The sequence below is a fragment of the Brienomyrus brachyistius genome, chromosome 1 (assembly GCF_023856365.1).
Source record: "Brienomyrus brachyistius isolate T26 chromosome 1, BBRACH_0.4, whole genome shotgun sequence".
Classification (NCBI taxonomy): Eukaryota; Metazoa; Chordata; class Actinopteri; order Osteoglossiformes; family Mormyridae; genus Brienomyrus; species Brienomyrus brachyistius.
The window spans coordinates 9871995-9991307 of NC_064533.1; the positions used below are offsets into that span (position 1 = coordinate 9871995).

General features: G+C 47.3%; 6 protein-coding genes, 1 long non-coding RNA gene and 1 other non-coding gene across 26 annotated transcripts; 6 read left to right on the forward strand and 2 right to left on the reverse strand.

The window, feature by feature from the left end:
* The first annotated feature begins 16673 nt into the window (after positions 1 to 16673).
* LOC125706138 (U1 spliceosomal RNA) lies at positions 16674 to 16837 on the forward strand. Its single transcript, XR_007381908.1, has one exon. It is a non-coding gene; the product is annotated as a U1 spliceosomal RNA (small nuclear RNA).
* Positions 16838 to 33678: 16841 nt separating this feature from the next.
* Positions 33679 to 39168, reverse strand: LOC125751325 (uncharacterized). Its single transcript, XR_007400593.1, has 3 exons — positions 39049 to 39168; positions 34548 to 34760; positions 33679 to 34123 (listed from the first exon to the last, which is right to left on the reverse strand). It is a non-coding gene; the product is annotated as an uncharacterized LOC125751325 (long non-coding RNA).
* A 1126-nt stretch (positions 39169 to 40294) lies between these two features.
* LOC125751312 (uncharacterized) lies at positions 40295 to 50045 on the reverse strand. 2 transcript variants are annotated; one of them, XM_049029984.1, is made up of 18 exons: positions 49830 to 50045; positions 48820 to 48847; positions 46715 to 46858; positions 45990 to 46096; positions 45641 to 45755; positions 44997 to 45041; positions 44637 to 44776; positions 43979 to 44050; positions 43823 to 43877; positions 43485 to 43648; positions 43341 to 43385; positions 43150 to 43207; positions 42821 to 42951; positions 42554 to 42625; positions 42410 to 42467; positions 41218 to 41340; positions 41073 to 41135; positions 40295 to 40995 (listed from the first exon to the last, which is right to left on the reverse strand). In XM_049029984.1, exons 1-18 carry the CDS (start codon positions 49950 to 49952, stop codon positions 40685 to 40687), a joined length of 1854 nt encoding a protein of 617 aa, XP_048885941.1. In that variant the 5' UTR covers positions 49953 to 50045; the 3' UTR covers positions 40295 to 40684. The 2 variants fall into 2 exon arrangements, with proteins under 2 accessions (XP_048885941.1, XP_048885935.1); XM_049029978.1 differs by having other exon boundaries at positions 49806 to 50045.
* Positions 50046 to 56042: 5997 nt separating this feature from the next.
* On the forward strand, positions 56043 to 62036 carry LOC125746992 (peroxisomal succinyl-coenzyme A thioesterase-like). 2 transcript variants are annotated; one of them, XM_049021631.1, is made up of 12 exons: positions 56043 to 56128; positions 57383 to 57434; positions 57516 to 57723; positions 57953 to 58052; positions 58141 to 58331; positions 58431 to 58588; positions 59064 to 59183; positions 59276 to 59358; positions 59593 to 59686; positions 61056 to 61136; positions 61220 to 61355; positions 61784 to 62036. In XM_049021631.1, the coding sequence occupies exons 3-12, from the start codon at positions 57528 to 57530 to the stop codon at positions 61903 to 61905; spliced, it is 1281 nt and encodes a 426-aa protein (XP_048877588.1). In that variant the 5' UTR covers positions 56043 to 56128; positions 57383 to 57434; positions 57516 to 57527; the 3' UTR covers positions 61906 to 62036. The 2 variants fall into 2 exon arrangements, with proteins under 2 accessions (XP_048877588.1, XP_048877577.1); XM_049021620.1 differs by lacking the exons at positions 56043 to 56128; positions 57383 to 57434 and having other exon boundaries at positions 57448 to 57723.
* Positions 56048 to 76804, forward strand: LOC125746996 (peroxisomal succinyl-coenzyme A thioesterase-like). 10 transcript variants are annotated; one of them, XM_049021684.1, is made up of 12 exons: positions 56048 to 56128; positions 57383 to 57434; positions 72985 to 73192; positions 73419 to 73518; positions 73607 to 73797; positions 73897 to 74054; positions 74530 to 74649; positions 74742 to 74824; positions 75061 to 75154; positions 75705 to 75785; positions 75869 to 76004; positions 76441 to 76804. In XM_049021684.1, the coding sequence occupies exons 3-12, from the start codon at positions 72997 to 72999 to the stop codon at positions 76560 to 76562; spliced, it is 1281 nt and encodes a 426-aa protein (XP_048877641.1). In that variant the 5' UTR covers positions 56048 to 56128; positions 57383 to 57434; positions 72985 to 72996; the 3' UTR covers positions 76563 to 76804. The 10 variants fall into 10 exon arrangements, with proteins under 10 accessions (XP_048877641.1, XP_048877650.1, XP_048877612.1 ...); XM_049021671.1 differs by lacking the exons at positions 56048 to 56128; positions 57383 to 57434 and adding exons at positions 65598 to 65659; positions 66099 to 66161; XM_049021693.1 differs by lacking the exon at positions 56048 to 56128 and having other exon boundaries at positions 57303 to 57434.
* Positions 56939 to 70761, forward strand: LOC125746958 (acyl-coenzyme A thioesterase 1-like). 7 transcript variants are annotated; one of them, XM_049021607.1, is made up of 12 exons: positions 56939 to 56950; positions 57383 to 57434; positions 66243 to 66450; positions 66680 to 66779; positions 66868 to 67058; positions 67158 to 67315; positions 68046 to 68165; positions 68258 to 68340; positions 68575 to 68668; positions 69658 to 69738; positions 69822 to 69957; positions 70398 to 70761. In XM_049021607.1, the coding sequence occupies exons 3-12, from the start codon at positions 66255 to 66257 to the stop codon at positions 70517 to 70519; spliced, it is 1281 nt and encodes a 426-aa protein (XP_048877564.1). In that variant the 5' UTR covers positions 56939 to 56950; positions 57383 to 57434; positions 66243 to 66254; the 3' UTR covers positions 70520 to 70761. The 7 variants fall into 7 exon arrangements, with proteins under 7 accessions (XP_048877564.1, XP_048877556.1, XP_048877525.1 ...); XM_049021581.1 differs by lacking the exons at positions 56939 to 56950; positions 57383 to 57434 and adding exons at positions 65598 to 65659; positions 66099 to 66161; XM_049021599.1 differs by lacking the exons at positions 56939 to 56950; positions 57383 to 57434 and adding an exon at positions 65381 to 65453.
* Positions 76805 to 78547: 1743 nt separating the features above from the next.
* Positions 78548 to 96111, forward strand: lamb4 (laminin, beta 4). The gene is made up of 35 exons (XM_049011764.1): positions 78548 to 78589; positions 81021 to 81068; positions 81755 to 81912; positions 83085 to 83220; positions 83312 to 83385; positions 83467 to 83655; positions 83752 to 83815; positions 85161 to 85375; positions 85604 to 85715; positions 85912 to 86100; positions 86200 to 86355; positions 86439 to 86551; positions 86631 to 86710; positions 86892 to 87045; positions 87372 to 87485; positions 87589 to 87774; positions 87847 to 87959; positions 88064 to 88184; positions 88617 to 88794; positions 89850 to 89993; positions 90115 to 90346; positions 90439 to 90596; positions 90680 to 90904; positions 91013 to 91230; positions 91314 to 91410; positions 91500 to 91863; positions 92021 to 92181; positions 92333 to 92532; positions 92795 to 92998; positions 93068 to 93212; positions 93417 to 93624; positions 93931 to 94066; positions 94162 to 94332; positions 94558 to 94711; positions 95636 to 96111. The coding sequence occupies exons 1-35, from the start codon at positions 78562 to 78564 to the stop codon at positions 95770 to 95772; spliced, it is 5382 nt and encodes a 1793-aa protein (XP_048867721.1). The 5' UTR covers positions 78548 to 78561; the 3' UTR covers positions 95773 to 96111.
* Positions 96112 to 96244: 133 nt separating this feature from the next.
* LOC125740496 (laminin subunit beta-1-like) lies at positions 96245 to 114799 on the forward strand. 2 transcript variants are annotated; one of them, XM_049011743.1, is made up of 33 exons: positions 96245 to 96464; positions 97261 to 97433; positions 98153 to 98291; positions 99179 to 99252; positions 99581 to 99769; positions 99889 to 99952; positions 100379 to 100581; positions 101098 to 101218; positions 101464 to 101652; positions 101837 to 102013; positions 102151 to 102263; positions 102372 to 102451; positions 103002 to 103137; positions 103233 to 103391; positions 103488 to 103615; positions 103703 to 103823; positions 104006 to 104183; positions 104508 to 104651; positions 105072 to 105303; positions 105507 to 105664; positions 105742 to 105966; positions 106088 to 106305; positions 106556 to 106652; positions 110024 to 110393; positions 110750 to 110934; positions 111069 to 111310; positions 111509 to 111715; positions 111919 to 112063; positions 112303 to 112510; positions 112655 to 112796; positions 113749 to 113925; positions 114073 to 114232; positions 114362 to 114799. In XM_049011743.1, the coding sequence occupies exons 1-33, from the start codon at positions 96431 to 96433 to the stop codon at positions 114499 to 114501; spliced, it is 5328 nt and encodes a 1775-aa protein (XP_048867700.1). In that variant the 5' UTR covers positions 96245 to 96430; the 3' UTR covers positions 114502 to 114799. The 2 variants fall into 2 exon arrangements, with proteins under 2 accessions (XP_048867700.1, XP_048867710.1); XM_049011753.1 differs by having other exon boundaries at positions 112306 to 112510.
* The last annotated feature ends 4514 nt before the right edge of the window (positions 114800 to 119313 follow it).

A 119313-nucleotide genomic window follows, 5' to 3' on the forward strand; every position in this document is an offset into this window, starting at 1 on the left:
ATGGGACGGTCAGAACATCAGAAAGAGGCACTTTCAGTCTATTGGGCAAAGGAGTATGTGCTAACCCCCCCCCCCCCAAGCATGAGCCAGCATGGCAGTACCACATACACCCATCCCACAGCATATATTTTTGGCTGGGCAGTTATGAAGATCTCAGGCTCCATTGTACCACATCAGGGTCGCTGTGGAGGTGGCTGGTGGTTCCAGACACTACAGCAGAATTAGAAACACATGGCGATTTGCCCACTCCATCCTGTTCTAGTGAGACATCAGCAATTTGTACAAACTGTGAAACACCCCAGTAACATGGAGGTAAATTTAACTGAGGCCTGTCGTTGTCACACTACTTCTGCATGCTTTCCTGAGATTTCCGCTTGACAGTGCAGAGATGATGGGTCCTGACGGTCTTGCTGCAGTTAAAGCTCAGTACGTATGACCGTGCCATACCCAGGCAGTGTATGAAACAGAAAATATAAGCTGCTCCATTTACTCGCTGAGTAATGAGATAGAGTCCGAATGTGTGCGGCTGATTGGCTGGTGTTTCCGGTTGTTTCCACTTTACTTGCCCCTCGGAGGGGCCGAAGACCCCTTTGGCACGCCTACCCCAGCAGACAGGCCTGTGATGAGGCTTAATCACCAAGCCACAGAGTCAGCGCTAAGCACCTCCTAACGAAGGCCGGGTAATTAGGCATCGCGTATTCAGCAGTTAGACAAATAGAGCAGCAGATTCTAGAGTAATTAGATAATTTTTGCTCTGCTGTACTCTGCCAGTCTGAGGTAAAACCTTACATTCATTTATCACCCTTAAGTTTCAGCACATAATGTCAGTCATGATGTCAATGTCACACATGGGTTAGTTAGTTTTTTTTTTTACATGTGTTTCTGTCATTCTTATTACTCTTCAGTATTATACAGATGAGTATTACAATATTATTACAACATTCATTTTTTCCCCTTTATTTATAATTTGTGCTCAAAAAAGAGAATTATTAAGGCAAATAAAATCATCATAAACTTTTTGGGGCCAAGTCTGAAATACTGCTGTGTTTCGATCCTGATTGGCTGTAGGATGTAGTAGTTATTAATGATGGTCTTTCTTTGCCGGCACACTGTAGTTGGAGCATTCACACATCTTTGCACAGATGACGTGTTTCCTTTGACAGGAGCCTCTGTGTTCCCTATGCCGTCTTTGCTGATGATACCTCCTGCTGTAGCCCCAGCATGGCAGCACAAACTGCACGTCCCCAGTGCACTTCAGACTCATCCTCTCCATCGTGTTTTCGGTGAGTTGGTGACTCCACACTATTACATATGCTTGTGCGTGTGCGTTCCCTGACATAGGCTAGGACGTATCCTGCCTTACCATCCACGTCACTCACGGGATAACAAACTTTCTAGAGGGACAGGTGGAATTTGATTGCACCAATTAAAAAGAAAAGAAAATTTGGCTCGTGCTTGAAGAAATCGATCTTCTATCTAAGGTCCTCTTGGACTTTAGAGCTGTGTTTCAGCCTCCATTTTACTGGCCTTGAGCTCCCAGCCTGCGCTCACTTTTCTGTTCCAGTCTAAACGGAAGACAAGCTTTTTTGTTCTTGTGAATGGGGCACCTCTCCTGGTGATGCTGGATTTTGCAGTGGACGTGCCTCTCCTCTCCACATCACCACAGGGCGTGTGCGAGGGTCACATCCACACCTCCAGCGAGTGATGATTGTGACCTCACTGTTTCACAACTCTGTGTGTCATTTAAGAAAGTCATTCAGAGGTGAAGTTTGTATGGACACTGACGACACATGGCAGCTGTTCAGTAAATCACTTCCTTTTTAACACCTTAAAAGTCCCTGACTTATATAACATTCTGCATCTACAAAACTCACTCTTCTCTCTTATGCAGGAAGTAGAGCAGAGGTACTGTTTAGTGCATCAAAGAGCCTTTATTTAATTACAGTACAGAACACTCATGGCAGAGAGAGACAGCAGGTTGATATGGCAACGGTGGGGGTGCTAATTACTTTGCCCATTTATGAGTAGGAATCCCCCTTTAAAGGGCAGAACACCTGTGAAGAACCCCCCCCCCCAGCCAGAACCAAATGCCTCACACTATTAACTGTTTCATATCCATAGTCACACTGGTCCAGGTCTACTGAGATCTGCTTCATCTTCAGAGATACAGTCATCGCAGGATGGGATTATAGTTTGGGATTATAGGGATTATAGATTGGGATTATAGGGAATATCCATTAAACACAGTACATTCAAAATGTAAAACTGAAAGATTCTTCATGCAGACCTCAATGAGCTGGTCTGTACAGTGTGTTTACTTTATAGTCATGTGTCATTTTTCCTTGTTTTGGGAACGGGGCATAAATAAGCATTATGCAACATGACAGGTATGTAAACCGTCAGAGCCTGGCCTGCTGAGCACATTAGTACTTATTAGGTAAGGGTTTGGCCTGTAGCAGGTATAAACTCTTTTTTTACGCCATGGCTCTGTGAAGATGGTTGCACTTGTGATCACCGTCATCAGCTTTGGGTCCTATGATCCAGATCACAGCTGTCCTCTTTCTCATTGGCTGGGCTGCCACCATCCATTACAAACACTTTTTCACCTTGCCCGGCATTGAAGACGGAGGAAACACCTTCACAGTCGCTTGTCTGATGGGGGATGCCGATTACCGCTATCACTGTCCTCCAGGGGAGTGAACGCTTCATCAGAGACTTGGTATAATCAGCCAATCCGGTATTTGTGCGTTTTTCTCAGTTGTTCGGCCTACAAGGTGCACCTGTTTAAAGCTGTCTCATTTATGGTCATTACTACTATTACCACGATGATCATCATCTAAATTATATTATCATTGTTATTATTGTTGGTGTTTCATTGCATTTCATTATACTGAACTTAACTAAAAAAAAAATCATTGAGTGCTGAGGTTAAAACTGAGAAACAGGCATTGAAACCTAACCCCGCCCAGCCATTGTATTGGAGGAGTAGAGATTATGATTATTATTAAGGTATAATAACATTCCAGAAGGACATTTCTTTCTGTTCATTAGTGCAGTTCTGGCAGCTGTACAAGGCGGCACATGAAAGACTTATGCAAACCTCCAGATAACCGTGCACACAGTTGGTTAAATAAAAAGGTTACTGTAATTAGTGTTACCTTTGGGTTGTCTTAATTTTCCACACCCCCCTCTCATTTCCAGCTGGGAACCGTATCACATTTTTTTGGCACTTCTTGTCCCTTTTTCCACTTTCCATGGTGGCTTGCAGGTCCATTTACAGTCACGGGAGCAGAGCGGAGCAGGCCTGGATGACAGCAAAGGGAACCACACGCAGAGCAGCGTCACAGCTGCGCTGGAGGCCCAATGCCATGTCGCACTGGTGCATTGTGGGAACTCCTCTGTGCAGTTTCCCCTTACGATCCTTTCTCTAGATCAAAGTCTTTCCCAGGCTTCAGCTCTTCAGATCTCTGTCCTCCACAGGAAATGGAGAGGCTCTGCCATCCCCCCCCCCCCCCCCCCCAAGTCTTGGCTGGGGTCTGCTGGGAGGCGTGCAGGTGCTGCCTTATGTCATGCAGCTGTAACATTAAGTCATCCAGGTATTAGGTTATGTCATGCAGGCGTTCGTTCCGTGTTTTAAAGGCATGCCCGGTCAGGATTCCACCGCCTTCTGTACTGGCTGGAACACAGCTTGTTTACTTTAACATCTTTTTGAATTTATAAAATAGTTTGCTTTTATTTTAGCTTCGGGCTGGGGTGGGACGTGTGAGTAAAGGGCCTTTAAGATGTTAGCGGTCTCTTCCTTTCATTCTCCTAAGTCTTACAGGAAACCACACAGAAATCCAGAAGAAAAAAAAGTGTCCACAGCCACAACAGTATTTACGGTCGATTCTGCAGGATGGGGGACACTCAGCTGTAAATCCGGCCCCTTAACCATAGGACCGCGACCGCATGTGCCTCTCCGGGTGACCGCGTGGCGGTCACGATACAGGGCATGTAGGTAAACAGCGTGTAAACGCCAAAGTATTTGGGGACAGAAAGGCTGAAGACAGATATGTCAGGGTCCAAGAGAATGTTCCTGACGTTCCTGCTTTGGGTATTCATGGTGCCCGACATACACCCGGAAACTTGCAAAGGCAGGGTGGCATGTCTGCTGTCGATGGCACCTGTCATGGAGAGCTGCAGGCCAACGTGACTTCACAGGGCACTTCCACACTCCTTTCTGCCGTGTTGCTTTTGTTGCTATAACAGTTTACATAAAACTTTACTCCCTCACATCTCATCCTATTCATTACATCTTTCAGTTCATAAATGATTTGCTTGTTTGTCGAGGCAAACCACCTTCTTTGCCTCTTGCTAAGAAAGCTGTGGGTCAGATTCCTTAAGTGAGGTTGGTTGATTTCCTGCAGATTTTTTATTGATATTAAATTCCCTTTAGTGCTACTTAATGTTTGTACATTAACCCTGCAAATATAAAAAGAAAAAAAAATCTCTCAGCTTCCAAAGTTCAAGAACAAGATAAGTCATGTACACCTTGTCTTGAGTTACGAGGGATACATTTGCATAATGAGTAGAACGGTATGTACGTTTGTGGCGGGGGGGGGGGGGGGGGGGGTTGGGGGTTACTCTACATCGGACATCCGTGGATGAGCTTTTTATTTCTGCAATTGAGAAATATTGTCGCTATGTAGGGTTCCCGATGTGAGCCGCTGTTTCCTTCCACAAAGCTCCCATTTTAGGTAAATCCGAGGCACTAATTAACTTCACGCTAAGCCATCCATCTCAAATGGCATCCTGTCACTCCCAGGAGACAAGGGAAATAAAGACTTAGGCTGAACTTTGCTCACCTGATATATTTTCTTCCGCATTTCTCTGTTGATGCTCTGACCCCAGCAGATTAAATATCGATTACCTTAATTCACTCAATTAACAGTCTAGTTACAAAAAAATGTAACAGGTTGGGCGGTGCTTGTACTTTTGCATCGGTAGAAATCCTGCTGGAAATATTGCGAAAGCGTAACGTGTGCGTACATATCGGAAAACAACACACAATGATTTGTGTAATCAGTATCATCATCGTCACTTCTCCAGTTGTCTTCCCGCCACTTCTCCAGGTGAGGCTATGGCTGTTTCTCAATACCAAGAATGCAAAGATCATACTTGTGGTTTTGGCAAGAGTGATCTTGCTAACTTGCCTGCCAAGAATGAACTCGGGATGCAATGAATTATGGGATTGGTCTCGTTGGCGAGGGTGCAACCGATGTATCTGTGATATTTGGAGAAGGACAAGAACTACATGTGGGGATTTTTACCGTCCTCTGTACTTCCGGTCTTGAGTATTGGAACTGGTCTTCAGCAATGGAAGATGACGTAAAATATGTTCACGAGAACACAAGTATGGTCAATTCCTCATACACCCTAGGTCTGACCACACCTCTCTCTCTTTCCCTGACCACATACTTCATCCAGAAGGATCTGTCCCTGAACATTCCCCAACCAGCTGGGAGATACGATCTTCCTCTCCTCACACTAAGAGAGCCTCATTTTGTCTGTACAGAGACCCCAGAGGGGCACCTCTGCTCTTAGACCCGCCCCACTAGGCATGTTCGGGGAGGGAATGGGGTCACGTGGAAATATGCTGGCTTTAATGTAGAGACGGCCCCCAACCCCCCACTCACACCTGGATGCTCTCAGAGGCATCCTGCAGTAAAGGTGTCCATGTAATCACCATCACCCTGTTTGTGGCCCATCATAGTGATCGAATCCAAAAGCAAGCTCAACGTATACAGTGGTTGCTGGTGTTCCTCCAGAACAGACCCCAACCTCCTGCCATGTTAAACTGTCTCCTTTTTAAATATTAATGCTCTCAGAACTCGGACTAGTCCCAAATTCGCCTGCGTCAGTCTGGGTACAGGTCTTCAGGAACACCGTGTAAAGTCATAAAAATATATGCAGATAATAAAAATAAAATAAATTCCAGAACTTGATGTTACAGATGAAGGTGTGGGCTAATCACACGCTTCCGATGAAGCCCTCGGTTACATTTTAATGGAACAGTTATGTTTCGTCACGATTGCCTTCCCACGTTTCCACATGTAGACTAATCACTTGTGTGAAGTGTTAAGATGGAAACACCAGTAAGTCTAGTTTAAGTGTGAGGTTGCAATTAGGTACTGGTTGGGTTTTATGTCTGGTTTGAGAGTGAGATCTTCTCAACTTCCATGGATGAGTATGGTTCAGATCAGCATGGTGTATTTAATCCTGGCACTCCAATGCTCCTGTGGCTCCTGAGCTATTCTGGTCTGTATTTTTGTGTGGTTTTCCCTTGGGGGGGGGGGTGCACATGCTATATTAGGCAGAGTTTATAAAGGGCCGCTAGTGGCGTTTATAGCACCGAAGACGAGATCCCACTGCTACGAATGACCTTTAAACAGGGGGCTTTGGCTACAGGACCCTGCAGGGACACCTGCACTGCACACAGCAGATGCAGATTGCTTAGCAATAGTGACATAGCCCTCATAACAATAGAGACATAGCCCTCATAGCAATAGCAATGTAGCTCTCATAGGAACAGCAATGTAGCCCTTGTCCCTGTTCCTACCGAAAGCGATGTAGTCTTTGTCCCTGCTCCTAGCAAAAGTGATGTAGTACTTCTCCCTGCTCCTAGCAATAGCGATGTAGCCCTTGTCCCTGTTCCTAGCAATAGCAATGTAGCCCTTGTCCCTGTTCCTAGCAATAGCAATATATCACTTGGTCCTACTCCTAGCACAAGAGATATAGCCCTTGTCCCCCACTTAGTGACAGCAATGTAGTCCTTGTCCCTGTTCCTAGCAATAGCAATGTAGCCCTTGTCCCTGTTCCTAGCAATAGCAATGTAGCCCTTGTCCCTGTTCCTAGCAATAGCAATGTAGCCTTTGTTCCTGTTCCTAGCGATAGCAATATATCACTTGGTCCTACTCCTAGCACAAGAGATATAGCCCTTGTCCCCCACTTAGTGACAGCAATGTAGTCCTTGTCCCTGTTCCTAGCAATAGCAATGTAGCCCTTGTCCCTGTTCCTAGCAATAGCAATGTAGCCTTTGTTCCTGTTCCTAGCGATAGCAATGTATCACTTGGTCCTACTCCTAGCACAAGAGATATAGCCCTTGTCCCCCACTTAGTGACAGCAATGTAGCCCTTGTCCCTGTTCCTAGCAATAGCAATGTAGGCCTTGTCCCTGTCCTAGCAATAGCAATGTAGCCCTTGTCCTTGTTCCTAGCAATTGCAATGTAGCCCTTGTCCCTCCTCCTAGCGAAAGTGATGTAGCCCTTGTCCTTACTACTAGTGATAGTGATAGACCTGCCCCCTAATGTCTCTCTTGCCTCCCCTTATCTCTTTCTCAGCTTTAGACACCGAAAGCCTGTTCTTGGGGGTGGGGGGCATACAAGACGCGCAGTGATGGCCACAGCTCACCATTCAAAGTGACTTCTGAAGTGGCTCAATCCCAAAATCCCCTGCAATTTGGCACTTTCTGTAAGATTCCGCTTCTTTGTTTTGGCAGCAGCTGAAGATCACAGGAGAGCACAGCGGTGCCACTTGACTGAACATGTCAGCCTGTTGTTTTGATCCATGTGACAGGTGACACAGTGTCACACAGACAGCTGCTACATCATCTTTGACTGCATGTGACCACATGACTTCATATTACCGAAGTAAATAATCATATAAGACGAAAAAAGGGCTGGAACACGGAGACCCATATTAGGCTGGGGTCAGCTGTCAGTTGGTGATGGCTATCATAACAAGTAAGCAGCTAGAAAACCGATCAGCATAAATGACATGATGTGTCTGTGTGTGTAATACTGGACGAAATTAACACAAAACTAACACAGATATAGAGAATGATTTAATGAAACTGGAATCTGTTGTTAGATGAAACATATAAGGTTCTATTTGCTGTTCTGAACCATCGACCATCTGTAAATATTGTTCATTTTTCTCCGTATTTTTGCAGTATCAGCTCAGGACCTTTTCCGATTGGTGAAAATGACTCATCACTTAATAATCAAAGTATTTTACACTTTTTATTTCCCAGTACAATCCGGGCGATTTACATCAAGCTTGTTAAGCTCTGCGTTCGCCAATAGCGACGTCCCCCAGACACATATCACCCAGTCAGCTGGTCATGTCTCACAGCTCCAGGGCGACCACGACTAGCACCCAGAGCCGACAGCTTTGTGCTGTTTCTGAGTGAAGGTTCTGGAATGAAACACCATAACGTCAGTCTTTTGTCTGACGGGACTTTGGCCCAAAAGGAGCCCTGTCTGTCTCGCCAGGCTGCGGCAGCAAGTTTCTTGGCTGGACCTCTTGTCCAAAGAATTGTGCTTTTCCCATAAACCCATTTCAGCATTCTTGTTGGCGTAGCCTGAAGCTCTAAAAAGCAGGCCCTGAGGGTACAGTCAGACATGTCGCTAAGTGATTTGACGTCCTAACTCATACAGTCTCAGTGGGTTATGGAGTCTTAATGGGTGATAGAGTCTCAGTGTTTCAAAGAGTCTCAGTGGGTCATGCAGCCTCAGTGGATCACGGAGTCTCAGTGAGTCATGCAGCCTCAGTGGCATATAGAGTCTTAGTAGGTCATAGAGCTTCAGTGAGTCATAGAGTCTCAGTGGGCGATAGAGACTCAATGTGTCACAGAGTCTCTGACTGTCATACAGCCTCTGTGGGTCATAAAGTTTTAATGAGTCACAGAGTATCATGCAGCCTCAATGGGTCATACAGTATTTTGGGTCATGGAGCCTCTGTAAAGGAACAGCTGTCATGCTGTGAGTTGTGCCAGCTGTATTTTTACCTTGTGGGCGGTGTCGCGGGCCTTGAATGGGCCGAGGAGCCAAGCATATGCCAACAGGGAGGTTGAAATCCCTCATAGCCAATCAGAGGATGCACCAGGAGCCCACCTCTGCGGTGAGGCGTTCCTGCCAAAATGAGCTGTAACCGCTCCCTGACCCATCAGCGGCCTGACCCGGGCCTGTATCACTATCTCTGTGTTCATCATCCAGGAGAGGAGATGTGTTTGTAGGCAGTTAAGATGACAATCCTGGGAAGGGAGGGTGGGGAGTGGTGCAGACCCTTCTAGAGAAGCTGGGTGCAATTTGGATGCTTGGAGTTTACACTGAGAGACGATTCTTTTCTGTGGCTCTGTGGCAGATCGCCGCATCACAGCTGACGAAGGGTTAACTGCATGCACGGTCTCGCTGCCCCTTCCAGAACGCTCCGTCCTCACCGCTTAATGTCACGGCAGGAGAACGATCTGCCAGCTCGCTCTGTTCCTCACCCCAGGTTCTCCTGAAGTCCTCCTCCAGAACTGCCCGGCCTCCCTCTCCTGCTTTGTCCTCTTTCTCAGCTTCTGTTTTGATCGCCTATCTTACAGACTCTCCTCCAGTGATGAGTCACTGCCTCCTGCCTTTTCAGCAGGGCTGGGTCAGTGCTCCCTGTGGGGGCAGGGTGAGTCAGCGCACTGTGACTCACCCCCCCGTCCCCCCCTCCCTGGGCCTCCATCCCCTTCGGGAATCCAGACCCGTGGCCGGCAGTCTGACTCAGCTCCCAGTTTAAGGCTGCCTCATGCGTTACTGAGGCCCCATCATCCATATCATGTATCTGCCAAGGCCTGGGGCACCTTTGGGGTCTCATGTTACCCCCCGGCCCCATACTTCATATGCAGCCGCTCCCCCTCACCTGTGATTCTCAATCCATCGCTCCTTGGCCCTTGTCACCCTGGAAGTGACACTCTCGATCTCCTCCCATGTCCTCTTTGCGCGTGAGCCCGCACAGTGACACCCAACCTCCCTGGCACCCTTCCCCCCCCCCTGAATGACAGCGTAAAAGTAGCAACAAACAGGAGCCCCTGAGCGAGGATGTGTTTACACCAGGGTGTCACTCGGTGCATTTACGCTGAGGGGTCATTGGGTGCCTTCCAAGGTTGGCGTCACTGCGGGGCATCTGCGGGCCATGCCGCCCCCAAATAAGCCATTGTGCCCCCCCAGCACTACCCACTAGGGACACCAACTTTTATTTTATTTTTTAATAATATTTTTCATCCTAAAACAAATAAGCCCATCTTGCCCAGGGATGTGGCTACGGATCATTGGCTTATCCAAAGCTTCACCGCCTTCCCAAGCACCACTTTTGCCCTTGCGTAGCGCTGGGCAGGATATCAAATTTTTACTTCATATATTTTGAAAATGAGATACAGGATGACACAATGTTCTTTATATTGACAAACTTTTTAAAATTAGTGGTCTATTAAAGATTTTTAATGGAAACCAATGTATTCCTTCCATAAACTACACAAGCACTTGTGACGTTGCACAGACTCCCAGAACCCTCAGCTAAAATCAAACCAGTTCAGTTAGTGGCATCTCACTGGCGTCTCACTGGCATCTCACTGGCATCTCACTGGCATCGCAGAGTCTTTGTCACACGGTTCATTTCATTTTAAAACATTGACAAATAGATCACAGGTTAAAATATCTTCTGTGAAATACTTGTGACGTTTCTATAATTTTCTGGAAGAGTAATAACTCCAAATGAGAATCTTTCCCAATAGTAATTGCCCTCTCATAGTTGTCAGTGTTGAAGCTGCTTTATTGGATCCATCCAAACGTGCTTTATTTTTGTCTTTACTTTGAGACTTTAGTTTGCAATAATGAGAATGTCTATACTGTCTAGTTATAGATTTGTATTTAGGAAAGGAGAGGGAAATGCTGTATTTGCATTTCATTTTGACCACACTGTTAATACTGCGGGTTGTCATGTTACGCGTTTACACTGGGGTACCACAGGCGTGTTTACACCGGGGTGTCACTGCATGTGTTTACTCCGGGGTGTCACTGCGCATGCTTACTCCTGGCTGTCAATGAGTGCATTTACTCCTGGGTGTCACTGGCCCGGTTTACTCCATAGTTTCACTGGGCTCATTTACTCTGGGTGTCAATGGGCCTGTTTACTCCAGGGTGTCACTGGCCTGGTTTACTCCATAGTTTCACTGGGCTCATTTACTGTGGGTGTCAATGGGCGTGTTTACGCCAGCATCTCACTGGGCGTGTTTCCACCGGGGTGTCACTGGGTGTGTGCGCCTCTATTTACTATCCCGCGTGATCCGTCTCACATGCCTTTAGCTGTGAAATGAGGCACGGCTGGCAGGGGTTACATGACGGGAAAGATCAGATGCTCTGCTCTCCCCTAAGCCAGGTCCCCCCCGCCCCCCAACCTCAATGCACCTATCGCCCCCTTGAGGCCAGCCAGGCGGCGTGCTGTCAGTCACGTGGGTGATGTCAAGCGGAGCCACCTGTACTGCCCAGCGGAGCTCACCTGATGTGTGGCTCTACTGCCGGCCGATTGTGAGATGCGGAAGTCGGCACACGAGGTTATGTGTGTGGGGGATCAGCACCCAGCTGAGTGTGAATATGGACCCCCCCCCCCCCCACAACATATCCCTCGTATAAAAAGGATGTCACAGTTGGGTTCAAAGAACTTTGCAGTTTTGCACTGGTTATGTCAACAGTGTTTTACAGTATTATTAACTGCAGTTTTGTGTGTGTGTGTGTGTGTGTAGGAAGTTCCCTGTCCCATGCCTGTCCTTGCGTCCATAAGATAACAAAATGTACACCTTATCGTTATCTTTTTTAAGATATGGAACCTGAGTTTGGCATCCCTGACCATGTTACGCAGCAGTGAGGCTGGACTCCTCGTGTGACCTGCCACGCCGTTCCGGCAGCATGAACGCCGTCATACTTGTATATTTACGTGACGCTAACTGTCAGCCTTTCGTGTCATGTGACCTCGATGCTGTCCCATGGCTCATTGCATGGGTCGGTGCTTTTCAGAGGTCACTGGGTGTCCCATCCCACAGTTGCCGGAGGGGCTGCTTGTTGGCGGAGCTGGTGCCTGAGCCCGAGCTTGGCTGGTCATGTGTTCCTAATACGGTCAGTGTGACCGGCTTCACAGCAGCTACACGAAGTGGATTATGCACTGAGCACCCGTGTGACCCAGTGAGCAGGGTGGGAGCCACTATGCCGGAGCAGAATGCCTCTGCCAGGTTTCCATGGATACGCTACTCACGAGACCCACATCGTCAGTCTGACCGGGGGTAATTCATTTCAGTGGCAGTGGCCGCGCACCAAGCGAGCTGTGAGGTTTCGGAACAGGTGCACGTGACCGGATGAGGCCTCCCAGGGGATGCCATGCACCCATCTCTCTGGTGGGGGTGGGACGGCTTGTTCATTCAGGATGACAGAAACGCACTTCCCAGACATTTCGTGACAGCTCTCCCTTCCTGATAGAGACGCAAAAGGAGTTCTCTGGGGGCTGGGGTAGGTGGGTGGGGGGCGATGATGCGGTGACTCATTGCCACTTTTGCTTTGGCCACATGGGTAGGGGGGCTGTGAAGTGAGTCACGGAGATGTTGGTCATGTAAGCTAGTCCAGGGCCAACAGAGCCCGCAAATTCAGGATAACCCCCCTTTCAAAATGCACCATTTCCAGTGATCCAGTGACCCCTGACCTCAGTGCCCCCTGGTGGTATTCCCATATTGTTTTCAGTAGTGGCTGTGAGGAGGGCGGACCTTATTATTTTGGGGAATTTTGTAGCAATTGGGCTTCATACTCATGGTTGTAAATGTGTGTCATATCTGCTGTGACAGTGAGCGATTGCTGCTGTGATTCAGTCAAAACACCTCCTGGGTGTTTTTAATGAACTTATTAAGGGGACACAGTAGTCTGCATTTTTTCACAGAGCTTGTTTGGCAGGTAAAATTCCTTGTGATGGCCAAAGGCCAACCCTTTCCTGCAAAAAGACTCCGAATCAAAATGCTAAATAAAATTCAATGTTTGAACTTTTAACCTGTCTTGTTTGCTTGTGTTTGGCCCTGTGGGTAGGTCACTCTGCCACATGCTTCACCCCTGTCATGTGACCCCGGTCTACCTGGCTTTAGGTACAAATCAGCTTCAGATTCAACAGTCGGCGGCGTTCAGCATGGCCGTTGCGTTGGGCTTCTGTGGGTTTGGAGGCAGCTACACAAACGGAAAACCACTCTGGCGCTTCAGTTATCCACCTCCGCAGCTTCCAGCTTCACGCTCCATTCTCAGGTCCCTCCCAGTTGGGTGGCAGCATTGCCCAAGGGAAGGCCCATTCCACGGCACCCCCATGTGCCAGGGCCCCTGGGGGCAGTGCCACGCACCACCATATGCTTATAACTATTCATGAGGCCCTTTATGCCTCTGTTGGGGGTGGGGGGGGGGGTTGGTAATACCTTGGGGGGGGGGGGGAGTACTGCTCCCCTTGACAGACACATGACATATTTCTGTCTGTGTCATCAGTCGGATAATCCCTACATACAGCACTCGTCCTCTGACACAAAAACTGATAAAGACTCACCAAAAATCATAGATCGTTGAACTCCGGCAGCTGGTGACCCCACTGGCTCAAATGTGCTTTTTGGGTCTCCCTTGGTAACTCTGTTGTTTATTATTCTGCAATCACCTTGCATTTGGCTACGAAACCACAGTCACCTGAGCGCAAATTCAGCCCAATGGGCCTCGTTTTGGGATTTCGCTCACCACCGGAGATGGAGATGACGCTGTTAAAGTGACTTTGTTGTTACGCGATGCCTCGGGGGGCTGCACAGATCCCGGCGCGCATGTGGACGGCACGCGGGCGGCTGGGATGTGCCTGTTCGCAGGACTAATCCCGCTTCCCTGTTATCAGATCAGCTTCCGCTGGGGACGGGTGTCACTCTGTGAGCCATTGTGCGTAACAAAGGGGCCTTTGCCGGCCGGTGGTGGTGGCGCGGGATCCTGGCTCGCGCTGAGCCAGGCGGCGCAGGCGCCATGGGCGTCTGGGCATGTGCCAGAAACAGGCGCTGCTGAAGACGCTCATTCGGGACTAAAATAAGCAGACCGGGGTCAGGCCAGGACGCCCCGTCCTTCCAGAGCCACCGGTGCTGCTGCTGTGTGCTTGTGAGTGCTGGGCCACGCCGGAGCTGGACCCACACAGCTGGACAGAGAGCCCCCCCCCCATTCCTGCCGAATTTGGCAGCCAGACTGACGAGCCGCATCTGTGAGGAAGGACGTCAGGACACCACCCGTGTGACCCACGGTGACCTGGCGAGGATGCGGACGGGGGGTGGAGGGGGGGTGTGGTGGAGTACTCCAACGGATTCGCCCCCATGGGGGTGACTGGAGACAGCAGAGGTTCAAACACATGCACGCATATACACACACACGCACACACACACACACACACACACACACTCACACGTGTGGCATGTGCGTAGGGAATAGCGATTATCCTCTCTAATCAGGAATGTCTGGATGTCTGACTGTCCGCAGCTGGTTTGGAAGCCGCCGGATCTGTTACAGATGGTCTGCGTGTCATGAGGAGAAGCTTGCAGACGACACATTACCACAAGTTTACATTTGACTGTTTTTTTTTAACAGAGGCAGCTATGTACTTATTGCTGCGTGATTATAGCCCAGTAACATTTTAATGACATTCAAGAATTGTTGATCTGACCTCTGCCCCCCCCCCCCCACATTGCACAGAGCCACACGTGGCTTACAGAGGTGCTCTGCTTTGGCTGGACCTCGTCCTCTCGCTCCTACATGTTGCCCTCAGCCTCTGAAGGTTCAACTCCATGATTACAGCTAAGCTCTCTTTCCAGATAAGAACCTAAGGAAAGGCGTACAACCCTGAGACCTCATGATACTCTGAGGTATTTCAGGTGCATTTCAGCAACCCTGAGACCTCATGACACTCTGAGGTATTTCAGGTGCATTTCAGCAACCCTGAGACCTCATGACACTCTGAGGTATTTCAGGTGCATTTCAGCAACCCTGAGACCTCATGAAACTCTGAGGTATTTCAGGTGCATTTCAGCAACCCTGCGACCTCATTACACTCTGAGGTATTTCAGGTGCATTTCAGCAGCCCCGAAACCTCACGACACTTTGAGGTATTTCAAGTGCGTTTCGGCGGCCCTGGAACCTCACGACACTCTGAGGTATTTCAGGTGCGTTTCCGCGACCCTGAGACCTCATGACACTCTGACGTATTTCAGGTGCATTTCAGCAGCCCCGAAACCTCACGACACTTTGAGGTATTTTAAGTGCGTTTCGGCGGCCCTGGAACCTCACAACACTCTGAGGTATTTCAGGTGCGTTTCCGCGGCCCTGAGACCTCATGACACTCTGAGGTATTTCAGGTGCATTTCAGCAGCCCTGAAACCTCATGACACTTTGAGGTATTTTAAGTGCGTTTCCGCGGCCCTGGAACCTCACGACACTCTGACGTATTTCAGGTGCGTTTCCGCGGCCCTGAGACCTCATGACACTCTGAGGTATTTCAGGTGCATTTCAGCAGCCCCGAAACCTCACAACCCTTTGAGGTATTTCAGGTGCGTTTCGGAGTCCCTGAAACCTCACAACACTGAGGTATTTCAGGTGTGTTTCAGCAGCCCTGAAACCTTATAACACTCGTATTTTGGCTTTATAATGTGGTGTCCTCCCTGTGGCAGTTGACAGACTAGCTGATATTACGATTTGGCTTCGGTAACTTCACCGGAGGCAAAATTCATAAGAATCAAATGATTCAATTTCCTTGCAGAGCAGAGAGTTCGAAGGAGAAGGAAGACACAGATCGAGGACCCAGTGTGTGTCCTACATGCCGAGAACGACACAGTGCAAGAATTTAACCAGTCACCATCTAGACTACCAGAAATAAATGCCCCTGCAAATGACAATGCGCAGGCAGCCATGAGGTGGGGATGGGGGAGGGGGTGGGACGTGGCTGTTTGTTTTGGAGTAGTGGCTCTGCCCTGTCTGACCACGTGGAGAATCTGGGGAGTGGGCCGTCTTCCCAACACAACAGGAAGCCTGGGGGAGTGACCCACAGTTGCTCACTGGCTCCATCGTCTGCCGCGGTCTCTGGGTTTATGCACGCTGGTCCAAAACACCGGATGTCTGAGCTGGAAATGGCTGGTGGCATTTGGCAGAGAGAGTACAGATGCAGTTAGGAATTCACCTATTTATAATTCCCATAAACATTAATAAAGCTGCCTGTTTTTGTTATGTCTGCTTATTAAATACACATCAGGCTGGATCGAAGGGTATGCTTTGGTTTATCTGTTACTATCAGTGACTTCGCCCCGTAGAAAAACAGCCCGAGGGGTTGGATCGCCCTGACTGTGGCGACTCTGCCCCGACCTTTTCCACCAGGCTCTCCTTTTATAGATTTCACCCACCAAGGATTTCAGACCCACAGCCCTGCAGGTGTCAGGGAAAACAGTATTGAACTAATGTGTATGCTGACCCAACAGAGTCACTCACCCACATCCACATGGTTTATCTAATGTAGGGTTTACTTGCTAGTTACTGCGACTGTACTGAGGTGAATCGAGGTTAGTTTTATGTCAGAAGATCTTCAATCAGCTGGAAACTGGCAAATGACTGGCTGTCCTTAAACTCCACACAAGCTCTGGCGCTCAGTGTAGGGTGGCCACCTAATCCATGTCAGGGGGGCCCTATGAACTACTTCAGACTTTACAAGCTGCTTTAAAACTGAAATGCTTGGCCAAATAGTTCTTGTGCTTTGACTGGTTTGTTTCCTTGACTGACTCATCCAACTGCTTCACATTAACATTAGATACTTACCTGGCAGGGGAGATACCATGATCACGAATGTGATTCACCCAGGGTGAGGCCCAGCCACTGCACTGCGGCTCTGCTGACACATGCCAGTTCCCCAAATGTGGGAGTCTCCACTGCATAATGTCTGGTAGTGGGGGACTGCGTTCAGGCTCTGCCCTGATTTTGTGGGCAGTGGTGGTCTAATGGTTAGGGAAGTGCACTCGTAATTGAAAGATTGCAGGTTTGTATTCCTGACCAGCAAGGCACCACTGAGGTACCCTGAGTAAGGTACTGCCCCCCCAGCACTGCTCCCCTGGTGCTGAACTAGCTGCCCACTGCTATGTCACATTGTCACATATGGGTTAAATGCTGAGAACACATTTCGTTGTTGTGCACTGTGTGTGTCAACAATGACAACTAATCACTACGTTCACAATTCAATTCATTAGTGGCACATGCATGATTATAGGAGACTGATCAGCACATGGCAAGGAGTTAGTGCTAAAGTGAAATGCAGGTCTTTTTAATCGAACTGGTAGTTCCCGAACACTGTCCTAGCTCATAGTGTCCTTCCTGACATGGATTAGGTGGTAACCCCAGCTTAGCGTCATGCTCAGATAGGCCTGACATGAATGTTATAGCATAGCAGAAACCCTGATGATCGCAGAAACTGACCTTTTTCCATGGACGCACTCTGACTGTGGTCACTCATGATTACTTTTTGATTGTAATTGTTTAATAATGTGCCTGGTGTACATAACTTCGGGGACAGGCTCCGGACCTTGCAACCCTGCATAGCCCAAGCGAGTATGCAAAACAGATGCCGGGATGGATGTTTAATAATCCACTTTATTCAGTGGCCTGGTACATGTGGGAGTGTCACTAACTGTGTAAGTGAGAGCTACATGGGCTTGGTGAAATCCCAACGTGGTCATGTATTTACAGGACGGATGACAAGCTGGCCAGGGCCCGGCTGAGCTGGTCTACGTTCTGGGATTTTCACCTGGCTTCCAGTAGCAGGTCCAAATGCAGCTTAACGAGCTGGTGCATCCTCTCTGTGATTGTCTGCTAGACAAACCCGTTTGCATTTCTGCATTAATTCTGCCCATGTTTAACTTTCTCTGCACTTTACAAAAGTTAGTGATGTTGTTTCTGATCATTGGTGTCTGCTGTCGAGAGCCCCCCTGGCAGCCCCCCCCCCCCCCCCCTCGGCCAGCGCGGAGCTGTTAATGACCCCCCAGTGAGCTGCTACGCATTGAGTGAAATCTCAGCGCCTTTAATACTCACACATTTAAAGGCTTCAGGGTACAGGGAGGGAGGCATTAGTAATGCCTCAGCACCCAGCAGGCGGGGGCGCCGCATGGGGGGGGGGGGGTTAATGCATCTCAGCAGACTGGCACCTCCTCGCCCACGTTTGCTGCTGAAGTGTGTGTGTGCATTTGCATGTGTCTGTGTGTATCTGTGTCTGTCTGTGTCTGTGTGTATCTGTGTCTGTGTGTATCTGTGTCTGTCTGTGTCTGTGTGTATCTGTGTCTGTCTATCTGTGTCTGTGTGTATCTGTGTCTGTGTCTATCTGTGTCTGTCTATCTGTGTCTGTCTGTGTCTATCTGTGTCTGTCTGTGTCTGTCTATATGTGTCTGTCTGTGTGTATCTGTGTCTGTCTGTGTCTATCTGTGTCTGTGTGTATCTGTGTCTGTGTGTATCTGTATCTGTCTGTGTCTGTCTGTGTCTGTCTGTGTCTGTGTGTATCTGTGTCTGTCTGTGTCTGTCTGTGTCTTTCTGTGTCTGTGTGTATCTCTGTCTGTCTGTGTCTGTGTCTATCTGTGTCTGTGTGTATCTGTGTCTGTGTTTGTATCTTTGTGTGTGTATCTGTGTCTGTGTGTATCTGTATCTGTCTGTGTCTGTCTGTGTCTGTCTGTGTCTGTGTGTATCTGTGTCTGTCTGTGTCTGTGTGTATCTCTGTCTGTCTGTGTCTGTGTCTATCTGTGCATGTGTGTGTGGGTGTGTGTCTTTTCTTTAGAGCTCAGCAGACCTGAATTCATTGTGGTTCTTAAGAGATTATGGATCTTTGTAATTTGTCACCGGTTTGCAGCCGTTTTCTCGGTGTCGCCAAGACCTGGACATTATTGACTTTTTCTAAGCACCGCGTATTAATAACGCAGCTGCAGAGCATCGATCGCAGCCGCCTCTCCTCCCCCATGCCACCGCCGCCCTGCTCCTGAGGTTGCACCATCTCCTGTCCTCCACCGGTATTTCTTTAGGTTACTATCCTCTCCTCGGCGGCATTCTCCTCGCTCCCAGGGCAGAGCCACTGTCCGGGGACAGTGACAGAGTGCCATGGCCCAGCCGCGGCACGCACATCCCCCTCCATCGATCCCCATCTAGGCCGGCCCATAAATTCGGCAGTGTCGACAGTAAAGCAAATTGCGACGGAGGCGAGTCTCGCCAATGCCGAGCGGTAATCCTAAATCAACGGGCGCAATATCAAAGTGCTGCCTTTGTTCCACATCTGGGCTGCAGGTGATGGAAGGTGGTTGCATGTGCATTTGTGCGTGTGTGTGTCTGTGGATTAGGGTCATTTTACATTGTGGGGACCAAATGTTCCCCCCAGTGTGATAAAAACCTGTTATATTGATGTTATGGGGAACTTTTTTCAGGTCACCACAAAGACTGCAATCAATAAACTAAAAATGCAAAAAATCTCATACTTTCTTTGGTTATTTATGGTTAAGGTTAGCACTGGGTAGGGGCTAAGGTTGCTATGGTGGGACTAGAGTTTTTCCCATAGAAATGAACGGAGAGTCCCCACAAAGACATAATTACAAACCTGTGTGTGTGTGAGTGCGCATATGTGTGTACATGTGATCAGGCAGCCTGTATGTGTGTGTGGTTATTCTCTCTCTTCTCTGTGTTGTGTGGGTGATTCAGTGGCAGGACCCCCCCACCCCCACCCGTCTATCTCCTGTACCACACCGGGACCCTAATGGCCTTTATCTCACAGCCTGTTTCTCAGGTGGCCCCCTGCCACCTGCAGACACGCTGCTGTCCTCGTTAACCCGCCGCTCAGCCCCCGTCTCCTCGTTTGCCCACCCCACCATCCCCCCCAACCAGGTTGGACTGGGGACCTGGCGTCTGGCTGTCTGTGTTTGTGAGCTTCATCCATCATTTGCAAAGGGATAGGTGCCCAAGCCGCCTCGCACAGACAGCCTAACGGGGCCTCAAGGAAGGAGCCCGGGGGCCAAAGGCTGTTCTTCCTCATTGTTCGGACTCCTGAGAGCTAGATTAATAACAGTGATGAGAGTAATCCATGCATTTCCAATAGCCATTTATCCAGTGCAGGGTCACTGGGAATAATATTAATCATCATGATATTCAGCATCATCTTAATCATCATCATCCTCATCATCCTCATCATTATCACCATCACAATACTTCTCCTGGTGAGGGTCACGGTGGCATCATGCGGAGCAGATTCATATCGACAGGCTCTAGCTCTCTCTAGGGGATCCCCAAACATCCCTGAGAGATTTCCTCCCTGCTGCATGTCCTGGGCTTGCCCCAAGCATCTGCCCAGTGGCTTGTGTCCCTTGGGAACCATCCAGGTAGGATCTTTATAAGAGGCACCTCAGCTGGCTGTTTTCGATCTCTGCGACTCCTTCCCCAACACCCAGTACCCCCAGTTTCAGGCACTTGTCTTTACCGCCCTGTTCTTCCAGTCATTACCCACAGCTCATGACCATAAGTGAGAATGGGGACGTAGATCAGTAAAGTGTGTCTCATTTTACGACTTAACTCACTTCACAGTCATCTGTTAATCTCTAATCGCCTCTTGCCTCTCGCATGAATAGGATCCCGGTATTTAATCTCCTTCATGGGGGACAGACTCCTTCCCCTCAACCTACTGTTTTCTGTGGACGCCATGGCCCTGTTGCCCTCCTTTCCGGATGTCCAACTGTGGATGCACTTTGATAGCACATCCGTGAAAATTACAGCCAGGAGACAAAATGCATCCTTGCACAGCAACCCTCAGCCACTCGACTTTAATCAGGATGCAGGCGTAACTCTTACCCTCTTCACCCAGGTGTCCAAAATTCAAAAAACGACACACAGCACTGCAATAAAGGAGACCACTGAGCACTGGCTAGCTGTGCTCTCGTCACCATGTATGATCCGCTTTGTGCTTGACCAAGTGCTTTTTGTGTTTCTTATGAACAATCCATGACTGGCTCAGAAGTCTCCCAGGTTTCCATCATTATTCATTAAGAAGAATTATGATAACACACAGTACACCCATTCATCCCTCCCTCTATCCCTCCATTCACTCAATCATACTTCCATCCCTCCATCATCCACCTGCACCTGCAGTCTGTTCAATATGATTTTTTCCCTTCTGTCTCCAGCTGCTCTCTTCCAAACCTCTACTCTCCATCCACTAAACCACCGAAAGCCAAGAAGCCAGACAAACAAAACCAACTCTCTTCGTCCTCCCCAGCCCCCTTCTCATCCTCCACCCAGGCTCCTCCTCATCCTCCTCCCCAGGCCCCTCCTCACCCTCCACCCTAGCCTCCTCCTCGTACTCCTCCCCAGCCCCCTTCTCATCCTCCACCCAGGCTCTTCCTCGTCCTCCTCCCCAGCCTCCTTCTCATCCTCCACCCTAGCCTCCTCCTCGTACTCCTCCCCAGCCCCCTTCCTCGTCCTCCTCCCCAGCCCCCTTCCTCGTCCTCCACCCCAGCCCCCTTCTCCACCACTTGCTGAGATGCAGAAAAACAGTGGTCAATGTTCGCTGGGCCAGCTGCATCCCACTGCACCAGGCCGCGACAAACTCGGGCTGGCCAGCACCCACCCCCCAGTCCCCCACGACGATCCTGTGCAGCCGTCTGCTTCGTCTCTCCTCTCCAGCGCAATGATCTCACGCCGGAAATGCGGCTCTCTTCCCCAGGAAGAAGGCCCTTTGTTCCAGAAACACAGAGCCCATTTGCTGCCTGCCCTGAGTTTTCCTAACCCCTGGTCTCGGAGCCTCGGAGCAAAAGAAAGGCAAAGAGGAGAGCAGGGTGCGGGGGGGGGGGGTGACTGAGTGCACAGCTTGGACAAGGTCCCAGAAATGCCTCTGTCACCTTCCTGATGCAGGCACAGCGAGGCCCCTGCGAGGTGTTCCTGTCTCTCGCTTATGGCATTTCATAACGCCGCAAATCCCACTTGCAGAAGCAGACCAAAAAACAGCCTGCTGGAGTCTGGCTTTGCCCACGAAGGAACAAGCGGCGATTCTGACCGGACGGGTCCGGCAGGGCGTGGAGTCAGAGGCCTCATCTGTCATGTCCTGCCCGCCTGGGACCCTCCCAACAAGATGGGGGCTGTTCAGAGCCCCCGCCGTCGACAATGTGAGAGCTGTTCCTTCTGCTGTTTTAAGGGCACTTTCACTAGGCTCTGTCTGAGGTAATAGAAAATATCAGCAGGTTAACAAGCCCCGAGTTATTGGAGCTGTCGGCTGTGTTTGCCTGAGGTTTGTGAGCAAATTCTGGCTATTCCACGGCCCCCCCTGTCAACGTCAGTCCTTCGCCGTACGCAACCCCACACGCCCCGGGACACAGTGGCCACATTCAGCTGTGATACAGAGCGATAAAGCTTGGGGTCAGCATGCCTCTGGGGGTTTTATGGCTGCCGGGTCTTACGGGTCCCACAGAGGGCACAGCCCGCCAGTGTTTCCAGCTGAAATCTGGCACCGAAGGATATTTATGACACTCTGCCAGTGAAACGTCTGGGGGCGTGTTTTTGGACATCATAGTACCCTATCCACAACATGTCTCCCCCTCCACTGCCCACTGTGACCTCTAACCTCTGACATGACCCCATCTGCCTCCCACAGCCTTATGGGGTGTAACCTTTAACCTCCAGTGATACGTTAGTAAGATTTGGTTAAGTAAGATTTCACACTCTTCCATTTTAATTAACATGCCTCCCCTGTTTCAGGTTTTATTTTTAAGACCCACGACCCCGGGACAGCCGCCGTGTGGCATTGTGGAGGTCCAACCAGCCAATGGGAACTCTACTGCTGAAGAAACGACATCCACGTGCGGCTCACTAGTGCAGACATGTTGCTGATCCTCACTGATTTCCCTGCTTCTTCCAAATATAGCCCACAGGGAGACAGGAACGGAGGAAGCGAGAATAACGATGGATGTAAAACGAATCTATTTAATAACCGTGGCAAAGCTTACTTAAAAATCTCAGGATGCTATTGGATCATTAAGTAAACAAACCTTCTTGGTATCTCCTTATTCAGAGAGAGTGCATTCCGGGAAATGTGAAACTTAGGCAGGCCTTATTTAGATGTAAAGGATGGAGTTCATGTCCAGTTACAACATTACGGCCTTCATATCGCTTTCTGGCAGCAGACGCAGGAGCGGCCTTCTGCCGGAGCGCGGAGGGAGCAGAAGCCACACCCCAAAGTGACTGTGTAATTGTACATTTGTGCTGTTTTGTTTTTACAACAGGAGGAGGAAAATCCCCTCCCCCTCCACCCCACCCCCATGTAGATGTCATCGATGAAGGCATCTGCACAAACAGAGTTAACTTCTGCGGAATCAGAGTACTGGAGCGAGCGCCTCGGCCATGCCAGCCCATGTAGCATCTTCTTGGGGGGGGGAGTAGCCTGATCCCGCCTCACCCGCCCGGCCATGGCGCAGCGAGGCACAATGTAACATGACCCCCACATCTCCGCACGGCCCCCGCTCACCTCTGGGAAACCTGAGCCTCGGAGGCCGGCCCTGCCCTGGCGCACCGAACCCGGAACTGGATACGCTCCGGATAGGACGGGAGAAGGGAGGGAGAGAGCCTCTCGTTTAAAGCATCCCTGGGTTGTTGTTATATGTGGTGGTCTGGCTCCGTGAAATGCTGCGTTAGCCCGCCATGCTGTTAACCCCTCCCCCCCCCCACAGTTTTAATGCCTCCCCCAACTCCTCATGAATTGTGATCAGGCTGCTGCTGAATTTGTCCAGAACAACAGTGTGCAGAGTAAACAGAGCAGTTTTCATAATGAAAGTATTGAGTTTGTGAACAGGGAGCCTGTGTGGCTTTAGAAGAACCGCTCTGTTCATCACACAAGGAACTCATTGACCTGAATAAGGAGCCACACCCTCCCCTTCACAGCTCCCCGGGAGCCCTCTGCTGGCCAGGAGTAGAACTGTCCCTCTCAAAGCCCCAATGCCTCTCTGTCTCTCTCACCGGGACAGAAGTAGAGAGGTGGCAGAGGGCCACAGTGGCACAATAAGACTGACGTTCTCTTTCGTCAAAGTAACAAGAGCCATTTCAGAAATGGAGAAGAATTGTAAATACGTGGACATTTTCATCTGCAAGGATCTGGAATGTGTCGCACCCTCAAGCTGTGTCACACACATCTGCCTGCGATGTAGCGTTGTTTGCTCACAGATGCATGTGTAGGAACAAACACACCGAACATGATGCAGGCCCCTTTGGGCCCCCGCCGTTCACCCCCCATTCCCCCTTCTTTCGCACTAGGTCCCTGTAGGCAATGAGAAATACGGGTGGGAATCCCACCATCAAATTCTAGATTTGTAAAGCTAGATACTCATTTTTTAATTTTAGAAACGGAAGCAGGTGTGGGTTTTTCCCTACTGATGCCGGCACAGACACTGACAGACCCCCCATGGCGCACGGTGCACCTGGGCCCCGTTACAGGGTGTTGCTTTACTGGCTACCTGCCTCAGAATCCAAAATGAATGTGCCAGAACACAGGACCAGTCATGGGCTGGTCAGTGACAATCCGGATGGAACACCGTGTCCTCTGTGTGCTGGCCTTCTTTGATACAGTGTGTGTGGTCTGGGTAGTGGGGGGGGGGCGTGTTGTTCTCACACCGGAGGACTCACCAGACGGCCGTACCGGGTTTTTCCAGACATCCGACTTCTAGGACGTGTGAAAGTCCTCGCATTTATCCACTTTCGGGAAAACTGACACAATAGGGTGTTACTGTAAGAGCTTTTGGTCCCTGGAGCTGACGGGATTGGCCCTCAGCAGACACACCCCCCTTACACACAGCCTTTGCTTAAAAACAAGGCAGAGTGGGAACACCAGCCAGCATCACCATGACAACCGCACGATGCTCCCACGGCCCGCTGCCGGAATTCCGAGCAAATCCGGGAAACGGCAGTCTGAAAAAATCCCCCATGAAAAAGCCCATACTGAGATGTCACACACACTTTAATACATACAAAAGGACACGGTGACCAGCCCTAAGGATTACCAGGCGTGTCTTATAATGCACCAGCTTTATGACATGTCTCATGGCTGGACAAGCCTCAAGAAGAATCAGGGATGCTCGTCACAAAGCCCTCTGAGGTCGTCTCTTAGGACTAACCTGCCCATACTAATGTGGCTAATGCTCCATTAAGCAGATTAGCCCTGAACATCTGGATGGCCATGTGTCTTCGCGCTCCGGTTAGCGTCAAAGCTAACGTTCTTCTCACCCTCCTCTGAGCCGGCCCATCACTATGGTGCTCAGCCGGATCAAACCGAATCTCTAGTTTCAGCCAGAGCAGCTTTCCACAGGTCTGTGGCAGGCAAGTAACAAAACCCCTGGTGACAGGGGAGTGGGGGGGGGGGGGGGGGTGACAGGCAACCAGGGGAAATGAGGGCAATCAGAAGGCGTGACGCTAAGCGGGTAATAAAAGCAGAGAATGATGGGGGGAGGGGATGCCTGTCACTGCTGGCAGAATCTCTCACAGAGACGGCCGCTGCATGCCGAAAAGGGGGGAGGTGGGGCTAACAGGCTGACAGACAGCAGGGCTGGCCAATAGACACTGGATGCCAGTAAATTGACAATCAGGGGGGCGTGGCTAACAGTCTGGCACACAGGAGGGTGTTCGTACATGTACGTGTATCTCTGTGTGTAGGCGAGTCCAAGAACAAGCAGGAGGATGGACAGATGCAACAAAAGGCAGGTGGGAGCATTACACAGCCGGCGTCTGGTATACAGACTCCCTGAGGTCCCTGTGTCAGGGTGAAATACAGACTGTACATGGCAGACGATACTATAAAGTGGCCTGTGAGAAAAGCATGATCAAGGTGCAGACACAGACTGTCCCCAACACACTACCTAACAGAATCGTTACCATGACGCCCCAAGATCCCTGGAAATGGCTGGATGAGTCCTGGATGCTTACACAAAAGTGTGTGTGTGTGTGTGTGTGTGCTCTGGGCTGGCCTCATCTGCAGCGTGAGCGTCTCCTGCCTGCTCCCCGGAGGAGCTCTCGCTGCCCGCCCAGATCTGCATACTCACTCAATTGTTTTGAAGTCGTCTGCTTTCTTTGAGGAGCTGGGCACTCTGTGATAAGTCACATGGCAGCCTGCTGGCATTCAGGTTGAGATCTCCCTCTCAAAAGGACCTAAAAGGACCCCCCCACCACCACCACCACCATAACCACTGACCAAATACAGCTCTGGAGCAGTGAGGCCAGCAGTGATGGGATTTATCAGTCTGCCTCTGAAAAATATACATACCAGCATCTGGAACATGACGCTGACTTGCACGGATTCAGCAGCAATAAGCCGACCCACTATGTAATGTGGAAAAAGTCCCTTAGAAGCATGAGAGGGAGGATCTTCTGTCAGTGCGAAGGGGCGAGGGGCAGTTAACAGAGTGGAAGGTATGATAACCCTGGAAGGGGGCAGTTAAATGACTGACTTTGTTGTTGTTGGCTCACTTGACTTTGTTACATCCACATTAGAGGGCATGTAGATAAAAAAAAAAATCCAGCCATTGGCAAAAATCTGGAGATATGTCAGTTGGTCTGGGAGGCACATTGTAGGGATGTAAGAGTAATAGCATGGCGGGGGGGGGGGTTGTAGAAAAGCAACATCACTAGCAGAGTGGACTGATGGACTGTGGTTAAATGTGCCCTCAGTGTAATGTGGGGTGAATTATGTGAATTATGCTTTGTTATACCATGCTTTTTCGTTATCTTAATTTTGGTCTCCGAGTTGTTCCTTCCTCTTGTCTGTCCTTATCTGTTTTGTCTTCAAGATAAGGAAGGTGCTCTGGTGCAGGCAGAGGGCCCTCTGAGAGCCCTAAGCAGCAGTCACTGTACCCATTGTGCTAATTAGGTACATACTCATAAATGACAAATACTTACTGTAATACCCTTCAGATTAATAACCCCCCAGCACCACCCATTACAGGCTTTTGATGGTCACTTGTGAGTGCTCGGGCTGCTTGTAGCTCATTTGCCCACTCTGTGCCATCCCCAATGGCTTGCAAAGGATGATGGGGACATAGCCCTAGCCGTAGCCCTGGACTTCACATCAGACAGCCCGCTCAGCGTCTGCGGGAGACCCAGCAGACACAGCCAATATTTGGGGGTCATCTTGGTAAATAATACAACACTGGTGTATCCCCACATGGATTGTCACCCCCAACCAGCTCATATTCAGATGCACGAGCCCTCACTCACACATCCACATGCATATCAATGGCCAAACATGAAACTCTGTGCTAAATCCCTCCTTCACTTGCTACAGCTTCTAGTTTGGGACCTACTTTCTTCCATGGAACATGTAGGTATCGCTAATCCCCAGGTTCAGACTGATAGGCCTCGCCGGTCTCTAAGGCCGAATGGCACACATTGGTATCTCTAATCCCCAGGTTCAGACTGTTAGGTCTCGCCGGTCTCTAAGGCCGAATGGCACACATTGGTATCTCTAATCCCCAGGTTCAGACTGTTAGGTCTCCCTGGGCTCTAAGGCCGAATGGCACGCATTGGTATCGCTAATCCCAAGGTTCAGACTGTTAGGCCTCGCCGGTCTCTAAGGCCGAATGGCACACATTGGTATCTCTAATCCCCAGGTTCAGACTGTTAGGTCTCCCTGGGCTCTAAGGCCGAATGGCACGCATTGGTATCGCTAATCCCAAGGTTCAGACTGTTAGGCCTCGCCGGTCTCTAAGGCCGAATGGCACACATTGGTATCTCTAATCCCCAGGTTCAGACTGTTAGGTCTCCCTGGGCTCTAAGGCCGAATGGCACGCATTGGTATCTCTAATCCCCAGGTTCAGACTGTTAGGCCTCGCCGGTCTCTAAGGCCGAATGGCACACATTGGTATCTCTAATCCCCAGGTTCAGACTGTTAGGCCTCGCCGGTCTCTAAGGCCGAATGGCACACATTGGTATCTCTAATCCCCAGGTTCAGACTGTTAGGCCTCGCCGGTCTCTAGGCCGAATGGCACACATTGGTATCTCTAATCCCCAGGTTCAGACTGTTAGGTCTCCCTGGGCTCTAAGGTCGAATGGCACACATTGGTATCTCTAATCCCCAGGTTCAGACTGTTAGGCCTCGCCGGTCTCTAAGGCCGAATGGCACACATTGGTATCTCTAATCCCCAGGTTCAGACTGTTAGGTCTCCCTGGGCTCTAAGGCCGAATGGCACGCATTGGTATCGCTAATCCCAAGGTTCAGACTGTTAGGCCTCCCCGGTCTCTAAGGCCGAATGGCACTCATTGGTATCACTAATCCCGAGGTTCAGACTGTTAGGCCTCCCCGGTCTCTAAGGCCAAATGGCACTCATTGGTATCGCTAATCCTCAGGTTCAGACTGTTAGGCCTCCCCGGTCTCTAAGGACAAATGGCACACATTGGTATCGCTAATCCCCAGGTTCAGACTGTTAGGCCTCCCCGGTCTCTAAGGCCGAATGGCACTCATTGGTATCGCTAACCCCCAGGTTCAGACTGTGAACCTCAGTGTCTACTGTATCATGACTGAAACACTTTCACAGCTGGCCGCAGTTAAATACAATGATGGCACTGCCTAGTACAGTGCAGGATTATGTGCCACAAAATAGGTAGAGCCAACAAGTTAATCAGGAACTAACAGAACTAAGTTATGAAGTTTTTTTTAAGAGAAGTGTCTATTTGCTGTCCCAGACCTCGTACTTGGAAATTGGCATTTTTGCCAATTGGAAGCTGATGAAAATCTTAAGAAAATCTACAACTCAATCCCATGGAGTGTTATTGTAAAAGTGGGCAGGATAGCTGAAACGTGGAGAAGCGGAGAAACAGTTCAGGATTTCACTGACCCACCCAGTGGGGGTGCTAAGTGCATGTAAACTGCTGCATTATTCATGGTATTGACTGAGCAGGAACAGCATGTGCACTGCTAGGAGGGGTTGGGGGGGTACCATGAGTGATTGACAGCAGAGCCAATGAACCAGCTATCAGATTTCTACTAAGCATTTGCTTCTGCCATGCAAACACTACAGGTACAAACACAGCACATGTACATATATGTATAGATCTACGTCAGTTGTCTTCTGGGGGGGGGGGGGTTGTTTAAATTACAGTGATGGTGACCATAGATCACCTTCTCTGAGACCACCAAAATCTCACAGCTTTGGTCCAGGCTGGGGGGGGGGGCATTGCACACATTCTGGATTCCGACAGAGTGGGCTTTTTTTTCTAGAAGAACTCAGAAGAATGCAGACACTTTATTGCCAGTATGTACAAACATACCAGAATTGTGTATGGTCTGGTGCCAAACATGAATTAAAGGACAAAATGACAAATTAACTGAAGACGAATTTATCAAACACAAAGTGTAAGATGTCTTAATTCAATTCAAGTTTTTTTTTTATATGGTGCCTGTCACAGCAGAGTTGATCCGAGGCACTTTTTGGGCGTGTTGTGATACATTCCTGCATCCTGCATCTAAAAAAGGGAATTGGGAAAACAATAAACAACACCAGTGAAGCATGTGCAGAAATGGCTGCTAGTGCAAGGAAAACCTGAATGCAAGGAACAATGTGCAAGTCCTACCAATGTAGAACAGAATGACAGTGAAAAATTGCTGAAAGTTGTTCACTGTTGGACTGCAAATTGACCAATAGTGCAATTAAACCATGGAGTTAAAATATCAGGCAAGGAATGATGGGTAATTGTACCTGGGTGAGGGGATTTCTGAGGTACTATTCAAGTTTCGTTAGGAGCCAGATGGCTGCAGCAAAGAAGCTGTGGAGATGGTGTGCGATCCAGGTCGTGATGTACTTATATGCAGTTTGAGTAAGGGTCTGTAAGGGCACGAAAGCAATGTACCTGCATTCCAGTGGTGGTCCTCCCCCCCAATAAAAAACAGCATTTATGGTTTTTAAGAAAGACAACATTTTACCTGACAGTATTGTTACAACCCCCCCCCCCCCCAGGTTCTTCATGCTCCTACTGGTTAAATCCAATTGTCAGTGTTTTGGCCAGGTCTTATTCCTCCTGCTCTTTGCTGATGGGGGTTCTGATCCCAAATGTCCTTCCCCCTACTTCTTCTAACACTGAATGACTGCTTGGAGCCAGTTGACTGTTACTCCATTTGCAAAGTATCTAGTGAAAATTTCTACCTATAGTAGAAAAAACACGAAACAGACTTTACGATCTCAAAATGCAAAAAACTCTGAAACTAGATTCACCTTCGGTGACCCACACTCAAACCAAAAAGAAACACCCATGGAAAAACAGCCAAGTCCAAGTGGTTCTAAGCTGGGACCTGAATCTGCTGCAGCAGATTTTTTTATGATGCAGAGCAAACAAACTCGTGGACCTCTGGATTCTGGCATTGATCCACCAGCCAAAGCAGGCCTCACCTCAGAGGAACCATTCTCCTTGGGTGACCTTGGGCCTCACCAGCCACAGGAGATGGGCATCATAAGCTCCCTGGGGGTGGGGGGGGTACACATCATGTCTGCCCCCCCAGCCTCAGCCTGCAGCCTGTCACATCAATCACTTTCTGTCCCACCGCCATTGATCCGGATATCGATTCCGGCGTTTATATAAACAGCCCATCTTGGCCCAGACGGGCGGGCACAGGCCTCATTTATCTGTCCAAAGTGAAACAGGAAATGGCACGGGGTTACAGATAGCATGCCGCCACAAAATCGCTGAAAATGGGTAAAAGCGGCATATTGGAAGCTAGTTGGGGCAGTGTGCGTGTGTGTGTGTGTGTATGTGTGTGTGTGTGTGTGGGGGGGTGGGGGGGTGTCATTTATTAACCCACAACCCAGTTAGCTGAGTAGCGCAATCAATAACGAGCTCGGCTCATTCAAGCAGGTGAAGTGATCCCGTAGCGAGCTGGTTAGCAGTGGTCGCTAGCTGTGTGGCTTATGGTTACCCCAGTGATCATCTGCAGTGGCCCCTAGGGTTTCCGTGGCAATGATTCCATTCCAGTCACCTTCTAGAAGGCCATCTTTCATGTAGGAATGTTTCACTGCGTCCTGTTCAATCTGTGTATAAGGATGGCATGGCAAACATGCATAATTACATATTTATATGATTCTATTGAAGGTATGGGCACCCCAAGTCACACTGAATGGTTCCAGTGCCCCGAGCCACATCTTGGTACTTGGTACTACAATACTGGAAGTGCGGCAAAAGAGATCGATCACATCCTCATGTCCAGATGTTGGAGGGTCCTACAGAACTGCAGGGTCTACAGAAGTGCCCAGTTTCTGAATTTTGACCACAGACTTGTTGTTGCTGCTCTGAAGATTCAGCTCAGGTCCAGTAGGCTACCACCTACTAGGAGAATGAGGCTGGATCTGGCCAGTCGCCACGATCAGGCTGTTTCTGATGAGTTTGCATGCAATTTGTGTGAGGAAATTGCAGGCTTGGGTGTGACTGCTGATTTTTCCGTGACAAGATCCTGAAGGTTGCTGAGGAGTGTTGTGTTGCTTTTGCTGGTGTTCCCTGAAGGAGGTGTTTCTTCTCGCAGGGCACGCTGGATATTATCGAGACGAGTCGCAGTGCATAACTTTATGGCAACCCTGGTTTGTACCGGGAGCTGAGAAGGACGGCTGCGAGGGCTCAGAGGGCAAATAAGGAGGCATTTGTCAATGAAATCTGAGCAAATGACACACCAATTATATTCTAGTGACACGTATCTTGCTTTCAGAGGAATCAAAGAATTTTTTTTATTCATACCCAAATCTGTTCCTCAGAGAGTCGAGATCAGGGCGGGTGATGTAACAGTCTTAGAACAGCATGACACTACACTTGTGACTTGCTGGGCTGGATACTTTGTATAGCTGTTTAAGGTTGATCCTCCATCTAGGACGTTGGTCATTTTTGGGTCTACAGCTCTTGAGGCTGATCCATTATGTGTGAACCATAACATCTCACTGAGATTGCACAGGTGGTGAGTCAACTGGGGGTAGGGAAGGCCACAGGGATCTGTGGTATCCGGGGTGAATATCTCCAAGCAGGTGGTACGGCTGTCTTACTGGCATTGCAATCAATATTTTCCTCCAACTGGGTGATGGGCATCATCCCAAATGGCTGGAAAATAGGACTTCTTGTACCGATCTGGAAAGGGAAGGGCGATCACCTGGATTGCTGCAACTACAGAGGGATAACACTGCTTTCAGTGCAAGGTAATGTCAAGGCTAGGGTCATCCTCAACTAGATTCGTGATCACTTGCTCATCTACCAGTGACTGGAGCAGTATGGTTTTACACCGAAGAAGTCTACCACTGACTATATTTTGGCACCGAGGGCTGTCATTGAGCGCAAATGAAAATATTGACAGAGATTTTTTTTTCAGCCTTTGTTAATTTTTGTAAAGCGTTCACCTTGATTGAGCTACACTGTGGGACATCCTGAGACTTCTGAGATCCCCCCCGAAGTTGCTGGACATCATGGCTGGTTAGTACACTGGTACTGTGAGTGCTGTGCAGGGTGGAGGCAGAACCTCTGTGTTCTTCCCAGTTCTCAGATTCTAGGGATCATCAGGGATGTGTTCTTGCTCCTACTCTTTTCAATGCTTACATGGACAGGATGTTGGGCAGGATTGAGGGGTCTAGCGGCTGTGGGGCATCTGTTGGTGAGGAAAGTTTCACTGATCTTGACTTTACCAGTGATCTTGTGATCTTCACAGAGTCAATGGAGACTGATCGGGGCTCTTGAGAGACTGAGTGAGAAGTCTGAGTGTCTGGGCTTTTGAGCGCCCTGGATAAAAACCAAGATCCAGGCCTTTAATGACCTGTTGGGCACAGCCATCAGTAGTGTGTCTGTCTGCAGGGAGAATGTTGACCGCGTTGAGAGATTTACTTACCTTGGCAGTGACATTCATGTCTCTGGCGACTCTTCCTATGAAGTCAGTAAAGGGATTGGGAGAGCATGGGGGGTCACGAGGTCGCTGGGAAGGGGTGCGTGGTGCTCCTGATATCCTTGCAAGAGGACAAAAGTCCAGGACTCCCTGTTTTGCTGTATGGCTACGAAATATCCAGTGAGCTGAGATAAAGACTGGATTCCTTTGGTACTGTGTCTCTTCAGAGGACCCTTGGTTACCGCTGGTTTGACTTTATGAGGGAGCGTCAGTTACAGAACTATGGCCATGTGGCGTGATTCCCTGAGTGGGATCTGGCTCATAGAATCCTTATAGCTGTGGCTGGACCAGGCCAAGGGGATGTCCGCATAACACCTGGCTTTGACAGATAGATGACCATTTCTGGAGGGTGGGACTGGGTTACATGTACTGTAGGTCTGGGGGGTCGCCAACTGGGATCCCAAGGTGTTTCATTATGTGGTGGGTGCCACATCGCCCTATACCAATGCATGCTCCCCAACCTGACCTGACCTGACCTGACCTGACGTGATTGGGCAAACCCAGCCACTGGCAGCTACAGAGCTGCCAGGATTATTTGTGTATATTGAGGTTCGACCGAAAACTCTGAACCGCAGTGATGAGTAAAGGAAACGTGAAAAAGATATCTAGGCCGTTTCGGTTGCGACTTTGCTGATCAGGGAAAGAACAGTATCGGTCTGGCACTCCGGCTTGGGAGGGGAGGTGATTAAAATCACCACATTCTCTTTTTATTCACCTAGAGGACCCCAACTACCCCTGCTCCCCACAAATGTTTCAATTAGCAGCTGAGCCCAAATACAAAGGGTGAAAGAATGAATTGGAGAGAGTGATAGAGAACAACTGTATGCTATATGGTGGAGTGGACATCATTACATCTTAGAAGGATGCCTTGCTTGGTTTTTATTGCAAAGGCTTTAATGGGCAAATTACCTCAGTACACATGCAGTTTGCTGACATTCCGCACTAATACATACAGAACCCGTTCATCAGTTAAACTTCTCCTTCAGCCTCCCACCACACTCACAGAACTGAGCAAATCCGGCTTTTGTTCTTATGCAGCACATGAGTGGAACATATTACAAAATATATTAAATTTAGACTCCTTGCCTTCTCTGAATGTGTTTAAAAATCTCAAAACTCTGGGCTTAAAGAACAGTGTCATTGTTTCATATAAATTAACTTCATTCTGTGTATTTTTGGAGAGTATTTGTATGTGTTTTAGTTTGTGTTCATATTAATCATCTCTGTGTATGTACATGAAACTTTAGTCTTTTTTTCTTATTTGCTGCCATCTTGGCCAGGACTTCCTGGAAGAAGAGATATTGTATCTCAGTGGAAGCTTCCTGGTAAAATAAAGGATAAATAAAATTAAATAAATAAACTGGATACAATCACAGGTTCAGTGTTTGGGGGCGGGGGAGGGGGGGGGGGAGTGCTGTGTCACACCAGCACATGAGTCTGTTCGTGGGGTATAATATATAGCAAGGTTAGGGTTTACCTGGGGAGACTGTTTGTCTGCCAATCACAATGTTCCTGTGACTCATTACACAGGATTTCAAAATCTCAGTATCTCTCTCTCTCTCTCTCTCTCTCACACACACACACACCCTCTTTTTTTTACCTGTCCTCTCCATTTCTCCCTCTGTCTGTCCTGTCTGTTGATCTCTCTCTCTATCTCTCACCCCCCTCTTTCTGTTGTTCTTCTCTCCATTCTCTCGCTATCTGTCTCTCTCTCTGTCTGTCTCCCTCTCTCATACACACTCTCACCATGAGAAAGGACGTATTTCCCTTCATCTGGGGCTGTGAGATGTAGCCTAACACGGACAGTGCCAGAAACTTCATCCCCATGCCGTGGTAGCTCATTGAGGGACGTCTGCAGAGGGAGTTGCCTGTGGCAGCTGAAATGCCGTCTTGTCCTTCTCTTGGAGTGACGGGAGGTGTCCTTACGCACTCTACACGGCATCCTGGCTAGATGGCGCACTGTGGGCCAAGACAGGGATACAAAACTGAAGAGGACGAAAGCATAGAGATAGGTAACTCGGGAACGGTCCTCCTAATGAAGTTGGCACTCGGGTTTACAGTAAATAATGATTAATTAGCATGGACAAGTTCGGAAGTATCTGAAGATGTAAATCTGACAAATGACCTCATTATGCTTCCTGGTTTAAAGGCAGGGCGTCTGTGACCCCCAACACGGTGCCCTGCTCGTTGGCGTAAAATGGAGACCATTCAAATCCTCCAGAATGGGCAGGAGCAGTGGGAGGAGTCTGAGAAATCTGTGTCATTAGAATCCTGGGGGTGAACCGGAGGTCTTTCCTACTGCCCCTCAGTCACCGTGTGACAGGTGACAGGTCACCGTTACCGTAGAAATAAGGTGGCAGGGTAGCAGCACCGGGGTGACAGGTGACTTCCTGCACCTGTCTGCTTGGGCGTAATTAAGCCCCTGTGATGGTAGTACGAGACCCCCTCCCCCTCCAGGGATACATGATGGAGTGCCCCCCTTGTGATTCTTACCCCACACAGCAGTAATTGCCCCGGCTCTCTTCCCCCACTCCTCAGCTGTCGGGAGGGGGGGCAGGGGGAATTACTGCCTGCCATCTGTTCTGACCCCAACCCCCAGAGTCCCAGGAGAGTTGTCTTGGTAACAGGGATAGTGAGGACTGGCACATGACCATCCTGCTGTGGAGAGGATTCACCCCCCCCCCCACCCACCCACCCAGGAAAGTCGCATGGGCTCTCTGATGAGATGACGGGGGATGGGATCACCCACATGTTCACAAACGCCGACATAAGCAGAGTTTGATGTTTGCACAGAACCTATTACTTTCTCTACCTATAAGGTACCAATAAACCGCGGATAAAAAGGTGCAAAGTGTCAGTGAAGAACATATGTCTTGCCAATTAACTACCGTTGCAAATTCTGCCCATGAACGCCCCGCAGGGATACGCCCACTGCCTCTGAGGGCGGGGCCAAGTACAGCCATGAGGGTACAGAATAACACGTCCATGTTCACCGAGACGTCGGGCGATGCATTTCTGCAGCACAGGGAGTCGCCGGCCCTCAGATGTCATCACATCACACAATGTCACCTCTGTCGTCATGGTGTCAGTCACAAATCGACACCGCTGCATCAGGGCCACGCACCTCCCTGCGTGAGGGCGTCCCCCAAAGCCCACAGGCCAGCCAGGACATAGGGTTACGTGAGGCGTTTCGCTTTGATGCAGTTGCTTCGACATGCTTGCTTTGACATGCTCATAAATCTGTCGCGGGACAATTTCATAAAAACAGCAAAGACACAAATGGCTTTTCCATAATCAGATTTTATGCAAAGGTCAAACAGTTTACCGTTATTCCCTGTTTTATTGACTTTATCAGCTTGCATGGCTCATGCTCCTCAAACCGAAACCTTCTATAGCCATTTTGTACATGTCCACATGTCCATCAATAAATAACCGCAGGGACTGGTAACATGGTGCTTTAACGGTGGCGTGCATATTCTTCTGCTCCTGACACATCACTGTGACCTGGCGATTGGTCTGCCAGCCATGGCGCAAGGCATGCTGGGTAGCTGGTGCCATTGAGGCCCTGGCACAGGCTTGCGTCTGATACCCTGCCAGGTGACGGGTGGCCGGAACGCTGCCACGTGCCGCAGAGAGTGCCACCTGGGGGAGCGGCGCCTTACCCAGGCCCTGCCGGCCAGCTGCACTCGGCGTGCCAAGAGTCGTGTGCTAACACACGGCGGCTGTGTAAACAAAGCAGCCGCCGGCCCCAATCCTGCCTCGCCCCCCCCATCTGCATTACTCCGCCAATCCTGCCACTGGTCACCCTGACCTGTCCGGCTGACCCTGAGGCCAAATGACCCCCAGACAGATGGTGAAGCTCAGCAGCAGGGCGTGTGGGGGGTGGGCTTGTTTGTTACTGTGCATTCGTGTGGCTAACGTGACAACAAGAACTGCTGGGGGGGGGGGGGCATTGTTGGTGGCTGGGGCCATGTGCGGTCCCAAGGCGGCTGTAAAACCTCCCCCCCAGGGAGTCGGCGTTTGTGGAGGAAATGCCTTTTCTGAGTGACTTCCCCACAGCACGCCGACCACAATCGGTTTCCAGCCGTGAGGGCTGACATTAGACGATGGATATTTTGAAAAATCCAGGAAGAGACTACCCGTCCCCAGGCCACACCTGTGGGTTCTAGTTTGCAGCGGGTCAGTACAGACCCCCTACCCAGTCACGGATGCACCTACACGGCTGCATGGCACAGACAAGTCGCCGGTGTGACAGGAGAGCTTGATCAGCACAAGCCCCTCTCCCACCTTCCCCGTGACGTCAGCGTCCAAGCCTGCCCCCCCACCCCCTGTCACCCCATCTGTTTGCTCAGCACCAGTCGGCCTTTTTCCCAGCCCAGAATAGCACTGCCCTGGAATCTTCCAGTCCGCTATGGCGGCACAGGGAATCCCGCCGGCCCCTCTCCCTCCTAATGTTTTTCCATTGGGGAAGACACGCTGCATAGTGCTAGCACGTGAACTGGCATGTGAATCATGCAGAGAGTGTGTCACCGCAGAGCTGCGGGTAATTAACTGTCTGCCGCTACGGCCCTTTGTGGCTGCGTGTCACTCTCACTGTGCCTGTCGTATTTTTAGCGCCTGGATTGAAATAGAGGCTGGATGGGCCTCACTATTGATCTCATAGATTTTTCCTGAAATATCATGTGCAGGAATGAGATGCTCTTTTGATGAATTGTGTTCCTGTGATCCATTGCTTTAATGCATAAAGCTTCACATCCCCAAGCAGCAAAAATGAGAATTTCGGCAGGTTCTCTGTTCTCGCATATACACGCCTCCCAGAATGACATGGGTGGTCCTTGCCGGGCTTCTCCACCGGCCAACACTGACACCTGCTGGTCATAATGCGTTATGACTGCTAGACTCTATGCTACGTGGGTACAAGGTCACTGGTCCAGAAATATGAAGCGGGATTATGAAAGCAGCAAAAATGCGAGCTGCCTGAGGTTTGAAAATGGTTTATAGCACACTGATACGGTGCGAGCGAGGTTTTTGAGAACATTAACTGGGAGTGGGCCTGTGGATTCACAATTGGAGCGCCAACCAATGCAGCCCAACTCGTGGTTAATTAGCAATTTTACTGAGCAATTTATTGACGCTGCGGCTATAAGTTTTAGAGCTGAGTGTTAAGGCAACGTGATAACTTAGGTTACTGTAGGAATGCTTGCATGGGTAAACTGACAGACGCATGTTTCCAAGTAAACATAATGCAAGTAATAGTATAACTTAGCATAATAGAGTTTTGTTTTCAGACTCATATACAGTCTCAATACCACCTTCCATTTTCCAAAACACTTAACACATGCACCATATCAGTAAACTATGTGAAATAATTCCATACACTTTTGCATTGCTTTGATACATAATGCATTCGATTACCACTTCTCCCAAAATTCATGAATGCCTCTATCACTCAGTGTTCAACACCAGCAAAATCCTGTACAACTACAGCAAATTTTTCATACATTTTCATACTCTGTTTGAACTTTCAGGTAAAAATAAACTAATTTTACATCACTGTAGATGGAAATATGGTACATCTTCACAGAAAAGTACCTATGCATACACTTGAAAAGGTTGTTCGGTTTTTTAGTTTGCAGCTTTGTACAAAAATGTACAAAAATGGCCGCATTTGCATTGAAATGTGCATGTATATAAGGTAAAATATTGATGCTGTTCCTGAAGAGGTATTTTCAGTATTACAGCTGTATGCCTGTGTATGTTTTCTTTTATTATATTAAATATATTTTTATAATATTCAGATGTGCTCACAATGTCCCCCCCCAAACATATATTGATATAAAGGCCTTGGTCCCCCCTCAATGTTGACTCCATGACTACGGCCTTGACTGAAGTACAAATCATGAACAAATATAGTCACTACTTAAGATAAAATATGCATCATGATTCATTAATGATGAATAAAAATGAGATCAGGACTTTACTTGTGTTATTCACAACTTGCACCTTCAGTAGTTCCTTTAATAGTTCATAAAGGATTACAGAATTAACAGATATAGTAACAAATATAGTAACTGCTTGAGATAAAATATCACGATTCATTAATGATGAATTAACACAAGATCAGTATGTAATTAAGACTTCGTTTATGGTTAATTAATACATAAGTAATAGTATAATACTATATTATATGTGGCCTGTCAAGTAAAGTGTTACCAAAAAAATATCAATGTTTAATGGGGCACTTTACCTGGAGGCCCAGCAGGGGGCAACATTTCTCCACAAGTTGCAGGAGCCTTGAGTTGCCAGCAGGTGACACTGTGCCTCTATTAACAGCGAATTCATTGGGCGTGCGCAGCCTGGTGCGGGGTCACGTCACTAATTCCACAAATCTGTAGATAGATGGTTGCCGTACCCTAGCTTGTCTGAGTATTTCCGGAGAAAACTTTAAGGCGCTATGAACAGAACGGTCATAATCAAAACATTCTTTATTCAGGTAACATTTAAGTTTTCATTAATGTCATTCCGGTTAAGCAGACTGCGATCAGAATCAGACCATTTGGGACGACTTCAGACAGAAACTGAATAGCTGTTTTTTTTCGTAAATGGTGAGTCGCCGAACATTATAAACCACATCTGTTAATTACATGCCGATTTTAAGTCTTGCGATCCACCGCTGATTTTTGTGAAGTATGAGTCATGTCAGGAAAAAGTTAATCGTCCCAGAGTCCCGTTTCACAACCCCTGCATTTCTTGTACATTATCCCCGGGCGTCAGGGCGGCATCTTAATGCACGTCAGTGCTCTCGTCGTCACGTTAATGACGTTTTTCCATGAGTGCTTGCACCCCCCTCTTCGAGTGCACCATGACGCGGCACCCCCACCCCAGGATCTACAGCTCCTTCCTATTTTGGCTGACGGTGTTCCACTGGCACTTCAGCTGTTTATGAAGCCGAAAGAGAAATAAGTTTCAATAATCCACCAATCAGCATGCAGGGCTATGGCAGCAAACCTTGACTAGCAGGTGGGGCAAGTGGATGCTAGTTTAATCTGCAGGCCAGATTTAATAAGCTGCGGCATTTTTCCTGAGCTGAGGTGAGGCGCGGTCCCTCTAGGCTATAGCCTGTGGTCACCTACACATTAATCCCTTCTTGGATGGGACAAAGGACAGCCAGACCCAGACGCGCTGCTGGCGTCACGTTGATGTCACTGTCCTTGAGCTGACGCAGCATGACACAACAGAGTCTGGCAGCACATGCAAACACATGCAAAGCAGCCCCATTAGAGGAACAACGTGACAGGCTTCTGTGTGTTTAAGGAAATCAACACCAGCATGCAAAGTGAGAGCCTGCATCGGCTTTCAGGAACTGCACCGTCTTCCTCTCCCCATAGCTCAAAATATCTTACACAGGGGTTAGATTTAAAAAGGCTTTTTATTTATTTATTTTTTATTTTCGGGCCGTGTCACCCCCCCCCCCCCCCCCCCCCCCCCACACACACACACACACACACACACACACACACACACACATGCATGCACAATGCTTCCCACCATCCTGTAAAGTCATTTAGGGCCTCTGTTAATTCGCTCAGAGCAGTGGGTGACGCAGGTGTAACTGATTCTGTGGAACTGCTGTCTCTCGCTGGGTGTTTCTAAGGCTAAAGCGGAATCGGGCCCCAATAGTAAAGTTTAAATACCAAGAACATAAGCAAGCTTAACTAACATGATACCAATACAATGTATAAAATGTTGATGATACAGATAAAATATCACATAGTAACTTGAAATGGCTGTTTTTTCATTATGTGCAATCTTACGTTCCAGTTCTTACTATTAGCGGAATGCTTATGTTTTTCCTGGTGACATGGGAATTGATCTGCCCGTGATTAAAGGTGGAAGGGTGGTGGATCCCCAGCTCTGAGGTCACAGTTTATCAGCACAAGGGTCATGCCATTCTGTTGTGGGTGAGACTGTCCCCCCGTGGCCTTGAGGAGTCTGTCAAGCTCTCTCTCGCACCCTACTGGCAGGTGGAGGATAGCGATGTCTCGTGATTCCTTCACCTGCCCATCTGTATCAGCCATTTTCCTAGACAGACTCAGACTGGCAAGCAGCTTCTCCAAGACCCCGACTGGGTGGGGGATGTTAGGGTCAGCTCCATCTTCACTGTTGGGAAGGGGCTTCACCTTCGAAAAGAGTTCTGAGGGTGGAGAAGGGCGGATGAGTGGCGGGTGGCCAGAGTCAGCACAGAGACGCGGTGGCCACCAGCTGACTTACCCGGCCCTTTCGGGAATGCCGGATCTGAGCCGGACGCCTCCCCCATGCGGCACCTCTGAAACACTGAACCAGATAGAATGAGCAACATCCACAATGCGCCACCCGACACAGTCCCAGTCTGGTCGCATATGAGTGCCGCAGGTACCTGTTAGCATGACGTTAGCTGCGAGGCCAGCCAACACTGCTGCTGAAAAACATAAGAGAGCAAGGACCAGTGTCTGCTCCACCTTCCAATGGTTAGCCCTCATCCGGACTGACCCAGCACCTACTGTGGGAACAAGAGGTGAAAATGGGCATGAAGATACTGCTGTGTGCGGACACAGACCTGAGGCTAAATCATGCCGCCGTGTGCGGACACAGACCTGAGGCTAAATCATGCCGCCGTGTGCGGACACAGACCTGCGGCTAAATCATGCCACCGTGTTAGGACACAGACCTGAGGCTAAATCATGCCGCCGTGTGCGGACACAGACCTGAGGCTAAATCATGCAGCCGTGTGCGGACACAGACCTGAGGCTAAATCATGCCGCCGTGACCGGACACAGACCTGAGGCTAAATCATGCCGCCGTGTACGGACACAGACCTGAGGCTAAATCATGCCGCCGTGTGCGGACACAGACCTGAGGCTAAATCATGCCGCCATGTGCGGACACAGACCTGAGGCTAAATCATGCCGCCGTGTGCGGACACAGACCTGAGGCTAAATCATGCCGCCGTGTGCGGACACAAACCTGAGACTAAATCAGACTCCAGGTGATTAAAAAGCTAAGTCACATACATCATGTATTACTTTAAAATCGCAAAGCATCACCCCCATGCTGCAGTCAGCACTCACACATCTACTACGCCATTTTGGTGACTCTCTGCAGGGCGAGTCTGGGTCGTTTTCTCTGTGTGTTTACCAGCATAATCCCTTCGTTTCACCTGCTATCTGATGTTAAGTAGAACAAATATGTTCCATCTTGCATCTAAACACCCACTTTGTCAGACAGAAATACCATGGTTGTTGCTGACCTTTCGCAACAAATACCTGGCAGATTAACAAAATGTTAATTTTGTCTGCTTGTCTTTGATGATAATAATCTTGGAGTTGTTATACTGGTACACTCTCATGTTTTGCCAGTGCTCCTGGTATTGTAAACACACAGCTTTACGCTTAAATAAGGTTCTGTTGAGTAAATCACGTGTGGAAGGAAAATGGGGATTCCCTCCATTGTTAAATCCTGTTATCGTGATTTTGCCCCGAGCATGATGTAGTTACAGGTAGTTGGACTTGTATGAGCACATCTCTAGTGGCTGGGGGTGGGGATGACAGGAGCAGAGGAGCAGCACTCACCACACTGGATGTGGCACCGTATGACGGGCACTGAGAAATGGGTGTCGACCCTCCTCACCTGCCAAAATAGAAATACATACTCAGCCTCTGTGTTCACGAGCTCCCCGAAATCCCTGCACGGATCTCTGGTGCTTTTGGACTTACCTGGATACAGACGGAGCCATTGCAGATATCTGTGTCCAAAGTGAGGTTGACAACTGCTCGCTCTGGCTCCCCCTTATGGGAAAACAGAAGAGATACAGGCTTCATCTACAATCAGGAATGATCAAATGGTCTTTGGTTGGTGAGCATGGAGGCCTTTTCCCAGAAATCACTGCTTTTCCTCCATCATGACTCTCTGTAATTCATTTTATCGGCCCTTATAGGTTTGATTGGACAAAAGGCTTCATCTAGCTTGACAATGGCAGTTACCACAGCAACAGACGCTAGCATGCTGCACGGGAAGAGGGGGTCCGTCCCACAGAGGCTGAGGGAAAGCTCAGCCCTCATCCGGGAAGTTAGGATGGCCTGGTGCCAACCCGCTGTCACCTCCAGGTTCCAGGCTGAAAGGGACCAGAGTCGTTTATTTAGAGTGAATGTGTCACTTGAACAATGACAGGTGGTCGGTCAGCTGCTGTAACCCTCTGATTCATATGACAGTTTGTGGCTGCAGTGTCAAATTGTGATACTGTGACATTTTGTGATGCATGTTCAGTTCCCCTAATAAAACGGCCATATCTGTAGGTCTGCTTCAATAATACCTGTTATCTTTCCATCAGCAAAGGGGCATTTAATCCAAGATCCTTCTCTGGTGGTGAACTGCAGGACAACATGAGTGCTTATTATTTGGAGTTGGACTGAGTCTCCTTCTCAGAACCAGAAGCTTTTTAATAAAGAGTCCGTCATTTGTAATGGGTCAGACGGCACCCCCTGCAGGTCATTTTTTTTTTACCTTCATGCAGAGCTGTGGATTTGGGTCCACTCGGGTGTAGGCTACCTGGGGAAAAACATAACCAAAAGCATGTTACTGAGAGGTTACTGACAGGATTCAACACGCTCTTGAAAGGCTTGCAGGAGGAAGAGATAAATTCACTACCTTGTTTCTGTTCACGACCTGCGTGGAGTTGATCAGATCCACGCAGGGGTGCCCGTCCAGTGTGTGGCACAAGGTCACCACTGCCTCCACAGCGCACAAGGACTCCCACGACAAAATCTCCCCCTCAGGGTCAAAGGTCACACCAGACCAGAGCTCCTCCGTACCTGTGAGGGAATTTGTGATGGAATTTTGTTACAGAGTGATGTACCACGGCATCTCAAACAAACAGAATGAACCGGGAATCCCAACTGAGCCCAGCTGTTGGACCGCAGGTCAAAAATTCCTTTCTTTGAATCTCAGAGCTATAACTCCACCGTGGAATCAAGAAACGGGCTTACGGTTTCTGAACGGGCAGACTTGGACTCTGGGAGCATCTGTGACACGTGACCATCCCTGTGGAAGCAGACCATGAGAAAAGAGGAGGTTTGCCAGGTCATGAGACTGTTAGGGCTGACGCTGGGCTGACGTGCAGATAGAACGAGAACTGGCCTCACCTCGATACATAGACAGGGTAAAGGTCTGCTGTACCGGAATGTGGCGTTTTTAATAGGGTTCTCCTTTTTCAGCTGCAAAAGTCAAACAGACCAGATGAATCAAAAAAACCCTGACCAGAGTAACACTGTAGTATATATCTATACACCATGGGCATCGCCAGCATTAAATCTGAAGGGGACGTGACCCCTCACATTTCAAAATTGTTCGTTTGGATCCCCCCCCCCTCCACATTTAACATAAAATATTAGTTTTATGCCAGTGTGTCCCCCCACATTCAAAATGCTTCTGATGCACCTGCTACACGTCAGTGTTTCCCAACCTGGTCCTCAGCGACCCACGGCCAATCCACGTTTTTGATAACGCCAAAGAGTTTTTTTTCCCCATTAAGCAGGTGTTTTTCTTTCCATTATTCAAGTGATTGAATAATTTTTGTCGAGTGAAAACTATGTTTCCTGTGCAAACCTGTTTCACTCAAGCATACTAATCCCCTGATAATCTCAGATAACACCTTGCTGAGCACAGTATTGTGACAGTAAAGGTCACTGCACACCTGACACAGACAAATGACAAAGAGCTCTTCTGAAGTTCCACACTGAAGTTTTCTGTGGAAACGCTTCTGTTTACATGGCAACCTCGGGAGAAGGGTGAGCAGCTCACCAGCACGTGGGGGCCGGCTCCTCTGCAGGCGAAACCCTGGTGACACAGCCGGAGGTTGTAGTCTTCATTCTCCAGCATCCCCGTGACCATCACGGACAGCTCCTTCCTGTCCGTGTCCACTGTGTACGCGATTTTTCCAGCTGTGGAGACAAGGAGCATTAAGCCCACAGCAGACAAACTCCCCACATTCTAACAGAAAGCCTCCTGCTGACCGTGAGATGTATAATCACCCCATAAAGCTTTCATTTGCGTCAAGAGTTTAATTCATAGAATGACATGTGCTTCTGCTGCTTGCAGTTCCTCCGTAAGGGAACATCTTCTTATGCGGAACTGAATGAACAGCTTTCACTAAAGACTTACTGATGCATTCTGGGACGTTGTTCCTCAGGTCCACATCATTACAATCTGCAATAAAACACACAGCCGATTTTTGTGACATAACGGATAATGCTGCACACAGAAGAGACATATGAGGACAGGTTACTACAATGCACCACACAGCATTGACAGAGATCAGAGGCAGACACCTGCCAAACATTATTTGCTGTGTTTTACTTCTTCTTGAATGGGATAGATAGATAAGAAAAAATAAGCTTTTTCTTCAAACACTTTTCAATATTCAAAAATGTTCACCAGTCTAGTGGAGATATGGGCTTTGAGTGATTCTCTGGAGTGCGTTCACACACAGACAGCGATCACGGACTGCGTACACACACAGACAGCGATCACGGACTGCGTTCACACACAGATAGCGATCACGGACTGCGTTCACACACAGACAGCGATCACGGACTGCGTTCACACACAGACAGCGATCACGGACTGCGTACACACACAGACAGCGATCACGGACTGCGTACACACACAGACAGCGATCACAGACTGCGTTCACACACAGACAGCGATCACAGACTGCGTTCACACAGTCACTGGGTGCCCCATGAATACCACAGGAGCATCTCCACTGTGTTTCTACCAGGAAACCACAGACCCGTGTTTCTTGCCTTGAACATGGTATCTTCTGGACCAGGTCAGCTCACAGTAGTTGGGCACCGTTTTCAGAGTAACCTCGACCTGCTGGCCCGGCAGCACCCTGTAGCAGCCACTCTGAATCTGCACCTGTGGTGTGAAGGTGAGAGGAAGCTAATTTGAAGAAGATCACAATCTTCCTTGGAATTTTCCAGAAAGGGGTTCTGAAAAGGATAATCTCCGGCTCAAAAATGTGTGCAAATGAATACAGGTATACAAAGGGTTTGATGACTGATGATGCACTGCTGTGAAAAAGGTGTACAGGTGTGCTGGCGAGTGGGTGTATCATGTGTGTGGGGGAGACAACATGGGCGGACCCTGTACCTGCTGTCCGGCCAGCTTCTTCCTGTCTGACCTGGGGAATATCAGCTCCGTGCAGGACTGCAGCATCCCCACGGACGTCACGCAGAACGACATGCCTCGAACACCGTCTGGAAAAACCAGCTAATTTCAAGATGCGCCCTACTGGCAGGAAGGGGAAGCGCTGGTACAGGTGACCGGGAGTGGGAAGTGAGAAATGGCAGGGCTGACAGGCAGACTAACTCATGCGGGCTAAATGCCACCGGGGTTTCCCCACTCTGCCCCCTCCTATCTACAGCCTGGGGGGCCAAGAAACAAGGAAGCAGACTCATTTAGCAGCTAAATAGGCTCTAACAAAGCGTGTCCTGTCCAAAGGCGATGAGATCTGCCATGGAAGCCCCTGTAGCAAGTTGTTTCACAGAGAGACATTGTTCCTCCCCCAATCCCGATTGAACACTTGTCTGATGTTTCTTTTTACAATAAATATTGTCAAATATAAATATAAAAAGGAGTGCTTATGCAAATCTTGAACTAGTAAATTTATTCACGGCGATTTTAAGATCAAGTTCCAGAACAAAATACCATGCTTGAGTAAAATTCTTATAAGGTGCAGAGTATGTAACAGCCATGGACACAGCCTGCGAGAGTTACAGACAGAGCTCCGAACCAAACACCCCTAAACCAAACCCCGAAGGCTAAGCGCCCCCCCCCCCCCCCCCCCACCGAGGAACTGGCACATGCTAGCATACCACTGATCTGCATGGCACTGTGGACTCTGAGGTGCAGGGAACATCGCTGCTTCTGTTCACATTTCATCACTGTCGAGATGTTGGCCTCGCGGAAAATGGAACTTTGAAGAGACGCTGGTGTTTCTCTGCAGGGATCAAAGAATGCTGGAAGGGGATTGGAAACAGTGGAGATCTCATTATAGCTTTCGGATGGAGTGAAGTGTTAATTCCTGCAGCATAATCTAATGACTGTCACTACAGCGTGATGCAGTACTGTGTACGCAATCCCTACATCACAATGTAACACCTGTTACTACAGCGTGATGCAGTACTGTGTACGCAATCCCTACATCACAATGTAACACCTGTCACTACAGCGTGATGGAGTACTGTGTACGCAATCCCTACATCACAATGTAACACCTGTTACTACAGCATGATGCAGTACTTTGTACATAATCCCTACATCATGATGTAACACCTGTCACTACAGCGTGATGCAGTACTGTGTACGCAATCCCTACATCACAATGTAACACCTGTTACTACAGCGTGATGCAGTACTGTGTACGCAATCCCTACATCACAATGTAACACCTGTCACTACAACGTGATGCAGTACTGTGTACGCAATCCCTACAGCACAGTGTAAGACCTGTTACTACAGCGTGATGCAGTACTGTGTACATAAACCCTACAGCATGATGTAACACCTGTTACTACAACGTGATGCAGTACTGTGTACGCAATCCCTACAGCACAATGTAAGACCTGTTACTACAGCGTGATGCAGTACTGTATACATAATCCCTACAGCATGATGTAACACCTGTTACTACAGTGTGATGCAGTACTGTGTACGCAATCCCTACAGCACAATGTAACACCTGTTACTACAGCGTGATGGAGTACTGTACGCAATCCCTACAGCACAATGTAACACCTGTTACTACAGCATGATGCAGTACTGTGTACGCAATCCCTACATCACAATGTAACACCTGTTACTACAGCATGATGCAGTACTTTGTACATAAACCCTACAGCATGATGTAACACCTGTTACTACAACGTGATGCAGTTCTGTGTACGCAATCCCTACAGCACAATGTAAGACCTGTTACTACAGCATGATGCAGTACTGTGTACACAATCCCTACAGCACAATGTAACACCTGTTACTACAGCGTGATGCAGTATTGTGTACGCAATCCCTACATCACAATGTAACACCTGTTACTACAGCATGATGCAGTACTGTATACACAATCCCTACAGCACAATGTAACACCTGTTACTACAGCATGATGCAGTACTGTGTACATAAACCCTACAGCATGATGTAACACCTGTTACTACAACGTGATGCAGTACTGCGAACGCAATCCCTACATCATAATATAACACCTGTTACTACAGCGTGATGCAGTACTGTGTATGCAATCCCTACAGCACAATGTAACACCTGTTACTACAGTGTGATGTAGTACTGCATATGTAATCCCTACAGAATGATGTGACACCCCTTAGTACAGCATAGTATGTAACCTATACATGCATCCTACTGCGTGATTCCTGGGAATGCAGTAATTCTATTGGCACAATGTAGTCTTGTTATCTAAAGCAATAAATTTGCTTGAAATTATTCAAGAGCACATGAATAAAAAGCTCAGCAGTTACACACTGACTGTATGCTGTTTATTCCCAAGCAAGTGCCGCATAGCAGTGCTGCTCTGCTTTCTGTTTACAGTCACTGAAAACTTGATTGCCCCATTTTCTTTGTCATTTTTACTCAAAGCATCAGTGTAAAGTCCAGATACCTTATTCTCCGAAAACTAGAGGAGGAAATAGGAATGTAGCACAAAGCGAAAACATGCAAATGTGTGCTTTGAAAAGTCTACTCTAGAATAAAGATTGCGTAGTAAATATACAGGATAGGAAGACCAAAATGATATTATGTAAAGTCACATAAACTGCTTTTGAGATTGTGCAATTAAAGATAACACTGTGTAGGGGTTCAAGTATCTATGGATTCTTTGGTTGGTCACCATGAGAATGTCCAGAATCTATCAGGTGAAACCCTATTTTACAGTGACCAGAGCACGTTCACTGTGAGTGATACTTACAGTAAGGCTTCTCTCTGCAGGGGAGTCCCTGTGAATGAGGAATCAGAAAGGCCAACTTGTTAGAGCTAATCAGCCAAACTAATAAAGAACTTCGTTAAAAAGCGAATGACCTCTGAACCTACCAGCTAGAGAGAACAGCAACCCCAATCACAGTGTTTTCCTGGCTTTTAGTAAATGTAGACTTGCTTTAAACTGAGTTGATTTTGCCTGTTGCATGTTTACTTGCACCTACTTTCATGCATTTTGGCAGGAGCAATCCGACAGTTAAATGTTTCTGCTGGTCTTTCTTCTCTATCTCCATCCAATTTCTATACCCACCTGTCCTATGCAGGGTCATGGGGGAGCCACAGCCTACACACACCATTCACACGCACACCATTCACCACTAGTGACTCCAATTCACCTTAGTTTGTTTTGTACTGCAGGGTGAAACCAGAGTATCTGCAGGAAACTCTATACAGGGAGCAATGTTCATTTTGGCAAGAATTTTTAATTTAGTTTTAGTCTTAGTTATTTATTGAAAATTGTAGTAGGATTAAAGTCACAAACCGCAGAGGTTGCAGAGAGAGAGCTGGGCTTATGTGACGTGTTATGAAAAGTTCTTCCTCTCCCCCACGGACCACAATGCATCAGTCATTTTTCTGATCTTGCTTTTTATTATGGAGATTAGATCAGAACATTTCTACACCAGAATCTACTGGGCGTCAACCATAAACACACATGCTATATCGCCCAGACACCTCTTTACAGGTGAGGCTCATCGCTACTTGTTTTCTGACAGAAATTTCAGTTTCAGCTAATGGATTTACTAGTGACACTATACTGCTCTGAAATAAACCTGTTCAAAATTAAATATTAATAACAATAATAATGCATCAATAACAAACAGTAATGATTAACTTTTTATCTGAGAAGAGACGTCCGTGATGAGAGAGCATGACAGGAATGATGATGTAGCAGAGGGTTGCGGAGGTGGCGGATGGTACCTGGGCGCAATGCGGTTCACAGACCTGAATCCTCTCCATCAGGTGGGACTCGCTCAGATTCCCACAGAGTCCCAGGATCAAGAAGCTGACCAATTTCATGATGACTGTTCTTGAGGTTCGGAGGAGCCTTTTGGGTTCCTGTTTCATGCAATGCTGTGAAACTCAAGCTGCTCCAGGCACCCGACAACTTTCGATCTGCAGTCTGAGTTAGTGGAAACTGGGACCGGTGTCTGTAACCCTCCGAGTCCAAGTGGAGGCGAGGTTCTCATTTTAAATACGAAGTTCCTGCCCTCTGGTGGCGGGCGGATCCTGAGTCTGGTTTCTGTGAAAGAAACCTGTGTGTCACTCACTGCTGTGTCAGAGAAGGAAGTAAATGAGCAAAACCAGGGAAACCATTTGGGGGACATGGTCCCATGCCCACCTGTGACTGATGAATGTTGGGGGGGGGGTGTTGTGTCTCTCCAATCAGTACCATACTACAGCAAATGTCCAACTGTCAGCTTTATGGAAAGTTCTCCATTTGCCTCACACACTTACATCTCCCTGGGCTTTCTGACCATGGGGGCAACGTGATGCTTTTCAACAACAGAATGACCTTACTGTGCTGCCAATGGTTGAAGAGATGAGTGAAGAATCTTCTTCCACCCCTTTGCTTGGAAACATAATTGCAAATTTACATCTTATCCAAAAATCACAATTTTAGTCCATTTTCAGAGATAAGATTAAAAATGATTTTACAATCTAATGAAATCTGACTGAACACTGATGGCGTGGACAGGTAAGTGACCTCAGGGGGACACGCATGTCTGGCTTGTCTTCCTGTTCCTGTCTAATTTTGTGTTTTGCTTTTACCACAGATCAAAGGGGACGGCGGGTCGTCAGCCACATGGAGGCTCCTGCAGGACTCTTCAGCTCAATCATGGGTCATTCCTGACCAAACTCTAGGGCGTCTGTCCTGTCTGACTTTTGTGTCATTTAAACTAGCACCTGACACTGTAAATCCTGACACTTATTAGAAGTGCATCTTCCTCTTTTCCAGTAAATTTAAAAGACACTGATGGTCGATGATTATTATTCTTAAACAAGTATGGAAGTATTTAAAAGTCTTTTGATGTGTCAAATAAGAAGTATTCTATGAAGAACATGTTTGACCCTTTTATTTTAGGCACCCAGTGTTTATAAGTTGATATTGAGCCTGAAGTCTATCCCAGGATGCATAGGGAAACGACACAGGTATCACCCTAGACAGGATGCGAGTCCATCGTAGGATACAAACTCATAAATGCACATGCAAACTACATCATCGCTGTTCACACACTCACAAAACCGCTCCCACTATTATTCAGAGAAATCAGTCCCTCTAAACCACATTTTCAGGATGAATGAGGAAACCAGAGTCCCACACAAAATCCACTCGCGCAGAGCCGTGCAGTCTGGCCAGTGAGTCTCTTACTGGCCTATTCATTTCTCTGATGCTCTTCGTCATAATCAAACAGCAGCTCCGGGAAAATATGAATGACATGAAATATGTAAATACCGCGGCTTATACAATCGCACGGACTGACGTAGAACTTCAGGACCCTTGATTCATCTTCTGCCTTTGAAGTGAGATTGGGAATGAGGAAAAGCGTGTGAAGGTACTCTCTCATCTCGCACAGAAAAATCTGACTGACAGTCTAGGGCGGGGGTTGTTCTGCTCTGACTATGACCGAGTAATATTCTTGCAGTGCTACAAGGTTTCTGACACCTCATACTGCACAACCAGGTGGAATAAAGTAATTTAGACAACTCCCAATCAGCTGGTAGACCGCCACTCTTCCCAATCCCACTCCAAGAAGAAAAATCCAAGTCCACTGCAATCCAGCATTAGCAATCTGATGCTTATTTTAGCTGCCGAGTACCAGACCTTATACCATGTCAAAGATCGCCCTCTAATGTCCCTCTACGGTAGTAGATGAAACACATCTAGAATGACTGCAGGCTGTACTGTAAGTTCCCTCTGTTTAACTAAATGCTGTACATAAAGTCAGCATGATGCACTGCAAACATGTTTTTGAGGGGATCATGTCCACCCCTGTGCACATGAAATTTTTCTGTTTCTAACAGACAGCTTTGTCCAAAGTGATGTATAATTGATAGCAGAGTCGAAACGTCCCTGGAACAATTGGGACTTAAGGACCCTGCTCAGGGGCCCAACTCAGGTGCTTTCACGCCGAAGCTTTGGGGTGATACCTGGCAGACGAAATTTAACGTAGGTAAATGTAAGGTAATCCATTCAGGGAGCAGAAATATAAATTACAGAAATTTTATGGGTTCCACTGAATCAAGGTAGCTGATTATGAGAAAGACCTCGATGTGCATGTTGATGCTTCCATGTCCCACTCTCACCAGTGTGGGGAAGCAGTTAAAAAGGCCAATAGGATGTTGGGTTACATCTCTAGGTGTGTGGAGTTTAAGTGAAGACAGGTGATGCTGCGATTATATAATTCCTTGGTAAGACCCCACCTAGAATATTGTGTGCACGTTTGATCACCATACCTTAAGAAGGACATTGCTGCCTTGGAAAGGGTTCAACGTAGGGATACAAGAATGATTCATGGTCTTAGAGGAATGTCTTATGAGGAGAGGTTAGCTGAGCTGAATCTGTTTGGCCTCGAGCAAAAGAGAATAAGGGGGAACATGATCCAGGTGTATAAGATTCTAACAGGTCTGGATGCTGTTCAGACAAATGGCTACTTCAATATTAGTTTAAATACTAGAACTCATGGCCATAAGTGGAAATCAACAACAATAACAACAAATTTATTTCGTATAGCACATTATCACAACATTACATTGTCTCAAAGTGCTTTACAGCATCCCCACCCAAAGCCCCCAGTGACTTAGCCATAGGCGACTGTGGCAAGGAAAAGCTCCCAAGAAGGAAGAAACCTTGGGAGGCACCAGACTCAAAGGGGGAGCCCAACCTCCAGGGGCCGGCAGGGAGAGTCAAATAGGAGAGATGGCTAAGTGCCAAGTCATACTGTCCAACTCATAGGATTTGAGACACAACCGGGGAGCAGGGAGGTGATGACAAGCCGGTGCCGACTCTCCTTCCAATCGCCAGGCAACCAGAAGTAAGGCAGCGGGTCATACATGGAAGATGACACATGCAGAATGGCGGAAGAACATTTTAAAATGAATTTGAGGAAACACTTCTTTACACAGCGTGTAGTTAGAGTAAGGAATAGTCTTCCTGTTAGTGTAGCACAAGCTAAAACCCTGGGTTCCTTTAAATCAGAGCTAGATAAGATTTTAACCGCTCTGAGCTATTAGTTAAGTTCTCCCCAAACGAGCTTGATGAGCCGAATGGCCTCCTCTCGTTTGTAAATTTCTTATGTTCTTAAAATGGTCCTGGGCTTCCTGTCTTGGGCTGTCAGGACCTGGAACTGTTGTAGTTTCTGGCCACTTTCTTGTGTCGATTCCACACCACACACCTGGGACCTTTTTCACACATAAACATGGGAGACACAAAAGTTCATAAGATAAACCTCCCACATAATTTTATACGAAATGACACCAAAACAACGGAGAAGTCGTTTTGTTAGTAAGCAGGGGATTGATCGCAATCATAATCTATTTTACTTACGTGACCTGCAACATGTTTGTGACTCTCATTAAATCTGGCCAGCAAATCGATCTTTAGTTTTTCATAGAATAAAAAAATGATGCAATGTTACCCCTAATGTTACATCACTACCTCGTCCATCTCCATCATCCTCAGTGGCTGTGAACGACATCCTCCGGTCTGAAAAAATCACCCCAAACAAGCCCCCCAGAAACTGCTGTAACCCCCCTATCTCAGGAAGAGGCTGAAGGTGCTTCTTAGCTCTCCAAACCAGGGGTTCCTGCACCGTCCCAAACTACATATAGGTCTGGCCACTCTGTCCAAAATTACCCTCGTGCCAGAAGGAGGCAGTAACCTCCACCTGACTACAATATTAATACTGTACAACTGAGTTACAGACACCTGCAGAGCATATCGCCAGGTTTCTCGTATGACTGTCCCAGGAAACAAGTGAGTGAAAAGCATTAGAAATATCGCGTCACAGTGGCATCTAGTGACCAAACGGTGCTAATGCAGCCACTGATAACTTCTTTTAAAAATAAATTTGTCTAATAAAATCAGATAGATAGATAGATAGATAGATAGATAGATAGATAGATAGATTTTAATCTGGAAGAAGATTGCACGTTTACAGTGAACTGAAAAAAGACATTTACACAGTAATAAACAGTAACAATGAATAATAATGAACGACTGCACCACTTCGTTTGCATGCTTAATCTGATATTGCAACAACACGGGACAAAGAAGATGATCCCATAAGAAGATTATTTTTAAAAGGCTAAGCCAGGAAGCACGAAAGAAGATGCTAAATACAGACCCAGGGGCGATAAAGCTATTCCCCTGCAAAGAGGAGTTACCCTGCTATCAAGCCATATGGGAAACATCGTAAATACGAGATGAGACCATGTGTACGGAAGTCTGTAGAGGACATGCATAAACTTTTTCTTTTCTTTTCGTTATCTCGAGGTCACGACTTATTTTTTTCCTTGTGATCTCCCATGTCACTGTCCCATGATCTCGAGGTTTAGTATTATCCTCATGGACAAAAGCATCAGATTTTACTTAGATCGTGGACTGTCCCAATCAGAATCATAATCATGACACAATGGCACAATAACATATAAACACGAAGATAAATACAATATAAGTATAAGAACAGGAATGAACTGTAAAACAAATTAATGCACTGTTAAACATTCTAATAAATAAATCATTTATTTTAAAAAATAAAATAGGAAAGTTACAGGAAAAGTAAGAGTGTATATGTAAGGAATAATTGACGACGGGCCGTTGAATTATTAGAAAATAATGCACACCCGAGGTGGTAATGCGGCCACGACGCGAAGCGGAGTGGCCGTTACACCTCGGGTGTGCATTATTTTCTAATAATTCAACGGTCCGGAGTCAATTATTCCGCTTATACTACGGTTGCCACACCTCAAGACATCGATCAGATGATTTATTTCAAGGGATTTGTCCGGTTTTTCTACTTAAATCGCTATTGTGAGTAGGATTATTTCTTCCGCATCTCATCCAACGGCTCTTTTGCTAGTTCCAAAACGTCATTTTAAAGCTGGCAATGGAGGTTTGAGCCGTTGATAGCAGACTAATGCAGTTAATAATGAAGTTATTAGAAAGAGAGCGAGAGAGACAGAGACACAGAGAAAGAGAAACCGAGAGAGAGAGAGAGAGCTTGTATGAATTAGGCTACACTGTGTGTCCCTCAACAGTGTTCTGAAGCACCGTCTCTAAACTGTAAGTCTGCTTTAAGATGCAGCGCTGTTATTACCTCGCTAGTGAGAAATGTCATGTGTAGCCTTTAAGTTGGTACACTAGGCTAACTAATACTGCTGCAGCCCAGTTGTTGAAAGTTTCATATTCACCGTAAATATTAAAATTTACTTTCGGAAAATCGTCTGTCATGTTGTTTTTGTTAGTCCTGTGTGCTGTATAGGTACTGTATGCTAATTTCCGTTATTACAGTTAACTATGCGAAGTGATATGGAACTGTAATGCGGTCAAGAGAGCTGCCTGGAACTACGTTCGCCGTGCGGTTATCTGAAAATAATTGCACACCTCAGAACGTTCGTCAGCCAATCAGATTCAAGCATTCAACGGTCCCGTAGTATAATGCACAATAAAGGAAAAGTATATTGCAGCAATATCATAAGTGGTTATATTGCACTTCTTTGTAAAACCAAGTTAGACTTTAAACTGTGGTAAATATCGAGGTATATTGCACCGAATCATGGATACGAGGAAATAACAGTCTGTCGATGCTAGAAAATTGCCATATTAGTGTTCGTCATTTGAGAAGGAGGATCAGAAATATGCCGTTGGAGAAATTATAGTGAACCTGAACGAGTAGTCAATTTCATTACCAACCAGCTGGAGAGTCTGATGTTTTAAAGATGTCGGCTTAAAAAATAAGAAAAAAATAAGTCGTGATCTCGAGATAACGAAAATAAAAAAAAGGTTTATGCATCTCCTCTACAGACTTCCGTACATATGTCACTACTATATTTATTAAGTGATACACGTCGTATTTTTCAGCGGGATTTTCCAAGGTTGTGGAGTTGGGGGCGTCATTACAATAATCATGGCGGAGGCGGTGGGCAGCTCCACGACGAAAGGCAGATTATTCTGAAGGCAGTACATTTTATGTCGCATATCATTGTACAACTCCGAAAAAACTGAATCGTTCTGAACGTTGGTGAGATTATTAAATTGTGAATAAGGGGGAAAAAACGATAGTTTTTGTCTCGATATTTGATATATAGCTGGTCAGCTACCTGCTATTTCAGCAAGGGATTACAAAAAGTTCATTTGCTTCGTTTTGGTGTCGGAGGAACGACAGTTATACGGCACAAAAACAAAACAGAGTTGCTTTCTTATGGCTTCCATTTCGCTGCAACTTGAACTCGCGTCGTTTCGTAATTACGATTTTCCTGCTACCGAGTCGCATATTCCGATCGAGTAGGCAGCATAAATACAAGGCAAGGGACTTGCGGCTTAATATAAGTACAAATACATATGCAGTGATTTTCTGTCGTTAAATCCACTAAAGTCGTTTTGTTTAAGCCGGGGCGACGTTTTATCTCATATATATATATATATATATATATATATATATATATATATATGACAGAGAGAGTATATACAGTCTGAGGTTATCAGTAACGAATACTGAGACAAACAATAAGAAAAGCATCTCGTTAATCAAAATTAAAACGAAACTGAAAGCGCGAGACACGAATACTAAACAAACAAAAACAACAACCATAAAAACTAACTAAAATAAGATTAAACTCCTGTTTTTGAGTTTGACTGCCTGAGTTAATACTATGCTTAACCAGTCCTCCCTCCTCCAGATAATTAACATGCAAAGTAGCCAATACGGTGATAAAAACTGACAAAAAGAGGAATTCCCCCGCGACATTAAACAATGCTTCAGAAGAAATTACACTGGCGTGCGGACGGCGGCGCGCGAAAGAAGAAGCGCAGCCTAACAGCTATGGCAGCGAGTCAGTAACAAGTACGTCTCAGGTCAAGACAGTCTAAAAACAAGTCAAGTCCCAAGACCTAAGCTACAAATCCTAACCAAGTCTGAATATACTGTTGCTTTTCTTTAACGTCAATGACCAGTTTCCACCTCTGCAACATGGAACCATTTTTTTAGTGTATTTGCATGTGGGCCCCACATGTTTCGGGGTTACAAATTACCATTAAACTATATTATGAAGCTTAGTAAAACAAACTAAAATAGAAAATGGCCAAAATTCATAAAAATACCCTTAAATTGAAATATCTGGAGGAAAAAGTAAACAAAAAAAGTGAAATAAACCAATGAAAACATATCTACACACCCAATTCTCAACATTGTATCACAGCACTGCAGAAGTAACACATGCGTAGGTTAAGGTTAATATTTAACCCTCGAGCCCACACATATCTTTTTGGACTTTAGACATGGGCTAGTCCTTCCGCACTCCTGCCCTGTGGACACTCAGCTCACCACGGTAAATATCCCCACAAACTCCCTATAATGGTTAAATCATGTCTATTCTGCAGCTTTCCTCATGCATGCCCCCTTGACACAGGTGACAGGGACCATGTCCAGTCGACAGCCATCCCCAATGCTGTCCGTGCAGCCCTGCAGGGGTCTATGGGACGAGAAGCTCTCCATCACTGTGCAGAAATTACCTCCAGGACAGGAGGTGACCCTGCACAGCCTGCTCCACTCCGAGGACGGGGACCTCTGGGAGGCTTTTGGCCACTATGTCAGCGATGCCACCGGAGCAGTCCGAGGTTTTATATTTCATACTTTCTTTAAAGATTAACTATGTCCGTATGAATTGCTGTGATTCAGATGTTCTTCTCTTTACATGCATGAATAAACAAGAATTTTTTTTTTGTAGTATTTTGGTAAGTATTTTGTAAGTAGAACTGGTATGAGGCTGATTTTTCTCCTAAACGCACAGAGATTGTTGTGAGTTTCAGAGTGAGTAGTGGTCTTGTGGACTCTGGTCCCTCTCAGTTGCGGAGGATGCCAGCATGGGAGGATCATACACAGGTGTGGAGCCTATGGGCTTATTGTGGGGTCTGAGCCCAGCAGCAGGGAGCAGACCTGGTCTCAGGTGAGCACCTGTGCATGTGACACTGAACAGGAAGAACATAATGTCTGCTGAGTCATTTATGCCCTGAGACGAAGCTTCGTGCTTCCAGGCTCAGGAAGAAGGACGTCTGCATCCCAAGTGTGATCCACATTTCCGTGTACGGAGGTCACGTCGTCCAGGGTTTCAAAGAGAGGAAAGCCCTGGCCTCGGTCGATGCCGAGCGCTGGTACCTGGCTCCTGGTGTCCAAAGGGTCGAGGTCAATGAGCATGGACTCACTGGGACCCTGTTTTTACCAGCTGGTAACTATAATACAGGAGACACTTTTGCAGGGTTTCAACATGCAAGCCAAACATCAGTGGTTCATGCCAAGATGGGTCATTCTGATTGGTCTCTCTCAGGTTTGGGACCCTTCCCTGCCATCCTGGACCTGTGGGGAGGGGGAGGTGGTTTGGTGGAATACCGCTCGGCCCTTTTGGCGGCTCATGGATATGCCGCGCTGGCACTGCAGTACCTATCACAGAAGGAGATGCCAAGCGTGGGCAATGAATACTTTGAGGTACACTTTTTCTTTAAAAACCTGTCTTTGTCTAGTAACATCACAGAGGAAACTCCAAACACCTATATAAGGAAGCTGTCAGAAATTACTATGCACCTCCTATTTCATGTGGTTGCCGAGTAACAATCAAGCAGAACTATTCTGCTGAGGTGGAGTAAGTTTACTTATACAATTGCCCAATAGAGCTCTCGGTGCAAAAAGCAGTGGGTCCCATCTGACCGCCTGCAGGAGATTCATGATTCATGTGATTGTATACCCATGAGTAGCAGCCCTTTTGCTCAGGGCTGAGGTTTCTACCTTCACCTTGCTAAAAGGTCCATAAAACCTGTTTAAATGTACAACAGGAGCAAAGAGATGAGAGGACCTGAACTGTCTTGCACCTCTATCAGGCCATGCCTGGACATGCTGATCACAAGATGACTGCCGGGTCACGCTCTGCCCCTAACACTGTCCTTCTCTCATTGCTGCACCATAGACTGCGTTCACCTTCCTGCAGAACCACCCCCGGGTGTGTGGGGACAGGGTGGCACTGTTTGGGCTTTCCTTTGGCACCTCCGTGTCCCTGGGGCTGGCTGCCTACTCCACGGTGATCCAGGTCTGGGACACTCAGCCACAGATAAGCTGTCACACACGTAACATCAGCAGTGCTTGATTGTGAATCCTGTGCTTGCTGTGACCGTCTCCCAGCCCAGGTGCCTGGTCGGTGTCAGCGGCAGCCATGTCCAGCCCGTCGGGCGGTCCCTGGCTGAGATCTATATACAGTTTGGAAAGTGAGTCTTGCTGTGAGAGAGGTACACAGACAACTATGTGAACTATTCCCCAGCCCTTGGGGAGGTGGCGAGCCGTAATCACAAAACGAGCTCCATGGCATTTTGGAATCTGTCCAAATTTCAGCCTTCATTTATACCTCAAAAATCCCTGTAGACACCTCAGGGGGGCGCCCTCTAAAAACAGCAGCCTTATCTATCGCATGGATTTTGATTTTTCTTAATTCTTCTGGTAAGAAATGTCCACAAGACCCGGTACGACGACCAGCAGCGATTGATTTGGCGCGACCTCCTGCTGCCCATTCCAACAGACCCCAGCCAGAAAGTCGACGTGAGTCTGAGCTCCTCTTCAGTGACCTCCTATCTGCCCATACTGTTTTCAGCTCCTCAATGCCATTGCTTTCTGTCATGTGTTCAGCTGTTTAACACTAAGGCATCCTAGCATGTGTTCAGTCTTTTAACATTAAGTCATCCTGGCTCATGTTCAGTCGCTTAACACTAAGCTGTCCTGACACGTGTTCAGTCAGTTACTGAACGTATGTGCCGCACCAGGCACATCATGTAACTGCAAATCACACAGTGTTGAGGGATGTAAGACAGAGGTGCAGTAGACAGTGAGGAACTGGATTCCCACATTAGAAAGCCACTAGCTAAAATCCTAAAAGCGGAATTGCTGTTTTACCTTGAGAAAAGTACAGGTGTGAATCTGTGACATCGATGTGTTGTTTCAGATTTTAAATGTGTTTGGTTAAGCAAATAAATAGTAACCCAATTGTTTGAAAGCTGGTCTTTTTGTGTTTTGGGTTTGTAAAGGTCATAAAAATACACTGGCCATTTATGTGTCAGGATCAGCATCCATCTTTCTGAGTCTTTAGTGTCTTCTCCCCATTTGGCCAGCAGGTGTCACTGGCCATCCTGTCCTCGCTGTTGTCAGTCTTTAATGTTTCCCCTACTCCCTGTTAGCCATGTGGCTCAACGAGTCGAGTATGTGGCTGCCTGTAAACCCCTCTATAATGTGTTCAAATCTTGTCATCTCTGTTTTAGTATTTTTGTAGATTTTGTTCCCTAGTGTTTCATTTGTATCAGTTTTCTAGTTCCTGTGATTTGTATTCGATTTTGGTTTCCTGCTTTGTGCCTTAGTTGTGTTGTGTTACTGGTCTTTGTTATTCCCCAGTGTTAGATTCTGTTTTCCTTGTTTTTTTTGTCAGTTCTTAGCATCCCTGTTTAGTTTCATGGGTCCTTGAGTTAATTATTAGTGTCACCTGTTTCCTGTTCTTGTGCCTGCCTTTGTGTGTTTAGCTGATTGCTCGTTGCCCTGCACCCTCCTGGATTGGTTAATTGTCTATGTCTCACTCTTGCTGTATCGTTCAGTTTTGTATTTAAGTTCCTGCCTGGGTGCAGTTCCCCAGTGGGCCATTGTATGTCAGTAATTTGTGTTATTAGTTGTCTGCATCATTCCTTTTGTAGTTAGTCTTTGCTATCCCCCCCCCCCTTTTTTTGTAATTTTGACCCCTTGTGTTCTGTTTTTCTAAGTGTTTCTAGTGTTTTCTGTTTTGTTAATAAACCCCGTACATCCTGTGACCTACAAGTGGGTTTTCCACCTTCCTTCCTGCCTGCGCCATGCCCCATCTCCGTGAGAAACCTGAGTTTGTGACATTATGACTGCCTTTTGGACTAATTACCTAAAATCTTACCATCAGGTCGGGCGGATTCGGTGTCCTGTACTGCTCATTGTGGGAGAAGATGATCAGAACTGGCCAGCATCGGAATCTGCAGAGGATGTGAGTGTCCACGCCCCTCCTGCCACTAACCGCGGTCACAGAGCATCATGCTGACCTCTGACTTCTGACCTCTTCCTGCTTAGATGGAGAGAATGATGGAGGAGGCCGGGAAGAGCCATCTGCTCACCAAGCTCTCCTACCCGGGGGCGGGGCACCTAATCGAGCCACCCTATGGCCCCCACATACGAGCGAGCACCTTCATCGGTTTGGGAACCAAAGGTGCGAGAATAGACCCCTTGCCAGCCGCTGGGTGGGGGACTGAGTACGGTGATGGGCATTTCAATGAATGGCAGGATCAGGGGGAACTGATGAGGGCGAAGATACTTTAGTTCCCTGTATTCCTACAGCTGTAGTCTGTTTTTAAAGCTGGTGTTTCTGTCTCAGTAGGATTCCCTCAGTCACAAATAAGTATTGGGTACAGAAAATGGATGGATGGATGTACGTTTTCAGTGTTGGTGGTTTATATGAGAGCTGACTGTTCTGTACTGTAATGCTCTCTGTGTTCATATACCTCATTTCTGTGGTTAAAATGCATCTGTCTGTGGAAAAGGCAGCCAAGCAGAATGAGATCATGGGGGGGCTGTCCGTGGTGCTGTGCTGTCCGGGGCTGGGATGGGATGACTTGACGTTCTCTCCTGGTGTTGCAGTTCAGGCACTGTGGGGTGGGCAGGCACAGCCCCACTCTTACGCCCAGGAAGATTCCTGGCAGAAGATCCTGGCCTTCCTGGAGAGGCACCTGTATGGCGTAGGGGTGATGGTGGGTCTCTGAGGGCCACAAGGTGTGGAGGGAAAAGATGGAGCAGGAGATGGCAGCTCATCTCCAGTTCAGCCTTGGCTGCACTATGGAATCATTGCTAAGTAATAACTGAGTGTAATAAAGGTTCATATGATGATTATAAAGACAGCAGTCAAATTTCATTATTCAAATACCCCACAGTCACTGATTGTCAATCAGAACAATGCCCCAGCGGGCGACGGGAGGCAGCCAGAGGGGCCGCAGGCAGCCGGGAGGCCGGAGCCGGAGGGGACCTCGGAACGGCCGAGGAGGCAGGGCGAGGGACCTAGAGAGGGACTGAGGAGGGAGTCGGAGGGGAGACCAGGGAAGGGGACGAGGGAGCAGGAAGGGCCCCTGGCGAGGGCAAGGAGAGGGGGGGAGCCGCAGCAGGCGGCGACGTCTTCCGCCACGCCAGAGCGGGAGGATCCGTAGGTGACCGAGGAGCTGCCCTCGGGAAGCCCGCAGGCAACCCCTGAAGAACTGGCGGAGGGAGCGAGGCAGGACGACGAGGTAGAGAAGGGGGACCCACAGGTGACCGCTGACCCCAGGGGCCAGGACCTGTAGGCGCCGACCGAGCCTTAGCACCGGCGAGGGAGGATGAGCCAGGGGGCAGGGCGGGAGGGACCCCAGTCTTACGTCTGTGTCCCCTCCCTTTGCGGGACACAGACATAACGACCCCCCGTCGGGGTCGAGATCGCCGGGGCGAGGGCGATGGAGTCACAGGGGAAGTCAGAACAGGAGTGGGGCCAGGAATCAGAGTCTCAGTGGGCACAGTCATAGCGGACACAGGGCGCGCCTCGGGCGTGGGCGCGGGAGCTGCAGGCAAGAGTAGTGCCTCGGGCGTGGGCGCGGGAGCTGCAGGCAAGAGGAGCACCTCGGGCGTGGGAGCTGGAGGCAAGAGAAGCGCCTCGGGCGTGTGTGCGGGAGCTGCAGGAAGGGACGAGGACTTGACAGCGGGAGCGGCAGACAGTGGCGGCTGCACAGGCGCTGGAGCCGCAGGCAGAGGAAGCTGCGCAGATTCGACGGGCACCGGAGGGGGCTGCGCAGGTAGCAGTGGAGATGGCTGCGCAAGAAGCGCAGGCCGCAGCCGACCCGGACGGCCAGGACCCGCAGGCGCCGACCGAGCCTTAGCGCCGGCGAGGGAGGTCGAGCCAGGGGGTAGGGTGGGAGGGACCCCAGCCCTGCGTCTTTGTCGTCTCCCCTTGTGGGACACAGACATATAGACCCTTGGTCAGGGTTGAGCTCGCCGGGGCGAGGGCCGAGGAGTCACTGAGAGGGTCCCCGAGGGGTCCCATTCGAGCTCCTCCACCTCTGAGGAGGGAGGAGCGATGGTGGGGTCCTCCAGGACCTCCTCGGGGACTGGGGCAGAAGGGACTGGAGAGAGGTCAGGGACAGGAGTCACCGGGGTAGAAGGGACTAGAGTGGGGCCAGGAACGGGAGCCATAGGGGGCACAGTCACTTGAGGCAGGGGGAACGCCTCGGGCGTGGGCGCGGGAGCTGCAGGCGGAAGGGGCGCCTCGGGCATGGGCGCGGGAGCTGCAGGCGGAAGGGGCGCCGTGGGCGTGGGAGCTGCAGGCGGAAGGGGCGCCTGCTCGGGAGCTGCAGGTGGAGGGAGCACCTGCTGCACGGGCGCTGGAGCCGCAGGCAGAGGCGGCTGCACAGGCGCTGGAGCCGCAGGCAGAGGCGGCTGCACTTGCTGCGCAGATACAGCAGGCAGAGGTGGCTGCGCGGGATGCGCAGATACAGCAGGCAGAGGCGGCTGAGCGGGATGCGCAGACTGCAGTGGAGGCGGCTGCTCCGGAGCGGGGTCCGCTGGCAGAGCACTGGCGCGGGGTCCGCTGGCGGTGGCGGCTGCTCCGGAGGAGGGTTCGCCGGCAGCGGCGGTCAGTCCGGCGTGGGCGGCTGCACAGAATGCGCAGGTGACAGGAGCGGAGGGAACTCCTCAGGCCAGGCGGTCGCAGCTAGCAACGGAGGCGGCCGCACAGGCTGCTCCGCGGCCCGGTGTGTTCTCCGGACTACCCAGGGATGCAGCTTAGCAGAGCTGGGGGCCTTCGGGGTGATCGGGAAGCCCTCCCGATCTTCTTCCGGGAGAGACGCCGGGACGAGGGTGCACGCCCCGAGGGCGATCGCCGGTCTTCTCCTCATCCTGCGCAAGGTGGTGGCAGGAGGCGGCGCTACGTCCGAAAAAACAGACGGCGGAAGAACGGGTTCTGGCTCCGGGTAAGGATAGAGGAAGGGTTCTTCCTCCTCGTCCTCGCTTGAGGGCTAGAACATGGATACGGGGCAGGTACCCCGATGGATCGCCCCCAGGGTTGGGGCCAGAACGGGTACCTCCTCCTTGTCCTCCGAAGAGATCCAAAGCCTGGAGAGCGAGCAGGCTCCCAGACGGATCGGCTCTTCTGGGATCTCCTCCTCCTCTGCTTACTTTTCTTCTTTTGGTCCGTCATTCTGTCACGATCACGGCAGAGGCGAGCGGCGATCGTGCGGGTAGGCTGGTAAGGAGCAGGCGAACAGGCAGAACTCGGGGCAAAACTCGGGGTTTTATTAGGGAAAAGGGACCAGGAGACATTTACCACACCGATACCACAATGACGGACCAGAGGAACAGGTAAGACCAGGACTTAAATAGGATGGGACTAATCAAAGTAAACGGACACAGATGGAGACGATCAGGAAAGTACACGTGGGAAATCAGGGGGGCGTGGCACACACGAGGAGCGGACGAGCCGGGCATCACACCTCTCTTTCTTTTGGACATTTTTCACGTTTGGCTTAAGGTCTTCAGCTATCCGGGAAATTCTGCTTTGTGCAATGCCCCTAAACCTCTTTGGTTGTGCCTTATCCATTCAGAAAAAGTTCTCTTTTTGCTCCATCTGAGTTGCTTGTTGTAAAAGCGATTTTTCTTTGACGTGGACATGGATGCACACAGCAGACTGACAGCTCGTGCAGTTGTTAGGTAAGAAGGTAAGGTATGTATTTCTGCTACCGATAAAATAACATTAGACTTCGGCAATCGTCACTATACTACGGGGTAGCATGTGTTGCGGTGGGCTAAGTCTGTGTGCCTGTGATCAGCAGGTCTCCGTTCAAACATGGCCTCAACATGACTATGCGTCCTTAACCCCCAGCTCCCTGGGCGCCATTGTGGATAACAGCCCTTTGCGGACAGCTTTCTCTACAAAGAGCAAGTTGGGGGAGGCGTAAAGACAATTTCCCCACGGTGATCAATAAAGTATCAATTGTTATTATTTTTCCCATTTTAACCATTTATGGTCAGAGAATTGGCTATATAAACATAACCAGGAACAAAAAAGGATGGGTTTTATGCGAAACTATGAAATTCTAAATAAGAAAAAGCCGAGACAATTCATGTCACGAGAAGGAATGTTAATTTTCTGGGACAGTCCGTTGAAGAATAGAATAATCTATGGAAAACGTCAGTTAAGGTTAATATTTACCCCTCGAAATTCATGCATATCTTTCTAGACTTGACCTGCTTCTTCTTCACTCCTACTCTGTGGACACTCAGCTAGCTCACCACGGTAAATATCCCCACAGACTCCTTATGATGGCTAAATCATGTCTATTCTGGAGCTTTCCTCATGCATGCCCCCTTGACACAGGTGACAGGGACCATGTCCAGACGACAGCCATCCCCCCTGCTGTCTGTGCAGCCCTGCAGGGGTCTGTGGGACGAGAGGCGCAGCCTGACAGCTATGGCAATGAGTCACTAACTTTCAATTAACAAGTACGTCTCAGGTCAAGACAGTCTAAAAACAAGTCAAGTCCCAAGGCCGAAGCTACAAATCCTAACCAAGTCTGAATATACTGTTGCTTTTCTTTAACGTCAATGACCAGTTTCCACCTCTGCAACATGGAACCATTTTTGAGTGTATTTGCATGTGGGCCCCACATGTTTGGGGGTCTCCCATTGGCAGCAAATTACAAATTAGCATTGAACTAAATTATGAAGCTCAGTAAAATAAACTAAAATAGAAAGTGGCCAAAATTCATAAAAATAACCTTAAACTGAAATATTTGGAGGAAAAAGTAAACAAAAAAGTAAAATAAACCAATAAAAACATATGTACACCCAATTCTCAACATTGTATCACAGCACTGCAGAAGTAACACATGTGTAGGTTAAGGGTAATATTTAACCCTCGAGCCCATACATATCTTTTTAGACTTCAGACATGGGCTGGTTCTTCCTCACTCCTGCCCTGTGGACACTCAGCTAGCTCACCACGGTAAATATCCCCACAGACTCCTTATGATGGCTAAATCATGTCTATTCTGGAGCTTTCCTCATGCATGCTCCCTTGACACAGGTGACAGGGACCATGTCCAGTCGACAGCCATCCCCAATGCTGTCCGTGCAGCCCTGCAGGGGTCTATGGGACGAAAAGCTCTCCATCACTGTGCAGAAATTACCTCCAGGACAGGAGGTGACCCTGCACAGCCTGCTCCACTCCGAGGACGGGGACCTCTGGGAGGCTTTTGGCCACTATGTCAGCGATGCCACCGGAGCAGTCCGAGGTTTTATATTTCATACTTTCTTTAAAGATTAACTATGTCCGTATGAATTGCTGTGATTCAGATGTTCTTCTCTTTACATGCATGAATAAACAAGAATTTTTTTTTTTTTTTGTAGTATTTTGGTAAGTATTTTGTAAGTAGAACTGGTATGAGGCTGATTTTTCTCCTAAACGCACAGAGATTGTTGTGAGTTCAGAGTGAGTAGTGGTCTTACTCTGGTCCCTCTCAGGTGCAGAGGATGCCAGCATGGGAGGATCATACACAGGTGTGGAGCCTATGGGCTTATTGTGGGGTCTGAGCCCAGCAGCAGGGAGCAGACCTGGTCTCAGGTGAGCACCTGTGCATGTGACACTGAACAGGAAGAACATAATGTCTGCTGAGTCATTTATGCCCTGAGACGAAGCCTCGTGCTTCCAGGCTCAGGAAGAAGGACGTCTGCACCCCGAGTGTGATCCACATTTCTGTGTACGGAGGTCACGTTGTCCAGGGTTTCAAAGAGAGGAAAGCCCTGGCCTCGGTCAATGCCGAGCGCTGGTACCTGGCTCCTGGTGTCCAAAGGATCGAGGTCAATGAGCATGGACTCACTGGGACCCTGTTTTTACCAGCTGGTAACTATAATACAGGAGACACTTTTGCAGGGTTTCAACATGCAAGCCAAACATCAGTGGTTCATGCCAAGATGGGTCATTCTGATTGGTCTCTCTCAGGTTTGGGACCCTTCCCTGCCATCCTGGACCTGTGGGGAGGGGGAGGTGGTTTGGTGGAATACCGCTCGGCCCTTTTGGCGGCTCATGGATATGCCGCGCTGGCACTGCAGTACCTATCACAGAAGGAGATGCCAAGCATGGGCAATGAATACTTTGAGGTACACTTTTTCTTTAAAAACCTGTTTAAAAACTCCAAACACCTAAATAAGGAGGCTGTCAGAAATGACTATGCACCTCCTATTTCATGTGGTTGCCGAGTAACAAACAATTTTCGGTTTTCTGTTCCCACAATGTCCTCCCCACTGGAGTACAGCCTGGGGGCTGTTTTTTTTATTATTCTCCTCCTCTCTCCTCATGTTATTCTGTTTCTTTTCTTCTCTCTTCCCCTGTCTCCCGACCGGTCTACCCCCTACTGTGATGTTTATGTATATGTATGGTCGGTTTGATGGCCAGTTTTTTTGCTGGTACTCGTGACTAGTGACATGGTATATTGCAACAGCAATAAAAGGTTTCATCAAATCAAAATCAAATCAAATCAATCAAGCAGAACTATTCTGCTGAGGTGGAGTAAGTTTACTTATACAATTGCCCAATAGAGCTCTCGGTGCAAAAAGCGGTGGGTCCCATCTGACCGCCTGCAGGAGATTCATGCTTCATGTGATTGTAAACCCATGAGTAGCAGCCCTTTTGCCCAGGGCTGAGGTTTCTACCTTCACCTTGCTAAAAGGTCCATAAAACCTGTTTAAATGTACAACAGGAGCAAAGAGATGAGAGGACCTGAACTGTCTTGCACCTCTATCAGGCCATGCCTGGACATGCTGATCACAAGATGATTGCCGGGTCACGCTCTGCCCCTAACACTGTCCTTCTCTCATTGCTGCACCATAGACTGCGTTCACCTTCCTGCAGAACCACCCCCGGGTGTGTGGGGACAGGGTGGCACTGTTTGGGCTTTCCTTTGGCACCTCCGTGTCCCTGAGGCTGGCTGCCTACTCCACGGTGATCCAGGTCTGGGACACTCAGCCACAGATAAGCTGTCACACACGTAACATCAGCAGTGCTTGATTGTGAATCCTGTGCTTGCTGTGACCGTCTCCCAGCCCAGGTGCCTGGTCTGTGTCAGCGGCAGCCATGTCCAGCCCGTCGGGCGGTCCCTGGCTGAGATCTATATACAGTTTGTAAAGTGAGTCTTGCTGTGAGAGAGGTACACAGACAACTATGTGAACTATTCCCCAGCCCTTGGGGAGGTGGCGAGCCGTAATCACAAAATGAGCTCCATGGCATTTTGGAATCTGTCCAAATTTCAGCCTTCATTTATACCTCAAAAATCCCTGTAGACATCTCAGGGGGGCGCCCTCTAAAAACAGCAGCCTTATCTATCGCATGGATTTTGATTTTTCTTAATTCTTCTGGTAAGAAATGTCCACAAGACCCGGTATGACGACCAGCAGCGAATGATTTGGCGTGACCTCCCGCTACCCATTCCAACAGACGCCAGCCAGAAAGTCGACGTGAGTCTGAGCTCCTCTTCAGTGACCACCTGTCTGCCCATACTGTGTCCAGCTTCTTAATGCCAATGATTTTTGTCATGTGTTCAGCTGTTTAACACTAAGGCATCCTGGCATGTGTTCAGCCCCTTAACATTAAGGCATCCTGGCTCATATTCAGTCACTTAGCAAAAAGTTGTCCTAACACGTGTTCAGTCAGTTACTGAACGTATGTGCCACACCAGGCACATCATGTAACTGCAAATCACAGACAGTGTTGAGGGATGTAAGCAGTTGATGCAGTAGACAGTGAGGAACTGGATTCCTACATTAGAAGGCCACTGGCTAAAATCCCAAAAGAGGAATTACTGTTTTACTTTTAGAAACAAACACATGTGAATCTGTGACATCGATGTGTTGTTTCAGATTTTAAATGTGTTTGGTTAAGCAAATAAATAGTAACACAATTGTTTGAAAGCTGGTCTTTTTGTGTTTTGGGTTTGTAAAGGTCATAAAAATACACTGGCCATTTATGTGTCAGGATCAGCATCCATCTTTCTGAGTCTTTAGTGTCTTCTCCCCATTTGGCCAGCAGGTGTCACTGGCCATCCTATCCTCGCTGTTGTCAGTCTTTAATGTTTCCCCTACTCCCTGTTAGCCATGTGGCTCAACGAGTCGAGTATGTGGCTGCCTGTAAACCCCTCTATAATGTGTTCAAATCTTGTCATCTCTGTTTTAGTATTTTTGTAGATTTTGTTCCCTAGTGTTTCATTTGTATCAGTTTTCTAGTTCCTGTGATTTGTATTCGATTTTGGTTTCCTGCTTTGTGTCTTAGTTGTGTTGTGGATCGATGGGTTGTTTCAGATTTTAAATAAAAGTGTTTGGTTAAGCAAATAAATATAGTAACCTAATTGTTTGAAAGCTGGTGGATTTTGGTGTCGTAAAGTTCATAAAAATTAACTGGACCATTTATGACTGCCTTTTGGACTAATTACCTAAAATCTTACCGTCAGGTCGGGCGGATTCGGTGTCCTGTACTGCTCATTGTGGGAGAAGATGACCAGAACTGGCCAGCATCCGAATCTGCAGAGGATGTGAGTGTCCACGCCCCTCCTGCCACTAACCGCGGTCGCAGAGCATCATGCTGACCTCTGACTTCTGACCTCTTCCTGCTTAGATGGAGAGAATGATGGAGGAGGCCGGGAAGAGCCATCTGCTCACCAAGCTCTCCTACCCGGGGGCGGGGCACCTAATCGAGCCACCCTATGGCCCCCACATACGAGCGAGCACCTTCATCAGTTTGGGAACCAAAGGTGCGAGAATAGACCCCTTGCCAGCCGCTGGGTGGGGGACTGAGTACGGTGATGGGCATTTCAATGAATGGCAGGATCAGGGGAAACTGATGAGGGCAAAGATACTTTAGTTCCCTGTATTCCTACAGCTGTAGTCTGTTTTTAAAGCTGGCGTTTCTGTCTCAGTAGGATTCCCTCAGTCACAAATAAGCATTGGGTACGGAAAATGGATGGATGGATGTAAGTTTTCAGTGTTGGTGGTTTATATGAGAGCTGACTGTTCTGTACTATAATGCTCTCTGTGTTCATACACCTCATTTCTGTGGTTAAAATGCATCTGTCTGTGGAAAAGGCAGCCAAGCAGAATGAGATCATGTGCAGTACCGTGGGGGGGCTGTCCGTGATGCTGTGCTGTCCGGGGCTGGGATGGGATGACTTGACATTCTCTCCTGGTGTTGCAGCCCTGTTGCTGTGGGGTGGGCAGGCACAACCCCACTCTCATGCCCAGGAAGACTCCTGGCAGAAGATCCTGGCCTTCCTGGAGAGGCACCTGTATGGCGTACGGGTGATGGCAGGTCTCTAAGGGCCACAAGGTATTGGAGGGAGAAGATGGAGCAGGAGATGGCAGCTAATCTCCAGTTCAGCCTTGGCTACACTATGGAATCATTGCTAAGTAATAACTGAGTGTAATAAAGGTTCATATGATGATTATAAAGACAGCAGTCAAATTTCATTATTCAAATACGCCACAGTCACTGATTGTCAATCAGAACAATGTAAGAGAGCAATAATTCAAATTCCATTAAAGTCTGAATTATTGACTGATTCGTGTTTATTTTTAAGTGTGGTTTATAAAATGGATGGCAGTAACCAGGTGAATTTTGAGCTGTCGTCAGAGATTTCAAGTTCCCGCAATAAACCTGTACCTAATGGCTAATGCAGCTTGTCTGTTTTAGAAGGTTGGTGAACATTCTGGCTGATTGTGGGCCTAGGAGCTTTTCCAGAGCCTGCTGAGAGTGTCAGGGTCAGCACCCGTCTGTCCCAGCCTTTCATGTCTCCTCTCTGTTTGGCCAGCAGATGTCACTGGCCATCCTGTCCTCCTTGTTGTCCAAGTCTTTAGTGTGCTTCCCCTGCTCCCCAGGTTGGTGCATGGCTCAATTAGCTGAGTGTTTGGTTACCTGTAAACCCTTCTATTATGTGTTCAAATTCTGCCTCCTCTGTTTTTGTATTTTGTAGACTTTGTTCCCTAGTGTTTCTTTTGTATCAGTTTTTCTAGTTCCTGTGTCTTGTGACTTATATTCTCTTTTGGTTTTTTGCTTCGTGCCTTGGTTTTGTTTTACCTGCCTTTGTTATTTTCCCAATGTTACATTCTGTTTTCTTCTTTCTTTTTGAGTTTCTTAGTTTCCCTGTTGATCTCATAGTTCCTGGATTTAATTATTAGTTTCACCTGTTGCTTGTTTTCTTGCACCCGACTTTGTGTGGTCTACCTGATTGCTCGGTGTCTCTGGTTAATTTGTTTCATATCCCACTCCTCCTGCGTTGTTACCCAGTTTTGTTTGTGTATTTATTTTCCTGCTTTAGTTCGGGTCCTTTGTAAGTCATTGTGTGTTTCAGAATGTTAGAAGTTACCCAGTGTTGATTAATATTTATATTTTGTTCCCTGCTCCTTGGGTTCCCTTGTTCCTGGACCTTGTTCTCTTGACATTTCTTCTAGTTAGTCCTTGTTTTTAGTTTTGATGCCTTATGGTCTGTTTGTTCTGTATTGTTCCCAGTGTTTTCTCATTCTGTTAATAAACCCCCGTGTTCCGGTGGAGCCGCCAGTAGATCATCCACTTTGTTCCTGCCTGCATCATGCCTTGCACTCATGAAAGAAACTTTCGAGTTTGTGACTGAAAGTCACCATTGTGTATGAAACAGCAGTGACCCTGTGCACCTTTACTACCATGCTATACTGACAATGCTGTCATTTTTCACTCATTCCCATCCACATGGTTTCCATTTGCAGCTGAACTTCTCCAGGTGATGCTGTTTCTCTCCGCAGGCTGGACACACAACACGAATGGCAGACAACAGGGAGGGGGGTATTCCACCAAAGCAGTCTTTTTCCATTAGTTAGATTCCTTAAGCTAAAGATAAGGATTCTCAAAAAAGGAATGTTGCTTACCTCTCTTTCTTTTGGACATTTTTCACGTTTGGCTTAAGTTCTTCAGCTATCCGGGAAATTCTGCTTTGTGCAATGCCCCCAAACCTCTTTGGTTGTGCCTTATCCATTCAGAAAAAGTTTTCTCTTTTCGCTCCTTCTGAGTTGCTTGTTGTAAAAGCGATTTTTCTTTGACGTGGACATGGATGCACACAGCAGACTGACAGCTTGTGCAGTTGTTAGGTAAGAAGGTAAGGTATGTATTTCTGCTACCGATAAAATAACATTAGACTTCGGCAATCGTCACTATACTACGGGGTAGCATGTGGTGCGGTGGGCTAAGTCTGTGTGCCTGTGATCAGCAGGTCTCCGTTCAAACATGGCCTCAAAATGACTATGCGTCCTTAACCCCCAGCTCCCTGGGCGCCATTGTGGATAACAGCCCTTTGCGGACAGCTTTCTCTACAAAGAGCAAGTTGAGGGAGGCGTAAAGACAATTTCCCCACGGTGATCAATAAAGTATCAATTATTATTTTTTCCCGCTTTAACCATTTATGGTCAGAGAATTGGCTATATAAACATAACCAGGAACAAAAAAGGATGGGTTTTATGCGAAACTATGAAATTCTAAATAAGAAAAAGCCGAGACAATTCATGTCACGAGAAGGAATGTTAATTTTCTGGGACAGTCCATTGAAGAAGAGAATAATCTATGGAAAACGTCAGTTAAGGTTAATATTTACCCCTTGAAATTCATGCATATCTTTCTGGACTTGACCTGCTTCTTCTTCACTCCTACTCTGTGGACACTCAGCTAGCTCACCACGGTAAATATCCCCACAGACTCCTTATGATGGCTAAATCATGTCTATTCTGGAGCTTTCCTCATGCATGCCCCCTTGACACAGGTGACAGGGACCATGTCCAGTCGACAGCCATCCCCAATGCTGTCCGTGCAGCCCTGCAGGGGTCTATGGGACGAGAAGCTCTCCATCACTGTGCAGAAATTACCTCCAGGACAGGAGGTGACCCTGCACAGCCTGCTCCACTCCGAGGACGGGGACCTCTGGGAGGCTTTTGGCCACTATGTCAGCGATGCCACCGGAGCAGTCCGAGGTTTTATATTTCATACTTTCTTTAAAGAGTAACTATGTCTGTATGAATTGCTGTGATTCAGATGTTCTTCTCTTTACATGCATGAAAAAACAAGAATTTTTTTTTTGTAGTATTTTGGTCACATGTTATTGTAAGTAGAACTGGTATGAGGCTGATTTTTCTCCTAAACGCACAGAGATTGTGGTGAGTTCAGAGTGAGTAGTGGTCTTACTCTGGTCCCTCTCAGTTGCAGAGGATGCCAGCATGGGAGGATCATACACAGGTGTGGAGCCTATGGGCTTATTGTGGGGTCTGAGCCCAGCAGCAGGGAGCAGACCTGGTCTCAGGTGAGCACCTGTGCATGTGACACTGAACAGGAAGAACATAATGTCTGCTGAGTCATTTATGCCCTGAGACGAAGCCTCGTGCTTCCAGGCTCAGGAAGAAGGACGTCTGCACCCCGAGTGTGATCCACATTTCTGTGTACGGAGGTCACGTCGTCCAGGGTTTCAAAGAGAGGAAAGCCCTGGCCTCGGTCAATGCCGAGCGCTGGTACCTGGCTCCTGGTGTCCAAAGGGTCGAGGTCAATGAGCATGGACTCACTGGGACCCTGTTTTTACCAGCTGGTAACTATAATACAGGAGACACTTTTGCAGGGTTTCAACATGCAAGCCAAACATCAGTGGTTCATGCCAAGATGGGTCATTCTGATTGGTCTCTCTCAGGTTTGGGACCCTTCCCTGCCATCCTGGACCTGTGGGGAGGGGGAGGTGGTTTGGTGGAATACCGCTCGGCCCTTTTGGCGGCTCATGGATATGCCGCGCTGGCACTGCAGTACCTATCACAGAAGGAGATGCCAAGCGTGGACAATGAATACTTTGAGGTACACTTTTTCTTTAAAAACCTGTCTTTGTCTAGTAATATCACAGAGGAAACTCCAAACACCTAAATAAGGAAGCTGTCAGAAATGACTATGCACCTCCTATTTCATGTGGTTGCCGAGTAACAATCAAGCAGAACTATTCTGCTGAGGTGGAGTAAGTTTACTTATACAATTGCCCAATAGAGCTCTCGGTGCAAAAAGCGGTGGGTCCCATCTGACCGCCTGCAGGAGATTCATGATTCATGTAATTGTAAACCAATGAGTAGCAGCCCTTTTGCCCAGGGCTGAGGTTTCTACCTTCACCTTGCTAAAAGGTCCATAAAACCTGTTTAAATGTACAACAGGAGCAAAGAGATGAGAGGACCTGAACTGTCTTGCACCTCTATCAGGCCATGCCTGGACATGCTGATCACAAGATGACTGCCGGGTCACGCTCTGCCCCTAACACTGTCCTTCTCTCATTGCTGCACCATAGACTGCGTTCACCTTCCTGCAGAACCACCCCCGGGTGTGTGGGGACAGGGTGGCACTGTTTGGGCTTTCCTTTGGCACCTCCGTGTCCCTGAGGCTGGCTGCCTACTCCACGGTGATCCAGGTCTGGGACACTCAGCCACAGATAAGCTGTCACACACGTAACATCAGCAGTGCTTGATTGTGAATCCTGTGCTTGCTGTGACTGTCTCCCAGCCCAGGTGCCTGGTCTGTGTCAGCGGCAGCCATGTCCAGCCCGTCGGGTGGTCCCTGGCTGAGATCTATATACAGTTTGGAAAGTGAGTCTTGCTGTGAGAGAGGTACACAGACAACTATGTGAACTATTCCCCAGCCCTTGGGGAGGTGGCGAGCCGTAATCACAAAATGAGCTCCATGGCATTTTGGAATCTGTCCAACTTTCAGCCTTCATTTATACCTCAAAAATCCCTGTAGACACCTCAGGGGGGGGCACCCTCTAATTACAGGAGCCTTATCTATCGCATGGATTTAGATTTTTCTTAATTCTTCTGGTAAGAAATGTCCACAAGACCCGGTATGACGACCAGCAGCGAGTGATTTGGCGTGACCTCCCGCTACCCATTCCAACAGACGCCAGCCAGAAAGTCGACGTGAGTCTGAGCTCCTCTTCAGTGACCACCTGTCTGCCCATACTGTGTCCAGCTTCTTAATGCCAATGATTTTTGTCATGTGTTCAGCTGTTTAACACTAAGGCATCCTGGCATGTGTTCAGCCCCTTAACATTAAGGCATCCTGGCTCATATTCAGTCACTTAACACAAAGCTGTCCTGACACGTGTTCAGTCAGTTACTGAACGTATGTGCCGCACCAGGCACATCATGTAACTGCAAATCACAGACAGTGTTGAGGGATGTAAGCAGTTGATGCAGTAGACAATGAGGAACTGGATTCCTACATTAGAAGGCCACTGGCTAAAATCCCAAAAGAGGAATTACTGTTTTACTTTGAGAAACAAACACATGTGAATCTGTGACATCAGTGTGTTGTTTCAGATTATAAATAATAGTGTTTGGTTAAGCAAATAAATATAGTAACCTAATTGTTTGAAAGCTGGTGGATTTTGGTGTCGTAAAGTTCATAAAAATTAACTGGCCATTTATGACTGCCTTTTGGACTAATTACCTAAAATCGTACCGTCAGGTCGGGCGGATTCGGTGTCCTGTACTGCTCATTGTGGGAGAAGATGATCAGAACTTGCCAGCATCCGAATCTGCAGAGGATGTGAGTGTCCACGCCCCTCCTGCCACTAACCGCGCTCACAGAGCATCATGCTGACCTCTGACTTCTGACCTCTTCCTGCTTAGATGGAGAGAATGATGGAGGAGGCCGGGAAGAGCCATCTGCTCACCAAGCTCTCCTACCCGGGGGCGGGGCACCTAATCGAGCCACCCTATGGCCCCCACATACGAGCGAGCACCTTCATCAGTTTGGGAACCAAAGGTGCGAGAATAGACCCCTTGCCAGCCCGTGGGGGACTGAGTACGGTGATGGGCATTTCAATGAATGGCAGGATCAGGGGGAACTGATGAGGGCGAAGATACTTTAGTTCCCTGTATTCCTACAGCTGTAGTCTGTTTTTAAAGCTGGCGTTTCTGTCTCAGTAGGATTCCCTCAGTCACAAATAAGCATTGGGTACAGAAAATGGATGGATGGATGTACGTTTTCAGTGTTGGTGGTTTATATGAGAGCTGACTGTTCTGTACTGTAATGCTCTCTGTGTTCATACACCTCATTTCTGTGGTTAAAATGCATCTGTCTGTGGAAAAGGTAGCCAAGCAGAATGAGATCATGTGCAGTACCGTGGGGGGGTTGTCCGTGGTGCTGTGCTGTCCGGGGCTGGGATGGGATGACTTGACGTTCTCTCCTGGTGTTGCAGCCCTGTTGCTGTGGGGTGGGCAGGCACAACCCCACTCTCATGCCCAGGAAGACTCCTGGCAGAAGATCCTGGCCTTCCTGGAGAGGCACCTGTATGGCGTACAGATGATGGCAGGTCTCTAAGGGCCGCAAGGTATTGGAGGGAGAAGATGGAGCAGGAGATGGCAGTTAATCTCCAGTTCAGCCTTGGCTGCACTATGGAATCATTGCTAAGTAATAACTGAGTGTAATAAAGGTTCATATGATGATTATAAAGACAGCAGTCAAATTTCATTATTCAAATACCCCACAGTCACTGATTGTCAATCAGAACAATGTAAGAGAGCAATAATTCAAATTCCATTAAAGTCTGAATTATTGACTGACTCGTGTTTATTTTTAAGTGTGGTTTATAAAATGGATGGCAGTAAGCAGGTGAATTTTGAGCTGTCATCAGAGATTTCAAGTTCCCGCAATAAACCTGTACCTAATGGCTAATGCAGCTTGTCTGTTTTAGAAGGTTGGTGAACATTCTGGCTGATTGTGGGCCTAGGAGCTTTTCCAGAGCCTGCTGAGAGTGTCAGGGTCAGCACCCGTCTGTCCCAGCCTTTCATGTCTCCTCTCTGTTTGGCCAGCAGATGTCACTGGCCATCCTGTCCTCCTTGTTGTCCAAGTCTTTAGTGTGCTTCCCCTGCTCCCCAGGTTGGCGCATGGCTCAATTAGCTGAGTGTTTGGTTACCTGTAAACCCTTCAATTATGTGTTCAAATTCTGCCTTCTCTGTTTTTGTATTTTGTAGACTTTGTTTACTGGTGTTTCTTTTGTATCAGTTTTTCTAGTTCCTGTGTCTTGTGACTTATATTCTCTTTTGGTTTTTTGCTTCGTGCCTTGGTTTTGTTTTACCTGCCTTTGTTATTTTCCCAATGTCACATTCTGTTTTCTTGTTTCTTTGTGAGTTTCGTAGTTTCCTTGTTGATCTCATAGTTCCTTGATTTAATTATTAAACAGGTTTCACCTGTTACCTGTTTTCCTGCATCAGTCTTTGTGTGGTCTACCTGATTGCTCGGTGTCACTGATTGGTTAATTTGTTTCTTGTCTCACTCCTCCTGTATCGTTACCCCGGTTTGGATTGTGTTATTATGTTCACGCTTTCGTTCACTTCCTGTGTGAGTCATTGTGTGTTTCAAAATGTTAGAAGTTACCTGTCATGCCCTGCTCGTCGGCTCCTCCTGTGTGCCACGCCCCCTGCTTACCCACGTGTGTTTCCCGGATTGTACCCAGCTGTATCTGCTTATTTTCAATCAGTCCTGTGTATTTCAGTCCGTGTCTTACCCGAGTCCTTTGTCCGTCATTGATGTCAGTCAGTGTCCGATGTTCCCTGTTCCCCGAAACCTTATTAAACCCTCGTTTGCCCTGACTTTGGCTTGTCTGCTCGTTCCTGCCTGCCAATCCGCACGATCGCCGCTTCGTCAGCCTGCAATCGTGACATTACCCAGTGTTGTTTAATATTTATATTTTGTTCCCTGCTTGCTCCTTGGGTTGCCTTCTTCCTGGTCCTTGTTCCCTTTACATTTTTGTAGTCCTTGTTTTCCCTTTTTGTAGTTTTGTCCCTTCATGGTCTGTTTGTTCTGTACTGGTCTCATTTTTTTCTGATTCTGTTAATAAACCCATGTGTTCTTCTGGAGCCGGCAGTGGATCATCCATTTCTTTCCTGCGTACACTAAGCCTCACCCTCATGAAAGAAACATGACAGAAAGTCACCATTGCGTGTGAAACAGCAGTGACCCTGTGCACCTTTACTACCATGCTATACTGACAATGCTGTCATTTTTCACTCATCCCCATGCCCTCCCCGTATAACCAACGGTTTCCATTTGCACTTGAACTTCTCCAGGTGATGCTGTCGCTCTCCACTCTCCTGGCCACACAGCTGTGCCATCCCGCGTGAGAGATGTTCATAAATCACACTGGGGAGAAACCCAATCCCCCAGCCCAGCACACGCCCCGGGGAGAACATTTCACTGCTTTTCTTAAAAAAAGCCCAGGTGTGTCTTTACATGCCAAAGTGCTTGGTGTCATTAAAGCTCAAACCGCAGCACTGCAAAGTCCACGTTTCATTTGTGAGGTTTCTCTGCTCTGTCCTCCATGCTCCACGCTTCTGGATCATTGCAAGGTATTTTTCAGCTGGTTACACTTGAGAAATATGAGACCTGTGATTTTACTGATAATGTCTATTTATTTAGCTTCCTCGACTAGTAATTTGCAAAGTGACTGTACTTTTGTTGTTTATGTGGGGTCATTTGGAGATAAATACACCTGTTGCTCAACACTGAATTTCTCCTTGAGATGGATGGAGTTTATCTATCCAATCTATGTATCCATCTGATGAATGAAGTGAGATGTTAACTGCTCGTGGTTTGCAGAATTCCCGTGTGAAGACCAGTCTTCCTAAGCTTTTGTCTAACATGTACCGGATCATCCTCCTTTGAGGTCTTGGTTACTGGCTCTTATGCACATAAGTAATATTTCATTTTTAGAATTAGCACTTGATTATTTCATTGTGTCTGATTTCAGGCTGAAATCTCTCCAACAGGAGCTAATCATTTTTTTTTGTTTAACATGCTTTCTACAAGGGTGTATACATGCAGTTTCACCAAATGTAAGCAGAGAGTAATATTTACTACTGCAGTTTGTCAGGTTACAAACGCTACCACTGGATATCTGAGTGAACAGGAGCTGCATGTGGAAACAGGTTTGAGCCACACTGCACCATTTTGCTCTTCTTTCTGTGAATGGCTGGTTCAGGCATCTCGACAGGATCGTGTAGCGTTAAGCTTTACGGAACACATGGCAGAATGCCTTAGTGTTAAGCGAGTGGTCACGTGACAGGATCCCTTAGAGTTAAGCAGTTGAACATGTGACAGGATACCTTAGTGTTAAGTGACTGAACATGTACCAGGGTCCTGGGACTGTTGAACGATGGACACGGATCTGAATCCCTCAGCAATATATTCACATGCTGCTTAGGAGTAGCAGCCTGACATAATTTTGAAAGTGCTAGAGAGCTGTGGTACATTATTCATCTCTGTACGGAAATTGTCTTTTCGCCTGTCCCATCTCGTTCTCCATGAGATTCACAGACAGGTGAGAGCAAGCTTTGGGGTCACAGTGCAGGGTGAGCCAGCGTCCAGCGCCCTGGAGCAATTGGGGGTTAAGGGTCTTGCTGAATGGCCCAACCCAGGATTCCAGTCCTAACCCGGTGAGCCTCACACAGAGAAACACTGATGGTTTAGCCAAAGCAGAGCGATTACCTTCTCTCACGCAGCAGACTCTGTGAATTGCCCTGGCTAGGGTTGCTAAGGGGTGGCAATTAAACCAGTTTTTGCAAATATAATATTTAATACTTGTAGGACTATTGCCTCTCGTACCTATATTTGTCCTGACGCAGACGCAGTTGCACTCACTCTGGACTCCTTTGTCTGCTGCAGTCCCTTTCTACGTGAAATACAGATTTTATATTATAAAACCTAACCCTGATATGTCCGAAGTTATACTCCATTTAGCAATGAAAACATCTTTATACATATTATAATAAATTATAAACGACCTTTTAACTTAATGACTTTGGACAGCGTAACACCGACATTTCTCTCCTCTTTTCCATGTGCATTTCTCATCCTTTTTGCTGCCTGCAAAAGTCCCTACTGTCCCTCAATGAATGCTTTAAGCTCCAAGTATGATCATTAGAAGTTATTTGTTTGTTTGTTTGGATTTTTGCGTTTTCTTAATACAAAACTCTGGTGCTACTTGATTTTTCAGCGCTGCTTTTCCTTCATATGTAACTGAAACAAAACATGAGTGGCAGAGAACGGGGAAGGGGGTATTCCATCTTTTTACATCAGCTAGATTTATTAAGTCAGATTTAAGGATTGTCCAAAAGAAATGTCGCTTACCTCTCTTCCTATTGGACAGTTTTCACGTTTGGCTTAAGTTATCCAGCTATCTGGGAAATTCTATTTTGTGCAATGCCTCCCACATCTTCTTGGTTGTGCCTTGTCTATTCAGAAGTATTCTGTGCCCCCCCCCCCCCCCCCCCCCCGAGTTGCACGTTGTAAATTGCCGTGGATGCGCGCAGCAGACTTACAGCTCGTGCAGTTGCTAGGTAATAAGGTAAGCTTCGTATTTCTGCTACCAATCAAATAAAAGTACAGACATCGCCAATTATCACTATATTTTACGAGTTTTAACCGTTTACGGACACAGGATTGTATATATAAACATAACAAGGAAGAAAAAAGAATAGCGGTAAACGGAAACCAAGTGAGGTTTTATTTGAATCTACGAAATTCTAAATTAGATGTATATTTTCACAAAAAAAAAAAATAATAAAACCGGAACAATTCATGTCCTGTGAAAAAATATTGCTGGAAAAGGAGAAAAATCCCGGGAGAACCAGGACAGGTTGTAAGCATAGCCCTGGCAATGAGAGACGAAGGGGCAGATCTCTCACCCCTCGCCCTCCCGCAGCGCTGCTCTCCGCGCATCTGTCCCACGCCCCATGCCCGTGGCCTTGCTGACCGTTTCACCCTCCTGTCTCCCCGCAGTTATGCCTGCGCTGACGCTCCTGCTCCGCACTCTCCTCCATCTCCTGGGTAAGCCGTCCTGGCTGTGACAGGCAGGGTGAGGGATGGAGATGGAGACCTCTCTCTCTTTCACTCTGACACATGCCTGCTTATTGTGTAAATGGAGGGCACCACGGGTGTAACTCAGGCTTTGCTTTTGGTTAAGCACATGCGTTTTCATCCTGTCTCTACTGTTCATGCTCCTCTGCTTGGAGCAGTCCTGCTGGATGAGCTAGTCGCTTGGCCATTTTATATGCAGACAGTTTGCAGATGGGGGCCTGTGTGCTTGTAATCAGATGGTCACTTAGCATGTCTGCTGGTCCTTAAGCAAGGCCCCCATCTTCCTGGGTGCCACAACAGGTGACTGCCTTTCACAGCCAGCTTACTCTACAAAGTGTAAAGAGAATTTCCTCACAGGCATCAATAAATTGTTATTAATTATTATTATTTACTGAGAACCTGGTGGTTCTATGAAGGGCCTGTCAGCATCAGAAAGAGGTTCTCTCTGTAGCTAGAACCTTAAAACTCTGTGCCCTATTGTTCCATTACTAATATAATTATTTTACGTTACGACTATATTATGCACTGCTTTAATATTGCGTATATCAATATGGCTGTCCTGTATGATTACCGGACGTTGGGTCCGGGATTGTTGCTGGTCATGTGATGTGTCACATGGTCAGATGATGTCACTCTCCTGCTGCCTAACCCCCTAGTGCTGGTGGCGTCACTCCACGCCCAGGATGACTGCTCTGCCAGTCCCTGTCACCCCCAGCTTGGCGACCTCATGGTGGGCAGGAGCGGGCAGCTCTCAGCCTCGTCCACTTGCGGCTCAAGGGGACCCCAGAACTACTGCATCATCGGCTACCTGGAGGTGAGGCTCCATCATAATGGAAACCCCTGCTAAGTGTGATGAAGATCTGACCGATGGAGAAACATGATCTTCATGTTAATACCCATCTTCAACCTCAGATTCAAAAGTATAACACCCAGCCCGCCACAAGGACCCTTAGAATGCTGAGAAATTGCTTCATTTCCAAAGGCTGGTGGGAGGGATGTCTGGGAATTCCATACATTACAGTGAGAATGCTGAATCCTTGCACTTGGCTCTGTGATCCCAGAGCCACCCGGAGCTGTCGGATACCCCGGGGTGATCCCTCGCAGCATGTGGCCACGTCAAGGAGGAAGCATCGTGTTTGGACACGAGGCCCCGGCCCATTTGCTGAGCCCTACGGGGCAGCGACACGCTCCCACTTGTGGGAATTTCTACCGCGTCGTCCCTTTACCTTAATGCACGCGATGCAACGCAACGCTGGCTGATTCGCATGATTTAGTTTCTGTGGAATGAAAGCCGTTGTTTGCACAGCTGATTGCAGCAAAACTCACAAAGACTTCTGCTGTTATACATTTTTATGGCAGTCTTCCCATCATTCCCAATCTTTTCCCTCCCTTAAAGGACGAACACAAGGTTTTTTATCGCTTTTCATCAGTACTGGTGATCTTTCATGGTACCGAGTATGCATGGCAGTACTGGTGATCTTTCACTTAACAATAAGACTCCTCTAATAAAGTGTTTATGAATGGTTTATAATCAGGTTATTGATTGGATTGACACATTTTGTAAATTCTTTTTTTATTAATGAGTTATTGCCATTTATAAGTGGCAAAAGGAACCTTACAGTAAAGTCGTATATATTTCATTGACAGGAGGGACAGTGTGTAGAGTGGGCTTCGGTGCCTGTAATCGAAAGGTCGCTAGTTTAAATCTCATCTTCAGCAGAGCAGGCACATCTCCAGCAAGCCCCTTAACCCCTGAAATGGTCCAGGGGTGCCGGATGGCCCCCAGCTTTGTTCCGACCTCTATATATGTGTGTGTGTTTCTTTAAAAACGAATAGGATGATGGGATGTAACTATGAATATTGCAGTGTACTTGTTCAAATTATAAATGAAGTTTAATTTCTTTAGAAATGTATTGTATTCAGCACTACATTCAGTATTTGCATTCATTAAGTCCTTTTTTCCATCCTTTGACATCCCACATTCAGGGTGAACAGAAATGCTTCATCTGTGACTCTAGGCATCCGTACAATCACTTTAACAACCGGAACAGTCACCGCATTGAGAACGTGATCACGACGTTTGAACCCAAGCGCAAGACAAGGTGGTGGCAGTCGGAGAATGGTAACGGTCGTCCCCAGGGAGCAGCTTCTCTGTTTGTGGGACGGTGTCCATTTCCTCCTGATGTCTGAACTCTGGCTCTGTGACTTTGCAGGTGTGGATCGAGTCAGCATACAACTAGATTTGGAGACTCTCTTCCAGTTCAGCCACCTGGTCCTCACCTTTAAGGTAGGCCAGCAGGTTTACTTCCAGGTGGGTCAAACACACTGCCCTTTGTGATGTGACATCAATTCCTGTTTCCACTTACAGAGCTTCCGACCCGCGGCCATGCTGGTAGAAAGGTCAAAGGACAACGGGAAGACGTGGAAAGTGTTCCGTTACTTTGCGCAGGACTGCGCATCCTCATTCCCCGACATCCCGACAGAAGCAGCGATGACTGTCAGTGATGTCATCTGTGAGAGCCGGTACTCAGGGGCGGAGCCCTCCACAGGAGGAGAGGTACGCCTCCACTCTGTGACGGCATGTGGTTTCAGTGAGGAAAGTGCAATGCTCACGTTGACTGGAAATGACTTCTCAGCTGTGAATGTTTCATAGGTGGTGTTAAAAGCTCTGGACCCGAACTTCCAGATAAGCAACCCACATGCACCCCACATACAGGGTTTGTATAATTCATCTAACGATGTTCTTATAGATAAATCCTCTGGGACATCTACGCCTGTTTTACTTTGTTGTTAATCAGAATCATTGATATCTCATTACTGTCTCTCTTTAAACTGATGTTTCAATATATACTAGATAATGTTGAAAATGAATAATCATAAATTTAGCAAAACCTGCTAGGTTTATTTTCCTATGACAGAGTAGAAGTCTTTTAGCGAGACTTAAATTCCCTGCGCTATAATATCCGTACCAAACTGAAGGTAAGGAAAAGCCTGATCTTAATCTAGCTGACTAGCGATGTATGAATTTGACATGCATAACATGCGGTATTAATATTGCACATCGTCCAGTCCTACTACAGCCATTTTTTGAATTCAGTACAAAATACCCCACCTTGCAGTGTGATGTCATTTGGTGCCGGTACCTGTTTTTATGCCAGTTGCAAACCAATACCTTTAGGTACAAGACTTTTGGTACCTTCTTGAAGTACCAAAAGTACGGTACCTGGTATGGTGGAAAGGCACCCTGTAGTTCAGCAGTGAATTGGGCAGCTTTCCAGTGCTGTACATTTCGTGTGTGCTGTACATGCTCTGCTTTGCTCCAAGCTTCTTCTATGTACGGGCTTCTTCTGTTTCTTTCTGGTCTAAGCCAGGGGGGAAACTGTCGCACGTACAGAGCGTCGTTTTGAGTCCGGGCCATTTTTTTGTCCGATTGAGCAGGAGTAAATCAACTTCCAAACACATTATCTAAGTGTCTTAGTCCAATTTTGAGAAATCGATTTAATACAATTCAGTTGGACTAACATGGTTACATGTACTTCAAAAGTCCGGTTTTAGTCAGACTAACACAATAATTTGATTTTCTTTGTCAGTATGTTTACATGCACACTGTCTCTTCAGTGACTCATCACTATCCCAAAATTGTCTCATCACTCTCAGTCAATTTAATCACTGTCTCATCACTCAGACATTTTCATCACTGTCATCCGTGACTCATCACTGTCTCAGTCAGTCTCGTCACTGTCTAATAAGTGTCGCTTCACTGCCACATCACTCTTCACTCTCATCGCTGACTCATCATTGTCTCATCAGTGTTTCATCACTGTCTCATCGATGACTCATCACTCTTACAGTCTCATCACTGTCTCAGTCAGTCTCATCACTCTCATCGCTCACTCATCTCTGTCTCATCAGCGTTTTATCACTGTCTCATCAATAGTCTCATCACTGTCTCAGTCGGTCACACCACTGTCCCATCAGTGCCTCTATACTGTCTCATCGGTGACTCATCACTGTCTCAGTCAGTCTCAGGCACCTCACTGGTGTCCCCTCGCTCCTCCTCAGAGCTCATCACCATGACAAATCTCCGGGTGAACTTTACACACCTCCTGACACTTGGAGACACACTGCTGAGCCGACACAGGAGAAACCCCCAGGACAAGTACTACTATGCCTTGTACGAGATGGTGGTACGAGGCAGCTGCTTCTGCAACGGACACGCCAGGGAGTGCATGCCAGTGGACAGCAGCCGTGGGGACGTCTTCCAAGAGGCTGGAATGGTGGGAAAGGGCATTCTGCTGATGCCTGGGTAGGGTTAGGGTTAGGGTTAGTAAGTGAAGAGTGAGGGATCGATGCCAACTGTGAAACATCTGCAATGTTTGCGTTTATATGAATATATAAGATAATGGAGGAATGGTGATGGACATGCAGTGGTAAGGACAGCTCACTGTTGGTTGTCAATGCTGCCAAGGCAGCCTCACCCTGGATGTCTGCAATGCCTCTTTCAGGTCCATGGACGCTGTGTCTGCCAGCACAACACAGCAGGAGAGAACTGTGAGCGTTGCCAGGACTTTTACAATGACGCCCCCTGGAGGCCGTCTGACCCCCACGCCTGCAGAAGTACGAATTTCCTACCAAGTACTGCAGGCAATCGAAACAGAAGTGGTCATCTCTGTGGCATTAGTGTTGTGGGGTGCTCATACAGATCCCAGCTGCTAGATCCTCCTTGTGTGCGTGTGAAAGATGTTGCAATTTTTGTGTAATAGTGGGAGTTAATAAGTACAGTATAAAAATTGATCCCTTCCTGTACTGGCAGAGTGTAACTGCAGTGGACATTCGGAGAGGTGTCACTTTGACGCGTGGCAGTACCTGGCCAGCAGGGGGCTCAGTGGAGGAGTCTGTGACGACTGTCAGAATAACCGAGCTGGTGTCCACTGCGAGCTGTGCAGGCCCTTCTATTACCAGGATCCTCGGCTACCCCATGACCACCCCAACGCATGCATCCGTGAGTCATGCTCGCAGTCACATAGTATTGAGGGTTTCTGGGAGGGCTCAGTGCCCAGCCTTTGGGACACGACACGTGACCTCCACCTTCTGCCCCCAGCCTGTGACTGTGAACCCACTGGGTCACTAGATGGGGGGCTCTGTGACCCCCACACCGGACGATGCGTCTGCAAGACAAACGTGGAGGGGGAGAGATGCGACAGGTGTAAATACGGCTTCTACGGGCTAAGCCAGGATGACCCGGAAGGCTGCCAGAGTAAGGCCTCTGTGTCTTTTGTACGAAGTTGCTTCTTCACACTGAGTTCTCCCCGCTAACACAGATCCTTTGGCTCCCCTCAGTCTGCCCGTGTGACCGCTTAGGTAGCGTGCTGACCCCTGACCCCTGCCATTCTGTGACGGGTCATTGCCGGTGCCGTCCCTTCGCCACGGGGCCCCTGTGCGACCGCTGCATGGTAAAAGCCATTTCCATGACAACCACAAGGATATGGTCACATGTATCGCCGCTCCCATGTGACACGTGTGTGTATGCAGCCAGGTTACTGGGGTCTGGGAAATACTGTGTATGCCTGCTCTCCGTGCGACTGTGACATTGGCGGGGCGCTGCTTGCCATGTAAGTATCTAGAAGCTTCTCTCTCAGCATCGCATACCTGACTAGAAAAGACTAAAATTCACATCTATTTATTCCATAACTATATAAGGCAAAGGGCTCGTTCCATAATAATATTATAAATGACTACATGTCCCAGCATGCATTGCTTGTTAATTTGCCGTTTTTGTGTCCCGGTCTCCAGGTGCAGCCCCGTGAACGGGCAGTGTCAGTGTCGTCCCAACATGGTGGGCCGCAGGTGCAAGGACCCCGCACCCGGCCACTTCCTGCCTCCCCTGGATGTGTACCTGTACGAGGCAGAGGGTGCCGCCCCCCAGCAGCCCAGCGCATTAAGCGAGGTAGTTTACACCCCCACGGTGACCTGCATGAGAGGAAGCCTGCTGAGCTTTAAGCAAGGAAATGAGACAAGATGAAATAAGATGACATGAGATGCGAGAGGAAAAGATTTTATCAGAAAAACATTTTTAAAATACATTTTTATTGCTTGTAATGTTGAGACATTTATGGAGATGCTTTGGAGAGGTAGGAATGCTGCAGGTACTCTGCTTCAGAGAGAGATCTTGGGGGTTTTCCCATGTCCAGAGCTGTCCACTTCAGGTTTATTACCCTGTGTGCCTCCCCTGAGCTCTCTGACTCTGCTGCCTGTCCTGGTTCCCTGTCACAGTCCACCAGCCTACCTACGTGTGAGAAGTACTTCACAGACCAAGGCTATGACTTCACCTTCAGCAATGGGAGGTTCATCTTAAGGGAGAAGATCAGGCAGAAGAGACAGGAGCAGGTACTGGCAATCTGTCTCTGATATGCTCCAGCAATGGCGTGGAGTTTTAAATCCCTGCATTTCTGGAAACCCCCCTGTAACCCCAACACCATACTTCCCCCAGAACTCCATCCCCATGGAGCCAGGCTTGGAGCACCAAATCACACCTCATGAACACATGGTGGACCAGCCCGGCACCTGGACTGGTCAGGGGTTTGTCCATGTGCAGGATGGCACTGAGCTCAGGTTCACTGTGGACAACCTCCCTGCGTCTCTCCACTACTACCTGTTGATCCGCTACGAGCCTGAGGTACATGCTGCAAGCGAGGGGAATACGAGTGTTTGCGAGCCGCTCGTGGTGCATGTAAGCTGTGTTTTGTAGTCCACAGAAGACTGGAAGGCAGGCGTGAAGATCACCGCTTCAAAATCACCGAGCACTGGGAACTGTGCCCACCACCACATGGAGGCGACACTGAGTCTACCTGGCTCTCAGAGGTGTGAGACCACGTGCGAACATCATTGTCATGTAATGGCCTGAAGGAGGTGGATGTGTGCTTCACTGATGCCCTCAATCACATCAGTGTGTGTTTCACTTCCAGGGTGGCTCTCTTAGAGCTGGCGCTCTGCCTGAGCGATGGAGGGATATATCACGTGGACATCACCTTCCAGAAGCAGACCAAGCAGGCCCATCATTCCAGCTCACACATCCTCGTCGACTCTGTGAGACTGTAGTATCATCACTCTAATATTAAATTGCTCCTTCCGGTTTTATTCTACTTTATGTCACTTATATACAAGGTTAAGACACTGAGGTGCAGCAGTGAAATTCTGCTGACTTTACATATTGGGAAGTTAAGTTCAGTGACGGTCAAATGAAGCTTCATGAACCATTTTCTGTATTTTCTGGCAGCACTAGAAGAAAAAAGGCCTCAAAGTGCGGCCCAAAGTAAGCCAAGAGCGCCACCTAGTGGAGTCAGAAAATACAGAAAATGGTTCGTCAAGCTTCATTTGGTCATCTCTAGTTCAGTTTTTTGCTGAAGCATTTATCAAACAAACCAGTTTAAGGAGCTTACAAGAACCGGAGACCTGCTTCAAACACTGCTTTGTAACTATTATGACTTTGTAACTATTTGTAATTATTGTTCACGATAGATGGGCTTGATTCCAAAGATCGAATCCCTGCGGGATACCTGCTCCCAAAGCGAGTGGGACACATTCCAGAGGTACCAGTGTGTGGAGATCTCCTCTGTGGTGGGACCTCGAGTCCTTCCAGAGGTCTGTAAGGAGCTGATTGGTAGCCTGTCAGCCTGGATCCACAATGGCGCTGTGGGTGAGCAAGAATGTTACCCACGGGGCTGTGTACATAGTACGGGTGTCACAGACAGGGCTGTGTACATAGTACGGGTGTCACAGACAGGGCTGTGTGCATAGTACGGGTGTCACAGACAGGGCTGTGTACATAGTACGGGTGTCACAGACAGGGTTCTGTACATAGTAGGGATTTCACAGACAGGCCTGTGTACATAGTAGGGATTTCACAGACAGGGCTGTGTACATAGTACGGGTGTCACAGACAGGGCTATGTACATAGTACGGATGTGACATACTAGGCTGTGTATATAGTACGGGTATCACGGACAGGGCTGTGTACATAGTACGGGTGTCACGAACAGGGCTGTGTACATAGTACGGGTGTCACAGACAGGGTTCTGTACATAGTAGGGATTTCACAGACAGGCCTGTGTACATAGTAGGGATTTCACAGACAGGGCTGTGTACATAGTACGGGTGTCACAGACAGGGCTATGTACATAGTACGGATGTGACATACTGGGCTGTGTACATAGTACGGGTGTCACGGACAGGGCTGTGTACATAGTACGGGTGTCACAGATAGGGTTCTGTATATAGTAGGGATTTCACAGACAGGGCTGTGTACATAGTAAGGATGTGACAGACAGGGCTGTATACATAGGGATGTCACATACTGGGTTGTGTACATAGTACGGATGTCACATGCGGGGTTGTATAAATAGTAGGGATAGCACAGACAGGGATGTATACATGGTAAGGATGCTACATACTGGGTTGTGTACATAGTAGGGATGTCACATACAGGGTTGTGTACATAGTACGGATGTCACATGTGGGTTGTATAAATAGTAGAGATAGCACAGACAGAGTTGTGCGCATATATGAATGTCACGTATGGGGTTATGGGCATCGTATGGGGTTGTGTACACAGTACAATGCTTCATATATAGTACAAATATCACATACGGATTGCGTTCATGGTATCGATGAATATTGTTATGTACCCGGTATAAATGCTCCACATGGGTGACCCCGGTGCACCTGTATCCCTGCTGTTTTGTTTATGTCCAGCCTGCAGCTGTGACCCACTGGGCTCTTTCAACCTGGCCTGCAGTAAGTTTGGTGGCCAATGTTCCTGCAAGTCCAACGTCACCGGCCGCTGCTGCAATTCCTGCACCCCCCTCACGTTTGGGCTTAGCCCAGGTGGCTGCTCACGTAAGGCCCTTGCACATTAACCCTATAATGATGATGGCCATCTTAAAACAGCATTTATTTAAACTACATTTCCCAGAGATCATCGGTCGCAGCTCAGCCCTCCCCCTCTCCCGTCTCACAGCGTGTGATTGTGACCCACACGGGTCCCTCCAGGAGGCATGTGACCCACTGAGTGGGCAGTGCCCGTGCCGCCAGGAGGTGTCAGGCCGACGCTGCCAGCACTGCCGGCCCGGATATCTTGGCTTCCCGCACTGTCAGCCATGTCAGTGTCACGGCTTAGCAGACAGCTGCGACCCAGTGACAGGGACCTGCCTGGACTGCAGGGATCACGCCACTGGACCCAGCTGTGACAGGCATGCGGAAGTGCCCCCCTTCTGGAGATTCACCTGATAATGCATTGTCGTGGCTGCTTGATGGTGACCCCAGGATGTTATGTGTGTCTCAGGTGTGAGCAGGGTTACCACGGCGACCCAGCCTCTGGCGAGCCATGCCAGCCGTGCTTGTGTCCCGATACGATTGCCAGCGGACGTTTCTTCGCCCGGTCATGCAGCAGGGACCCCAATGCCCTGCACGCTGAGTGTGACTGTCACCCCGGCCACTCAGGTCAGCCCCGCCCTGCCGCATTAACGAGAGCTGCTTACAGTCCCACCCGGACACGTTCCAGACCCTACACTCTCCCTCCCCAGGTCCCTGCTGCAACACCTGCTCCCCTGGTTACTATGGCAACCTCACAACTCCGGGGGCACGCTGCGTGGCGTGTCACTGTAACGGAAACATTGACCCAAGAGACGTCAGTTCCTGCGACGCGGTGACGGGCAGGTGCCTGCGCTGCCTGCACAACACGCATGGGTCCCGCTGTGAGCGCTGTCACCCGGGTTACTACGGCAATGCACTAGCCCAAGACTGCAAAGGTACATGGTCATGTGACCGTTCATCCCCAGGGGAGAAATGGCGTCAGAGACCCTTTACTGTGACACCCTCTGAGTCCACCCCTCGCCCCCCACACATCTTCTCCGCAGCATGCTCCTGTGAGCCCCATGGCACAAAGCTCGGCCTGTGTCCCGCCCAGGGGCCCTGTCTCTGCAACCCAACATCGGGGGAGTGTCCATGTCGGCTGGGTGTGGTGGGCCCCCGCTGTGACAGATGTGCCGATGGGTTCTGGGACCTGGGGGGTGAGGCAGGGTGCCAGCCGTGCAACTGTGACCCCGAAAACTCTATCAGCAATCAGTGTGACAGGGTAGGTCGCAGGTCAGCCACGCGACGAGCCGGGCTTCCTCTCAGCGATGTCGCTGATCCACATGTCCCTCCCGTGTGCCATAGGTCACTGGTCAGTGCCGTTGTCACCCTGAGTTTGGAGGGAGGCGCTGTAACGAGTGTGCAGATAATTTCTTTGGGAATCCGGAGCTACAGTGTATCCGTAAGTGTGGCCCTGGAAGGTGATTCTTGGTCGCCATGGTGACACTGCAGTCTGTTCTGTTCATCCCCCCTCTGCTGCCTGGTCCTCAGCTTGCCACTGCAACCTGGATGGCACCGAGCACCCGGCATGCAACCGCTACACTGGAGAGTGCATGTGCAAGCCTGGTGTGACCGGGAGCTTCTGCGATGAGTGTGCTGTGGGGCACCAGGCCTCCTTCCCAGCCTGCCCGGCCTGCCATCCCTGCTGGTCCCCGTGGGCCCAGAATGTGAAGGACCTGCGGCTAGAGGCTGAGAGGCTGTCAGAGTTTGTGCGCAAACATGGTGCCCCGGGGCTACCAGATTATAGCGCCCAAATGGGAAAACTCCAGGATGACCTGGACAAGATTACAAACTGGACCAGAGACGTTGAGACCATTGACATCGAGAAGACAGAGATGCTGTGTCAACAAATCTCGTAGGGTCAAAAATCGGGAGAAATGATATTGCTAAAATGTTTAACATTTAACTATTAAACAAAGAGTAACTTTACAAAGGAAGATCTGTCCTCTCGGAGCTCACAGTAGGTGTAGCAAGGTAGTAGCTCCGCCTCACCATTTAACGTATCTTTTCAGGATGTTGAAGGATACCATCAAACCCAAGGCAATAATAATTGACAAGACTCCCCTTTTGAATGCTGACATTGATGATATCAGGAATGACCTCAGCAGACAGCTGGAGATTTTGTCAAAAAAATTAAAACCAGTAAAACTGCCAAGTCGCAAAGCCGTGGAAGGTAAGAACCACCAGGAAGCCCTGAAACTGAAAGTGAGAGGGGTAACGTGGACAGGGCTGGAGTAGTGCTACCAAAAATTCCCTACAGTCTCATGACCTGCTGAGACTGATCTTGGGCTTGTCACATTGGTCTCGCTCTGCTGACCCATCAGAGGCTTTGCGGGAGATCAAGAAGCACCACGATGCAGTGAATGACATAGGACAGCAATGTGAAGATGCCAAGGCCATGCTGGAGATGTCCAGGAGAAGACGCCAGAAGGTCAAGGAGATGCTGACCAGCTGCTCAGAAAAAAACCTGGACTCACTGGAGAGAAGGGTCAGGAATCTCAATGTGGCCGATTTCAACGAGGCTGTGAGTATCAGCTCTACTGGTCTTCATGATGTGCGTTATGCGTCTATGTGATGTAAATTAAAAGAAAATAAAAGACTCCCAAAATCATCCAGATGGTCAGTGTCATCTCCATCTGCCGTACTGTCAGTGTAGATAAGAGGAGAAATAAAAACACATATTTCTATACCCATGAACCATAAATATTTATTTGGTATTTAAAATTTCAGTCTTTCGTCCATAAGCCTTTGATCTGGAGATCCGCTGCCTCCTCTGTCCCCCTCAGATCTGCGGGGAGCTGGGTGATGCCAAGTGCCCCCAGGCTCGGTGTGGGGGGGCCTTGTGCAGGGACGCCTTGGGGGCCCGGAGGTGTGGGGGCCCCGGCTGTAGGGGTATCCTGTCGCTCAGCCAGAACGCCACGACTCTGGGAGAGCAGGCGAAAAAGCTCATGGCCGACATGCCGGGCAAGCTGATGGACTCCGAGACTAAGGTGCGTCATGTGGCCGGAGCGCCACCTGGAGGATGATTGTGAATAAATGACTTCCTCCTCTGTCCGCAGGTTAGTGACACCAAACAAAAATCCCGCAATATCAAAGCCAAGGCAGAGGAACTGAAGAACAAAATCACTGAGAAAAAGGAGAAGCTTGAAAAAAATAAAAATGAGACCATGGACCTGATCCAACAGGTCAAGAGATACCTCCAAGGTAAAAACTGCTAATGCTAATCACCATGCTAATGTGATTTGGGTTAAATCGTGTTAGATAATGGGATTTGAGTTATATCGTGCTAAATCATGCTGTGAATTGGGTTGTTATGCTAAATGATGCGACATACTAACACGCAAAATCGTAGCACTCTATTCATGATGTCTGTCTATGTTTGTTATTCTCTGGTGGTTCTGCTGAAAGATGAGTTGGTGAGCCCAGAAGATATCGAGAAAGTGGCCAGTGCGGTCCTGGCCATCCAGCTTCCGCTGTCTCCTGGGGAGATCCAAGACATGATCGACACGATCCACTCCATCATGGCCAACAGCCCTACAGTCAGAGAGGATTTGGACCACCTGACGAACCAAAACCGAACCGTGAGGGAGCTGCTCGAGGCGGCCGAGGATGTCCAGTAAGTGTCAAGCCCACGCTGAGCGGCTTACTAACAGGCATCATGGATGATTCAGGACACGGTGCTTTCTGTCCTCCCGACGGAGCCTCTATGTCATACCAGTTTGTATGGTCCTGGTAACATACAAATTGGTAACATCGTAAGCTGCTTTAGATAAAAGCAAAAACTTACTAGTGCAGTGAAATAATATTCACTGCAATAAGTGTATTTCTGAGAAATGCTAAATTAATGTGGACATGTTTTGCAGTGTCGTCTTGGGGCCAGAAAATGTACTGAGATGTAAAAATGTAACACTGTTTTTCTAAGGAACAAAACAAGACAAATCAATGTCCGTCCCATTAAACGAGCATTAAAGGAAGCAGGAGGGATACAGGACAAGGCTAAAGCTCACTTGGGTTCAGCAAGCAAGGACACGGACACTGCAGATGAGCAGACTCAGGAGGTGATGCTCTTATTTCACTCGCTATCGCGGTATTTCCCTGTTGTACTTCTCAACGTTTCAATCATTGCTGGGTTTTCCTGTGTTTTTGCCAAAAGATGGAGAGAAAGCTGGATGATATCATGAAAAAATTACCCGATACAAAAATCAGCGACACACTACAGCAAATTGAGACTCTGAGGAACAAGATGGAGATGAACCGGCTACAAGCTCAGGAGGCCAAAGTTGCGGCAGACACCTCCCTGGACAGCGGCATGGGAGCGAAGACGGTAATGCTGCGACCAAGCAGCCCAGGGATGCCATGATCTGGAGCGAGATCAATTTCCGCTGAGGACATCATTCCCTTTAGTTTGGCTTTTAGTTTTTTTGGCTGTTACAGAGACCAGCTGACATAAAGCTGCGTATCAGAGTTTTGTTTACCCCTATAAGCCTGCCATGCTCTGACCGGCTAGTTGTTTCATTTTGTATGACGACACTTCAATGTTGTTTAACAGCTTCTGGAAGAAGTGAAGAGCTCATTCGAGAAGCTGAAGAAGAATGAGAAGAAAAAGGACGCCAGTGACGTCGTGACAGAGAGGCTGAAAAACATAACAATGGAAGCGGAAAAACTCAGAGATGAAATTAAAGACAAAACAAGTCGGGTGGAAGGTAATTCATCTGGGTGGGGATTTCATCCACTCATCCTGCAACACCGCTTATCAAGTACAGGGTCATGGTGGTCCCTGTAGTCTATACCGGGAAGCACAAGGCAGAAGGTCAAGGACATCCTGGACAAAATGGCAGTCATTCCAAAGCAAACAGAGGCACAAATTAGGAGTTATCTATGCTCTTGGATTAAAGGATGAAATCAGAGGAATATTTGGCTCCACAAACCATGAAATCCACATGCCTGGAGATGTGAAACTATAATTGTTTATTTGGGAGATTTTTTTTTCAAAGAGGCAAATTGTCAGGCAGGTGGGGTATGACAAGCTTACAGCTGCCAAGTGGCCAACATATGTACAAGTGCTGCTAGGCTGAGCTTCCAGGGAGTGACTATAGTGACAGGCACAAGAAGGTTGAGAGAACAACAGCTAAACAATGTACAAGGCTGTCAGTTTTGGAGTGAGATTTTCACACGCCTCACATATGTACATGCATGTAAGAGTTTTATTACCTAGCTTGCAAATAGTCCGTAGGGTTTGCAAACTGCCCAAAACTTAGATAATTTTAGGTTTATAATGGAATAATATAGATTGGCGTAAAATGTCTTGCGGGAGCGTGAGCTTACGCCAGACACGTGAGAAATGGCAACCTTGAATGTAGCATCTGAAAAACTATACAAATAAGTAAGATAGGAAGTCAAAATGTAAAACATAAAAACACGTATGACGTACAACAGGCAACTAGCAATAAAATCAGTTGCATTATTGATCAGACAGTTTTAAACTCCTGGTTTTATTTATCTTGGCAACTATGCAACAGTCTGGAGGCAAAGCGTAGCTGGGCGCGGCCATTTATTCCGAGGCTGCCAGCGATATTACTCTTGCTGTTTTCTTGAGCATTTGCCGTTTTATTGTTTCCCTCCTACAGAGCTGGAAAAGAGGATCCTAGATCTCGAAGAAAGAAAAGACAGGAAGGTGGAAGAAGTTGCGGAGCTGATGAATGAAGTGGCCGGCATTAGGGAGGAAATCGCCAAAAAAGCAGCGGAATACAGCAGCTGCACCTAGGGGCTGCCGCGTCGAATCCCAAAGCATTCCACATTGTAATAGCTATAACATGCCTTCGATTTCCAGTAATTAAATTACATTGCGAAGTATTAAATTTCGATTTTGTTTTGTATGTCTGTCGTTTCTGCGCATAAAAGAACAATCTTTGTTGTTGGTGATAGTATGAGTATAAGCCACCACGTGGGGGCGTTAGACAAACATGAACTTCCCACCGACGTTTTTCGTATTCTTCGTGATGTTGGTATATTGAGATTAATTGTAAACACCGTCGTAGAAAGGGTAATTTGGCATCTATTATTTAAGTTATTATTTAATGATTTTGTTTATCAAAGCATGTGGCGCTGATAAAATACAATTCCGCGTTATACAAAAAAACAGAACCACGGATTTGAGGTTGTGATGAAACCAGATCTATTGTGCTATATGTAAAAGTCACAGAATACAAAAATACGGTTATAGATTTCAGCGACAATTTTGCTTTGATTGTGAAACGCTCTTGGGGTCCCATCTGGGGCAGAAGAGGGCTGGGATACGCTGGGACGGGGGCTTGGCCGAGGGACTCCAACTGCTAACATACGGAAATCAGCACCCCCCCCCCCCCCCACTAGTCCGGGACGGGGAGCGGGACGGACGCTGAAAACTGTGCTCTGAGCGTTTGATGAACATGCTGTTCCATATTGCGGCTGTGTTATGTGAGTATGAAAAATAACAAGTAGTACTGAAGATTATTTAGGCGGAGGCTAACTTGAGTATATGTGTAGTTATTTTGTAAGAAGCAGGGGACCTTTCAGGAAAGTGATGTTGAATGACGGATGTTTGTGTGAGTCGTTTGTTTTTAAATATCTCGAACTTAAATGAAATTAAGCACAATAGAAGAAATTCCTATCTTGGGACTCAATCATTCCTCAATCTTTAGATCTTTTATACTGTACATATATACTGTAACAACATGCCGCTTAGTCGGTTTCCTCTACTAAGAGTCGAAATGCTGTTTTCGTGTTTCTTTCAGCTGGTTTCACGTCTGAAAAAAATTAAAAGCATGGCATTAAATAACACAAACACGCAACAGATGGTTTTTTTCAGTCACGACCAAAAGTAACACTGTTGTGATGAAATATCAAATGTAAATTACCCTTACTCTTATTTTGAAACTTGCACCGTTATATAACTGATTAAAAATTACTAGATCAGCAGGGTGTTCAAATGCATTAAATTAGGCCTAAAACATATACTGTCTCCTTCTTGGATACCAAATGTCAGTCTCTGATTATTAAACGATTTATTGCATTAGTAGCATGGACAATGGGAGTTTCTAGCTATGGAAAAGGTCAGGGGCTAAGTTAAGTTTACCTGGTCCTTGAATTTTTAAAATGTATTTATTTATTTTTGAAGGAAGATTGGCATCAGGGGTAAAATATTCGGGGCTACAGCCTCGAGTGTTCAGACCTAACGTTGCCCATGACCTTAATCCATCTATAATCCGTGTAGGTTTTGTTGCGGTTACCCGCACCCAAGTGCCCGACATGAGAGATCTATGCACTGAGGGCAGTTGCTACCCGGCGACGGGCGACCTGCTCATCGGCCGAGCCCAGCGGCTCTCGGCAACCTCCACCTGCGGAATACAGGGTCCAGAGCGCTTCTGCATCGTCAGCCACTTGCAGGTGAATGGGATGCGGTGCGCAGGTCCTTCCGCCGGCTGGAAAATCCTTTCAATGAGTTTTAATGAGTTGATATCACATTAAATCTTTCCTAATGATTTATCGTTGATCATTGCCAGTTTATCGTACGGGGTGAATTTGTCAGGGGGAAACGAATTAACATCGACTGTTAAATGAGACGTGCTCCTTCACGTGCATCACCTTTCAAATGGCACGGAAAGGGACCACGGACAGTGTGACCCGTATTTCTCATGTTGCATATGCTACAGTCTCTTCTCTTAGTTACACTAACCGTGGTTTTAAATGTTTCAGACCCTTAGTATTAAAAGTCACCATTATCCTTCAATAATGTCCAGCATTCTCTCCTATAAAAAAAAAAAAAGTTTGCGCAAGCTAACTGCGAGCTTAGAGAGAATCATGTGAGATCTGCTTCTGGGGTACAGACTATGTTGGCTGGTCCTTAGCTGGCTCTGAACTGGGAAATGTGGACTTACAGATTTGCTTACATTAAGATAAAGAAGTACCGTTCATCAAACATAATTATTTGAGCAGTTGTGAACATCGTGCCTTGAGATTTTCCGCGTGAGTTGAAAGAAGACCAGACGGTTTTCGCTTGTTATGTCTTCTGAAGCCCTTGAATGTCATCTTTGTCTTCTCATTGGCTTTTGCATTCTTTTACCCCCCACCCCCCCCGCCCCCACCCCACACCACCGCCTCCTTAGGATGAGAAAAAGTGCTTTGTGTGCGACTCCAGGGAAATGTATGATGAAGCCACACAACGCACAGAAAGCCACCGAATCGAGAATGTAGTGACAGCGTTTGCCCCCAATCGCCTGAAGACTTGGTGGCAGGCTGAGAATGGTGAGCTCTGAAGTGGGATAGCCTGTCCCCTTTGACCAGCTCAGTCAAAGGTGATTCTACTGCCATAATCAATGGGTTGATCAGCCTATCAATGTCGGGAAGAATATATTCGGTGGCTGATTAATTAAACATAAGAGCTCCTTATGAGCTGATCTTGGCAGCGCCTAGAGGGTGGCCTTTGCTTTTTTTCCTGTTATTATAAATTACATACATAAATATGCCTGTCTGTTTTGTAATACTATGAAATGGGTTAAGATAAACAGAGGAAATCGGACCCCTGCAAACTGGAGCTGAAGGAGACATGGATACAATCATTCTGTGGGAAAAGAATGAAGCCGTTGTCTCATCAGACCAGGGGCTGCCAGCACCACAGATGGGCCTGGGAATCTGGAGGCCGGGGCCGATTGACGGCATTTTGGGAATTACAGCCCACTCGTGTAACAGCCATGCAAGACTGATTTCTCCCTGACATGTGGCTTACGTGTAGCTCAACCAGCCTCATCCTACACAACCAAGGGAGGTTCTGGCTTCCTGGAAAGCTCGGTTCCCCAGCTGTCCAGCGGTCATTCATATTGCACCAGACCCCATTTAGGGTGACTGAAATAAATCGATCCTACACGACAGGTTCCGCTAAGTGCTCTAAAGAAGGATTAGTAGGAAAGTTCCTTCTTCTGAAGCAGACATGAGGTGGTCACTATGGACTCATTAAGTGGTGCAGCTGTGTGTGGAATTAATGCTTAAGACTTTTTTTTTTTTTTGACTCGTTCCACAGGAAGTCAGCACTGGTGCTGTGACTGCCCTGCAGATCCGGCTTGTGTTTAGCTTGGCAGCGTTAACTGCACTCACACAGATGTTTCTGTTTGCGCTACGCTTCCTCGTCCCCACAGGGTTGGAGAACGTCACCATCCAACTGGACCTAGAGGCTGAGTTCCACTTCACCCACTTCATCATGACCTTCAAGGTGATCCTGAATCCAAGAACGTGTCTAGTCACAATTTACTGAGCAGAATCTCCTGTTTTGTGATGGTGGGAGAGATGAGCTTTTGGTACCTGCAGTGGGTGGGAGGATGATGCGCTGTCTGCCAATGTCAACTATATGCCACTGGTCACTTCCTTGGTTCCTATAGGCTCACGTCAGTACACTGGGGATTTTAAAGGCATGTTTCTCACATGGCTTTTACATGGCTTATAGCTTTATATGTTTTATAATGTTTAACACTATACTGATGTTGGTCATTATCACAATAGGCTATTGCAGCATTGACCGTATGGGTGCTGCTTTTCTGCAGACGTTCCGACCTGCTGCCATGGTAATAGAGAGGTCTATGGACTTTGGGAGAAAATGGCAAGTGTACCGCTATTTTGCGTACGACTGCGAGTTGACCTTTCCCGGCATTTCTCGCGGCCCCATGAAGAAGGTGGATGAAGTCATCTGTGACTCTCGTTACTCGGACATCGAGCCCTCAACAGAGGGGGAGGTACTTGCTGTGGTTCGACGGTCTGAGTGCCTCAGGCTGTTTCTTAGTTCCCTGGTTGTAACAGACATACTGCAGGCTTCTATCTCCAAACCTGTCTCTGCCTCTCATCTTTTTTAAAGGTTATCTTTCGTGTCTTGGATCCTGTATTTGAAATCGAAGATCCGTACAGCGTTAGGATCCAAAGTAAGTGACCCGGGGCGACTAATTTGCATGCGGGCACCCTGGTGCCACCCCAGCGGCAGTGCAGAGGATGATGAGCTCCATTCCGTTTGAGTCCATGCTTCCACCCACTGGTAGCTCACATGGAATTTAACACAGGAAATGGCCCCCATAAGACCTCTGCACCACAGAGGTCCTTCTGTACAGTAAGTGGCTGTTCACAGGCCTTTTATGTCAGTAAACAGACCGCAGGGGAAAGATGTGATGAACATGCACTGGAGGCCTGGGAATGCAGGAGCTCTCACTGCTCAAAGAGAGACTGATGTGCCGATACTGATAACACATTTTTACACATCTGCAAACAACTCATTAAGTCGTCACTTAAAACATGGCATTGATTTTCCTGCCCCCCCCCCCCCCACACCCCCACCTCCTGAAATTTTCCCCCAGACTTGCTGAAGATCACGAACCTACGGATCAATTTTGTCAAGCTACACACACTGGGGGACAACCTTCTGGACTCACGGATGGAGATAAGGGAGAAGTACTACTACGCCTTGTACGACATGGTGGTCCGCGGGAACTGCTTCTGTTACGGACACGCCTCGCAGTGCGCTCCCACCACGGAGTCTGAGGTGGACATGGAGGGTATGGTGAGTGAACCACATGTTTTTTTAACTCATGCCACTCAGTTCAAGAATCTGCACCTTCACGTTTATGTTGCTAGTCAAACACAAACCATCTAAATCCGGGGTAAGACCTGTTAACCTAACACGTATCCCATAAACCATTTGTATTTATATTTATTACCCATTTAATTCCAGTCATAAACTTGGTAGCAGAGTCATATTGGACGTACTGCGAATGCTGTCAAACGGTAGATGCCTGGATGAGCTATCCACACAGTCTGCTTTAAAATAGCATCATTGTATCACAAAACAATGAATGGAATCTATGTGAAGCAGTCGCAATGGGAACGTGAGTAAAGAGCTACAGGCAAACTGCCGAACCCAAAGTATTTACAGCTGTTATGGTGAAACTGGAATCTCTTTGTGAGTTTTTAAGTGTGGCCTCTGTTCCCTCAAACCAGTTAACCAGTTAAGTCCCCGAATCAGCCAATTCCCTCTCAGCCCTGAGCTTCACGTAGCCCTGTGTGTGTGTGCATTCAGGTTCACGGACAATGTGTGTGCAAACACAACACCATAGGTTTGAACTGCGAGAAGTGCCAGGATTTCTACCAGGATCAGCCCTGGCGGCCTGCAGAGGGACACAACGCCAATGCATGCAGAAGTAGGTCAGCCTCTGGTCATGACTGCGTACTGTGCTGACCCTAAAGGCTACACCGGGAAGCTGTTTGACCAGACCCATGACTTTGGTGTCTTCAGATGGCACTGGGCTGGACCACTCTTTATCATTAACTGCAGTTGTCTTTGTCGTGTGTCATACCTGCCAGGAGTGTGACCAGTTCTTGCTTCCTGGTTGATGGGTTCGTGGCAGTTCAGCCAACTGCCTGACCCACCCCCTCTCTCCTACAGGGTGCAATTGCAACCAGCACTCAGAGACATGCCACTTTGACATGGAGGTATACATGTCTACGGGCAATGTGAGTGGCGGCGTGTGTAACCACTGCCAGCACAACACCATGGGCCGTAACTGCGAGCAGTGCAAGCCGTTCTACTTCCTGAACCCCGAGAGGGACATCCGTGACCCGCTTGTCTGTGAACGTACGTCTCCCTCACAGTAGAGATCCATAACTTACTCCAGTCACCTCAAGGTTCAGACTAGACACGAATAAGGAGCTTCATGGCCACATTCAGGGCTGAGTTTTTAGTCCCACAGACCTGCACCCACATTGTATTCCTTTGTGTGTGTTTATCTGTCCCTCTGTACTTGTGTGTCCATCTTCAGGCTGCAACTGCGACCCCATTGGCTCCCTGAATGGTGGCATGTGCGACAGCACGACAGACGTCTTGGCTGGCCTGATCTCGGGACAGTGTCGCTGCAAGCTAAACGTGGAGGGAGAGCGCTGTGACCAGTGCAGGCAGGGCCACTATGGGCTGAGCGAGCACCTACTTGGCTGCCTACGTGAGCGCCTGTCCTCCACGCTCTCCTGCCGGCATTCTTAAGTGGCAGCCTTTCCTCTCTGTTCCCTCTAACTTCAGCAAGAGACCAATCGATGCATAAATGGCTAAATGGGCGTTTCGTTCCACTTTCTTTCCCAGCATGCACCTGCAATCCACCTGGCACTATTCCAGGAGGGAACCCCTGCAACACCGACACAGGGAACTGTTTCTGCAAGCGGCTGGTGACCGGCCGAAACTGCGACCAGTGTCTGGTTAGTGACCATAAGCTGGCCCGATTATGTTTAAGGACATCTAGCTCAAAACTGACACTAAGCTCAGGCTGTAAAGGGATGTGCCCTTAATGTGGTCTTACCCGACAGCCGCAACACTGGGGACTCAGCAATGACATGGATGGCTGCAGGCCATGTGACTGTGATGAAGGAGGAGCCATTAATAACAGGTATGTTCGGCACATGGAGCCGTCTGTCTTGTTGCAACATTCAAAGCCACAGAGGTGTTTTGGCTGCCTAAGAAACACAGACCATATAAAGACAGAAGGATTTCAGCATAAAGATAAGGACCAGAAGTGGCAGGTCATCAACAATAGCTTGCTTCTGGCTGGTACATTTCACCATGTATGTCGCTCCAACAGTCACGTGAATGTTGGAATGATTATATTGTGATTATATTGTGGTATTAATGAAGGTTTTGAGGAATATTCAGGAACTTTTGATGAGATGCTGAAAGAATCCTCCACCTTGGGGCAGTGGTGGCCTAATGGTTTGGGAAGTGCACTTGTAATTGAAAGACTACTGGTTTAAATCCCCGGCCAGCCAGGTACTGATCCCCCCCCCCCAGCACTACTCCCTGGGTGCTGAATTAGCTGCCCCCTGCTATATCATGATGTCACATATGGGTTAAATGCAGGGGACACATTTCTTTTGGTGTGCACTGTGTGTTGTGGTGTGTCAACAATGACCACTGATCACTACATTCTAATTCCTCTCCAGCTGCTCTGCAGAAACAGGACAGTGTCCATGTCGGAAACACACCATTGGCCGCCAATGCGATCAGCCAGAATCTGGGTTCTACTCCATTGCCTTGGACCACTACATCTATGAAGCAGAGGAGGCCAAGCTGAAGCCTGTGAGTTCCAGCTACCGTAACACTCTCATACCCTTACTTTTTAATCGACTATCCAGTCCTAGGTGCCCACTTGTGTGAATTGTGTGTGCTGTCAGGATATGACCGTGGTCCAGAGACCCCACCCCCAGGACAGGGACCCTACTTGGACTGGAACTGGACTTGTGAAAGTCTCAGAGAGGGGGGTCCTGGAATTTAGCATCGACAACATTCCCAGCTCCATGAAGTACGACATCCTGGTCCGTTACGAGCCTCAGGTGAGAAATGGCCCAGGGGTGACCCTGCATTTCTTAATTATATGTTATGATGCTCCTTATGATCTGCATTCATTATGACTTTTCCTTTTGCCTTAGTTGCCTGACCAATGGGAGGAGGCACTGGTGACAGTGACTAGGCCTGGCGTGATCACGGCAGGCAGCCCCTGTGCTGACAGTTGGGTGAATGATGACACCCAGATGCTGTCCCTTCCGTCTGGATCCAGGTAGAGTCCCAGGTTGTTCCACATGAGCACCACCATACGCTGCTATGGTGAGGGGTCTTGTTTGACATTTCTGTATTTACATTGCAGATACGCTGTGTTTCAAAGACCTGTGTGTTTCGAGAAAGGGCTGAACTATACCCTCCGACTAAATTTGCCCATCTATTCAGCCCTAACGGAAATCCAAGACCCCTATATTCTCATTGACTCTGTGAGTGTTCATCCTCAAACACCCTAGAGTTTAGCTGCTGTGTTATAAGGTTTTATCCCGCTATACCAGCCATGTGTGAGACGTCTGTGGTCACATGACTGGTCCATTCAGTTTTGTGGCATTAATATTAAGCCATTTTCTTTTGGAGTGCTTTGGGTGGACATGAGTCCTGTCTTCCACAGATCGTGCTCATGCCCCACTTGGAGAGCATGGAGATCTTTTCCAGGAACGAGGAATGGGAAACATTCAAGCGTTACCGCTGCCTGGAGAACAGCCAGAGTGTGGTGAAAACACCCATGACAGACATCTGCAAGAGTTTCATCTTCAGCATTTCAGAGCTGCTGCACCAGGGTTCCTTAGGTATGGCCATGTGTGGCTTAGTGCGTCCACCTTGTCATGCACACGCTTGAGTTTCAGATTAGGCATACTGTGGTTGATGGTAACTCCTCAATGAATGCTTGCCATACTGGTCATTTCATCAAGAGACTAGCATCTTCCTCATACCCCCCCTTCAGTGAGACTTGGGGCCTAACTGGCATAATGAACAAACGCTGGAATAGCAAAAAGATTCAAATGAATAAACCAGTCAGGAATAGGGCATAAATACTAATGTTTCAAGGCGTGTTCTGAAGTGTGTCTGTAAATGGCTCCTTCAACCCGTTTCACTCCCTCTTCTCGCCCCAGCCTGTCAATGTGATCTCCAGGGATCCCTCAGCAGCTTCTGTGACCCCCACGGGGGACAATGTCCATGTCACCCCAATGTGGTAGGCAAGAACTGTGACCAATGTGCCCCCGGCACTTTCCAGTTTGGGCCCGGTGGCTGCAGGCGTGAGTACAAGACGGACGCTTCAGCGCTGGCTGAAATTTATTTGCTGCAATCGGGGGCTAATCAGTCCTCCATATACTGGTTCATCCTAATGTAACTATCTGACATAACAACAAATAGCTTTTAGGGGTCTGGCATCCTGCTTTAATACCACAGTGCAGGGAGGAAGCAGAGAGGCTAAGTTCAGTTCCAGGACAGACTGTGGGGTTTCCAGCTCTACCACATCCAGTTCTGTTCAAAGCTGTGTTCCTTAAGAGTTGAGAGCGGGCTGACATTTCAGATCAGATAACCTGTTTACATGTTGTTTCTATAGTCATACAATGATTGAAACCAGCATTTAAGACCACATTGGAAGTCTGTATGTGTGTGTGTTACCCTGCAGACTGCTTATCTGCAGCGTGTTTCTTCCTCTCGGTCTCCAGCATGCGACTGCCACTCCCAGGGTGCTGTGAATCCCTTCTGTGACAAGGTGACAGGGCAGTGCCACTGCATCCATGGTGCCGACGGCCACCGGTGTGACCACTGCCTCCCAGGCCACTGGGGCTTCCCCAGCTGTCGGCCCTGCACCTGCAATGGCCATGCAGAGTACTGCGATCGCAACACGGGGGAGTGTTTAGGCTGCCGGGACCACACAACTGGGCACAGCTGCGAGAGGTCAGGGAGCCCCAGTCGAGTTATGAAAGGGAGACTGGAGAGGAATTAGTCCAATTCTACAGACCGTAACCCTAACCGCAGAGGGATCCTGCGAGCTTGAGTGAAACCAGTCCTTTGTGACTTTGTGGCTACCAGATCGGAAAGAATCCTGTGGCCCATAGTTCAGCCTCGAACAGTGTGGTGACACCGCATTTTATCCACAGGTGTCTCAACGGTTATCACGGCGACCCAGTGCTGGGTTCTGGTGATCACTGCCGGCCCTGTATGTGTCCGGATGGGCCAGGCAGCAGACGGCAGTTTGCCACGGGCTGCTATCAGCACTCCTACCAGGTGTTCTGTACTTGCAGTCCCGGATACAGAGGTAAAAATACTCGCAGTTCAGTAACGCTGTGTGACTTTCAGCACGACATTTGACTCGAACATCTGTCTCACCCGTAGGGTCCAGGTGTGAGGAGTGTGCTCCAGGTTACTATGGAAACCCCCATGAAGTGGGCGGGCACTGCTCACCATGCCAGTGCAGCAATAACATCGACATGTTGGACCCGGGATCCTGTGATGCGCGTTTGGGTGTCTGCCTGAAATGCTTGTACCACACGGATGGTGAAGCTTGCCACCGCTGCAAACAGGGTTACTATGGCGATGCACTCTCACAGAGCTGCAGGAGTGAGTGGACAGTTAGGGCCCAGTTAATGAGTTGGAAATTCCTGAAATCATACACAATGTTTGTTACTGATTTTCTTGTTACTAATAGGCTTCTCTGAATGTGCGCCTTTTCTATCGCCAGAATGTGCATGTAACTACCTGGGAACCGAGAATGGAACCTGTCTCTCAGAAGGAGAGTGTCACTGCGATCCAGTCGCTGGGCAGTGCCCCTGCCGTCCCAATGTGGTGGGGCAGAATTGTGACCAATGTGCCCCAGATACCTGGAATCTGTCCAGCGGTGCTGGCTGCCAGCCCTGTGACTGTGACCCTGAGAACTCATTCAGGACGTCCTGCAGCAATGTGAGCTGTGGCTGCCCGGTTTGATCTCTGTCCCTACTCTGCCTTAGGTCTTAGTCCTTACTCTGCCTTAGGTCTCAGTCCTGATGTTTCAACTTGTTTCAAGTCAATAGACAATAACTCTAAGCTAAAACCCAAGCTACAATGTTAACACTAGCCACTATCCTTACATCTAAGCCCCCACATTACTCTCGAAGACTTACTGAAGGCCTTAGTACAGCCAGACCCCAGTGACACAATGTAATGTCTCCAGGTTACAGGCCAGTGCTACTGCAAGCCCGGATTTGGGGGCAAAACCTGTCGTGAGTGCAGGGAGCTCTTCTGGGGTGAGCCCAATGTGAAATGTCAGGGTAAGTGAACCACCGGTCCGACGTTTTGTCATTTTAGTGAATTCTCAGGCCCACGTTGCTTGTCCTAAGCGATCAGCAACTGTGCACGCGATGTCCGTGCCCCTGTGTCTGCGGCAAGTCGGTATCATTTCCAGGAATGCACTTGGCTGCTGTCAGATCTTCCCTGCAGCACCTCCTATCTCAGAGGAGCCTGACAACAGGGCAAGGGTCACCAGCATGATAGAATACGGAGGTCCTTAAAGAGAAGGTCACGAGTATTTTCGGTGCTGTACATGAATGGTAGAGAATTGAAAAAATCATTTAATGTTGACAGCTGTAATAAAGAGTGTTTTAAATGTGCACTGTCACTGTTTTGTATAGATGGGGTTGTACAAATGTGGACTTTTACAGTAAATTACAGTAGTTACGTAAATGTAATACAATAAATGTGCATCTTTTCTGCTTAGAAGTTCTGTAATGTGGGAATAGTGGGACAGTGGTTATGGAGAAGCTGCCTTGCCCAATCCCTTGTCATTGTGAATGGAAACCAGATGTGTTTAATTGTGATGCATGTCAAAGCCTTGCAGTGAGATGAAGTGTAACAGTGCCGCCTGCCTTCACTGAGAGTGTACAGACAGCCGTCTGTGTCTTAACCAGTTATGGAAGAAATTGTTTCACCTAATTCCTACTGGTTGCAAGGTCACTGCACCAAGGTTAATTCTGCCAGTGGTTAGTTACAGAAATGAGTCCTTAGTAACAGCAGTTTGTCTGCCAGTCCGGTCACAGCAGACCTGCTCACTTTCAGCTGTATGCTTGTGTTGCAAAATTGCAAAACTAGAAAGCTGTGCATGAGAAACTAAATCACTAAGCATGTGTGTCCCGGGAGTTTCTCGTGTTCCTTTCGTCATGCACAGTGGCTGTTCCTGTGTTTAAATTGCAGTCCCAGGATGAGTAGTGAGTCTTCAGCATTTCTGCATTTACATTCCATTTAGTCCCAAGATGAGTGGGTTTCTTTTGTAAGTCTGGATGCATGACGGCGATTCATCCGCTTTAACCCCCAGTCTGTTTAGTGTGTGTTTCCTATTACTAGTGCTCTTTAAGTGATTGAGATTCTCTGATTGCCACTTGCTGTGATGGACTGGCATTCTGTCCATGGATGGCTTAACTAGATGTGCATTACATTTTGTAAACTGGACCATCATGGAAAATGATGGTATCAGAGCTGAAGTCTTGCATTTTATCTTTGGAGTCCAGCTGGAACGGAAGTGTGTCCTGAAAGAGCAGCATCCTCCCGGGCCTGTTCTGTTTACAAGTTCTTGGTCATGTGTTCTTCTCCAGGCAAATAAGTTCTACATGCTTGAGGAGTGGAGAGTTCTCAGAAATGAGAACCATATGGGGGAGAAACCCCACCCATGTAACCATGGTGGCACGTGTACAATAACACAGCACAGATGTGTCGAAAGGCATGGGAATCAGCTGCTGGTCCATTTCATGAAAAGGCTTCTGCACTGCATGGCTCAGTGTCCATACATCTTGTCACAGTGCTGCGCATAACCGCTCCATTCTTTCATGACATCATCCCAGCTCCACAGCTGTTCTGCCTCCCTCTGCCGTTTGGGAAGCCTGAGAGTGGGTGCTCAAACATCTGCGTTACTCCCATGGAGTATTCCCACCCTGCCTCCGATTCCTCACTTATTCTAAATATGGTGTCGTGTAACAAACTGGAGCGTCACAATTATGATTTCTCTTTTAATAATATTATTTGCAGTATAAGACAAGAGTATGACATACAGTCAGACCTCGGACATTCACGGGGTTAGCTTCCAGAACCTGCCACTAAAATGGTAATATGTGCTTATTTCTATAGTTTAAACCCTAAATATGACCCCAGTCATGCTCCCAAAACACTTTAATTTCATTTAAAAGTTAGCTTAGTACATTAGCTGTAAAACAAAGCAAATGTTTGATGAAAAAATAGAGTACAGCGTCGCCTAATGGATATTTGTCACACTAGCACATTTACAGTACAGTATACTAATGTTACCCCTGCTGATTCATAAAACGTGGCATTGGCTACCGTTTGCTTTTGCATTCACAGTAAGGTAAAAATGATTAAACAAACGGGACACAAACTAATTGACAGAAGTCGTATATGTAACCAAGGTACAATTAAATAAAATACGTAAAGGAAACATGTATTTTCAGTGTTTATAGCAAATGCGTCTCGAGAGAGGAAACACGGGACGCATTTGCTATGTACGTAAGCATTAGCACCTTTCAAGAACTGTATCATTTTTGTGTGTTGAATTTATGTTAACGTGTACTTACTATTACAAAATAGTAAATTAACTATTTTCTAATATTTATGTAACCATTAGCGTTCCAAAGGGAAGAAACTTTGCGATTGGGATTCGCATCTCGTAACGGTACAGCTCAGTATGTGCAAAGAAAGGAACGTTTCCATAAGACAGACACATTTTTTAAAGGATTTTTGAACTGATTTAGATTCTATGTCTTGAACTTTCGCCAAAAAACACAATAGAATCTTCATTAACTAAATTTTTCTTACCAATTTTACACTTTAAAGCATGAAAACTATGAAATTACTATGAAAATTAAACATAAACACTTCTTGTGGGGTTTTTTGAGGATTTTGGAAATATGCGAAAAAGTCGCGGATGCAAATAATTTCGGTTCCAATGAAATTTTCGCGGAACTGAATTCGTGAATCACGAAGCACAGTTGCACACGCGCTGACTGTATTTAGTAATGATTGCTGTGTGCATACACTACGTTATCTCCGAATGCCTTGGGTACAGAAGGTTCTGGTCAAAGGAGACCTAAGATAGATATAAATAACACTTCAGTTTCATTTCCTGTCGCTTCTCCAGAATTTGCGCTAAAGTTTGTTGCATTAGCATTAGCAGACTCCATGTACTCTGCACTACGGTACGTCTTTAGATGCTTGATCAAATTGCTCGTGTTAAATGACATGCTGCCCCCTCCTCTTGACACTTAGAACAGACCTTAGTCTGACAAAATGTGGCAGTTCTGAGTTTTAGCGTAATGTTACAAGTACGCGGTATCGGCTTTTGGTATCAGACAATTTTAACGAGTATGAGTATATGAGCGCAGTATCGGCCCGATACCTGATGCTGGTATCGGTACATCCCTGTTTATTGCTTAAATAATGCAGCAGATTGTAACTCCACTACTGCAAGTAAAATGCATCTATCAAGTGAGAGGACTGCATTTTTATTTCCAATACAATGCACTTATTACCCAAACCCCATATCCAGGTCTCTGAGTTTAATGAACTTGTGCTTGTGTGTAGGTCAACAGCTTTTTCACCAATGCTTCAGCCTTTTCAAAGGGTGTGTGTTCTCTTGCAGCTTGTGACTGTGACCCCAGGGGCATCTCCGTGGAGCAGTGCCACAAGACCACAGGTCATTGCATGTGTGTGGAGGGCGTGGCTGGTCCCCGGTGTGACACCTGCGCGCGAGGCTACACGGGCGAATTCCCGGACTGCGTCCCCTGCCACGAGTGCTTCGCTGTGTGGGACCAGGTCGTTGGTGATCTCACCGACAGAACACAGCAACTTTTGAAGAAGGTGGACACTCTCAAGGTCAGCGGTGTTATCGGGCCCTATCGGGACACCGTTGACAATGTGGAGCAGAGCATCGGTACCATCAGGGCCATCCTGGCCCAGAATCCAGCCACCCAGCCTCTCACAGAAATCCAGAAGCTTCTAGAGGAAACAAGGTTTGGACCTATGAATTTGAGGGCAGCAATCAGACAGTTTGTTAAGGGCAGGAATCAGACAATGAGAAAGACGTTGTTCATATACAGTAAGAACTTCACACCATTGATTTGGCACAGGGTTTTCATTAGGTCAGAGACACAAGCTTGTAAAACTGAGTAACTAAAAGAATTCCTGCAGCATGCCTGATTTCTAGTGCCTGATTGGGAGCTAAAGTAATGTTATTAAATGGATTAAATCACATTTTGAACAATCACTCATTGTCCCTCACTGTAAATCAATTACTCTTCATGCATAGGTTCTAGCATGTAAGAGAATGACTGCATTTAGTCATATTATTGTAATGTCCCTCTCTCAGAAACTTGCTAGCAAAAATGGACACCAAGCTGAACATTACAGAGGATGCCCTCAGACAAATCTCGTTAGATGCCAACAGCACTGGCATAAAATTGGACTCACTCAGTGAGGAAGCTCTGATGCTACAGAAGACAGTCAAAGACCTGCAGGAACAGGTGGATTTTGTGAAGAATTCAGATGTACAGGGTGGGTACCAAGGCGGACAGGGCAATGCCTAGCTTAATGCACTTTATAATATTGCAATTTAAAAGGTTTCTGCTAGAAAATGTTCCTGGTCATTTAAAACTGCTGCTCTTCAATGTAGCTCTCTGTATTTTAAGGAGCAATGCACAGCATCACCAAGTACTACCAGCAGTCCAGAGATTCAGAGGCACTCGTGAATGCCTCCGCTACGGATGCCGACAGCATAGTGCAGCAGTCTGCCTTGCTCCGGAAGATGGTGGAGGAGAAGATTAATGAAGTTAAGGAAGACTTTGACCAAAACAAGGAGAATCACACGAGGACACTGGATGAGCTTGCTGATCAGCTAGAAACTCTTGACCTGAAAGATCTCAATGAAAAGGTGATGATTTAGGAATTCCTGACGTCTTAATGGCTATATACAATTTTGGGACTGGCATAATTTTTCTCTCTTGGTTCCATCACATAAGCAAAAAGAGGGTTAATTCTGAATAAGTGTCTGATTGAAACTACACACACAGAAGAAGAGATGAAGAGGTTGAGTTCCTTGATTAGTCCATATCTATATGCTTCCCTCTAGACATGCGGACGACCAGCAGGCTCCAAGAGCTGTGCTGAATCTCCCTGTGGGGGGCTGACCTGCCGCAACGATGATGGCACCAAGAAGTGTGGGGGTGAAGGATGTGACGGCCTAGTCTCCATCGCCCACAATGCCTGGCAGAAAGCAAAAGACTTTGACAAGGAGATCCTCAATGCTCTCGAGGAGGTGGACAAACTCTCCAGGATGGTAGGATTCCATTTTCTTTTGCTTTTAGCACAAAATTAAAAGGATGATTAACATTTTATAAAACATAGTGTTTCTAAAGAAGAAATTGTGACGACCCCGTACATGTCACTTGAGAAGTATTGCCGATCCACTTAACCACCGACAGGTGCTTAACTACACCCCCCCTGCCCCCCCCCCCCCTGCCCCCCCAATACCACCACCAGGTTTCAGAGGCAAAGGTGAAAGCGGACAAAGCCAAAGCCACTGCTCAGGAGGTTCTTCTTCAAAGCAATGCAACCAAGCAGCGTGTGGACCAAAGCAATGAGGAACTGCTTAAATTGATCAAACAGATCAGGGACTTTCTCACCCGTATGTGTCAATTCAGTTTGAATATCTCAGATATTTAAAAATAACCTTAATATTTCATCTAGTGTTAAGGTGGAGAACCCACTTCCTTTGGCAGTTAGATTATCTACATAATTTAGAGTTTCCATTAGAAAGTCTAATATCTGTGTTATACCTTAACAATTAATAAGTGAGTAAAAAGTAAGCGAGTGAATCACTGGAATTACTTCGAGTGATGTTCTTTGGTCTCCTTATGACCACAGAAGATGGCGCAGACCCAGAAAGCATTGAAATCGTGGCTAACCAAGTGCTAGAGATGCAAATGCCCACAACACCAGCTCAGCTGCAGAATCTGACGGATGAGATCCGGGAACGTGTGAGCAACCTAACAGAGGTGGATGAGGTTCTGAGCCAGAGTGCGGCAGACATTCAGAGAGCTGAAGCATTGCTTGCCCAAGCTCGCAAGGCCAGGTAAGAGCAGGATGGTGAAGCTAGTGGATAGGGAGGAAGCAGGATAGTCACTGAAAAAGGGGGGGTGTGAGTACGGAAATATTCCTGACATTTACTCCCAGGATAAAATATTAAATGATATAAACCGCTGACCCTCTGTTGTAGTGAGGAAGCTAATAATGTGAAGGACACAGCCATGATGGTGAAGGAGGCCCTGGAGAAGGCGGAACGTGCCCAGACTGCTGCCTCCAAAGCCATTAAACAGGCTAACAACAACATTAAGGGCACACAGGACCTGCTGACAACAGTGAGTATCCCGGAATGCGGCAGTAAGCCTAAGCAGCAGCTAATATCCAGAATTCTGTTCCAAGTAGCTGTCAGTGCTGGAAAGAAGAATTCAAAATCGCCAGTGGGGGGGACACCTGTGCGCTAGTGTTGGGTGGTATGACCAAAAATTTGTATCACAATATTTTTTAAGATTCTGGCGGTTTCATGAAATATCACAGTATTTTTTTCCCCCAAGTTCAATCTTACCACAGCAGCAATCAATGAAATACATCAATAAAATGTGTTTATGATTGTTCTTTAAAATGCATGTTTTTATTAAATAGGCTATTATAAAAATCATTTACATTTAGTTTTATAGTATAACTGACATGTTTTGTTACGTTAATAATGTATATTTAGCTAGATAGCTATGTGTTTTATTGATTTTAACTATATTTAGGTGCAGGGAGACACATTTTATTGATTATTACCATATATTTAGCTTGGTAACAACATGTTTGCTTAACTGATATGATTTTTATAATTAGTACCGTGATAAATCGATTTTGCTTTGCCGATATACATTGAATTGCATACCTAATTATATTACACGTAATTCAAATTTTCAGGCAAATACTGGAGCAGTAGCTGTAAATACTATAATGCTGAACATATAGAGTTATAACTGTTAGTGAGAAGGGTATGCAAAGTTAACAGGGGTCACCACTCAATACACTCTTTACAGCAATACATAGTGCTTCTAGCAGTGAACAATATTATATAATTTGCTGTCTATTTAAACATTACAGCTGTTCTTTCAGTATGGGGTGTCTATGAAAAATTCACACCACACCAGCCAGAACTACTGCGCACTGGTGTAGAGTCTATGTGCAGACAATTACTGGGAATTAGTTAGTAGCCTAACTGAAGTAGTTTGCCTTAAAGGGATTTTGTACCAAAGAGAACTTGCTGACCCTTCCATGCCATCACAGGTGGAGTCTGAAACAGCAAACTCAGAGTTTAAACTGAACAACGCCAACCAGAGGCTGCTGCAACTGGAGACAAACTTGGATATGATAAAGATGAAGGCCCAAGCAAACACCCTGAGCGCTGAGCAAACGGAGACCTTGGCGAAGAAGATCGGTCAAGAGGCCGAACAAGTCAGAATAGTGTGTACCAGAGATAAAACTGACTCCTACTTTGCACTTCCTCCGCTTTTCAAAACCTAATGTTAATCTCTTGGCATACTATTGCGACTGTTTCTATCTGCTAGTATTTTTTAAGCAAAGCAATTCAACCAACTTGTACATTGACAGGAGCTGGACAAAGAGCTGCAGGAAAAGTACGTCTCAGTGGAGAATCTGATAGGCCAGAAGGCCAGTGGTGTGGTCGGTGCCAGGAGGAGGGCAGAGGAGCTGCAGCAGCAGGCGAAGGAGATGCTGTCCCAGGCCAGCAGCAAACTACAGCTACTGCACGGTGGGAGAATCAATGCACATACTTAGTATATACATCTGTATATTTTCACCACATCTCTGAGTTCAAATCCTTAGGGGATTCACACTGATAACTTTGATGAAAATTCATTTTTAAAATCTTTTTTTCCAGATTTAGAAAAATCATATGAAGAGAATCAGAAGGTATTAGAGGACAAGGCAGGTGAGCTGGCAAAGTTGGAGAAAACCATTCAAGATCTGCTACAGGAAATCAGCAGCAAAGTCACAATGTACAGCACCTGTGTGTTTTAACTGTGCGACAGAGCCCAGCAGAGCTCCTGATTTCATAGACTCACCATGAAACTAAACACCCGGAGAGCCTAAGCAATGTGTTGATTCATAAGAACTTTTATAATGAGAACTAAACCACCTTTAACAATCCCCACACTATATCATCTTAAAACAAAGAACTGAATCCAATCACTTATTCCGTTTATGACCATGTAGTTGAATTGTTTTTAAAGAACAATTAAAATATTTACACCTTGTGTTTAAAACGTTCATTCAAGATGTAAGACCAAAAGTGTGATATAAAAGCTGAAGCACTTTCTGTCCGAATGTTTATTCCCCATGAGATCTTGTGAAACCCGAGTTTCACAATATGTGTCTCACACAACCAAAACAGGACTTTATCTTCAGAATGTTACATTAAACCTCCAACCAACATGTTCCGCTCACAAAACTCCCCTTTACTCACAGATATTTATACACACTTGGTTGCTAATGTAGCACCTCCAGCAGGTCATCATTTACATTCCTTAATGAAGTGGAGGGCTCTCAAATAGATAATGACTGGCTCAAAACATGGTCACAAGAGGAACATAGTGTCTCTCTGAAGCAGAAAAACAGCACACTTCACATAGCCAAGCACCTTTATAACAGAGAAAACAATGTGACCGTAGGGTCCTGAAGATGTTTTACAATTGGAATTTGCAGTATGTCTGCGGTATTTTCTACTTTACTAATACGGCATGTTGTTGAATGTGTCCAGCTGTTGTTTATTTACTCCTTTCCAAAAAAAATATTAGTAGATAAACTTTATTTATATAACATTTTAACAGCTTCTGCTGACCAAAGTGCTTTACATATGCAAAGGAATAATAATAACGGAGTATATACAAAAAACAGGTTCCTAAGCCAACACACCTGAACCCCTCTTTAAAACAAATGATTAATACAATTGTCAAATGAATTTAAAAATGTCTTCATCATCATTTAAACTGAGAATTCTTCATTTGCCCTCAAAACAGCTGTGATGTCAGTAGTGCATTGTGTGCATCGAAAAAGCAGTACAATCTTCTACAAACGGCAGCCCAGCTGACAAATGCCTCAAACAGTGTATGAAAGGGAAGGGGTAGATGATGCCTTATGGATAAGTTGACGGGTGGGCAGATGGATGGATGTGAAATTCAACCTCTGATGGGGAATCCCTTCTATGATTTCAACAGCATAGCCATTGGAGGGAGTAGTTGCAGTCAATCCAATCAAATTGTCTGGACTTCACTGTGAAATGCTACAGTTTCATTCTGCTGAAGAGAGCTTAGAGCCATTGGGCAGGGTGCCAAAGCCAGAGGACGCAGTAGTAGCCTCTTTGGGCCATACCCTCCACTTGGAGAATCGCACATTCTTCACATTGTGTGCTGTGCCCCCCAGTGGTGTAGTTTGTAGTGCAAGACATCAACATACACCACGTAATAATATAATGTGCAGTCTTGATAGTGTTCATTTACTATGTGTCCTTTGATTAAATGGTACCCCCTTTCAGGGTGTCCCTTGTCCAGTGCACTCTGCTTCCATAGGCTCCAGGATCATGGCACAGTAAAGGCATGAGTAGCTGTACCAACACAGCTAATCAGTGGCTTAAGATAATGATACATTTGCTCTGACTGCCTGCAATTTAGCTATGTATCTAGTAGGACACCACACAAAATGAGCGGCAACTAGTCCTTGTTTGAATAAATGCTGATAACTGATACACCTTAAAGAGATAACAACACCACTCCACAGAATTAGATATAGTCTTCCATTAAATATAGTGTGCCAAAATCAGGTTATTATTCAACAGTTTAAGTATGTACCTATACAGTAAAGAGGCAGTCAACAACAGCCGTGTATTTTGACAGCCGAAATTACCCTGCATGGTACACATCGCGGTGAACTTAAACGAATCCTTCAACAACGATGTATCTCCATGCACTGATGCCTTCCTTGAATTTATTGAATTATGTTGCTTGTTGACAGTTGTACAGCACTTCGTAATCCCTGTCGCAAATGATGTACCCCTGGTTTAAATACCCGCCCCTTTCATTAAAGTTTTTAATAGCGGCTGTAGTTGGTAACAGGAAACCTTTACGCACGAGACAGAGAGAACTCACCAAAAATCCCCCTTCAGCGGCCTCCGTGGGTGACTCCCCCATAAACCCCAGCTTTCAGGTCCTATTATCGCCACAATAAACGTTTACTATCCTGTAAGGAGACCCCACGGGCAAAGAGGGGACGATTTACAGCTGAACTTAATAACGCAATATGTAGTTAAATAAAATGATGCCCTCCTTTCGAGAGCGAGACGCCACCGCACGTCAGCGAAAAAGGACGCGTTAAAAGCGAATATTCGGGTTTTGCTTTTGATACGTTAGGCGGACTTCGTGTTGGGTGTTATTTTTGACCATATGAACGTGAGCGCATTGACATTTGTAAAATCGCACAAATTGGTAATGATTTTATATTTTACACCGCCCACGCTTTTCTCTGAGTTTTGTCTGAAGAAATATGCTTCTTTTCCAACGTTAACAGAATAGCAGTAAATTCCAGGATGCACTTCGCTTGGGGTACGCTGTCCGTTGTGGGCGTGGCTTCTCCGTCGCTTAGAGTGATTCTACACGGGGGGCGTGGTGTCCCCGGCGTTAAGATTAACGCGCTTTGTATATAGATTTGAAATACGTTTCGATGTATTTGTCCTGGAGTCCATAAACATTCCGTTTATATGGAACGATTTATTCATCGTTTTCTTCTGTAATTTATCTTTGTTGCCACAAGGCTACCCATATAAAGGGTTTATGAATGGTCTATAATCTGGTTATTAATTGTGTTGCAACATTTTGTAAATTATTAATAGACAATTTTAAACAAGTTATAACACAGTTTTCTTGTTATTAATGAGTTACTACCTTTTACAAGTGGCAAAAGGGAGCCTTATTGTAAAATGCTACCTTATTCTACTAGTGGGTTTGCACTAATGTCATCGTAAGATGATCGGATGTGGAAATGAACAAGAGAAGTCACTAGATGGCGCTGTTCTCCGGTTTTATACCCATTGATCTGGAATAGAACCAAGATAAGACACCCCCCCCCAGCTGTGTCCAGGATAATATCTGTTTGAAAGTTGACTGATGGCGTTGTTTTCACATAAGCTTATGCCCATTTTACATTTATAAATGTAAGGGTGGTCGCCAACCTGGACTTGTCCTTTTTCTGGTACCTAAAATTCCTGCCGTGGTCTAGATTTCGCTTAATATTTGTTTTAACATAAGCTTTTTACAGTCAGAATACTTTCTTTGCCCATATTTGCGTTGCTTTGACGCCTCTCTTTGCCCCCTACCCCGGTTTCCTATTTTTTTTTATATCAAAATATGGGCACTCTAATAAATGAACACTTTTTAACTAAAAGTTATTCTGTGCCAGACTGACGTGCCGTTATGAATTACATATGTTTTACAATTGACGTTTAGTAATTTTACATGTTAACACGTTGCCATTGCGAAAACTACCCGAAGCTTATGCACGCGTTGCCGTCGCATGTATATATTCTAATAATTTGATTAGATAAATGACTGACAAAATTATACTATTGTTATTGACAGCTGAGCAAGGTCGTAATTATAATTATACATATTATTCAGATGTGCTCACAATCCCCCCCCCCCCCCCCCCGAAATATATATTAAAATTACGGCCTCGATCGCCTATAATGTTGACTCCATGGTCTTGCAACTAAGATTCTCTTACTGTTGCCTGTAACGCTTGAGCCTCACGTGACGTCTGCTATACACCGCAGGCGCCGCATCATCTGCGCACATGAGGAGTGTTTTAACGCTAAAATACTTACGTTTAGATTTACGTTTAGATACTGCGGTTTCTCATAACGGCTGTTCACTGAATAGGTGGCGAGTATGTTGATTCCTTAAAGTCTAAGCAAATTAGGCTTTTATCAAACAATGGGCTAGGATTTTCACCACACTTTACTGTCTAAGTTATTTTTTACAAAGTACTTTATTACTTTGTTTTATCAGTGAGATAATGTGGGTAATTTTTCACAGAATTTAAAACAGATGTTATTGATTCACAACGCAAGATGATCATGCTGATTTTTTTCTTTAGAGTACTGGCACCTCGTAGTATCTGCTGGTAGCGATAGCGAATAACAAGAGGGGCAGCAAGACCTCTTTTTCTACACTTAAAGCACTATTTCAACAGAAGTCAAAAGTTACAGACATGGTTGCGAATTCTTTCATCCTGGGAGTAGGATCTGTGTCATAAAAGATAACTTAATAAATGTAGAGCCTTATCTAAGAGGATATGTTGTCACACTGATACCTTGGCCAACATCAGAAATTTCACCCATAAAAGATGACGTAAGTGCAATGAAATTGGGAACTGTTGACATCACGGGCACTGAACTGCAGATCTGGTCTCAATACAAGGCACTTAGACAGTGACTATGAAATAATTTTTTAAAACAAAGCAACTCCGTAACCGGCACCTCTATTACATCACTGGTTTAGCCCCTGCTGTGAATTTGTTCAAAATAATGTCTTCCAAACAAAATCAAGCTACATCCACTTCATACTGGATGCTTTTAAAAAAGACGTCAGCTTTAACTTTGACATTTTATTTATCTTTTTGACGTTTTATTTTGTTTATTTCTTGTTTTTGTCTGGACATTTTACAGATCATTACTTCTGAAAAGTGGAGGTGGAGTTTGAGAAAAAGGAAATATGAACGTCACAAAATAACAGGGACCCAGGCACTGCCGTCCCAAATAATTATGCACGTCACCTACCTAAG

Bases quoted from the DNA above. Each gene is read 5' to 3' on its own strand.
- LOC125751312 (XM_049029978.1), bottom strand. From the start codon at position 49,952: ATGAAACAGGAACCCAAAAGGCTCCTCCGAACCTCAAGAACAGTCATC. The intron at 42,952-43,149 runs GTATTATTGAAG...GGTCCCTTTCAG, and splicing joins TGCTGATGGAAAGATAACAG to CCTGGAACCTGGAGGTGACA. The intron at 41,341-42,409 runs GTGAGTGCTGCT...TTGTTCCCACAG, and splicing joins ACGGTGCCACATCCAGTGTG to TAGGTGCTGGGTCAGTCCGG.
- LOC125740496 (XM_049011743.1), top strand. From the start codon at position 96,431: ATGAACATGCTGTTCCATATTGCGGCTGTGTTAT. The intron at 101,219-101,463 runs GTAGGTCAGCCT...TCTCTCCTACAG, and splicing joins CAACGCCAATGCATGCAGAA to GGTGCAATTGCAACCAGCAC. The intron at 112,064-112,302 runs GTATGTGTCAAT...TTATGACCACAG, and splicing joins GATCAGGGACTTTCTCACCC to AAGATGGCGCAGACCCAGAA.
- LOC125746958 (XM_049021560.1), top strand. From the start codon at position 65,477: ATGATGGCTAAATCATGTCTATTCTGGAGCTTTCCTCATGCATGCCCC. The intron at 66,780-66,853 runs GTGAGCACCTGT...CCTGAGACGAAG, and splicing joins GGGAGCAGACCTGGTCTCAG to CCTCGTGCTTCCAGGCTCAG. The intron at 67,316-68,045 runs GTACACTTTTTC...GCTGCACCATAG, and splicing joins TGGGCAATGAATACTTTGAG to ACTGCGTTCACCTTCCTGCA.
- LOC125746996 (XM_049021655.1), top strand. From the start codon at position 72,964: ATGCATGCCCCCTTGACACAGGTGACAGGGACCATGTCCAGTCGACAG. The intron at 74,055-74,529 runs GTACACTTTTTC...GCTGCACCATAG, and splicing joins TGGACAATGAATACTTTGAG to ACTGCGTTCACCTTCCTGCA. The intron at 74,650-74,741 runs GTCTGGGACACT...ACTGTCTCCCAG, and splicing joins CCTACTCCACGGTGATCCAG to CCCAGGTGCCTGGTCTGTGT.
- LOC125746992 (XM_049021620.1), top strand. From the start codon at position 57,495: ATGCATGCCCCCTTGACACAGGTGACAGGGACCATGTCCAGTCGACAG. The intron at 61,137-61,219 runs GTGAGTGTCCAC...CTTCCTGCTTAG, and splicing joins CATCGGAATCTGCAGAGGAT to ATGGAGAGAATGATGGAGGA. The intron at 61,356-61,783 runs GTGCGAGAATAG...CTGGTGTTGCAG, and splicing joins CATCGGTTTGGGAACCAAAG to TTCAGGCACTGTGGGGTGGG.
- lamb4 (XM_049011764.1), top strand. From the start codon at position 78,562: ATGCTCCACGCTTCTGGATCATTGCAAG. The intron at 86,101-86,199 runs GTGAGTCATGCT...TTCTGCCCCCAG, and splicing joins CCACCCCAACGCATGCATCC to CCTGTGACTGTGAACCCACT. The intron at 94,067-94,161 runs GTGATGCTCTTA...TTTTGCCAAAAG, and splicing joins CAGATGAGCAGACTCAGGAG to ATGGAGAGAAAGCTGGATGA.